The sequence below is a fragment of the Salvelinus alpinus genome, chromosome 27, assembly GCF_045679555.1.
Source record: "Salvelinus alpinus chromosome 27, SLU_Salpinus.1, whole genome shotgun sequence".
NCBI classification, from domain to species: domain Eukaryota; kingdom Metazoa; phylum Chordata; class Actinopteri; order Salmoniformes; family Salmonidae; genus Salvelinus; species Salvelinus alpinus.
In genome coordinates, this window is record NC_092112.1 from 18,389,305 (window position 1) to 18,505,348 (window position 116,044).

The window sequence follows — 116,044 nt, forward strand, 5'->3', positions numbered from 1 at the left end:
AAAGTACACTAAAACTAAACTTTGGGTGAGTTAGTAGTGTTGTTAGTACTACATTATAACAGTTCGCAGCCCATGCAATGCTGTTCAAAGGTTTCTGACACTGGTCTCCAAGCTGTTTTTCCAGTATACTTTCCACTTCTGTTGTTGTAACTTGACATGTGTTTGCACTGTGTTAATCCTGTCTTCACATACACCATGATAATTTTTACTGAAAGGAGACTAAGAATGCATGATAGTTTGTAGTCCTGTCAACCTGCAACATTCGTTTGTGTCTGTCTGAAACATGGATGTCTGGTGTCTGAGCTAGTGCCTCCATCATGAGAACATTTTCTTCTGCTCTCTGCATGTGATCACATGTGCAAAGGTTAGCATGCTACTAGTGCTGGGGGCTTACATTCAGAGGATCACATGATTGTGGGGTCAAACAATCTTTTTAACCTCACACCACACTGTTGGATCTCTGCTGCAAATATAGGTGACATTAATTGGATGTTAGTGTATCATCCTGATGGATAAATATAGTAAGTGATGTAATTGCAACCTATGCCTGGCCTCAAAAGAAGCACTCGCCTGAAATGACAATGTTGACAATTTTTGTTTATATGGACACAGTATCCTGCCTATTTATAAACGTTTCCAGGGGCCTGTTGCACAAAAGTAGAATTAAGACATCCGGGATAAATGACTCAGCTGAGCTCAATGAAGCCAAAACATGTGCGTCCAGGCTTAATTGGTTGCACAAAGACCAAGCCAGGATGAGCAGACACGGATTCATTAAGCCAGGTGAAACCAATCCTGGATAGGTGCGCGCTCACGGCTCACTCAAATAGACCCCGCCACAGATCACAGATTAACTGATTTACCATGGCAACTAGAGCCGCGTACTTTTCCCCGTCGGTAAGTCGCTCTGGATAAGAGCGTCTGCTAAATGACTTAAATGTAAATGTAAATGGAAGCACAAATCCTCATGGAGGCATACGAGGAGGTAAAAGATATAATTAAGAAGAAAGGCAACACCGCCACAGTGATAAAGCAAAGGGAAAAAGCGTGGCAAAGTATTGCAGACCGCCTGAATGCGTAAGTAGTGCACAATTACACACTCACCGCTCCGCTGAAACATCACAATTACAATTCAAATATTTAATTCACATCTCCAAAAATGCAGTTTTACTGTAATTATGAAACGGTTAAAATTTGTATTGAAATGCACTGCAGATATGAGTGAAATTGTGTAAAGTAACTCCATCACACTGTATAAAGCTATGATACATTTTTTGATATTTTTACTGAAAACAAGACAAAAATACCAAGTAATTTTTTGCAGTGTGACTCCATTAAATGTGTGTGTGTGTAGATTAAACATGAACGGGCCAAAACGGACATGGCAGCAGGTCAAAATCAAATACAAGAACATTCTGCAGAATGGTATGGTCCCTGACTAATATTTAACAAAGCACAAGCATATATTGTACCCAGAAGGTGCCTGCTCACACATTGTCTGTACTGTTTTAGCAGTGAAAAAGAATACCCACAGACAAGGCACGGGTGGTGGGTCACCAAAGGCTGACCTTACCCCAGCAGAGGACATGGCCTTGGAGCTAAATAAAGGCAGGCCCGTCTTAGAGGGGATCCCTGGGGGGAAAGAGACGAGCATAGGTTCCTCCCAAGATGCCACCCGCTTCATTCAAGGTATGTCCTTCCATCTCTACATGGGAAACAACCACATTCATATTGAATCAATTTGGACTGTCTGACTTTGGTTTACCTATTGCCTTGCAGTGTCTGTTAGAGCCACCAGCACAAGCACCAGACGATGCTGATCCAGTGAGTACTCCATCAAAGGCATACTGTAGGCCTGGCATGTCTTGTCTACTAGCTTCAATATGAATCCGATTAAATGTGATAGGGTGAAGGCCCCAGTGCAGCAGCAACAGCACATGATGGAGACGATGATGAGGAGGAGACCATCTCTCTGGATTCCAGAAGGCATGAGGTATCATGTTAAGACTGTGAAAGTACTATTTACTCTACAATGGTGAGGAGTCCTCATCAAAATCAAAAAATCTAATTTCTTTTACAGGACCCAGATGCTATACAGTGGGAAAACCAGCCTGGCAACATAGTGCGTATTAATAAAAGGACACCACATCCTGCCAAATTCCAGCTGCGCTAATTGTATTGTGTTCACAGAGCTCACAAGCTATCAGAAAGTTGTATGGCAACCACCTCCGGCGCCAAATAGAACTGGCAGACATAGACATTCAGTACAAGAAGAAAAAGATGGAAAATCTTGCACTGGAGTCCGAAATAAAAAAGAGGACAATTAGGAAACTGGACCTTGAAATAAAAAAACTTGAGAGGGAGGTGAGATATGCCTTCAATGTACACTGTATGCTAACTGTAACACAAATGTATTAATCATTATTTTTCTTTCCTCCCCCAGCTCCAAGAAGATGACACAGCTCAAAATAAAAATTAGGTATATTCTCGTAAAGTCAAGTGAGCCATGACATATGAGCTCTTATTGTGAGCACACAGGACGGTGGCATCTTTCTAAGGTTTTTTTTATTTTCCCAGCAATCAGTACAACCAAGTCATCGTTATAAGGCATCGCCCTCTTTTGCCCACCCCCCCAGCACCAGGTGTGGCCACTAGCCTATATGAAGGCCCAAAATTGTGTGTTCCTTTCTGCTCTGACAATGGCATGCCCATTCGTGCGAGATGTGGTGGATGAAGAAGCACTTGTGCTGAGGAGAGCCTTCAGGCGAGAAAGGGTCTTCAGGGACCGGTTGGACCCACTGGCCTTCCCTGATGACCATCTATATGAAAGATACAGGTTTTCTGCAGATGGCATCAGGTATCTATGCAGACTACTGGGTCCCAGGATTAAGCACCGCACTGCACGGAGCCATGCACTGAGTGTGGAGCAAATGGTTTGTGTGGCCTTGCGCTTTTTTGCTAGTGGAGCCTTCCTGTACTCAGTGGGGGATGCAGAACAGCTGAACAAGGCCACAATTTGCCGCACAATAAGGAGTGTGTGTCTGGCTATCAAAGCATTAGCAGATGTCTTCATCTCCTTCCCTGGCCACAGAAGACTCTGTGACATCAAAGAGGAGTTCTATAGGATTGCAGGTAAGAGGATCTACAAATTACAGGACAACTGTTAACACATAGTAGGATACTCATTACTTTGTGTGACAGGTTTCCCCAATGTCATTGGTGCAGTGGACTGCACACACATAAGGATAAAAGCCCCCTCAGGTGCCCATGAGGCCGATTTTGTGAATAGGAAATCCTTTCACAGCATTAATGTTCAGGTGAACATAACTTTTTGATATTGTCCATTGACGAACACTCTGCATTGCCAGTGATGTGCATTGATTGGTGTAATATTCCTCATCTTATGATTTCAGATGGTCTGCAATGCTGACTGTGTGATCAGCAATGTTGTGGCAAAATGGCCTGGCTCAGTCCATGACTCCAGAATCTTTCGGGCCTCTGAAATCTATCAGTGCCTATCACAAGGTAAGCCACACAACCCCTATTTATAACCATCATGGCTGTGTCAAGAATATCACTGTGTTTATGAGGTAGTAATGATGAGATTTTGTGTTGACAGGTGAATTCTCTGGTGTGTTGCTGGGAGACAGGGGGTATGGCTGCCAGCCTTTTCTCCTGACACCTTTCACAGACCCCCAGGAAGCACAGCAGGCCTACAACCATGCCCATGCCAGGACCAGGGCCAGAGTTGAAATGACCTTTGGCCTCCTGAAGGCACGCTTTCACTGCCTTCACAAATTAAGGGTCAGCCCTGTTAGGGCATGTGATATTACTGTGGCTTGTGCTGTCCTCCACAATGTGGCCTGCCTGAGGAAGGAGAGGGCCCCCAGAGTGCCACCAGCCATGGACTGGGACAATCCGGCAATCTTCCCTGATGACGACAGTGGTCGGCTGCTGAGGGACCAATATGTGTTGAATTATTTTAGTTAGTATGTGTGCTTTCAATTTTGGTTAAATATGTCCTGCGGTGGCAGAGGAATTTGGGTTTTTTTGGGTTCGTTTTTTGACGAATTTGATGTTTAGTAGCCTCTTATGATGTTTGTGCGGTATACTGTGTGTAATACAAGGCTGCAGGGAGGCTACTGCATCCATTCATTTGTCTGTTCAGTTGATGTGTATGGATTTGTCCTGCATTTATTTTAGTGTGCAGACATGCAGGGTGTGTTATATACAGACCTTTGAATGTGTATGTATCATTTTGTATAATATGCTTGGATTCTGTGCTTTCCATCTTGTAGAGTCACTGTGACTTCAGTTTCGAAAGGAGCTGATGGTTTACCTGCTTTGTTTTGTCCTTATTCAATAAAGGAACATAATGTTACACATTGTGTTTTTATATTCATATGGAATGTGTATTTGTTTATATGACAGAGTACTAGGGCCACACTGAAGAAAAAGGATAAAGTCATAAATTTATGAGGCTGGTTCTTTCTGCAGAAAAGCTACATATTGTTTTTACAGTTTTGATACTTATGACAATGTGATACTTAATATTCTGGCACATCAGCATGTCTTTGTTTATGAAACCATACTGAAGTACAATTTCACGAAATGCCCCACATCTGTCATTTTAACAACTGTCCTCCTTTAAAACAACTGGTTACAATATTATGACTTGTGTTTTTTCCCCCTCTGTGGCCCTAATATTCTATCATTTTATATATAGCCTTATAGTCTATGGGAAACTGTAAATTATCTAATGATAGCAACATCATCTAAAAATCATTTTTTATCCAAAATCATTGAAATTAATGATCACAAACGTTTAAATAATAACAGTGGGTCTAGTTATATGTGATAACAATGTATAGTGAGCAGTGAAATAACTATTGGTTTCCATTTGTGGTGACTGCTGACTGACATTAGGGATGAGATTAAATAGATCCTGGAATTTAGCCTGGTCTGGAGCAGGCTAGCTCCACAGAATAAATCTCCATGGTAATTTATACCATAACATATCCTCCTGCCCCCTATCCATCTTTAGTGCAACCGGATTACGGATCAATTGAGCCAGGATCACCAAGATATCCTGGCTTAATCCCTTATCCTAGTTTTGTGCAACAGGCCCCAGTTGCCAATTTACTGGTATTTGTTTTCTGTGCAATATGTCACATGGTTTAGAGCCCAGTCTTAGTCGAATTCAATTGGTAAAAAAAAAAAAAGGGCATGAGCATGCCTGTTTCAACATTTTGGTTGGCCACTGCAGTTGTCTGTCAAAGACGTACGCTTTTGTCACAAAATGCAATCCGACAACGATGTACTCATAAAGCTGTTTATGGTTTCACTGAGTTTGCAGTGTGGCGGCTTTTTACATGGAATTGTGTTATCTAATAAATCGAAAAAGTTATTGACGTCCGATTACAAGTAAAAAGTGATTATCGGTGTGTTCAGTGCAACTCGATATTTCCGACTAAATGGACACGGGAAAGTGCTGAACATGACTCCATTGGCGCCGTGGTTCTTCCGATATACGAACGTTACTGAGTAGTTCGAGGTTGCCAGACTTCATTCGTCCAGACTGTTTTTCATTTTGACAAAGCCAACTGCTGCTAGAAGACACGGAATACAATATTTATTTTTCTTGTGGAAAATAGTATGAATTTCATCATGACAGTTCGCTTTAAATTGTAAATGTTCATATTATTTAGGTAACGGTACGTTTTAACGAAGCAGCTAGCAAGGTAGCTAACGTTAGCCAAGCAGCCAGCTGGCTAACATTAGCATTTTTTGTCTGTCATTTAAAAAGCTAGCACTGACAGCTAGTTTTATGCTAGTTAGCATAAGTGTTCTCTCTGAAGTAGCTAACGTTAGCTGGTTAGCTATAAAATGACAATTATAGCAACAGGTTGCTATATTGCAGAAATTACAAGTTAAATATCCCCAGCAATTTATTTAAGCAGTGTTTCTGCTGTCAGTCTATTAGCTAACGTTAACCTAGATACGTTTTCTCATAAATCTGTCATGAGTTGGCTGGCTTGTTGATACGCGTAGCGTTAGCTAACGCTAGCTAGTTTTCTAAACAGCTTACTGGACTCAACAAGCGGGACGAAAATGCGGGCTTTACATGGAAACTGATTAACTAGCAAGCTTCAGTGGATCAAACAAGCAGAAGGTGTTTTTCAAAGTTAGCTGTTTACGCCATTATTTCAAGTTGCAGAAGATTTTGATGCTCCTGGGCTGGGAAACATAGCCCACTTGTGGAACACCCTAAATCTATCGTTGGTGCACATGTCCAAAAATACTTCAACGATACAGTTGATGCTTCAAAATGTCGGCGATCTCTGCGTCTGAGAAAGTGGACGGGTTCACGCGAAAATCAATGAGGAAGGCCCAGAAACAGAAGAAATCTCAAGGGTCGTCCCAGTTCCGAACTCAAACTTTTACCGAGCTTTCACCCTTGCCGCAGCTCAAAGGTAAGAAAATAAAAAATGCTGCCTGAAATAGTCTCAAGTGAAAGGGTGGCGGTGTTGACACTTCACGTTTACTCTAGCAAACGTGATCAATACCCGACGTAGTCGGACATTGACTATTTTCTACCAATCTGTACAGTCAGACGATCTGTACAGAGATAAAAATGTGTTGGTCAATGAAACGCGGAAGCTTTGGGTAGCTAATGACAGTGGCATTTTCAGCCTCTGTTTTTTGGCAGCCAGCTGTGATGTATGCTCACAAGGAGGACTGAAGTGCAATCCTGGCAAAGTAGGTTACATCGAGAGAATGAGAGATTGATCTAATTGCTGATAATTTTGTGTATATTGTGCACTGCCTACGTTTTAGCTGGTTTGAAATCTCCGTCAGTGCCTGTCAATTTCTCCACTCAAATAGTACCGTTATTATTTATGCATGGTAATTGCTCTTTTGACAGCTATATATTTTGTGCAGTACTACTAGTCACGACGCATCTGGATAGTTGTTGGTTATTTTCCTGTACAAGACATATGGGCCAAGGCCAGACACATGCATTCATTTATGTTTTGAATCCATGAAAACTACAGAGCCCTCTAAACATAGGCCTACTACATTAACTTTATATTGTTTGTTTTGGTAAGGAGGAGCCTGCATATCAATGAAATGTTGCGTTCTGAGAATTTCATCCTAGCTGGAGAGTGATATTTTGTACACCTTGGCAGCCAGGAGAACTGTAATGTAGCCTATGATCTACACTGAACAAAAATATAAATGCAACATGTAAAACCAACATGTAAAGTGTTGGTCCCATGTTTCATGAGCTGAAATAAAATATCCCAGAAATGTTCCATATGTACAAAAAGCGTATTTCTCTAAAATGTTGTGCGCACATTTGTTTACATCACTGTTAGTGAGCCTCTCCTTTGCCAAGATAATCCATCCACCTGACAGGTGTGGCATCTCAAGAAGATGATTAAACGGCATGATCACCTTGTGCTGGGGACAATAAAAGGCCACTCTATTGTTGTCACACAACAATTCCACAGATGTCTCAAGTTTTGAGGGAGTGTGCAATTGGCATGCTGACTGCAGGAATGTACACCAGAGCTGTTGCCAGAGAATGACATGTTAAATTCTCTACCATAAGCCGGCTTCAGCGTTGTCTTAGAGAATTTGGCAGTACATCCAACCGGCCTCACAACCACAAACCAAGTGTAACCAAGCCAGCCCAGAACCTCCACATCCGGCTTCTTCACCTGCGGGATTGTCTGAGACTAGCCACCCGGACAGCTGATGAAACTGTAGGTTTGCATAACTGTCAGGGAAGCACATCTGCGTGCACGTCGTCCTTACCAGGGTCTTGACTTGACTGCAGTTCGAATTCGTAACCGACTTCAGTGGGCAAATGCTCACCTTCGATGGCCACTGGCACACTGGAGAAATGTGCTCTTCACGGATTAATCCCAGTTTCAACTGTACTGGGCCGATGGCAGACAACGTGTATGGCGTCGTGTCGGTGAGCGGTTTGCTCATGTCAACTTTGTGAACAGAGTGCCCCATGGTGGCGGTGGGGTTATGGTATGGGCCCGCATAAACTATGGACATTTTATCGATGGCAATTTTAATGCACAGATTCCGTGACGAGATCCTGAGGCCCATTGTCCGTCATTCATCCGCAGCCATCACCTAATGTTTCAGCATGATAATGCATGGCCCCATGTCGCAAGGATCTGTACACCACTCCTGGAAGCTGAAAATGTCCCAGTTCTTCCATGGCCTGCATACTCACCAGACATATCACGCATTGAGCATGTTTGGGTTGCTCTGGATCGACATGTACAACAGGGTGTTCCAGTTCCCGCAAATATCCAGCAACTTCGCACAGCTATTGAAGCAGACTGAGACAACATTCCACAGACAACTCTGCGAAGGAGCTGTCAATACTGACCGGTTCTCTGATCCACACCCCTAGCTTTTTGAAAGTTCTCTGTGACCAACAGATGCATATCTGTATTCCCAGTCCTGTTAAATCCAAGATTAAGGACTAATGCATTTATTTCAATTGACTGATTTCCTTATATGAACAAAAATATTTGAAATTGTTTCATGTTGTGTTTATTTATGTTCAGTGTAGCTTCTGTCCTGGGCCTTGAATGTAGTGGCAGATTGCTAAATTACAGGTAGCCTTTGTTTTACTCAGAGGTTCTTCAATATGGAGACTTGACATAGAACAGTGACATTGAGAAGAATGTTCACTTTACCTCATATAGTGCAACATTGCAAGTTAGTTTCACTGGAGGGAATGGGAATTGTATGCTGCCAGTGCATTGTTACTGTTAAATCTGAGTCTGTTGCTATGCCCTGCCATATGCCTTGCAATTTTTGTTTTATAGGACATTTCAAGATGGATACTATAACAGTTGCCTCAAAATAAATTTCCAAGGTCAAATTCCTCAATCCAAACCGTTGTCAGACACAATGAAACCTATAGATAGGGATTACATTGCTTCATGCTCAGCAGTATTATTGGGATTGAGAGAGCGGTTCAGAATCCAAAACCGCTCGGCACTTTTAAGTGCGTACCTCCTTTTTATTCTTCATTCAGCAATTATGCCAAATTCAGTCCTGGCCACACATACTGTATTTCAATGACACGTGTGAATTGAGCGCCTGTGTTGAACTTCTCTTAGTCAACCCACACTTTGTATGATCAAGAGCTTGGTTATTATCTGATGAACTCCTAGTGTGTGTGTGTGTGTGTGTGTGTGAGAGAGAGACAGTCCGCTATATCTGGGGCCCTGGATGGGGCAGTGAAGATGGGACTGAAAGCCTCACACTGTAGCCTAAATGAGGTGATTGGGGTGTGTGTTTTAAAAAGCAGGGTAGCCACCAAGTATCAGGATCCAGCCTGGGTAGTAATTGTTCATTCAACCATCATGAATTATTCCTGATGGGAGAATTGACTAGATAATCCAAACCAGGTCATAAGTACAGTTCATTAAAGGAAGTTGATCCCACCACTCCCCAAATGTAGCTACAAGGCATCTGTGTTACAATGACAATTTGATCTTTAATGTTTATGCAGAGTAATTTATTAAGCCCCAATAGAGAATTATGTGTCGCTGAAGCCTGTCTGGGAGAGAAATGTCAATGTATTCAGGAATATGAAAGTATCTCCTTTCACCTTAAGAGTCCATATTGGAAACTCAAGATTCACACTATCCTCACGTCTACTGCATGGTATGAGGGAAGACTGCTGAAACTTAATTTGCTAAAGCAAAACCTCTCACTGACTTCAGCAGTCAAGTTCAGACAAGTTAGCCTGCCAACATGTTGAAATGACGAGGGGGAAAAGTGCAGACACTGAACCTTGGGCCTACATGGCATTGACTAGGCTAATGCTGCTTATGGATTGAGGGAATGTTTGACTTGTTTATTTGTGACTTTTCACCTTTTTGTTTGGTTAGAAACGTAATGTGCCATTATACACTACTCTGAATAAAGTCATTGATGGATATTACAGAGTAACGTGTCACAAACAGCCCCACACCAGCAGGACCGGAAGGACCGAGGGAGATAGCCTAGGGGGCTTCGGGCTTCCCTCGGTGGGGTGGTTTCCCACCTGCGCCCCCCCTTCCATGACCTGCAGCAGCAGGCTTCCTCTCCTGATCTTTAAACTCAGAGAGGGAGGGGGGTGGGTATGGAGCACATGATAACAGATTATCTTTCTCCTCTGTTTGAATGTAAATTGACCACTAATGCCGATTTATAAAAATAAAGTTGATCAGTAAAGTTCTCAATTAGTCTATTTTATTACTGTTTAGTAGCTAGTACTAACATGGTTAACTAGCCTAGTATGTGGTTTCATGGCCCTTTCGATTCTGCGAGATAGTTGTAGTCGACCATAACCTCCTAGGCTACTCTTGTCTGAATGGGTGGCATTTTATTAATGATGTCGCAGACTGGTTCAGCTCTGGGTGATAATGCTGGAGTGACTCGCACCCCTTGAATGGAGGATTGTGTAGGGGAGGGGGTTGGTATGTGGGTGGAGTGTTTTGTCGGGGGCAGTATTCCAGGCCAGTGACGGGTGTTACTGCTTGTGTGCATTGAGGACCTTTTTGAGACTCAGAAAACTCCCGACTTGAACTCTGAGGGAGTACAGGATGAACAAAGTGGGATATAATCAGATGTGCACCATGTTGCATAAGGACAAAGAAGTGGGGTTTGGGCATTGGGGCAGTGCAAGTACAAAAAAATGTGTGACTTTTTCAGCATTTCTGACAGAATGACCTGCAGAATGAATAGCTGCAAGAATGCATGTCTATTTGAGTGACTTGACAGTAATTAGGCACAGTGGTTGGGGGTGATGAGGGGAGCTAACTGGACTTCTTGGTGAGGTTATGATCGCCATAACAGAGATGCTCGTGTGTCGTCAGACAGGATTCTGATTCACCCCACCAGCTCTCTCGCTCTCCCTCTCCTTCCCTATTTCTCTGGAGCAGAGACCTCATCCTACCGCTCTTGTTTTGGCTAACCTAGTCTGTCTGTTTCTCTGATCCCCATCTGTATGCCAGTGAGAGTAATCGGAGAGGTAGCCTAATGTTGTCTTGAGTGAAATGGGTTGCACAGTGGACGAGTTGCTCACCTCTTGTGTTGGTGTAGTGTGGTTAGGCTCTGATGTATTGATTTGAGCGCTGGTTGTTATGGCAAATTAATTTGGGGCAACTTATTTGTGGTTAGCGCCGTGTGTGGTTGTTTGACTCTGCTCAGGTGTGGGCCCCACACAGAGGTTTACGCCTCGCTCATTTGATTCATGACTGGTTCCATCAGTGGTTCCCAGGAATGCTTTCTGCCTACTCCCCAGAGGACTCACTCTGGTTCCCCCTGTTGTTCCCAATCAGCTACAGGTCGATTTGCTATGTCATTCACGTTTAAGTGGTCCCTGGGTATAAAGATGGATAGGTGAAGGCCTGAACTGTTTTGATTTCTGTTAAATCCATATCCCTGACAGGGAGTGATGTGGTTGAGTACCTCCGGTTTGATATAATTGGCTTAGCTGTGTCTGCACAACACTGATAGGGGAACGACAGCTTTGGTTTCATATTTAATGCCTCCATCCTCACATCACCTCTTTGTGTAAAAGTCATTTTACACAAATAATTAACCATTTTATTCATGTTGTGAAAAAGTGTTTTCCTCTGGTATAGTCCTCAATAAGCCCACACAACATGGGCATATTTCCCAAAAAATAAACAGCTTGGCATTGCTCCTATTTCTTGACGCATTCTAATAGGCTACCCGTCATAACTTAATGGCATTATTACACTTTAACCCACAATCTATGCATCATAACAATAGCCTAAATCTGAGTTTTCTCAGCTTCAAGTTCCTTGGTGTCCACATCAACAAACTAACATTGTCCAAGCACACCTTGACAGTCGCGAAGCGGGCACGACAAAACCTATTCCACCTCGAGACTGAAAATATTTGGCATGGGTCCTCAGATCCTCAAAAGGTTCTACAGCTGCACCATCGAGAGCATCCTGACTGCTCGGCCTCCTACCGCAAGGCACTACAGAGGGTAGTGCGAACGGCCCAGTACATCACTTGGGCCAAGCTTCCTGCCATACAGGACCTCCATACCAGGCGGTGTCAGAGGAAGGCCCTAAAAATTGTCAAGGACTCCAGCCACCTTAGTCATAGACTGTTCTCTGCCACCGCACGGCAAGCGGTACCGGAGCACCAAATCTAGGTCCAAGATCTACCCCCAAGCCATAAGACTCCTGAACATCTAGTTAAATGGCTACCCGGACTACTCGCATTGCCCCCCCTCCCCTCTCCACACCAGTGCCACTCTGTTGTCATCTATGCATAGTCACTTTAATTAACTTGACCTACATGTACATGCTACCTCAACTAACCGATGCACCTGCACATTGACTCTGTAGCGGCACCCCCTTGTGTATATATTGTTATTTTTTTTGCTGCTGCTCTTGAAGTACTTGTTACTTTTATCTCTTATTCTTATCTGTATTTTTTTTAACTGCACTGTCGGTTAGGGGCTCGTAAGTAAGCATTTCACTGTAATACCTGTATTCGGGACATGTGACTAACATTTTATTTGATTCATGTTATGTTTGCGCTCCTTCCCAATCTAAAGTAATTGGTCAGTTTGTGTAAGTACCTGTGTGCAGGAGTGAGAGAGGGGCTGTGGAACCTGTTGTACAGAAGCTAAATGGTTTTACTACACAATGTTTGGCCAGCTATAATGCTGTAATGAATCACAGTATAGCAGGCTGGGGAAGTACTGCAGCTGTAGATATGCTGATCTTTCATCCTGCAGTAGAGTTTCTGGAGTGTTTATAGCCCCATGTTGTGTGATAAGACACTGAAATGATGACTCACTGGGAGACCTGCATTGTTGCCATGGCAGCCAGAAGCCCTGCAAGGTATTTCTCAAAACATGCTAGACCGAAAAATTATTTTTTTTTTTTTTGGATTTTCCTGAAGATAGCCGGCTTCATTTAAAGTCAGACTTCAGCGGTGTTCTAAAGCTGGATTCTGATCAAACCCTTGCCATTCTGGAGCAATTCAAACACTGATAAGTTAGGCCGATAGCTAAGTCTGTGTCCTGCTTTGTTAAATGCACAAATTTGCCATTGACAACTCCTGACTAATAGATTGATAGGCTTTGTCATATGACTTACTTGTTTCCACTGTGTGTGTGCTAAAACAGGGTTTCCCAAATTCTGTCCTGGGATCTCTCCTGTGTGCATGTTTTTTTCCTGTAGCGCTACACAGTTTATTCGGATAATGAAAGCTTGATGATGAGTTGGTTATTTGAATCAGCTGTGTAGTACCAGGGCAAAAAACAAAACTTTGTTTAGATATCAAGAGGTTTCGGCAAGCTGTTTAGATTTAGCTCAATGGATGAGTTGGTCTCTTTTTATTCATATGCAAACTGACTCATTTGCAATGGATGCTTGTCAAGTGGTAAATATGAGTGTAGTCTAGTTGTTTGCCATTTATTCATGTTTTTCAAAAGAAGACAAATGAGCGGAGGACATGCTCTCTGTCAACCACAACCAGACACTTTGCAGATCACTTACATCAAGTTTAGCCTATTGTTAGCCCATCACAGCCTGAGTGCTATGGCTGGCACCTATGTGTGCAGATTAGGAAGTGCACTCTGTGGAAGAGTGCACTTCCTTCTCTATGGGTGGGAAAGCAAAAAGCAGCCTTGGGTCTTGGCTGCAACAGTGTGTAACCACAGGGTTACAAGATCAAATCCCCTGGTTGATGATTATGTAATACCAGAGCATTACAAATAGAAAGCTTATACTATTACTAAATGTAACATGAAGTAAAAACAACAATAAAATGTTGTAATAACCTTATGTTATTACAGCAGATAGGCCAGACTGAACAATGTAAAACATGTCTTTTTTTTTTTTCTTCTGTGATTATTTGTGTGGGACAAGATTTAGTATGCAGTGTAGTGTTATACCTCTTCATGAGGTCAGACATCTAAGCACAGCCCCGGCCCCCTCGGTTAGTCTGGCTGACAGACGTCTTTCTCGAAACCCAGTACAGAGCTCTACAGTGCGACAATTTTACTGGCATATGCGCCTAAAAATAGATGTGGACGAACTGTAAAAGTCAAGTATGAGCACGTGCGAGTTGATTTATAGCAAAGAAAATGCTGCCGTAGCTATTTTCAAAGTATTTCTGACGTTTTGTCTCATAGCTGTTAGCTAATCGCATAAAGAACTACGAACTCATAATAAATGGAATCTTTCAGCACGGGCACTATTGCGTGGTATACTTCTCTCACCGCAACGGGGCTGAGCGCACTGTGAAGTGCTGAAAGATACGTTTTGAGCATAGATGTTGGTCGAATTTACCCCATACTCTACTAAAGGGTGACTTTTTCCTTTTGTTTCTTGGCCATTTACATCGTTTTGTTCACGATCTTGGTTGTTTTTCAATGTTAGTTTGAGCTTGCTCAACTGCTAGCGAAGAGATGTCGGAGAATCTAATTTCTCTGACAGACAGGAGTGCCTCGTTACCACGGTTAACGGCCCACCACTTAAAAGGGCAGCTGATCATTGTTCTCATGTTCAAGAACTTTGTCATTTCTTATCATGAAAACTCTAACTCAAATACTTTCGTTGTGTGCCTAAATTTATTTTAGGAGAACATGCTCCTTGTAACGATTTGATCACACCGACAGCGTCATTGCACAAAATAGCACGCAGCATCATCTGGATTTATGTACAACAAAAGTTCAACATGTACCTTCTGCTACCATTTCTGTCAAGCCATCTACACCTATAGTTTGACGCATATGTTTGATAAATTCAACGTATGCACCACACCGAATGCACTGCAAATGCCTTTGCAACGCAATGCTGCAAGGCAAACGCAGCGTTTCATTGGAAATGAATACAATTCTGGTGTATCAAAATGCAATGACGCTGTCGGTGTGATCGAAGACACACTCAAGTGTCACCGTGTCCCATAGACGGAACTGTTGTAACGTGAGTTAAAGACACCTGCGCTACGGATTCCTGGGCGACAGGTGGGGATTAACACTTCCGGTACAGTTGTTGAGGCCAAAATAAACCTCATGAGAATGATTGCAATGCCTACCAGGTGTGTGTATGTATATTATATATTTTTTGAACTTCACAGGACCGTGTAAAAGTCCTGGCTTTGTGCGTTGGCGACCGTCTACTCTTAGCTGAGTGCCCAGTCCCTTATGGACGCCAGGGTTTTTATTTATGTTGTGTTGAGGGTTTGTTATAAGAAATCAGACTGCGGGGAACTTGCCGAGAGTGCATTGGTTGTATGTGGACCCTTTGTGTGCACTGACTCACTCTCCAGTGCATTCTAGTGCAGAATAAGTCATGCTTAGCAATTACATTGAGTGTCTGAAGGGAGCAGTCTTCATTAAAACGTAGACAGATTTCCAGAGTAGATACAATATTGCCTGATCACACCTGCAGCTGAGCCTTTTTTACACCACAATCTCATTAGGCCTATTACGTGATCAGTTACACTGTCATTTAATCATATTCAAATATTCTAGTATAGTGTTATTTCCTTGTTATAAACATATCGATCCCTTGGGATTTTTTGCTAATTGTTCTTGCTGTGGTTAACACATGTTCATTGTCAAAGAGTAGTCTGCACCAGGCCCACTAGGCCTCCTGTTTTTCTTGCAACACACTCTTTTTAATCGTCTCTTTGACTGCTCTTTTCTGTTTTTGTCACATGCTCAGCCGGCATCATTCGGAGTGAACCCTAAAGAAGCCTTTGCGACTGGTGTGAGAAGCAGACCTGACTGACCAGTCTCCCCCAACCGGTTTAGCAACTGCAGTGGGTTGTGCGGTATCAATCGACATGCATTAATGCCCACAGACTAGGCTACAGTAGGCTGTAGGCTGTCTGTCACTCCCTCATTTTATGACTCGCTTCACATGTTCATGCACTTTCTGTTTGCAATGGACCCCTACGTCATTGCCATTTTGCACTGGGCCAGTCAGATCTAGGCCACTTTTTCAAAGCTTGACAATGACATGAGGACCTCATGTCGGTTTCTTTTGATCTAATCCCCCTGTGCTGTCATACCCATATTTAATTTATTCTCCATTTCATAAGGTCGTCTGACCCCTCCACTCAGAGGTTGCTGTCTATTTTTACAGTGTGAGGGTGGGAATATTCTGTAAAAGTGAATCGGCTGAATAACTAAATAAAGTTCAGGACTTGACCTATCAATATGTAAGCTAATAGGGAGGAGTAACGAGGTCCTGTGAAAGCTGCACCATGACTATCTAGAATGGAAACTGGCAACAAGTCCCGTTGGCACTAATCTACAATTTATAGCTTAATTTACAGTACATGTTTCTGATAACCTGGCAGTTGACTGAGCAAATCGTTAGGGCAAGTGCCGCTGCACTATTGTCTGCAAGCAGGCCTAAAGTGTAAACCCTGTTCTCTTTTGCGTCTCTTTCAGATTGATGTGGCGTAGCAGTGTAACCTACATTCTGTAATGTAGAATGTGTACCTTGTGTGATTGGGAATATGATCATAAAGCACAGGCCTTATCAGGAGCCAGCGCTAGTGAAGCAGTGTCTTGTGTCCAGCGGTGGGGAAAGTACTCAATTGTGATACTTGAGTAAAAGTAAAGATACCTTTTTAATAGAAAATGACTCAAGTAAAAGTGAGTCACCCAGTAAAATACTACTTGTCTAAAAGTATTTGGTTTTAAATATACTTAAGTATCAAAAGTAAAAGTATAAACCATTTCAAATTCCTTATATTAAGCAAACCAGATGGCACAAATATATATATATATATATATATATTTGTTTTTTACGGATAGCCGGGGCACGCTCCAACATTCAGACATAATTTACAAACAAATCATTTGTGTTTAGTGAGTCCGCCAGATCAGAGGCAGTAGAGATGACATGGGATGTTCTTTGGTAAGAGTGTGAATTGGAGTACTTTCGGGTGTCAGGGGAAATATATGGTGTAAAAAGTACATTATTTTCTTTGGGAATGTAGTGAAGTAAAAGTTGGCAAAATTTTAAAAGTAAAGTACAGATACCAACAAACAAAAAAACATATCTAGTATTTTTACACCACTGAATGTCTCAGGTTTTTGTTAAAAGTTAGGCCAAATGTAAAAGGAGTTTCTTGAACTGTGGAAACCGTTGCCGCTGAAAATTAGTCAAACACTTTTTGACCTTTTCTAAGGTAATAAATGGTGTGCTCAGGTGTGATACCGAGGTCTGTGTTTTTGACATCTGGAAACCACCCCTTGGTGCTAGGTTCACAACCTGGAAGACATCCTCTTGCATTGGCACCTTTGTCATAACACTGTCCACGAGGCCTTCTTTTTCAATTCCAATTTCACATCAAGCCAGTTTGCCTTGTAGCATCATGGACATCTATCAGCCGCTAGTTGTTTTTCCATGTTCCCAAAATTTTAAAAACTAAGTCATGTGATCGTTTGTTGTGCTTGCTGAAATTGTCCTGACACCTTAGCTGTCAGTCTCAATTGAATCTTGGGTTCACCCATAACAGGATATTCAGGTTTCTCCCATGGCTGCAGGTGTTTTTTTGTTGTTGTTTGTTTTAGCCTGTCAACCAACAAGATTGGAATAGCATCTCATGTGATGAGTAGCATGTGAACTTTGAGTAGCCTCTCCAACTTGACCTGAAGTCATGCAATAATGATGATGATAATAATAGCCATATTTATATTCTATGACCGTCAGCCTCTCTCTCAATGTGTGTTTTTGTCTCATAACTGTTTCTCTCACAGCATTGGCATAATCACAATCATAATTGGGTGGATGTCATGGAATAGGTTAGACAGTCATAGGACTGTGTTACAGCATTGGCATAATCACAATCATAATTGGGTGGATGTTATGGAATAGGTTAGATAGGTACGGTCTTAGGAGTGCGATTAGACACTACCACTACCAAGTCCACACTCCATCCCCAGGGGGCAGCATCAACCGGGTTAGGTAATATGCTCAGCCAGGAAGCCTTAATTACTCAGGTGTGGGCAATTGGGATGATCATCAGTCCTGGAGAGAGAGGAGGCCAGATACCTCTCAGCCCAAGTTTCTTTGTGTTAGTTAACCTCTTTAGTTGGGCTTGCCTTTTGTAGTTGTTTATTTTGTCGCCTTGACCATATCAATAATCTGACAGAACCGGCTGACCAAGAGGTCAAGACGGAGCTGGTCCTGAGCTCTGTAAGTTTGCGCTCTACTGGGTACATGTACATACAACACGGTCCTCATACGCTGATTTCTTACACAGATGCACATCTTAAAACATGTTGCAGACCAGTTAGCTGAGCATAAGATCCCTAGACTTTGCGAGCGTATCAATATTAGTAGTTTAGTTATTTGGTTTCTTAACTGTTTTTCTGCTATCAAATGATGTTCAGTAGATACAGTGCAAAAGGCAAGCTGCTCTCATTTGTGTACTCTTGAGTAGAGGTCGACCGATTTTAATTAGGGCCGGTTTTCAAGTTTTCATAACAGTCGGTAATCTGCATTTTTGGATGCCGACTATGTCCGATTACATTGCACTCCACGAGGAGGCTGTGTGGCAGGCTGACCACCTGTTATGCGAGTGCAGCAAGGAGCCAACGTAAGTTGCTAGCTAACATTAAACTTATCTTTAAAAAAACAATCAATCTTAACATAATCACTAGTTAACTACACATGGTTGATGATATTACTAGTTTATCTAGCTTTTCCTCCGTTGCATATAATATAATCGATGCGGTGCCTGTTAATTTATCGACTCACAGCCTACTTCGCCAAATGGGTGATGATTTAACAAGCGCATTCGCGAAAAAAGCACTGTCGTTGCACCAATGTACCTAACCATAAACATCAATGCCTTTCTTAAAATCAATACACAAGTATATATTTTTTAGACCTGCATATTTAGTTGAAAGAAATTCACGTTAGCAGGCAATATTAACTAGGGAAATTGTGTCACTTATTGTGTCACTTGCGTTCTGTGCAAGCGGACTCAGGGTATATGCAGCAGTTTGTGCTGCCTGGCATGTTGCGAACTGTGTGAAGACCATTTCTTCCTAACAAAGACCGTAATTAATTTGCCAGAATTGTACATAATTATGACATAACATTGAAGGTTGTGCAATGTAACAGGAATATTTAAGAGTTATAGATGTCACCCGTTCGATAAAATACGGAACGGTTCCGTATTTCACTGAAAGAATAAACGTTTTGTTTTCTAAATGATATTTTCTGGATTTGACCATATTAATGACCTAAGGCTCGTATTTCTGTGTGTGTATTATATTATAATTAAGTCTATGATTTGATAGAGCAGTCTGACAGAGGTGGTAGGCAGCAGCAGGCTCGTAAGCATTCATTCAAACAGCACTTTCCTGCATTTGCCAGCAGCTCTTTGTGACTTCAAGCCCATCTATTAGGCTGGCAGTACTATAGTGCCTATAAGAACATCCAATAGTCAAAGGTATATGAAATACATATGGTATAGAGAGAAAAAGTCCTATAATTCCTATAATAACTACAACCTAAAACTTCTTAAATGGGAATATTGAAGACTCATGTTAAAATGAACCACCAGCTTTCATATGTTCTGAGTAAGGAACTTAAACGTTAGCCTTTTTACATGGCACATATTGCACTTTTACTTTCTTCTCCAACATTATTTAAACCAAATTGAACATCTTTCATATTTATTTTAGACTAAATAGATTTTTATTTGTATTATATCAAGTTAAAATAAGTGTTCATTCAGTATTGTTGTAAATGTTATTATATATAAAAAAAATATTTAAAAAAATGTCAGATTTTAATCAGCTTTTTTTGGTCCTCCAATAATCGGTATCAGCGTTAAAATCATAATCGATCGACCTCTACTCTTGAGTGTGCCCATGTTTTCTCGTGTGCACGTCAGAGGTTGCAATAACGCAGGATTCTGTGTTTTCCACACAGAATAGGAACGATACAATTCAGTCTGCATGGTCAATGCAGCACATGCAACAATGTTGATGACAATGATGTTTCCACTTTGATCTTAATATAAATCCACAAGCGTTCTAGAATTACACTGTTTGAGTTCTTTCTTTTTTTAAATTATTAGCTAAATTGTGTTAGCTGCTAATGCTAGTTAGCAAACGTAGCTCGCTAATACAGCCTGATAACAGTGCTGGTGTAGGCCTAACAGTATCTTCTAAATCAAAGAGGAATATAGTAATAATACCGCCAAATATTAAAAATACTATCGAGCTGATGTCACCTCCCAGCTCTTACTGAAACCTACCATGAGCAGCCCCCTCTTTCCATTTACTTTAACCAGCGTCCTCACCCACTGAGCACCAACAGACACTGCATGTCCATCGACTTTGAAATATGGTCAGTCCACCCTGGCCTTGATGTTAATGTCCACAGACGGACTGGACTGAACCAAATTTGAACCTATCATGGACGTACAGTCGGAAGTTTACATACATCTTAGCCAAATACATTTAAACTCAGTTTTTCACAATTCCTGACATTTGATCCTAGTAAAAATTCCGTCTTAGGTCAGTTAGGATCACCACTTTATTTTAAGAATGTGAAATGTCAGAATAATAGAGAATGATTTATTTCAGCTTTTAATTATTTCATCACATTCCACTCAATTTGTATTTGGTAGCATTGCCTTTAAATTGTTTAACTTGGGTCAAACGTTTCGGGTAGCCTTCCACAAGCTTCCCACAATAAGTTGGGTGAATTTTGGCCCATTCCTCCTGACAGAGCTGGTGTAACGGAGTCGTATGTAGGCATCCTTGCTCGCACACACTTTTTCAGTTCTGCCCACAAATTTTCAATAGGATTGAGGTCAGGGCTTTGTGATGGCCACTCCAATACCTTGACTTTGTTGTCCTTACGCCATTTTGCCACAACTTTGGAAGTATGCTTGGACCCATTTGCGACCAAGCTTAAACTTCCTGACTGATGTCTTGGGGAGAACAAGTATTTGATACACTGCTGATTTTGCAGAAAATCCAGAAAATCACATTGTATGATTTTTAAGTAATTCATTTGCATTTTATTGCATGACATAAGTATTTGATACATCAGAAAAGCAGAACTTAATATTTGGTACAGAAACCTTTGTTTGCAATTACAGAGATCATACGTTTCCTGTAGTTCTTGACCAGGTTTGCACACACTGCAGCAGGGATTTTGGACCACTCTTCCATACAGACCTCCAGATTCTTCAGGTTTCGGGGCTGTCGCTGGGCAATACGGACTTTCAGCTCCCTCCAAAGATTTTCTATTGGGGTCAGGTCTGGAGACTGGCTAGGCCACTCCAGGACCTTGAGATGCTTCTTACGGAGCCACTCCTTAGTTGCCCTGACTGTGTGTTTCGGGTCGTTGTCATGCTGGAAGACCCAGCCACGACCCATCTTCAATGCTCTTACTGAGGGAAGGAGGTTGTTGGCCAAGATCTCGCGATACATGGCCCCGTCCATCCTCCCCTCAATACGGTGCAGTCGTCCTGTCTCCTTTGCAGAAAAGCATCCCCAAAGAATGATGTTTCCACCTCCATGCTTCACAGTTGGGATGGTGTTCTTGGGGTTGTACTCATCCTTCTTCTTCCTCCAAACACGGCGAGTGGAGTTTAGACCAAAAAGCTCTTTTTTTGTCTCATCAGACCACATGACCTTCTCCCATTCCTCCTCTGGATCATCCAGATGGTCATTGGCAAACTTCAGACGGGCCTGGACATGCGCTGGCTTGAGCAGGGGGACCTTGCGTGCGCTGCAGGATTTTAATCCATGACGGCGTAGTGTGTTACTAATGGTTTTCTTTGAGACTGGAGACCCATGAGGCAACACACAATTGGCCCAGCGTCATCTGGGTTAGGGGAGGGTTTGGCCGGCCGGGATGTCCTTGTCCCATGGCGCTCTAGTGACTCCTGTGGCGGCCGGGCGCATGCACGCTGACATGGTCGCCAGTTGTACGTGTTTCCTCCGACTCATTGTTGTGGCTGGCTTCCGAGTTAAGCGAGCAGTGTGTCAAGAAGCAGTGCGGCTTGGCAGGGTCGTGTTTCGGAGGACGCATGGCTCTTGACCTTTGCCTCTCCCGAGTCCGTACACATACATGTTATTCAATCATTGCACCCACACTGCTCGCTAGCGTCTGTGTAGCCAGGTGCAAAAATAGAACTTGGTTCTATTTGTGACGCTTGACATGCTGCAAGTCCCGCCTCTCCCATCTCCTCATTGGTTTTTAAGAGCATATACCCACGTGGGTGATTGAAAGATTAACTGAGGTCCACACTCCATTCCAGTTGTTGGTGGTAATACACCTTAAAGTTGGTTGCCAACCACCATATCAAAGTAAAATTCCAAGTAAAATAACAACCCAATGTTTATATCCCAGGCCAAATTAGCTAACAGTAAGCTAGCTAGCTATTGCCATAAATGTTTAATGCTTTTCGACCTGTCCCCAAATTAATATAGTTGATTCCGAGGTCGTTTTGATATTTCCTCATGCGTGTCCTGATCGCGTCTGGTGTGGGTGGACAAAATCAACATGCGCGCGGTGGCACACGCATGGTCTGGTCTGCATGTAAGAATCGATCTGTAGTCTGCACTGATATTACAACGCCACAATTTCCACAACATGTTTTACTCCAGTGTCAGCTCGTGGATTCTCTTATTTGCTGTTGTACCCCTGGCTTTGTTCTGCTGTGGAGAGGCCAGCATTTCACTCCAAAAGACTCAGAGCCACCCTCATGCACATAGAGACTGAGGATCTTTTAAGCGAAAGCAGATAGCGCTATAAAATAGGCCCATAAAGCTTTCAGCAGGTCCTTAAATAACCATCTACAGTTTTGTGACAGTCACTAGAAATAGACGCCTTACATTGCACCCTCAGCAAGGCCAGTGCAGTATCTGGTTGCTAGGTGACGGCAATGCAGAGCAGGTTTGCTGTTGCTCCTGTGATATGCTGCTGTGCTCTAGTGTCAGTGTTTCTCAATAGGAGAGAACATAAAAAGGGCATCAGGCCTGCTGCATCTCCTGTAAGAAGTGTGAGCCTGGACAATTTTGTGCGTATAGGCTAAGGCTGTGGCGGTCATGAAGGTTTGTCAGCTGGTTATTGACTGTTAATTAACAAACATGTTTAGCATCTCTAGGCCTCCGCATACAAGCCGCTGATGCATGCCTTTTAGAACATCTACATCTCATCATCTATTTTAAAGAATTCTAAAAAATCGATTTAATATACGCCATCACAATAAATGCATTATTATTATTTTTTATTTTTTTGGTAGGTCTAAAGAAACATGATATGGAGAATTTATTTCAGAAGAAACGAATACGAGTTGGCCTACTGTATGTTATCTGGCTATGCACCATACCATAGGCTGGAAGCTAGTTCATTTAGCAGACAAAAGCATATATTTTAATCTCCTGTCATTATGTTATGATTTTGTAAGAATAATATAATTGAACTTTGCTGAATAAAATGGCAATGTTGAGCATATGTGATCATTTGAAACAACTTTAAATCTAGCATATAGGACCTATTTGGCAACATTTGTTGTGAATGAAACAAACCTTAAATGTCTTAGAAATCAAAACATATATGGGCTGCATGACTATTTGAAAAGTTTGCGCTCTGTTCCTTAGCTTCATGTTGCACAACCTATTCTCTCAAGTGATCATATTTTTACCCGTCAGACTATTCTCAGTTTAATCTTGTTACTAATTAGTAAAATTTGTTTTGATTTAGAATGGCCAATTTATCAAATAGGTAAGGGCCCATTTATGAAAGAGGTAGGAACAGGGGCAGGGGGAAAAAGACATGTCATCGGTATGCACTAGAATAGCGAATGGAGGCCGCTTTTCTGCAGTTTAAGTCATGCCGGGTAGGCTACTCCAGGTTTGTAGCAGAGCAGCTGAGAAATAAATATAGTAGCAGCTGGGATCCTGCTTTTATAGTGTCAATCATCAAAACTCTGCTTTCACACGGGATTGCATTTAGAAATGTCTGGCCTTTAAGGACATGTATTTCACTTCACGCATCAACCACTGTTTGAGGAGCATGTTTTCTCCTGCCTCTGTTCCTACCTATTTGATAATAGGTGATATTCCGCCCAAACTATGTATGCAATGGGCTCTCCAACCATGTTCCTGCAGCTACTCAGTGTTTATTTTGGGAAACCAAGTGAAATCTGTTTGGGAACATTGATAGTAACATCTTTTCACAACAAAACATAATTAAACTGTTGACAGCCCCTATCTCTGCGTGCTCAAGAAAGGAAAGAGGAGGACATGGAAATGCATGGTGGTGAGATATATTGTAGCTAAAAGTAATATCAGCTTAGTAATTATAATAAATATAAAACATTCCCTATTACTAGGCTATTCAAATGCAAATTGACGATAATTGTAGGCTAACGCTGTAAGCCGCCCTGCACAATCGATGAACCAACAGCATCGCCTAGGCCTTTTCGTTCTCTCCTAGACTCATGGATAGAACGTTTGGAGCGTAGCATAAGGTAACCATTCCATCGAGTATGCATAATAATATAGTCCACACTCAAAGGCGATAACTAGAATGTGTTTAATTTTGGAGTGTAGGCTAGACCAATTATGTACCAAGACATCTTAAATCTGTAAAAAAAAATATATATCTACCGTGCATAATATCCGATAGGCTATGTAGGCCTATTGTATAACGGCACAGTAATTTTTTTTTTTTTTTTTTATGCGTTTTTTTTTAGGGCAGGGGGGGTCTCAGAACATATGCATGTGCACAATTTCTAATATGCGTATGAGTGTTCTACATGCAACATCTGAAATGCTTTGAATTAATCAGCACCTTCCACAGTGCCTTCGGAAAGTACTCAGAACCCTTGACTTTTCCCAAAGTTCTTACGTTACAGCTTTATTCTAAAATGGATTTTAAAAGTCTACACACTACCCCATAATGACAGTGAAAACAGGTTTAGACACAAATATAAAAAATAAAATATTTTATTTACATAAGTATTCAGACTAGAGGTCGACCAATTCTGATTTTTCAACGCCGATACCGATTTAATCGGCCGATTTAAAAAAAGAAAAAGTATTTATTTATTTGTAATAATGACAATTACAACAATACTGAATGAACACTTATTTTAACTTAATATAATACATCAATACAATCAAGTTGGCCTCAAATAAATAATGAAACATGTTCAATTTGGTTTAAATAATGCAAAAACAAAGTGTTGGAGAAGAAAGTAAAAGTGCAATATGTGCCATGTAAAAAAGCTAATGTTTAAGTTCCTTGCTCAGAACATGAGAACATATGAAAGCTGGTGGTTCCTTTTAACATGAGTCTTCAATATTCCCAGCTAAGAAGTTTTAGTTTGTAGTTATTATAGGAATTAAAGAACTATTTCTCTCTATACGATTTGTATTTCATATACCTTTGACTATTGGATGTTCTTATAGGCACTTTAGTATTGCCAGTGTAACAGTATAGCTTCCGTCCCTCTCCTCGCTCCTACCTGGGCTCGAACGAGGAACACATCGACAACAGCCACCCTCGAAGCAGCGTTACCCATGCAGAGCAAGGGGAACAACTACTCCAAGTCTCAGAGCGAGTGACGTTTGAAACGCTATTAGCGCACACCCCGCTAACTAGCTAGCCATTTCACATCGGTTACACCAGCCTAATCTTGGGAGTTGATAGGCTTGAAGTCATAAACAGCGCAATGCTTGAAGCATTGCGAAGAGCTGCTGGCAAACGCAGTAAAGTGCTGTTTGAATGAATGCTTACGAGCCTGCTGGTGCTTCCATCGCTCAGTCAGACTGCTCTATCAAATCATAGACTTAATTATAACATAACACACAGAAATATGAGCCTTAGGTCATTAATATGGTCGAATCCGGAAACTATCATCTCGAAAACAAAACATTTATTCTTTCAGTGAAATACGGAACTGTTCCGTATTTTATCTAACGGGTGGCATCCATAAGTCTAAATATTGCTGTTACATTGCACAACCTTCAATGTTATGTCATAATTACGTAAATTCTGGCAAATTAGTTCGCAACGAGCCAGGCGGCCCAAACTGTTGCATATACCCTGACTCTGCGTGCAATGAACGCAAGAGAAGTGACACAATTTCACCTGGTTAATATTGCCTGCTAACCTGGATTTCTTTTAACTAAATATGCAGGTTTAAAAAAATATATACTTCTGTGTATTGATTTAAGAAGGGCATTGATGTTTATGGTTAGGTACAGTCGTGCAACGATTGTGCTTTTTTCGAAAATGTGCTTTTGTTAAATCATCCCCCCGTTTGGCGAAGTTGGCTGTCTTTGTTAGGAAGAAATAGTCTTCACACAGTTCGCAACGATAGTCATCGCAACAGCCCTAGGTCTACCATTTTAAAGCAACAGTCCTCTGTAGGCTACATGTAGGTAATGTGTTTGCCCTTTGTCATTCCATTCCTTTAAAAAGCCTCCGGTTTGTGCTCTGTCATTCAACTGCAAGGATGTTTTGTATTTTTGGGTCCTACTTATCATGTGTAGGACCCATGGGTCCTGAATGAGAAAAAGGCCGTTAGCTAGATTGCAATGGAAGCTGTAGATGGGGATTGACTCCTTGTCACAGTGAGTCCAGGTCATGTTGCCATTACTGAGAGATACTAAAGAGCTTAAGGCCTGTAATCCTGGGGCTCCTCCAGCTTCAGGTGCTGGCTGTTTCCCAGACCTGGATCACTGAAAACAGTCTTTAACGTGCCTCTCGCTCCAGAGGTAAACAAACAGACGCTCCCATACTTTACTGTACGTAAGCAGTCATTCATTCTCTCTCCATACTCTCCTCCTCTACCTTATCACGGTATGTTTTCTCTCAAACACACACCTCACTTTGTCTTTCTCTGTCAACAGGTCTGAGTACATTCTGTGTGTGTGTGTGGTTATGAAACGACACACAAATACAATAGACAGAGCAAGATCAATTTGCCAATACGATCTCTCCATGCCATCAGCTATGCAAAGGTCTGTTACAAAACAAAGGCTTTTTGCATGTAGCGCTCACCAATCAGTCACAATGGGAACACCAGTTAATTGGAGTGAACCTGTTCATCTATTATGTGTGTACATCTGTTGTGCATATAGGCTAGTAAACCGGTATTGCAGGGTAACTGCCAACGTCGTGACATTACAATTGCTAATGGCTAATCTCATTCCACCTTATAAGGAGGTTTTCACTTTTTTCCCCACATGCGATTAAGGCTAACCTTTGTTCTTGTAGACAATTTCCCTTGAAGGAAAACCCATGGTGGTCCATTCGCTGTGAGAGGAAGATGGTAGGGCTTTATCTTTAAATCTCCCCAAACCTCTGCCTCGTCGTCTTCACCAGCATTCTAATCCCCAGCTATATGGTCATAGGCCTAGTTTAATCATGTTTCTCCCGGTGGAAATATTTCCTTTCTCTCTTCTAAAGCCCTCCTAGGAATGTGTGCAACAAAGCATCTTTTTTTTTTCGAGAGCGAGATGTCAAAAATAGCTGCGGATGGGGAGACTTATCTCCATGTCAGGCTGTATCTTCCAGTCTCAGCCAACTCTGCTGCTCCCAGAAGGTTAGAGATGATTCCCTCCATCGCGATCAGGGAGGGAGGTTTCTATTTGGAGGCAATCTGGGTCTCCTCCTTTTAGATGGCTTACAGAGAACATGTACACTACTGTCAAATCAAACTTTATTGGTCGCTTACACATGTTTAGCAGATGTAATTGTGGGTGTAGCGAAATGCATGTGTTCCTAGCTCCAACAGTGCAGTAATATCTAACAATACACACAATTTAAAAAGTAAAATAATGGAATTTTAGAAATATGTTGGAGTCGAGAGTATAAATATACAGTGCATTCAAGGTATGCAGACCCCTTGACGTTTTCCACATTTTCTTACATTACAGCCTTATTCTAAAATGGATTCAATTGTCTTTTAGCTAAATATGCAGGTTTAAAAATATATACTTCTGTGTATTGATTTTAAGAAAGGCATTGATGTTTATGGTTAGGTACACGTTGGAGCAACGACAGTCCTTTTTCCGCGAATGCGCACCGCATCGATTATATGCAACGCAGGACACGTTAGATAAACTAGTAATATCATCAACCATGTGTAGTTAACTAGTGATTTATGATTGATTGTTTTTTATAAGATCAGTTTAATGCTAGCTAGCAACTTACCTTGGCTTCTTACTGCATTCGTGTAACAGGCAGGCTCCTCGTGGAGTGCAATGAGAGGCAGGTGGTTAGAGCGTTGGACTAGTTAACTGTAAGGTTGCAAGATTGAATCCCAGAGGTAAAAATCTGTCGTTCTGCCCCTGAACAAGGCAGTTAACCCACCGTTCCTAGGCCGTCATTGAAAATAAGAACGTGTTCTTAACTGACTCGCCTAGTTAAATAAAGGTGTAATATAAAAAAATCGGCCAAATCGGTGTCCAAAAATACCGATTTCCGATTGTTATGAAAACTTGAAATCAGCCATTCCGATTAATCGGTCGACCTCTACTCTCCAGAGATGTTCGATCGAGTTCAAGTCCAGACTCTGGCTGGGCCACTCAAGGACATTGAGACTTGTCTTGGTTGTGTGCTTAGGGTCGTTGTCCTGTTGGAAGGTGAACCTTCGCCCCAGTCTGAGGTCCTGAGCGCTCTGGAGCAGGTTTTCATCAATGATCTCTATTTTGCTCTGTTCATCTTTCCCTCGATCCTGACTAGTCTCCCAGTCCCTGCCACTAAAAAACATCCCCACAACATGATGCTGCCACCACCATGCTTCACCGTATGGATGGTGCCAGGTGTCCTCCAGACGTGACTCTTGGCATTCAGGCTAAAGTGTTCAATCTTGGTTTCGTCAGACCAGAGAATCTTGTTTCACATGGTCTGAGAGTCTTTAGGTGCCTTTTGGCAAACACCAAGCGTAAATTTCAGTCACTGATTTAATAACATTTGCTCTTGTATTTCAATATTGAAAAATATAATAACATAATGTCGTTGACAGAACTAGTCATTAATGTCCCTTAACGCGCAAAGACAGATTCAATGGCTGTAGCAAAGCATATTCGACTGAATGATTAGCTAATAACTATTTGAGAAATGATGAATAATAAGCATATGCTTTTACCTGATAGACTACTAATGATAATATAACTTCAAATACCGAGCTAGTAACTTTAAGTAGCCTTGGTAAACTTAGCTGACCTTCAATTGAGGGAATTCAGAGACATTTTTACAACTCATTGAAACTCTGAAAATAAATACATGGGCAAATGTTACCAAACACGATAATAATAGGCCTGCGTTATGGTAGGCAGCTAATTTATTAAATTACACTTTCCATCCTTCCTTGGAAGGCCACTGTCTCTGCGCTGATCGCCTGTGAGTGAGACAACGGGAGCGTAGTAGAACGTCCCTCTGAGTAACGGGGCGTGGTTTTGGCTTAACTGCATTGGAGAAAAGAAAGATGCTGTTCTGAGGGCAAAAGGGGATGTGCAACTCAAAATAAGGAAAGTATTCTTAATGTTTTGTACCAGAGTATGTCAGCGGTGCGAGGAACAGAGCGTGCAAAATTGGACTGGAGCACGGTGTGAGATTTCCCAAAGGCTGGAGTGTTGGTCTTCTCGCCTGCTCCAGTAGCACTCACTTCAGGAGCTATAGCCCCTTTAGCTACTGTCATGGAGTTCGCTAAATATTTTCATTAAGAAACTGATAAAACACACAGGTGCAAAATCAAGGTGACTTAGAAAGATGAGGATCAAAAGCAAGAGGAGTGCGGTGATGTGGTGTCCACAACTAAAGAATCATCATGGAATCTGAAAATACATGTATTCCGAGAGCATGATGGTGTACTTACTCTGTGTCACAAAAGGCTGCAAATGCTTCACATTTTTTTGGTATGCTATAGCTTTGAAATAATATAGCCTAAATAATACATTTTTGTTCCTTAGTCTCCCTGTTTGGCTCATGATCTATTTAGAGTTGATATGCTGTTTTTAATATGAAATGTAGCCTATTTGAAATTGTGTGTTCACCTTTTCATATTTATTCAAATACTTTTCATTCAAATCATATGGTTTGGTTTCAATACTTCAAAACCAAATGGTATGTCCAGGTAGTCACAGAAATAGATGGGTGTTGGTTAAATTGTGGTTTTAATGAATGGAGGGAATTTAGAGCTGTAATTTTTTGTGTGAGCGAGGAGCGGTTTTTAGCAGAGCGGTTGGAAAGGACGTGGGACACCAGTACCTACATGAGCTTGGAGCAGAATATCCAACTGCTCAACTCCACTCACGTACGCAGTGTGTGTGTGTGTATATATTTTATTTATTTATTTATTTTAAGGTGACCTCGTCATTTGGCTGTCCAATTAGTCATCCAAAATTCAATGACCGTCACACCCCTACTATACCAGGATTTATTTGCTATGGCACAGGCACAGTAAGCCTAGTTATGATGATAACTAGAGTACTGTAACTAATGTATAGGGTCAAAAATAAATCCTGGCTCCAGTTAGGACAAATCAAAGGGAGAGAAGAATAAAAACAATGTTTAACTTGGTAGTCTCTCTGTTGGCCATGTCAAGGTAGGACGGTGCGACTAGAAGTAAGACAACACGCCTAGAGATGCACAAGGAGTAGTGAACTCTTCCACTCTCCTTCTCTAAGTGCACCTAAATCACACAATTCCAGAGGTGCTCAGGGGGGCTGTGGTTTTGAATATAACTGCGTGCCTTACCCCAGCACATTAGCCAGGGAATGCACTCCTTCACCTAACTCTTACAGATCTAAATCAGATGGTGTTTACAAGGTAAGGATGGAAACCACCAGGCAACAGCACTTACCTCACACACCCCATAAAGGCTGGAACCCAGAGCTCCCCTGCCCTAAGCAAAGAATTCCAGTCTCAGACAGGCCCTACGCTATAGCCTGCAGTAGACTCTTACTGTTGCTCACAGAGGAGGAATGTAAGCTGTGTGTTTGAGCGAGCAGCAGCAGCACCGGATAAAGATTCACGCTATGCAGGAAAAAAGAGGGGACGAAAAAATGTCTGTTACGTAAGACTCGCTAACCCAGAACACAATGACGCCTGATGCATTATGGTACAATCCACTCAGCCTTTGCCTGCCTGCTCCAGTTTAGCTTCAGACAGAGGACTTCCCGGAGTATAGAACCGAATTCTCTCAAAAGCATGACATTATGGGGTATTGGAGAACTGCTCTTTCTGCTATGTGACGAGACCTGAAGCCCTTCAGCAAGCCACGACAAACCGAAATGCATGTAGTGTGTAATAGCCCTAAAGCCAGGTGTGCCTAACCTTTCCTGAGCTTCTCTCATAGCGTGATATTTCCAGATACCCCATTTCCGGAGTCCATATAGTTAGCCAAATGCATGCTTACTGCTAACTTTAGTCTCCCAAGGCTTTTGATCCAAATTGAATCAAATGTTATTTGTCACATGCATACCGTGAAATGTTTAAATACAAGCCCTTCCCCAACAATGCAGAGTTAAAAAGTAAGACATTTAGAAAATATTAACTCCGTAAATAACAATCTCCAGCTGGAACAGATGTCTGCTAATGATGCTTTCCACTGCAATTTGTCTGCACCGCAACAGCCAAACGACCGGACCCTGTTGGAGTTCTGATGCGTCACGCCCCTGCCAGTCCTTCCACGCCACGGGCACAGTTTCACTAGGTTCGAAACCGCGGAGGGAATTCCCATGGAATGTTCTGGTGCTACCACCTGTACAGTCCCTCCATGTCGTAATTCAGAAATGTGTCACTTCTCAATGAAAGACTGCCCCCACTCCCCCATCTTGCTTTCTCTACAGTGTCATGGTAACCCTCCCCCTCCTTGCTTGTACCAGCTCTGTCACTCCAACAGCGGATGGAATATATGTGTTCAAGTTTTCATGTTAGTTTGTTTAGGAGTATATGTTTGTACAGTATGTAAATTTAGGTTTGTGTGTGTGCATGTACGCACAAATATACACACTGCACACATGTTACTCAACACTATACACATCAGCTACTGTGACTGAAATGACTGTTAAGTGTTCAAAGAGCTGCAGTTAGTTTCAGAATGGGTGGCAAGGACTAAGTTATTCCTAAATATTTCAAAAACGAAAAGCATTGTATTAGGGACAAATCATTCACTAAACCTCAACTAAATCTTGTAATGAATAATGTGGAAATTGAGCAAGTTGCGGTGTCTAAACTGCTTGGAGTAACCCTGGAATGTAAACTGTCATGGTCAAAACATATTGATACGACAGTAGCTAAGATGGAGAGAAGTCTGTCTATAATAAAGCTCTGCTCTGCCTTCTTAACAGCACTATCAACAAGGCAGGTCCTACAGGCCCTACAGGCACACAGCTCTGACACCCATGCATACCCCACAAGACATGCCACCAGAGGTCTCTTCACAGTCCCCAAGTCCAGAACAGACTATGGGAGGCGCACAGTACTACATAGAGCTCTATTCCACATCATGTAACATAACATACGCACTATACACACATGTACACATGGATTTTGTGTTGTAGATATGTGGTAGTAGAGTAAGGACCTGAGGGCACACACTTAGTGTGTTGCGAAATCTGTTGTGTGAACCAATCCCACTTCCTTATTTGCTGGACCCCAGGAAGAGCTAATGGGGATCCATAATAAATACAAACAGCATTCAGCAGCACTGCACTATAAAGGTCTTGGTGAATAGGCAGTGAGTGTTAGGGTTTCAGTTAGTCACGTGCCAGCAGTGTGTGAAACGCTTTGCCTAGTTTGCTGTGTACAGTACAGACAGAGCTTTGTAACGTACATGAGAATCCATCTAGGCCTTTACAGTAAGGCCATGCTAATTAAGAAATAACACATGCTGGAATTGGCCTGGCTTCATAGAGAAGGTTGCTTTTAGACCCTAATGCAGGGTTCCCCACCTGGCAGCCCGCGGGTGGTCTCATTTGGCCCCACAAGTTTTATGAGCACAAGTTTTTTTTTTATTGTTAGACATAGGACTGTAAAAACACCAAGAAATCAGCTCCAAATGATTTTCATTTAAGAAATCTGTTCCTGCGTGTTCCCACGCAAAAAAGAGAGGTGTAATCTTATTCAAATGTAAGCATGGTTTGAAATTGTTTTAGTCAAACATATGTATTTTATTTATTTCACTTTTAACTAGGCAAGTCCTTTAAGAACAAATTCTTATTTCCAATGACGACCTACGAAGAGGCAAAAGGCCTCCTGTGGGGACGGGGGATAAAAAATAAATAAATGTAGGACAAAAAAAACACATCGCGACGAGACACCAGAACACTACATAAAGAGAGACCTAAAACAACAACATGGTAGCAACACAACATGGCAGCAGCACAACATGGTCGCAGCACAAACATGGTACAAACATTGTTGGGTGCAGACAACACCACAAAGGGCAAAAAGGTGGAGACAACAACACATCATGCGAAGCAGCCACAACTGTCAGTAAGAGTGTCCATGATTGAGTCTTTGAATGTGGAGATGGAGATAAAACTGTCCGGTTTGAGGTATTTTTGCAGCTTGTTCCAGTCGCTAACGACAGCGAACTGAAAAAAGGAGTGACCCAGGGATGTGTGTGCTTTGGGGACCTTTAGCAGAATTGTGACTGACAGAACGGGTGTTGTATGTGGAGGATGAGGGCTGCAGTAGGTATCTCAGATAGGGGGGGTGTAAGGCCTTTAGAAGGTTTTATAAATAAGCATCAATCACTGGGTCTTGCATCGGGTTTACAGAGATGACCAGTTGACCAGTTTACAGAGTATAGAGTGCTATAAGCAGCATTGGTGGCAAATCTGATGGCCGAATGATAAAGAACATCTAGCCGCTCGGGAGCACCCTTACCTGGCAATCTATAAATAACATCTCCGTAATCTACCATGGGTAGAATGGTCATCTGAATTAGGGTTCTTTTGGCACCTGTGGTGAAATAGGAGCGACTATGATAGAGGAAACAAAGGCTAGATTTAGCTTTAGTCTGCAGCTTGGATATGTGCTGAGAGAAGGACAGTGTACCGTCTAGCCATACTACCAAGTAATTGTATGAGGTGACTACCTCAAGCTCTAAACCCTTAGCGGTAGTGATCACACCGGTGGTAAGATGGGAGTTCTTCTTACCGAACGACACTACCATTATTTTTGAGGTGTTCAGAACAAGGTTAAGGGCAGAGAAAGCTTGTTGAACACTAAGAAAGCCTTGCCTTGTTTAACACAAAATCTGGGGAGGGGCCAGCTGAGTATAAGACTATCATCTCAAATAAAATGTTATTGGTCACATACACGTGTTTAGCAGATGTTATTGCTGGTGTAGCGAAATGCTTGTCCATATAAATGGATGAAAGCTTCCTACTGCCTGAGTTATGTTGTTGACGTAAATTGAGACGAGCGTGGGGCCTACGATCGAGCCTTGGGGTCCTCCCTTGGTGACAGGCAGTGACTGAGACAGCAGATGTTCTGACTTTATACACTGCTCTCTTTGAGAGAGGTAGTTAGCAAACCAGGCCAAAGACCCATCAGACACCAATACACTACCCACAAGAATGGAATGGTCTACTGTATCAAAAGCTTTAGCCAAGTCAATAAAAATAGCAGCACAACATTGCTTAAAATCAAGGACAATGGTGACATAATTTAGGACCTTTTTAAGGTTGCAGTGACACATCCATAACCTATTCGAAAACCAGATTCTGTACCAGAGAGAATACTATAGACAGACATAAAGAAAGCCAGTTAGTTGATTATTGTTTTTCCAACACTTTTGATAAACAGGGCAAATTAGAAATAGGCCTATAACAGTTAGGATCAGCTTGATCTCCCCCTTTTAAATAAAGGATGCACCGTGTCTGCCTTCCAAGCAATGGAAACCTCCCCAGAGAGGAGAGAGGCTCTGCGATGATAGGGGTTGCAACCTTAAAGAAGAAAATATCTAAACCATCTGACCCAGATGTTTTTTGGGGGTCAAATTTAAGGAGCTCCTTAAGCACCTCAGACTGTGACCGCCTGCAGGGAAAAACTGTGTAGGGGGGCAGGGGAAAAGAGGGAGGAGCATCGGGGCTAGTCGCATTAGAAGGGCTGGGAGATGTTGGGAAATGTTGGATGGGCAACGAGGCATGGCTGAGTCAAATAGGAATCCTGACTTAATGGAGTGGTGATTTTAAAGAGCTCAGCCATGTGCTCCTTGTCAGTAACAACCGTATCATCAACATTAAGGGACATGCGTAGCTGTGAGGAGGAGGGTTTATTCTCCAGAACTTCTTGGTGTTAGACCCACAGAGAGAGAACTGCTCCTTAAATTAATGTAACTAACTTTGGCCTTCCGGATAGCCTGAGTGCACACTTTTTTTCTCATTTGCCTAAACGACAGCCAGTCAAGCCTGAGTATTTGTGTGCTGAGCCTTTCGCCAAATGGTGTTCTTGATCAAATCAAATACATTTTTATTTTTCACATGCACCGAATGCAACCGCTGTAGATCTTACAGTGAAATGCTTACTTCTTGAGGTGGAGTAACTCTGCCAGATCACAGTTGAACCAGAGGCTGAACCTGTTTATTAAGTCAAATGTTCTTTATGGTGGTGTGTTTGTTAACAATACCACTGAAAATATTTTAAATAAGGTCCAAGAGGGTATCAAGCTGATTCTATACCAATTTACAGAGGCCAGGTCATGAAGGAAGGCTTGCTCATTAAAGTTTTCCAGCAAGCGTCTATGACAAATCAGGACAGGACGTTTAACTGAGCAGTCCATACGAAAACAGGCTGTGAAACGGTGATCACTAAGGTCATTACAGAAAACACCAGACTGATACCTATCAGGATTATTCGTGAGGATTAGGCGAGTAGCCTTTTCTGCATGTTTGGAGTCCTACCTTGTGGGATTGATAATAATCTGAGAGGGATTTATTGTTTTAGGACTTGGTCAGGTGGTTTAGCATGTCCCAGTTTAGGTCACCTAGCAGGACAAATTCAGATTTAGTGTAAGGGGCCAGGAGAGAGTTTTGGGCAGGTAGGGTACAGGCTGGTGCTGATGGTGGACGATAACACCCAGCAATAGTCAAAGAGCTATTTGAAAGTTTAATGCTTAAAACCAGCAAATCCACAGACTTGGTGGAGACAACCGAGCACTGAAGGTGTTCATTGGTAAAGATTGCCACTCCACTACCTTTGGAAGATCTGTCTCCGAAAAAGGTTATAACCAGAAAGATTAACGTAAGTGTTAACACTCGTTCGTTCTTTCTTTCTGTTTGGGTTTCTTACGGTCAATTTGCGGTCCGCAAATTATTTGTAATTTAGTTCCGGCTCCCCGACCATCCATTCAACAAAAAATCTGCCTGTGGCTGAATCTAGTAGATCAGTTATTCCCAAACTGGGGTACACAATGCCATTGGGGGTAAACCCACAAAAAATGGATTCACTTAAAAAAATAATTTAAAAAATCCAACAGGGCTATACAGTTGGGTTAGTTTTTTATTTCTCTTTCTCTCCTTAGTAACCTCGTTTTCACTGCCAAAAATAACTGCCGTCTAGTGTTCAGCGAAATAACAACATGATTTCAAATACAGGTAGCCTAGTCAAATAATTAACATCCAATTACATTAACCATTATTCTCTCGCGGGAATTCCACTAACGGTCCGTATGTAGCCAAACATAGCTGCTGCTCATTCAGTTTGCTCGAAAATGGATCAATTGTTTTTTTTTTAATTAAGGCCCGCATCCATGGAGACACACATACCAGCTCTACTGCTACTACCAGCAGTACAACATCTGCACAACGCAAGTTGTTCTGCTTCCACGAGCACATCCAATGCTAGCATCAGTAATTCTACATTTGTTGTTAGCCCAGCTAGCATGGACACTGACAGTTGTGAATCTGATGCAGCCGAAGAGCTACTGCCCCCTTACCCGGGAAAGCATCGAACAACAGACAGGGACATTTGACCATCAGAGGCGCAAATATGATGAGAACTACATTGATTTGGGGTTCACTTATGTTGGGAGTGGTGCCTTTCCTCAGCCACAGTGTTATATGTGCAAAAGTACTATCTCACAACTCGATGAAACCTTCACTCTTGCGCAGACATTTAGAAACCAAACATGCCATTTTGGAAAGTAAGCCACAGGAGTTTTTTGAGCGAGAATTAAGACGACTTTCGAGTAGTAAGACATGTATAAAAGCAACAGATACTATTAATAAGAAGTGGCTGGAAGCATCTTATATGGTGAGCTACCGAATGGCTAGGACAGGCAGGCCCATACTATTGTGGAGGACTTCATTCTTCCTGCTGCCGCCGATATGGCTGGGACAATGCTGGGGGAAAAGGCCCCCAAAAAACTGTACAGACAATGCGTTTCACTACACATCAGTGACATGGCAGGAAACGCTTCGCATACAAGCCAGTGAATACTATGCGTTACAGCTGGATGAGTCAACCGATGTGGCGGGCCTGGCATGTGTCCGTTTACGTTTATGGGGGGTCAATTAAGGAAGACATCATCTTCTGGAAACCAGGACAACAGGAGAGGATATTTTTAAGGTATGGGACAGCTTTGTGACATCAAATGGACTTTGGTGGTCAAGATGTGTTGGTATCTGTACTGATGGCGCAAAAGCCATGACAGGGAGACATAGTGGAGTGGTAATGTGCGTGCAAGCAGTTGCTCCCGACGCCACTTGGGTACACTGCAGCATCCACGAGAGGCTCTTGCTGCCAAGGGAATGCCTGACAGTTTGAAAGACGTTTTGGACACTACAGTGAAAATGGTTAACTTTGTTAAAGCAAGGCCCCTGAACTCTCGTGTATTTTCTGTGCTATGCAATGATATGGGCAGTGACCATGTAACACTTATACAACATGCAGAAGTGCGCTGATTATCAAGGGGCAAAGTATTGACACGTTTTTTTGAAATGAGAGATGAGCTTAAAGTTTTCTTTACTGACCATACTTTTCACTTGTCTGACCGCTTGCATGACGACAAGTTTCTCTGAACACTAAATACAGGCACAGATTGTGTATGGAATATGATTTAAGACTGAGACTCTCCAATACAACCGAACATTGCAGAGTTATGAGCATCCTTTCAAGCACACCCTTCTCATTAACCTGTGGCGAGTTATTCACAATTTCCGATGATCAAATGAAGGTGTATATGTAAGATGGCTAAATAAAGAGCAAAATTATTGAATTATTATTTGAGCCCTTGTCCTATAACAGCTCTTTGTCACAACCCGACTTGTGGGAAGTGACAAACTCACAGTCCATTCTTATGTTTAATAAATGTATTGTATAGTGTGTGTCTGTGGCAGGTTTACAATGATGGCAAAAAACAACATTTGAGAGTGCGCTGACCCTGGTGCTAGAGGGGGTACACAGCTGGAGGTTGAGTGTTTGAAGGGGTACGAGACTATAAAACGTTTGGGAACCACTGATCCCTGCCCTAATGCTTGTTCAATTTGGAAGAAAAATAGTGTTCATCTGGAGAATGTTGAGACATAGGCTGTCTTAAATATGTAAATAGCCCACCCTTTATGTTTTTTCTGTGATTTTAGCAAAAGCTCTGCAATCGGGAAGTGTCAAAGTCAAGAAAACAAGACTTTCCCCTGTGAACAGGAGGATTATGGATGTCATGTCTCCCGTGTGAGCCATCAGAAATTAAAGGAAATTGCTCTGTAGATCTTGTGCATCACCGCAGCCAGCATAGTTAATGTTTAACGAGCCGTTGGCATAGTGGAGTTGGCAAGGCCTTTCACACAGGTACATGTTATGGCTACGGCCCTGTGTTTTGTACAATCATGTGACATAGCAAGATTTTATCCTGTGTTTTAAGCCTTATCCAGAAATAAGAATTACATCAAAAATTAAAGCAATTGTCTGAGGATGGTGCTGGACCATCTGACATAAAAAGAAAATGAGACAGTTTGACGAAAAAGGTAGACTAAAAGGTAGTGAAATGACGTTGCCACGAGCAGATATTGAGATGCAAGAACTTTGCTCTCACGCAGTCACACGGTATCTGCGCAGTGTGGTAGCCAAAGCACCAAAACAGCGGAGAAGTTGAGCCTCACACTTCAACGCTCTTAGTTGTTGCGGAAATTTACCAACTATGCTTCATACAAGTCCAAATCCAGGCATGTTACTTGACTGCACAAAACTCAGGACCCTAGTTATGTGCCTTTTTTAGTTTTCAGGCCTCGTGAAACATCTGGCATTTTTAAAAATGTCTTTTAAAATGACAACAGAACAGTTAACGGTAAACACTGCTTGTTTGAGCTTAAACACTCACCTGTTTTTGTCATAGAGAGCAGCTATAGGCCTAGATGTAAGTATTATTTTTTGCTTTGTTAGTGCCTGAGATTGCTTTATTGACTTTGTTGCCTAACCTGTGCTGGTAAAAGTCAAATGCCAACCCTCTTGTTTCTACAGCGTCCTCCTGAATTATTGGCACCCTAGGTAAATATGAACAAAAAAGGCTGTGAAAAACTTTAATCGTTGTTTGTCAGCTTGATCTTACTCAACATATCATATGAATCTAACCTTTAATTGAGTTAAACACATTTTACAAGAAACTATTTTATTCAAAAACATGCATGCCAGTTATTGGCACCTCTACAAATTATTTTGAACAAAATCAAATTGATGTATATTCAGATTTTATGATTTGTTAATTTTAAAGTTCATCTGAGTCTTCGGGAACCTCATGACTTCCTGTTTCACTGGGGTATAAATATGAGGTGACACACAGGCTAAACTCTCTTTGTCATCCTTCAACATGGGAAAGGATAGAGAACACAGAAATGAAATGAGACAAAAGGTTGCTGACCTTCACAAATCAGGCAATGGCTATTAAAAAGGTAGCTACAAGCCTGAAAATACCCATCTCCACTATTAGGGCAGTAATTAAGAAATGTAAACCTGGAGCTGTAATGAACCTGCCTGGAAGAGGACGCAAGTGTATTTTGCCCCCACGGACAGTGAGAAGGATGGTTCAAGTGGCAAAGAAATCTCCAAGGATCACAGTTGGAGAATTGCAGAAGTAGGTTACATCTTAGGGTCTCCAAAACTACAATTAGGTGCCATGACCAAGTTATTTGAAAGGGTTGCCAGAAGAAAGCCTCTGATGTCACCAAACCACAAACATAAGCGCCTGGAGTTTGCTAAATGTCATTGGAACTTTGATTGGAACCAGGTTCTATGGTCTGACGAGACTAAAATATAGTTTTTTTGCAACAAACACTAGAGTTGGGTTTGGTGTAAAAAGAACCATGGTCATGCAGAAAAGATCCTAATTCCCACTGTGAATGAAGTATAGTGGTGGATCTGTGATGTTGTGGGCCTGTTATACTTCCAAAGGCCCTGGGACCCTTGTTAGGATACATGGCATCATGGACTACAAGTACCAGGAGATTTTAGGTCAAAACCTGTCTGCATTTGCCAGGAGGCTAAAACTGGGTCGTCGTTGGATCTTCCAGCAGGACAACGATCCAAAGCATACCTCCAAATCTACACAAATGGTTCGCTGACCATAGAATCAAGTTTTGCAATGGCCGTCCCAGTCCCCTGACCGAAACACCATTTGAAAACCTATGGGGTGAGCTGAATAGGAGAGTCCAAAAGTGAGGACCAAGGACTGAAGGATCTGGAGTGTTGATGTATGGAGGAATTGTCTCAAATCCCTGGTCTTCTCCCACCTCATCAAGGAGATGACTCAGACCTGTTATCTTGGCATCTTTTTTGTTCATATTTTCCTCGGGTGCCAATAATTCAGGAGGGCAATATCTACTAGAGATAGCATTTCACTGCACCTGCGATAACATCTGCGAAACGGTACGCAACCAATAAACTTTGATTTGAGTTTGAGTGTTCTTTGAACTCACGTGTGATAGGGAATTATAGGTCATAAAATATCCCGGGGTCAGTTGCCACAGTGAAGTGATTTTACTTTGTGCATTTCAGTTTTGAAACAATAACATTTCCACATGTAAGGAAAATGTAATGATACAGTAGCTTAGTGGCCATCTGAAAGAAAGGGGGGGGGGGGAATGTTGCTTAATGGGTGGGAAAAGGAAAGACCTTCCAGACGAAAGGCAGTTTCCATTATGACAGGCATATCCTGTTCAGCAATGCCTCTCTTCCTCTCGCTCTGTTCTCGATCCCATCACCCACAGCAAAGTTTGAGTGCTCTCTGTCCAAACATACTGCACATTATGTGGTTCAGCCAGCCCGTCACTGACTGAGGCCTCTAAGTGAGTTAGGATGTTGTCAACATGGCACTCTCTATTAGAGCCCGACCGATATATCGATTCACCGATATTATAGGCCGATATTGGCCTTTTACCGCTATATCGGTATGGGACGATAATTCAACCAATGTGTCATAAATAGGATGAATAAACATATCTCATGCTTATCTGAACACTTGCGGACATTCTCGTGATGTCATTATTGTCACAATGTATTAAATCAGCATTTGAAGCATACTTATTGAACAATTTCTCTTTTGGATGGCAAATTCTGAAAATTCACTGTGGGAAAATTACACTTTTTAATTTCCCCGCTGTAAAACAGTATATCACAGATATATTGGTATCTGCAAGTTTTGTCCCCAAAGAAATCTGTATCGGACAAAAAACAAGATTAACTTGGGCTCTAGTCACTATTCATTACTGTATTACAGCATTGAACCACAAACACTGGACATCTCATTACTGTATTACAGCATTGAACCACAAACACTATGGACATTTCATTACTGTATTACAGCATTGAACCACAAACACTATGGACATTTCATTACTGTATTACAGCATTGAACCACAAACACTATGGACATTTCATTACTGTATTACAGCATTGAACCACAAACACTATGGACATTTCATTACTGTATTACAGCATTGAACCACAAACACTATGGACATTTCATTACTGTATTACAGCATTGAACCACAAACACTATGGACATCTCATTACTGTATTACAGCATTGAACCACAAACACTATGGACATCTCATTACTGTATTACAGCATTGAACCACAAACACTATGGACATTTCATTACTGTATTACAGCATAGAACAACCACACATTCTTCCCTGAGTCTAAATACTGTATGTGTCCAGGAGAGAGATGGAGCTTTAGGTCGCGTTCACGTTGTCATGCTGCGTTACACAGTTGCTAAACTAATCATCAAGCAATCCCCACAAAGTTAAGTGTCACTATTCCAAAGCTATACAATATTACAGAGAACAAGTTAATTATCTCACCTCAGAAAATATTTCTAATTTTGTACTTCTTGTTCACTAAATGCATGCTAATGTTAGGTTTTTGAGCTAGTGCACAATTGGCTCCCATTCACGCCTTGGAGGAGAGCTGTCCTTGTCCCAGAATTGCCGGGAATGCTCCGCATGGCTCATTGACGACATATGGGCAATGTACACAATGGGCATTAATACAAATCCAGTGGAGTTTCCCATCTCCTCAAAAGTGTCTCTGGTACTATGCCCATAATTTTTTCCCCAAGGCTTTTTCATCCTGATACCGTATCAGTTAAGATCCATAACCCTACTGCTAGGCTAGGCTAGCCCAACGCTGTGCTGTACTGTTCTGTCTGGGCGGCTGCCATAAGTGCTGTTTGTAGCCTGGCCGGGATTAGGTTTGACAGCTCTAATAACCCTGCACACACTCACCGTCTAATCCATAAATGGCTTTATGACAAAGGCTAGAGTGACTGGGCTGGCTCTATTGAGTTTTATGTCAAATGCCCGTTGATTGGAACAACACTGACTACCTCGAACTACCAAGGTTAAGGGCTTGTAAGTAAGCATTTCACTGTAATGTCTACACCTGTTGTATTCGGCGCATGTGACAAATAAGATTTTGATTTGAAATTGTGATTTTTAAAATCGGATCTCTGGGTCCTTGCCTGTGTTTAATGTAAATTATAGTCCTCACATCTCTGTTTTCACAGGCTGTGTAAGCATTTGGCCTATTATGATTTGAGGTACAGTATGGAGTGTTTACTAAAACCTACTAAAATGTTCCATTAGGATTACTCTCAACTGCACCTATTGTATCAGTGTTCTGTTCTGTGTTCTGTCACTATACACATAAGCCAAGTACCTGTAAACTTGTCGTCTTTCAGAAAATTTTTGTTTGGCCTTGCACTGAGGATGTGAATTGAGGCCTCTGTATATTGTATAGTTTGGCTCTGTTTCAGTCAGTATTGACATCCAATCTGCCCATGAATTTTCATAAAGTTTTGTACTTTTCTCATGTCATGACGGGTCTTTTCCTAAGTTACATTCAGTCGGGCTGCCTTGGCAACAGTTGACTGCAGTTTGTGGGTAATGTTGTTTAGGCTACAAACCAGGCAAGCTTTTGTTGACATCGATACCATGCGATGGTTGTACAGTCGCCCCATTTAGGAGTCTTAAGGCTAAATGACAATGTAGACTAAATGTTGTTTCCATGTCATCTCTGGTTCCAGATGCAACCTCCACGGAGCAGCAGGAGCTGTTCACCCAGAAGCTCCAGCAGTGCTGCATGCTGTTTGACTTCATGGACTCTGTCACCGACCTGAAGAGCAAGGAAATCAAGCGGGCCACGCTCAACGAGCTGGTGGACTACGTCTCCACCAACAGGGGCGTCCTGGTAGAGACAGCCTATCCGGAGATCTCAAATATGGTGAGTGGGCTCCTTACACTAACAGCCTTTTCACGCTACTGAGTAAAACTGAGCTGAGACTAGCTGTACGGTGCTAGCCTATTTACGCATCCTCTATAGTTGCTGAAATGGACAATGGACAACAGTTTGTGTTAGTACAATAGTGTGAAAATGGTATACCAGAAAACTATTTTGTTTTGTCACGGTGAAACAATTAAGCACCCTGTCCCTGACATAGAATTTTCATCGAGCAACATTGGGAGATTTTATACTCCGGACTCCGACGTTGCTTGTCCTAATATTTCTAAATTTCTTATTTCCATTCTTTTACTTTTTAGATTTGTGTCTTGTGTATTGTTAGATATTACTACACTGTTGGAGCTAGGAACACAAGCATTTCGCTACACCCGCAATAACCTCTGCTAAATATGTGTATGCAACCAATACATTTTGATTTGAATCTTTATCCTGGATAGAATGCTACTAAAAAAGGAGAGAAAGTGGTCATTTAAAACATGAACTTCAATTGTAATCAGGGTTTGAATGAAGAAGAAAAAGTACTGGGGCCTCTCGAGTGGCGCAGAGGTCTAAGGCACTGCATTGCTGTGAGGTGTTACTACAGACCCGGGTTCATTCCCGGGCTGTGCCACAACCGGCCGTGGCAGGGAGTCCCATAGGACGGCGCATAATTGGCCCAGTGTGAACCGGGTTATGGGAGGGTTTGGCCGGGGGGGTCTTTACTTGGCTCAACGCACCCATAGCGACTCCTTGTGGTGGGCCGGGTGCCTGCACGCTGACCCCATTCGCCAGTTGTACAGTGTTTCCTCCTCCGCGGCTGGCTTCCGGGTTAAACTGGCGGGTGTTAAGGAGTGCGGTTAGACAGGTCATGTTTCGGAGGACAAATGACTCCACCTTTTCTTCACCCGAGCCCGTTGGGGAGTTGCAGCGATGAGACAAGACTGAAATTGGGGATAAAAAGTGGGTCAAATACAAAATAAATATACATTTAGAAAAAGGACTGATTTGCTCATGGCTTGGTTATCAAAACAACTTTCCATACTCACAAAAAGCTTATTTCTCTACGATGTTGTGCACGAATTTGTTTACATCGCTGTTAGTGAGCATTTCTCCTTCACCAAGATAATCCACCCACCTGACAAGTGTGGCATATCAAGAAGCTGAAAGAATGATAATTACACAGATGCACCTTGTCCTGTGGACAATAAAAGGCCACTCTAAAATGTGCAGTTTTGTCACAAAACACAATGTCACAGATGTCTCAAGTTTTGAGGGAGCGTGCAATTGGCCAGCTGACTGCAGGATTGTCCACCAGAGCAGTTGCCAGAGAATTGAATATTAATTTCTCTACCATAACCTGCCTTCAACGTCATTTCAGAGAATTTGGCTTATGGAAGCTCATCTGCTTGCTCGTCAGCCTCACCGGGGTCTTGACCTGATTGCAGTTCGACTGTTGTAACCGACTTCAGTGGGCAAATGCTCACCTTCGATGGCCACTGGCACACTGGAGAAGTGTGCTCTTCACAGATTAATCCCAGTTTCAACTGTACCAGGCAGATGGTAGACTGTGTGGGCGAGCAGTTTGCTGATGTCAATGATGTGAACAGAGTGCCCCATGGTGGCGGAGGGTTATGGCAGGCATAAGCTACGGACAACGAACACAATTTTATTTTATCAATGGCAATCTGAAGGAACAGGTATACCGTGGCAAGATCCTGAGGCCCATTGTCGTGCCATTCATCCGCCGCCATCACCTCATGGTTCAGCATGATAATGCATGGCCCCATGTCGCGAGGATCTGCACACAATTCCTGAAAGATGAAAATGTCCCAGTTCTTCCATGGCCTGCATACTCACCAGACATGTCACCCATTGAGCGTATTTGGGATGCTCTGGATTGACGCGTACAACAGTGTGTTCCAGTTCCCGCCAATATCCAGCAACTTCGCACAGCCATTGAACAGGAGTGAGACAACATTCCACAGGCCACAATCAACAGCCTAATCATCTGTAACTCAGTAAAATCTTAGAAATTGTTGCATGTTGCGTTTTCATTTTTGTTTAGTGTAGATCTTGAATAGGAACAGCTGTCATTCTTCGAGATGTGAAATGAAAGGGCCTTAGGATATAACCTTATTGCGCACTGTACACAGTCGCTATTCTCTGAGCAACCTGGGAGAGAGGCAGTGCTCCCAAAGCCCTCACACACCTTCAGCTCCAGTCAGACCCAAAGCTTACCCAGGCCTCTTAATCACCTCGCTCATCCTTTTGCCCTTGTCTCAACCCTCACCGCTAGCCATGGTCCCAGAACAGACAGAGAAGGACGACCCAAACGTCCCCAGTCAGTTTCAAGCACTCCTTCAGTTCAGCACTCCTTCAGTTCAGCACTCCTTCAGTTCAGCACTCGATCATCAGGATTCAGGAAGCAACTAGCTGTCTCTTCTCCATGCCACCTTGAACTACTGTCTCTGGCATCCACTGCTTTCCTCTGCTATGTGAGGGGCTAAGCAGTATATTTATTGCATTTATTCATTGATATATCAATCAAATGTATTTATAAAGCCCTTTTTACATCAGAAGATGTCACGAAATGCTATACAGAAACCCAGCCTAAAACCCCAAACGGTAAGCAATGCAGATGTAGAAGCACGGTGGCTAAGAAAAACTCCCTTGAAAGGCAGGAACCTAGAGAGGAACCAAGCTCTGATGGGTGGCCAGGCCTCTTCTGGCTGTACCAGGTAGAGATTATAAGAGTATATGGCCATTAACCTCTCTCGGGTATGTGGGACAGTAGCGTCTCACCTCGTCAACAGCCAGTGAAACTGCAGGGCACCAAATTCAAAACAACAGATATCTCATAATTAAAATTCCTCAAACATACATGTATCTTACACCATTTTAAAGATACACTTGTTGTAAATCCAGCCACAGTGTCCGATTTCAAATAGGCTTTACAACGAAAGCAAGCCAAACGATTATGTTAGGTGAGTGCCTATTCACAGAAAAACACAGCCATTTTTCCAGCCAAAGAGAGGAGTCACAAAAAGCAGAAATATAGATAAAATTAATCACTAACCTTTGATGATCTTCATCAGATGACACTCATAGGACTTCATGTTACACAATACATGTATCTTTTGTTCGGTAAAGTTCATATTTATATCCAAAAATCTCAGTTTACATTGGCGCGTTATGTTCAGTAGTTCCAAAACATCTGGTGATTTTTATGAGAGCCACATCAATTTACAGAAATAGTCATCATAAATGTTGATGAAAATACAAGTGTTAAACATTGAATTTTAGATCCACTTCTCCTTAATGTAACCGCTGTGTCAGATTTCAAAAAAACTTTACGGAAAAAGCAAACCATGCAATAATCTGAGTACGGCGCTCAGACGACAAAATCAACCCAAAGAGATATCCGCCATGTTGGAGTCAACATAAGTCAGAAATAGCATTATAAATATTCACTTACCTTTGATGATCTTCATCAGAATGCACTCCCAGGAATCCCAGTTCCACAAGAAATGTTTGTTTTGTTAGATAATGTCCATCATTTATGTCCAAATTCCTCGTTGTTCGCGCGTTCAGTAAACCATCTAAACTCACGACGCGCGTGCAAGTCCAGCGGAAAGTGTGGACGAAAAGTCCAAAAAGTTCCGTCACAGTCCGTAGAAACATGTCAAACGATGTATAGAATCAATCTTTAGGATGTTTTTAACATAAATCTTCAATAATGTTCCAACCGGAGAATTCCTTTGTCTTCAGAAAAGCAAATGGAACAGAGCTCGCTCTCACGTGAACGAGCGTTACGAGCTCAAAGCATTCTGCCAGACCTCTGACTCATTCCCCTCTCATTCGGCCCCACTTCACAGTAGAAGCATCAAACAAGGTTCTATAGACTGTTGACATCTAGTGAAAGCCTTGGGAAGTGGAACATGACCCCATTTCCACTGTATCTTGGATAAGCAAAGAGTTGAAAACCTACGAACCTCAGATTTCCCACTTCCTGGTTGGATTTTTTCTCAAGTTTTTGCCTGCCATATGAGTTCTGTTATACTCACAGACATCATTCAAACAGTTGTAGAGACTTCAGAGTGTTTTCTATCCAAATCTACTAATACTATGCATATCCAAGGATCTGGGCCTGTGTAGCAGGCAGTTTACTCTGGGCACGCTTTTCATCCGGATGTGAAAATACTGCCCCCTACCCCAAAGAAGTTAAGGCCAGATTGTTCTTCAAGATGACCAGTAGGGTCAAATAATAATCCCAGTGGTTGTAAAGGGTGCAACAGGTCAGTACCTCAAGAGTAAATGTCAGTTGGCTTTTCATAGCCAAGCATTCAGATGTCGAGACAGTAGGTGTGGTAGAGCGAGAGAGAGAGTCGTTTAACAGCAGGTCCGGGACAAGGTAGCACGTCCGGTGAACAGGTCAGGGTTCCATAGCCGCAGGCAGAACAGTTGAAACTGGAGCAGCAGCACGACCAGGTGGACTGGGGACAGCCAGGAGTCATCAGGCCAGGTAGTCCTGAGGCATATATCACATTTTAAGGGTGTGTCAGACAGAATAATTGTTTATCCAGATGTCATTTTATGGGATTGCTATCTAGGAAGATCAGCCCTGCATTACCTGACATTTGGCGTGTACCATTGCGCCAGGCAGCCACATTATACATTAGCATGTCTACTTATTCTCAGCTTACTTAGAAAATGTTCTGCACTTGTTATTCACAAGCTAGAATTAAATGGGTGATATACTTGAACATTATTAGTAATAGGTAATGACATTGTGAGAGGTTTTATAGTGTGAATATTATCTCCCTATTCCAGAGTAGTGTGGGATAACAAATGTAGCCCAGTTAGTTAAATCAACAATTGTTGGATAACTGGATATGTACCTATATTTTTGTTGTGGTGAGGCACATCTCCACTGCCATTTTGACTCATCAGCATATGAATTGGAGGGATTGTGTCGCCGCCCACCAGCCAGGCAAGATATGGCTAGATGTTTCCCATCCTTCCATTGTTTTCATCTCCACGTTGATGGTTAATCACCAATCCAACATGGCTGCTCAAAAGAACAACAACCAGGAACTAGACTACCTTTTCAGTTCAGGTAGCAGATAATGGACCCTAATAGGTATTTATTTTGTTGGTGTTTTATATTAACTAATATACACTGAGTGTACAAAACGCTCTTAGGAACGCTCTTTCCATGACAGACTGACCAGGTGAAAGCTATGATCCCTTTTTGATTTCACTTAAATCCACTTCAATTACTGTAGCTGAAGGGGAGACTGGTTCAATAATGATTTTTAAGCCTTGAGACATAGATTGTGTATGTGTGCTATTCAGAGAGTGAATGGGCAAGACATAATATTTAAGTGCCTTTGAACAGGGTATGGTAGTAGGTGCCAGGCGCACAGGTTTGAGTCAAGAACTGCAACGCTGCTGGGTTTTTCACATTCAACAGTTTCCTGTATGTGTCAATCAACAAATGGAGGCTGTTCTGAGGGCAAACTCAATATTAGGAAGTTGTTTCTAATGGTTTGGACACTCAGTGTACATTGGTTCTAACTTGAATAATTATTGGTTTACAATTGTACAATTTATGCTACCCGTATATAAAAGTCACGAAAACTGTCGGAAAGCCCCACACGCTCTCCCCGGTTTTAGCTTGTCGTCTAGCTGGCTAGGTTTAGGATATTTACCAGCCCATACCAGTGATAAACGTAGCTATGTTATCGACATATTATGTTATCGTACACAAACAAAATCAAGCTCACTTATTTTGCTAGCTAGAAAGAAGTAGCCACAAATTCATTCAGAAACAGAGGAAGAGGAATGCTAAATGCGTTATAGCTAGCTACTGTTAGCATAGAGGTACCAAGCTAGCTCTTTCACTTACCCGATTGAGGTCCATGCTCTCTTAAGCCACTGATAATGTTCGGTCTCTGCTGGTGCTGCTGGCTGTTTGACATGCTTTAGAAGCCACATTGATGGTAGGGACAGCATCCACTTTGAGAAGGAACTTCTTGCTGAACCCCTAATTCCATTGTTGATAGCCATGGAACTTCTCATGGATAAAATGTGTCCCTCAGTAGATACCCAATTTGCTCGCCTCATTCTCATATCCCACTTTTTTTTTAAACTTTTGTCATTCATCGTGGGATTTTGTCCCGAAGTTAGAGCTGATTTGGCGAAAACCTCAAACCCAACTTTTTGAACAACTTTGTATTATAACAATTGATTTAAGAGTTTGTAATTTGGGAATGTTTTCTTGGTGTTCTAAGTTACTATTATATGCATTGAGAAATAAGTGCTACACGTCCTTTAACCGCCCTGGTAGAGCTTTCACATGTAGTTTGATTATTTAGATGACAGGCTGGGACATGCGTATGACGGAATCAGTGAGTTGGCCAAATGTAGCGTTCAGTTGGTTGCGTAAGTTGTGCTTAACCCACCTCTTTCACAGGTAATGTGTATGTAACGGGAAGCATCCTATTAAACTGTGGAGTGTGGATGAGTAGCTCTGTCTTTTTCTGTAATAGGTAGTCACTCTTGAACACAAAGAAGCCTGGCCCGCCTCTAACAGCCTCACAGTGACTCACACAGCGTTTACAGTGCCACGGATACGGACTCACTCGGCGGCGCTGCCAAGGGAACCGCTGATTACACACAGGGATAGGTTATCATCAGGACATCCTTAGCTGCCACGGCCAAGGGGACTGCAGGTTACTTGTCTGTCATAGGTAATCGTGTAGGCATCCTTCCTAGGAGGGGCCTATAGATTTCGATGTAGCAAATCGATAACATACACATCCAGGGACCGCTGCTTGACTATACTGCTGTATAGGTTGTTGACTTGTCTGTCTTGAGTGTTGATGGCTCTCTGCCTGTAGAGTAGCCTCACAACTGGGCATGTTAGGAGGAGCAGGGCCTCTGAATAGGGTTCGTCATTAAAGTTGCTCTCACCAACAGCACCCCATCTATCAGTGCTATTTATCTGGAGGCCGAGGGCTGCTCTGAGCGAGAGGAGGAACCATGGTGGACAGATGGGCAAGGGCGTCCTCGGGATTCTCCATTCTCTGCATCCCATGATAATGAAGTGGTGGGTGTTGAAGTGCAGTCCATTATGCCCGAGCCACAGCGACCGCTTTGATCATTGAGGCAATGGAGAGTACAAACAGGTAGATCATAAATGTAACCATGGCTCTCGCTGAAAAAAGCCTCTGCCCCTGGGTGCTGATAGATGAAGGGTTTAGCCTCTGTAGTTGCCCACTCTGTTTGACACACGAGCAGTGTAATATGAAAGACAATCTTTACAGCTGCACAGCTGTCTCAGTTCAAGGTGAAGAATGTTTGATTGACTTCATATTGTGTAGGCCTATGATTTTGCCGCCGCCTTTTGTCAGCGATGAGGATGGGAGGACCGAGGGCTTACGCAGAGATACTTTCAGAGCTCTGATTTACATTGAATTCCGTGAACTCTGGCATTTATGGTATAATAGGTCCATTAAACTACATCTATAACTGGATGATTCATCTCTATCCACACCTTCTCTATCCTTTTCTTGCGCCCTTTTACTCTTTTGTACAGCACCCTTTACTTTATTTCACTCTCTTATATACACACCACACACAGTACAGATTTAGCGTGATACCACTGAGTGAGTGGGGCGTTGCTGTGTCACACACACAGTCCCTCAATGACCCCACACAGAGCTTAAAGCCTTCTGGTGCCATTAGTGCATTTCACTTACAGTTATCGACCCCAACCCTGGATAGAGACACACCCCCCTTCTCTTTCTCTCTTCTTTTCTCTCTCTACCATACACTCTCCTGTTCCCTCTCCTTCATTTCTTTCCTTGTGGTCCCAATCTCCCACTGTGCATTTTGACATGTTTGATATGTGTGCCGTGAAATAATAATAGTCATGTCCATGCAGGGGGTAATCAAAGTACATTCATGGTATGACACCCTATTTTCAGACTAACACAATCATATATGAATGAAAAAAAATATGCAGGTATTTCCTCTGGAAATTGAAAAGGGGCTGATGTTACAATAAATCAATTATTATACAGCTACATTATAACATTACAGCAAGAATGGCTTAATGCTGCTACAGCAGCACAGCAAGAATGAGCTAATAGTGCTACAGAGCTAATAGTGCTACAGAACAGAGCCAATAGTGCTACAGAGCTATGAGTGCTACAGAACAGAGCTAATAGTGCTACAGAGCTAATAGTGCTAGGAACAGAGCTAATAGTCCTACAGAGCTAATAGTGCTAGGGAACAGAGCTAATAGTGCTAGGGAACAGAGCTAATAGTGCTACAGAGCTAATAGTGCTAGGAACAGAGCTAATAGTGCTACAGAGCTACGAGTGCTACAGAACAGAGCTAATAGTGCTACAGAGCTAATAGTGCTGGGGAACAGAGCTAATAGTGCTAGGGAACAGAGCTAATAGTGCTACAGAGCTAATAGTGCTAGGGAACAGAGCTAATAGTGCTACAGAGCTAATAGTGCTAGGGAACAGAGCTAATAGTGCTACAGAGCTAATAGTGCGAGGGAACAGAGCTAATAGTGCTAGTATTTGTATGTGTGTCTGTGTGTCGCAGTGGTTGTTATCAGCCCGGGCAGTTGTCTTGAGGTATTTGGCGTCAGGGCGGGATGAGTATCACACTGTTGCTTTATGTCCCGCCTGGCAGCCCTCCCTGGAATGTGGCCCATGTGACACCACCAGCAGCCAATCAGCTGCATTATACCAGGCTAGAGAAATATGCCTCTGAGTGAGCCCAGGGGAAAAAAACTCCCATTTCTTTCACTGGCTTGTTTGGGATCAGCTGGACATGTTCAGCACAGGGTGGTGAAGAGAATGCACCCAAAGCATTGATATGAAGCTGTGTTCGCTACTCTCATCTAACACATGAAATCACATCATACACAGATTACATCAGTTAAGGGAAAACCATATAGTCTAGAAAAAGAGTTGAACAATTTGTCCTAGTTTTACTAGCCTCGGACCTGTGTCCCCCACTCTCCACTTTACAAACCGAAGCAGAATTTGATTGTTCAATACAAGGTTATTGTCCAATGTGTATTTTTCTCTTTCTTTCTGTCTGTTAGTTTACTCAGTTTGGTGTTGGGTGTCCCTAATTGAGGCTGTCGGTTAAGGTCCAGTCCTCCTTGAACACCTTAGAGAGGTGACTGGAGCGTCGTAGCTGCAGATAAAAGGCTTTGTCACCGGCTGTAGTGGGTTGTCTGGCGTCTTATCCCGTATCCATGGCAGAGCGGCCCCACACCTAATGAGATCTGGCCAGATTAAACCCTGAATGGAACTACACAGAGATGGCGGAGCGAGGCAGGGCTGCACCTGTAGACCATCCAGGGACCCAGAGAGGTGTTATTGAGGTAGAGTAGGTTCCTTGAAGTGACGGACAGGAAATTCAGTACCACCCTGAATACCACTTCAAGGCCTGTCTTCAAGACGACTCTCTTAGGCACAGCACTACAGTGTCATTAGTTTGAGCAGCTTTCATTCTAAATGAGACATGAACTTGGGTCAAGGAAAGGCGAAGCACATACATAGTTATTCTCGAAGTAGCTAAACAATTCAAAAGTAATTCCTGTACATACTTCCAACAATTTTCCATCTACTCCCCCATGCTATTGTTCAACACACTATCTGTGTGTGAGAGTGGCAGGGATGTGTGACTGGCTGCTTATTTGAACCCCAGTGTGACTCTGTCTATAGTCTGGATCATTAGTCTCCCCCATTCCCCTCCTCCCTCCCTCTTCCCAATGTCTCTTTTTCTCTTCTTCTCCTGATGGTCTCTGTCTATTTCCCTGAATAAAAATATCTGTTTCCAACACACACGTACACTGTCTCTCTCTAACATCCACCCACCTCCTCCACCAAGGCAGTGAGATGCAAGACAGTGTCCAACAGCACCCCGTTGCTTTAGAAACCTCGGCCAGTGAAAGGAAGACTCTAAAGCGTTCTTTACACCAAGAAGATCAAAGCGACCCAAGCTGTTAGCTCCAGCTAATTACATATGGCGCCATCTTTGTAGTGTGTGTACCGTGCACTCTCGGAGCCTGTCTCAGCAGTGGGCTCTGCCTGTCATGATAATGAAATGGTATAACAGCACTTATGTGTTTAGCGTTGCACATTGTTCAATGGCCGCTGCCAGTGCCATATTTCATTCAATGTATGGTTCAGTGGGCTCAGTATGTTCAGTGTTATCCAGCCACCTCTGCGGAAGGCTAATTTTATAGTCAATTAAACTCTAAGGAAATGGTATAGTAAGTAGCAGCAAGCTCTTCGGCATCTCAAAAGTTGCATTACTGTCAGCTGAAGAATGTTTTACTCCTTCGTCACCCCTTTAGAGCTGTGTGGCTTGTCAAACTGACAATAGGTAATTGGGTGTTGTCATACACACACACACACACACACACACTGTGCAGAATGGTAGCACTCTTGCCAGCCTCTCCGTCGTCGTGTGTGTCACTCCAATTCCTCCAAGGCTAAAAATAAGCCTCTGCTGCAGTGATCGTGGTGGTGATGACCTGCCTCCAAACCGAGTCTCCAGCACAGAATTGTAATGGGGAGATGTGGCTGATGCAGAATCCTTAATGGATTTATCTTTGCCCCCATCCGTTTTGATTCTATTATTCTCTGCCATTCGCCACGGTAGATGTATTGAAACATGCTTAGTCATAATCAAGTAAAGAGGAAGTTGTCCTACGCCCCCTCTGTAAATTACTGCCAGTTGTGTTTATGCAGCACAGCATGAATATGATTTGCTCTCCTGGGTCACGTTAGCTTTCAAAAGTCTTTAGAGTTGACCTTCTAATTAAACAAACAGACAATAAATACATGGCTCCACTCAGTGTTGTAGAATGCAGGAAAATGCGGGTCAGTTCAAGACAGTGCTATGTGAATACTTCGTTTTCTTTACCCAATGTCGTTATAATCACATGCAACAATCATTTGTAGTCTGAATGATATTATAGCCGTAATGTGCTTGTAGCCTACTCGACACTGTTGATGAAATACAAACACAATAGGAGCGTTGGAGAAATGACACGCATCTGATTAATTCATTATGAATAGGATTAATTTAATTTCATTATTTTACATTTTTAATTGTAACCACAATGTAACAAATAATTAAACTGTGGTTCGAACTTTAGCATACAAACTAGTGTGAAAACGTCAGCATAACAAACATTGTCAACATAAATGTGCGCCTACTTCCTCATCTCCCTCCTTTGCGCTCTGTTTTCTCCTTGTCAAAAAGGGTGCGTGCCCAAGCAAAGTAAACATTTCAGGACTCCGGTGCCCCTATTTTAAAAATTGTCATTAGTCTCTGGGTGATCAGTGCCTATGCAGGAGCATTTCTTGGGTCAGAATTTGGTTCTGGCAGCTGAATCCCCTTTCAGCTCAAACACTGGACACGAGTAGGACCACAGCATGCGCTGTGAGCTGAGCGTGTGCTGGGAACACGTTCCAAATGCCACTGACTGAGACTCCTGCCACATACACCCTCCCCACAGACCGGCAGATAGAGTACAAGTGGTTTGGAGGATTGATGAGACGTTTCGGATAATTGCAGCGAGTCTATTAAAATATTAAAAGCTGGAACTTGAAATGTTATGTCATGGTCAGTACACTTGCGTTTTCAGAATGCAACACATATTTGTGCTTTTTGTTGTTGTGCGAAACATAATTCTAAATAATTGTGCTTTAGCTAGGCTACATCTCCATGGACTGTTAGAAATGAGTGTGTGCTACATTTCTATGTAAACAGCCCACAGGCCTCGCAAATTCTTTCTAACACACAGACGCATGAACACACACACACACACACACACAGAGACGTATACATGCGTTTGATACACACACACACACACACACACACACACACACTACTCCGGATTGTATGGATTGGGTTACCTCTGTGAACAGTCGTTAGATCATACAATGGTTTTACTTTTCCTACAGTGCCCTCAGAAATTATTCACAACTGTTTTTTTGCACAATTTGTTGTTTCAAAATGGGATTAAAATGGATTTAATTGTACTTTTTTTGGTCAATGATCTACATAAAATACTAAAAAGAATCTGAGTCCATGCAACTTATTATTTGACTTGTTAAGCATTTTTTACTTCTGAACTTATTTAGGCTTGTCATAACAAAGGGTTGAATACTTATTGACTTTCAACTTTTCATTTTTTATTTGTTTGTAAACATTTCTAAAACATAATTACACTTTGACATTATGGGGGTATTGTGTGTAGACCAGTGACACAACATGTCAATTAAGTCCATTTTAAATGTGAATACTTTCTGAAGTTATCTCTTTTATTTGTGGTACCTAACTTTGAATGCAGAATTTAAACCATTCTGTGAGTGTGTTTAGTCAGGCCTTCTTTATATGTTGGACATTTTTGAGCGGACTGAACAATACAATAAAACTGTTTCCATGCATCCTAGACTACATTCGATTAGGCCTGTCCGTAGTTTCTAGTTTTTCAACAGAAACTTGTCTTTCAGTCCCAAGATTTTGAGGAGAGCTGCATCTCCCTCTTCTCTCCTTCAACCCTCCCTGTATGTTTTGGATTGTTCTGTGGCTGTGTTCATGATAAAGCAAAGGATCCCAGCAGATAACAGCCTACTTATCGTCCCTCACTCAGCATATTAGTGGAGTAAACTGCTACTGTTCTCTGGGTATTAATACAATGATAGGAGACTTGCAGCTTTCATCTACCTGTATGCAAGGGAAGCCTCCCTCTGTTTCCTAGCTGCAGTGCAAGCTGTACACATCTACATTGGGGAAAAGATGTGTAGCTGAAATTGTAATTAATTTTATGTCTTTGTTTTGATTTAAAGTTAGTATAACCTATTGATATGCAACCTGGTCACTCACTACTAATTTCCTAGATATCTTCATTTTTCTATAAAGGCCTAGTGGGCTAGTTATTGTGCAATGTATTTTATGCCATGTCTGTTCTAGTAGCGGTACCATAATGCTGTGTTGATTGCTGAATTGATGTGAAACACTTAAAGGCCATCCCCAATGGAAAAGTAATCTTGTCCGCTAGCGTGGGGAAGGACATCTAGAGGCCTGCACAGGCATGAATTTTAAGCCCTGCCCATGCCCATGACGTTCAGGCCCTACCCTACCCATGCCTCCGACGTTCAGGCCCTACCCTACCCATGCCTCCGACGTTCAGGCCCTACCCTACCCATGCCCCCGACGTTCAGGCCCTACCCTACCCATGCCTCCGACGTTCAGGCCCTACCCTACCCATGCCTCCGACGTTCAGGCCCTACCCTACCCATGCCTCCGACGTTCAGGCCCTACCCTACCCATGCCCCCGACGTTCAGGCCCGACCCTACCAATGCCCCCGACTTTCAGGCCCTACCCTACCCCAGCCCCATTGCATCTGCCAGATTTAAGGCCCGGTCCGAAATCAGAAATAACTTCTTCCATTAGTAAATTCATTAGCTGCTCCTATGCTTGTCATTGCTCCCTATGCACAGCTCGCACTGCATGCGCTCTACCCGTGACGCTCGGAGTCTGAGTATCCATAGCAACGGCTCTGCTTGGGCTGCTCTGCTCAATGAGGAGACATAAGTGAGCAGTTAGCTGCTTTATGTCACTCTAAACTCAGACAACTCAAGTAACATTATTTTCTTTGAAATAATCTCTCCTGTTTTATATTTGACGAGGTTGAAGCACTTCTGACACCATGTTATGATCTTAGTCAGATATGACTACTGTGCAGCAGAGCACAAGCAGATGGCTCAACTTCAATATGTTAGTGATCAAATTAGTGATATCCGAGCCCTGCCCATACCCTAGTTATTGATAAATAAATAAAAAACAGGCCCTACCCGATGTATAATCGGGGCTCCCGAGTGGCGCAGCGGTCTAAGGCGCTGTATCACATCCGGCCGTGATTGGGAGTCCCATAGGGTGGCGCACAATTGGCCCAGCGTCGTCCTGGTTTGGCCGGGGTAGGCCGTCATTGTAAATAAGAATTTGCTCTTAACTGACTTGCCTAGTTAAATAAAGGTAAAATAAAATAAAAAAATTGGGGTTGGGTAGCAGAGCTCTAAGGGCATCCCATTCTGATGTCCTGGGAACACCCATCATCCCAGGCATTCAAATGCATTGATTGAATTATGTTTGAATTATGAGTTACACCTGTGGCACTACCATTACAAATGTCTCCAAACGAGAACTTTCTCACCAGAAGTAATTGTCCCATGATGTGTGATGATTAAGAAGCACTAGGCCTTTATCTTAATTTCTCTGACTAAATTTAAGACACTTTTGAATCTCCTGATGTGGTCATATTACTGGAAAACTGTTTAAATAAGTCCGGGATAAGGAGGCTAGGACTATCATGAGGCTTTTAAGGAAGTTGACAGCAGCTAGGCATTTGGCTATAAAGTTTTCCCTCAGGACATCAGCAAATCCACAGTGTGTAACTTTTTAATGTAGCCTAGTATTCTTAGACTTCAGTCTGTTACAGCGGGCCAAACTGCATTGGACATGAAATGCCTTAGGAAATATCATTCTGGTTATTCTTTCATTATGTATTGTATGAGTGGAAACCTAATGAATAGTAAACAGTGTATTGTAATACCTCTTGTCTTGTAATATGTCTTGTGACCACCTGTTTAATCTTCAAATTTCATGTAGCTCTCCAAACCTAAGGTCGAAGTTGACTATGTTCAGTGGGTAAAAGTTTGCCGTTTGTCCAAGTGCTTTTGTGTCAGTTTTTGTTGTTGCAGTTTTAGTGTGTTCATGAAATGCCCTCTTTTTCACAGATCTGCACCAACATATTCCGGACTCTTCCGCCGAGTGACAACCCTGATTTTGACCCAGAGGAGGACGAGCCTACTCTCGAGGCCTCATGGCCACACATACAGGTTAAACCACGTCACTTCAACTTAACCTCATCTTAACTCTACTTTTTTTAACATATGTGTTATACCTGGTAGTATGCGCTATATGTATATTTCATTTGGCTCAGATTTAGTTCGTTGACTTTTCCCAGCTTGTCTACGAGTTCCTCCTGCGATTCTTGGAGAACCCAGACTTTCAGCCCAGCATCGCCAAGCGCTACATTGATCAGAAGTTTGTGCTGCAGGTAAGCATTGCAATCTGATGTCACCCGTCAATGACCCTTATCCCCTCAGATTTCATGCCATCGTCAGTCAAATGGCCACGTGACATCGCCATCAGCAGGGGTGTGTGTATTCACTAGGAGGCAAACGGGCCAAAACATTGAACTTGTCCAATAAGAAAGTCTTGTTTTCTGTTCTTAACGTTTTCCGTTGCATACACCCCTGGTTTGTCAGTGTTGTTCAAAGCTATTGTATTGTTTACCAAATATTGTAGAGACTCTCATTTTCTGTTGTTTACTGATGTCACTGTCGGTTCTCTGTGGAACAAAAAGGGTACGCACAGAAACAAGGCCAAACTAAGTGAAGTCAAGAAGACAGACCTGGCAGCCTCACAAGCCTCAGACTGCCTGCTTAACATCTTCTCTTCAAAAGACTCCAGTACAATACATCAAACACCAACCATGTTTGAATAATCATTTGGTAAATGAATCTGTTTTGTTAAAGCGGTCATTTTGATTTGGCTTTGAACAAAAGCGGCACCGATGTGCAATTCCGTTTTGCGCTCCAGAGCAGAAAGGTCAGAGTATGACCGACCGAAAACAATGAACATGTTTGATTGATTATCTCTCCTGGCAGTTATCAAAGCCAGTTTTTTTTTAACATTACATCCTGTGAAAGTTAGTTTGGAGCATAACATTTTACATAGAGTACATTTCTTCAGTGTTAGTCTCAGTATTTAGCCTAGCTTCTCACGGGCACATATGCCCTGATCCCAGATTGCCCGAGTATGTCTCAATGGTATTTCACCATCTTAACGTCCCACCTTGGGTCGTAATCATTAGGCACCAAAAGGTAGAAAACAGACTGAAACTGGAAGAGACAACCTGACATTTCCGTTACAAAACGTTTGCTGCGGTGTGCCCTAATGAATACGACCCTGTCTCACCCTTGCTGGAGCTCTTCAGCGGTAACCTGCTGGGGCTGTGCCGTGCGTATTTATCGAGCCGTCCTCCTCTCCCTAGAGCGAGGGAATAAAAGGACGAACGCTATGGCCTGGAATGTTGGCTGAGCTGCAGCATCCGAGGTGCTCTGGCTGAGTTTCCATGATGCGAGTGGTGGAGTGGTGTCGTGGGGAAGCTTTAAATAGCTCCCTATTGTTTACTCTGTTGGAAGGGAAAAGGGGACTGTGGTTGGAAAGAGGCTGGTGAAGGGGCCGGGCTAAGGGTCGGACAGAGAGGACAGGCCCTGTTTTTTCTGTGGTTGTTTAATTCTCAGTGCTCTCTCCTGTTTCTCTATGACTGTTGGAGACAGACCTTGACATGGGAGAGGGACTGTACAATCAGTTCACATTGGAACGTTTGTGTATTTATAGCCGACTGTATTTCATTTCATCAGGTTGAGCTGTCAGGACATATTTTATGCATAGTTATTTATTAGGGAAATTGCACTCTCTGTGAATGTAGTAGTCTTTGAAATGGTGTAGTACGTGCAGAGGGGAAGGAAGTACAGCCCTGTCATTACCAGAGTTGCGGAGGTGTTGTCACTATAGATTGGCTTCCTGTCGCTCTGCTGATGCTGGACAAAAAACTCCTCTCAAAACATCCACATGAAAGGTGTCGTACTCTCCCAAATATTCAATCAGTTTGAAGATATAAGCATAATTTTAAATGTTTCCAAATGATGTACATATTGCAGCGGGCACTGGTTTTTCTCCCAGTTACTGAATGCCCACTAAAGAATGGAATACATACAATTGTACCATGATATTTGATTAGAAAGCTCTCTTTCAAAGTGTGTTGATATTTAACAAGGAAGCCGTTGAGTCCAGATCTTATGTAGCCTATGTTTCTTGTCTCTGGATGTGTCACAGATAGTCATCATGCAGAGCTCATTGTGTGGTTAGTGGCTGCTGCTGTGGTATGATCAGAACGCCTGTCTTCACTGTCAGCTATGTGCTTGTCAGGGCAGGGGGACTGGGAGAGGGCCTGGTGGGACAACAACATGGCAGGGAAAACACTCAACACATTCTGTTTTGACTGGCTGACTGGTTGATTGGCTGGCTGGCTGGCTGGCTGGCTGGCTGGTTGACTAACTGACTTGCTGAAGGCAGTGAGGAGTTATTCTCACCAGCCCCGCCCATATCCTGAAACTGAACAAACCCTTTGCTGTTGAACAAGGCTTCTAGTCACTTGGAAAGATGCTTTGCTAGAACTGAACTGAAACCTATTGTGAGTCATGCATTCAAATTACAGTGACACTCTCTCTGTTACCTTGTTCCTCACTTTTTACTTTCTGTTTGAACCTATATCTGTCTCTCTATACTGTGTATGTCTGTGCACGCACACAATATTGTACCCTTAAGTAGTGTTAAGCGGTATTGCCTCTGCTTCCTGTATATAATACAGGTTAGGCTACTGACTGTAGAAAGAGGCTGTTTGCACAAGTCTAATCCCGATCATTAGATATATGCTATGAACCCATTAAGCCCTGTGTTGTCAAAACAACAATACTTAGTGACAGAGGTCTCTCGACCTCCGTACGTTCTCTCTATGTTCTCCCCCTCCTAGTGCACGGTTAGCCTGTCCAGGCAGAGCTCTCTGTGAGGGGTCTGGATGTGACTGTCTCAAATGGCACCCTGTTCACTATAGGGAATCCCATAGGGCTCTGATGGAAGGTAGTGCACTGAATAGGGTATAGGGTATTATTTCCGATGCAGCCCGCGTCTCCGATTGAACTCTTCTCTTCCAGGTGGGATTATTATTAAATGACGCCGTCACGTCATTGGCACTCAGCGAAAGGAAAGAGAGCTCCAGGGGGGCTGTTTTTACCTTTGAGCACAGACTGAGGCTTAGAGGAAGAGCGGAAGAGCGAGGAAGTGCTGGAGGTCACAACCTCCCCGTGGATACACCCCAATTATTTACGTAGCTGCTCCAGACCCACTTCCTCCCTCTCTGACTTCTCAATCAACATACTGCACACAGCTACAGTGTAGACTGTACGCGCATTACAACAAGCCCGTATTAAGTTTGTCTGTCTACAGCTCAAATGCATGCATGCACACGTGCATAGGGTGTACACACAGCGCACAGCAGGGGGTGCGATGATTGCTTTTCTGTCACGCAGTGTCAAGCTCACCTGACACCTGAAAGGCATTGACATGCATTGTTTCTTTTAGCTTCTCTCAGAGGGCTGCACATAAACAGACAGGATGAGGATCAGCCATTTTGTTTATGCACCATTCTCCTTCCATCCTGGTCTCAGTGTGTGTCTGTGCTTTGTAAAAATAGAGACCTGTTGTTCTGCTTCCCTATCGATAAAACTGGAGGTACTTTCTCTGAGGTTTAGCAGAATGTCGCTCTTTGTTTTGCTGCTTTTATCTGCAGCAGGAAGTAGCCTTAGACCTGCAGAGAAAATAACTACTTCGAGTGTAGGTTTCAGAAACTTATTGGCTTCTTCTGAAAAATAGTAATTTCAGTTCAACCATGACTCATCAGTAATGACCCTTTTGCACAGACAATTGACATTGTTGGAGGTTGGTTGTAACAATAGCTCTGTCACAGTGGCAACAGCTCTGGTGGAGATTCCTGCAATCAGCATGCCAATTGCACGCTCCCTCAAAACTTGAGACATCTGTGGGATTGTGTTGTGTGACAAAACTGCACATTTTAGAGTGGCCTTTTATTGTCCACAGGACAAGGTGCATCTGTGTAATTATCATGCTGTTTAATCAGCTTCTTGATATGTCACACCTGTCAAGTGGATGGATTATCTTGGCAAAGGAGAAATGCTCACTAACAGGGATTTAACCAGATTTGTGAACAACATTTTTGTGCATATGAAACATTTCTGAAATATTTCAGCTCATGAAACATGGGACCAACACTTTACATGTTGTGTTTTTGTTCAGTATAAAATGTGATTTAAGATTATCTCCAGCTCAGGGCTCCAGCTATGCAATTTGTTTGCTAACTTGCTAGCTAGCAAGATCAAACTTCTTGGTTACAGCAATCAACCCCTGCTGGATCAAGATTCCTGCTCCCTAGATTGTTTTCTGCGTCAAAAAAACATCCCTTGTGTGGACTGCCGGTAATATCATATACCCCGGTATGGTACAGGAACACTGCCGGTAATATCGTATACCCCGGTATGGTACAGGAACACTGCCGGTAATATCGTATACCCCGGTATGGTACAGGAACACTGCCGGTAATATCGTTTACCCCGGTATGGTACAGGAACACTGCCGGTAATATCGTATACCCCGGTATGGTACAGGAACACTGCCGGTAATATCGTATACCCCGGTATGGTACAGGAACACTGCCGGTAATATCGTATACCCCGGTATGGTACAGGAACACTGCCGGTAATATCGTATACCCCGGTATGGTACAGGAACACTGCCGGTAATATCGTATACCCCGGTATGGTACAGGAACACTGCCGGTAATATCGTATACCCCGGTATGGTACAGGAACACTGCCGGTAATATCGTATACCCCGGTATGGTACAGGAACACTGCTGAAAATATTGTATACCCCGGTATGGTACAGGAACGGTATGAAGGTATGACCATCTGAATACCACCCAGCCCTACAGAACACAACCCTGGTCAGAGTTGTTCTACGTCTATAATGTTTCGTTAGCTAGGTGGTTAGACTGTGTTGGCTTAGCTTATTAGCACCAATAGTGTAACAGCCCTCTACTTTCAGGATATTTTCATCATTCATACAGTGAATCGACTGACTGACTGATGACGAACGTACAGTACTGTGTCCCTCTGGGAGCTTTGTCTCTCAGACATCATAGGTTCTTCTTGGATGACCTTGCAGAACAGAACAATTCGCTCAGCTCCCAGACCCCAGTGCGACTGTAACATAACAGACATAACAGACACAGCAGAGGTCAAGTTCAGGAAAAAGTGCATTAGCCTCTGGGTGAAATCCCACTGGTCGGGTCTTGATGATCACTGATGGTGATTGAATATTGACCCTGGCCCCGGGCCCCCTGCATGGCTGAATCATAGTCTTGTCCGGGCCACGTCCCAACACTATCAAGCAACATCCTTATCTATGGCCTATTTCCTTGTCCTCGCTGATTTGAGTGGACTTGATGGATGCAGGCTAAGTAGCATTGCAAGAATAAAGCTGAAAACAGCAGTTAGCTGTAAATTAGCTTCCCGCATTTGGAGTGATGACATAAGGTCATACAATAGGTCAAAGGATGTTATTAAGAGTATTGGGAAGCAGCCTAGTATCGTCTGTGTGTCTGCAACAGAGGAGTCTGCTGCCTCGGTGTCAAGCTGGGGGATGAGGGCTGGACTGTAACGGAGGAGGCTGCTGCCTTGGTGCCAGGCTGGAGGAGGGCTGGACTGTAACGAAGGAGTCTGCTGCCTTGGTGCCGGGCTGGGGGAGGAGGGCTAGACTGTAACGGGAGTCTGCTGCCTTGGTGCCAGACTGAGGGACTGAGGGACTGCGGGACTGGAACGGGGGCACTGCTCTGCTGGAATGGCAACCCTGTCATTGTGGTCCTGGCAACCTCATAAAATGACGAAACCCACATTTTAGGAACTGGCCGACATCAGCACTAGCTAGGCTATTCCTCTGGGCTCAGTGGCATGTTCCTACACCGCTCCTCTCCTTTAAACAGTAACATTACAGTACTGATCACTGATACCAAAATTGCTCCTCTCCTTTAAACAGTAGCTAACATTACAGTACAAAGGACTGATCCTAAACCGCTAATTTCCTTTCAACAGCAATTTGCCCGCCCACAAGACGCCATACACGTGGTCTGCGGATGTGAGGCTGGTTGCATGTACTGCCAAATTTTCTAAAACAACATTGGTAGAGAAATTAACATAAAATTCTCTGGCAACCGCTCTTGTGGACATTCCTGCAGTCAGCATGCCAATTGCACACTCCTTGAGTGTGCAATTGACACAACTGCACATTTTAGAATGGTCTTTTATTGTCCCGAGCACAAGGTGCACCTGTGTAATGATCATGCTTCTTGATATGCCGCACCTGTCAGGAGGATGGATTATCTTGACAAAGGAGAAATGCTCACTAACAGGGACGTAAACAAATTTGTGCTCAAAATTTGAGAGATTGTGCGATTTGGAAAATTTCTGTGATTTTATTTCAGCTCCGGAAATATGGGACCAGCACTTTACATGTTGCGTTTTATATTTTTGATCAGTGTGTGTATATACCTGCACCAGAACCTACAGGGTTACATCATGTATATGATATGCAAGCAGTTGGTAGCTGCAATAAGATATAATGTGATTTATGTCTGTTCTTGGCTCTGATGACTAGTAGGTAGCGGCAGGTAGCCTAGCGGTTAGAGCGTTGGGGCAGTAACCGAAAGGTCGCTGGTTTGAATACACGAGGTAAAAAAGGTCAAAGATCTGTGCCCTTGAGCAAGGCACTTAACCCTAACTATCTCCAGTGGTGCTGTACTACTATGGCTGACCCTGTAAAACAACACATTTCACTGCACCTATCTGGTGTATGTGACAAAACATAATTCTTTGTTGTAGCAGGCATATAGTTGACTATATTTGTCACATTTGGTGATAAAAACATAGTAAGTTTGGCCTCCCGGGTGGCGCAGTGGTCTAGGGCACTGCATCGCAGTGCTAGCTGCGCCACCAGAGTCTCCGGGTTCGCGCCCAGGCTCTGTCGCAGCCGGCCGCGACCGGGAGGTCCGTAGGGCGACGCACAATTGGGCTAGCGTCGTCCGGGTTAGAGAGGGTTTGGCCGGTAGGGATATCCTTGTCTCATCGCGCTCCAGTGACTCCTGTGGCGGGCCGGGTGCAGTGCGCGCTAACCAAGGGGGCCAGGTGCACGGTGTTTCCTCCGACACATTGGTGCGGCTGGCTTCCGGGTTGGAAGCTTCTGTGTTAAGAAGCAGTGCGGCTTGGTTGGGTTGTGCTTCGGAGGACGCGTGGCTTTCGACCTTCGTCTCTCCCGAGCCCGTACGGGAGTTGTAGCGATGAGACAAGATAGTAATTACTAGCGATTGGATACCACGAAAATTGGGGAGAAAAGGGGAGAAAATTTAAAAAATAAAATAAAACATAGTAAGTTTTAGTTGAAACTGTCTTTAAATCATGTTTATTCTGGGTTCGCGCCCAGGCTCTGTCGCAGCCGGCCGCGACCGGGAGGTCCGTAGGGCGACGCACAATTGGCCTAGCGTCGTCCGGGTTAGAGAGAGTTTGGCACAGAGATATCTTATATCTCTGTAGGTATGACTGGGACCTCTGTATGTTTACGCTGCTATTTGTTTCTTTACATTGGTTGGTTGTTTAGCAACGAAACCGACAGGTGCGCAAATATGGGGTGAAACAGATGGGGTTGGCTTAAATTGTTGACATGTAAACTATATTGTCTCCAATTTTTATTGAAAACATAAATAAATGAGCACTTATTGTCTCTCAAATGCATCGTTACAGTTGTTTTAATAATACTGATTGTGGCTTCTATCAATGTACAGTGGGGAGAACAAGTATTTGATACACTGCCGATTTTGCAGGTTTTCCTACTTACAAAGCATGTAGAGGTCTGTCATTTTTATCATAGGTACACTTCAACTGTGAGAGACGGAATCTAAAACAAAAATCCAGAAAATCACATTGTATGATTTTTAAGTAATTAATTTGCATTTTATTGCATGACATAAGTATTTGATCACCTACCAACCAGTAAGAATTCCGGCTCTCACAGACCTGTTAGTTTTTCTTTAAGAAGCCCTCCTGTTCTCCACTCATTACCTGTATTAACTGCACCTGTTTGAACTCGTTACCTGTATAAAAGACACCTGTCCACACACTCAATCAAACAGACTCCAACCTCTCCACAATGGCCAAGACCAGAGAGCTGTGTAAGGACATCAGGGATAAATTGTAGACCTGTACAAGGCTGGGATGGGCTACAGGACAATAGCCAAGCAGCTTGGTGAGAAGGCAACAACTGTTGGCACAATTATTAGAAAATGGAAGAAGTTCAAGATGACGGTCAATCATCCTCGGTCTGGGGCTCCATGCAAGATCTCACCTCGTGGGGCATCAATGATCATGAGGAATGTGAGGGATCAGCCCAGAACTACACGGCAGGACCTGGTCAATGACCTGAAGAGAGCTGGGACCACAGTCTCAAAGAAAACCATTAGTAACACACTACGCCGTCATGGATTAAAATCCTGCAGCGCACGCAAGGTCCCCCTGCTCAAGCCAGCGCATGTCCAGGCCCGTCTGAAGTTTGCCAATGACCATCTGGATGATCCAGAGGAGGAATGGGAGAAGGTCATGTGGTCTGATGAGACAAAAATAGAGCTTTTTGCTCTAAACTCCACTCGCCGTGTTTGGAGGAATAGAAGGATGAGTACAACCCCAAGAACACCATCCCAACTGTGAAGCATGGAGGTGGAAACATCATTCTTTGGGGATGCTTTTCTGCAAAGGGGACAGGACGACTGCACCGTATTGAGGGGAGGATGGATGGGGCCATGTATCGCCAGATCTTGACCAACAACCTCCTTCCCTCAGTAAGAGCATTGAAGATGGGTCGTGGCTGGATCTTCCAGCATGACAACGACCCGAAACACACAGCCAGGGCAACTAAGGAGTGGCTCCGTAAGAAGCATCTCAAGGTCCTGGAGTGGCCTAGCCAGTCTCCAGACCTGAACCCAATAGAAAATCTTTGGAGGGAGCTGAAAGTCCGTATTGCCCAGCGACAGCCCCGAAACCTGAAAGATCTGGAGAAGGTCTGTATGGAGGAGTGGGCCAAAATCCCTGCTGCAGTGTGTGCAAACCTGGTCAAGAACTACAGGAAACGTATGATCTCTGTAATTGCAAACAAAGGTTTCTGTACCAAATATTAAGTTCTGCTTTTCTGATGTATCAAATACTTATGTCATGCAATAAAATGCAAATTAATTACTTAAAAATCATACAATGTGATTTTCTGGATTTTTGTTTTAGATTCCGACTCTCACAGTAGAAGTGTACCTATGATAAAAATGACAGACCTCTACGTGCTTTGTAAGTAGGAAAACCTGCAAAATCGGCAGTGTATCAAATACTTGTTCTCCCCACTGTAATTGTCTGCATAATTTCCAATCCCCCATATATATAATTTTTTTGTAAATATATACTATTTTAAATATATATATTTTACTTTATTATTTTCCCCTACCCTACAACCCCTTCCTTAATTGAAGTAAACTAATGGACAACAATACTTAAGCTTACACTTCCAGCTGATACATACTACATACATTTCACAGACAGTATATTTTACGTTAGTTATCTTTTGTTTGTTTTTAGTCCCAGCCTTCAGCTTAAATCAACAATATTTTACCGCTGGTTTAGAACTTTTGTGAAATATCACATTCTCATAGTTTCTATAGATTATAAAAGAAAGATAAACACCTTTGCTAATAGTATTATTATATTATTGATTGATTGTTCTTATCAAATCACCCAGCAGTGCTATTTGCAGAGTTGGTTACATGTAAGTGTTGCATTTCTTCAGCCATTCCTTAACCTACGACCAAAAACATGCAATACAATTGAAGTCGGACGTTTTACATACAACTTAGGTTGGAGTCATTAAAACAATTTTTTCAACCACTCCACAAATTTCTTGTTAACAAACTATAGTTTTGGCAAGTCGGTTACGACATCTACTTTATGCATGACACAAGTAATTTTTCCAACAATTGTTTACAGACAGATTATTTCACTTATAATTCACTGTATCACAATTCCAGTGGGTCAGAAGTTTACATACATACACTAAGTTGACTGTGCCTTTAAACAGCTTGGGAAAATGCATGGCTTTAGAAGCTTCTTATTTGAGTCAATTGGAGGTGTACCTGTGGATGTATTTCAAGGCCTACCTTCAAACTCAGTGCCTCTTTGCTTGACATCATGGGAAAATCAAAAGAAATCAGCTAAGACCTCCACAAAAAATGTTTTGCAGACCTCCACAAGTCTGGTTCATCCTTGGGAGCAATTTCCAAACGCCTGAAGATAACACGTTCATCTGTACAAACAATAGTACGCAAGTATAAACACCATGGGACCACGCAGCAGTCATACTGCTCAGGAAGGAGACGCGTTCTGTCTCCTAGAGATGAACATACTTTGGTGCGAAAAGTGCAAATCAATCCCAGAACAACAGCAAAGGACCTTGTGAAGATGCTGGAGGAAACAGGTACAAAAGTATCTATATCCACAGTAAAACGAGTCCTATATCGACATAACCTGAAAGGCCACTCAGCAAGGAAGAAGCCACTGCTCCAAAACCGCCATACAAAAGCCAGACTACGGTTTGCAACTGCACATGGGGACAAAGATTGTACTTTTTGGAGAAATGTCCTCTGGTCTGATGAAACAAAAATAGAACTGTTTGGCCATAATGACCATTATGTTCGGAGGAAAAAGGGGGAGGCTTGCATACCAAAGAACACCATCACAACAGCATCATGTTGTGGGGGTGCTTTGCTGCAGGAGGGACTGGTGCACTTCACAAAATAGATGGCATCATGAGGGGAAATTATGTGGATATATTGAAGCAACATTTCAAGACATCAGTCAGGAAGTTAAAGCTTAGACGCAAATGGGTCTTCTAAATAGACAATGACTCCAAGCATACTTCCAAAGTTGTGGCAAAATAGCGTAAGGACAGCAAAGTCAAGGTATTGGAGTGGCCATCACAAAGCCCTGACCTTAAACCTATAGAAAATGTCTGGGCAGAACTGAAAAAAGCGTATGTGAGCAAGGAGGCCTACAAACCTGACTCAGTTACACCAGCTCAGGAGAAATGGGCCAAAATTCTATGGTACAGTTTTTATTGCTATCTATCTGTAGTGTTAGTCCTTCCATTTCCTTTGTATTGTATGGACTCTTTTGACCTAAATTGCTTTTGTTTTATAGATGAGTACTGAATTGCATTGCCTCCTAAAGGCACATTTTAAGTGTGGATCTGCTGTACCTATGTCATGTCTGAAAAAGTCAGTTATAAATTATTCTGTTCTAGTTAAAAACAAGTTATCATCCAGTAGGCTGATTTCAATTTCCAATATCCTCATCCATGTGGAAATTCTGTAAGAGTAATATATATGCCAATTATGTGACCATCCGACCGCATTCTGTCCCTTATCAACATTTGTATTTATTTTTTATTTTGGCGCCATAGAGAATGACATAAGAAAGTAATCAAGCCGACTAGCTTGATTAAGCTTCCGCCATGTATATCTCACTAGGTCAGGGTATTTAAGCCTCCATATATCCACTAATTCCAATATATCCATGACATTTATGATTTCCTTAAGTGCCTGAGGGTGATAGTGTGATGTCCTTTATGGGTCCATAGAGGTATTTAAAACCGTATTATAATCTCCCACCGTAATAATAGAGTCTTGGGTTGATAAATTATTATATATATTTTCAAAGAAGTGTGGATCATCATTATTTGGACCATATAGGTTAAGAAGACATATCTGTTTATGGTCCAATAACATTTAAAATCATCTACCTTGAGGATCTGTTTGGACAATTAGCGCAATTGAATCAAAATTACTGTTAATTAATATCGTCACCCCTTTTGAATTGCTTTGCCCATGGGAGAAATATATTTCGCTCCCCTGTCCTTTTTCCACAAAACTTCATCTAAAATTGTTGAATGAGTTTCCTGTAAACCAATAGATATTATATTCCTTCTCTTTTAGCCAGGTAAATACTGATAGTATTTTCTTATTATCTGCTAAGACATTAGAATTATAACTGGCTATACTTATTTCACTAATTACCATTAATGAGACACAAGTCAATTCCATTTATCATAATATATGTTTTTGTAAACGTACCATGATGATTGAGTGTCTATATAGCTGTACCATGATAATTGCATTGCTACTAAGTAAACTTCCAATTGGTCCCAACTATTCCACCTGCTAAAACCCCTCCTCATCCTGAGTTGGGTTGTCATCCCAGTGACCGGTAGACCACCCACGATCCCATGGCCCCCGAGAGATCAGGACCCATCCTTCGATAAGAGCACACAGTGCCACCCACAGAACATAAGCAGATCAACCGGCAAAACCATTTCCATTGCCCTCAACCCAATTTTATATTATATTTAAAAAATATATATATACAATACCGTTCAAAAGTTTGGGGTCACTTGAAAGAAAAGCAATTTTTTTGGCCATTAAAATATCATCAAATTGATGAGAAATACAGTGTAGACATTGTTAATGTTATGACATGACTATTGTAGCTGGAAACGTCAGCTTTTTTATGGAATATCTACATAGGCGTACAGAGGCCCATTACCAGCAACCATCACTCCTGTGTTCCAATGGCACTTTGTTAGCTAATCCAAGTTTATCATTTTAAAAGGCTAATTGATCATTAGAAATCCATTTTGCAATTATGTTAGCACAGCTAAAACAGTTGTAATGATTTAAAGAAGCAATAAAACTGGCCTTCTTTAGACTAGTTTAGTATCTGGAGCATCAGCATTTGTGGATCTCGTACAACGTTGTGTACTAATCTCTTCACAGAACAGCGCAAACTGGCTCTAACCAGAATAGAGAAAGAGGAGTGGGAGGCCCTGGTGCACAACTGAGCAAGAGGACAAGTACTTTAGAGTGTCCAGTTTGAGAAACAGACGCCTCACAAGTCCTCAACTGGCAGCTTCATTAAATAGTACCCGCAAAACACCAGTTTCAACGTCAACAGTGAAGAGGCGACTCCGGGATGCTGGCCTTCTAGGCAGAGTTGCAAAGAGAAAGCCATATCTCAGACTGGTCAATAAAAAGAAAAGATGAAGATGGGCAAAAGAAAACAGACACGGGACAGAGGAAGAAAAAAGTGTTATGGACAGACGAATCTAAGTTTGAGGTGTTCGGATCACAAAGAAGAACATTCGTGAGATGCAGAAAAAATGAAAAGATGCTGGAGGAGTGCTTGACGCCATCTGTCAAGCATGGTGGAGGCAATGTGATGGTCTGGGAGTGTTTGGTGGTGATAAAGTAGGAGATTTGTACAGGGTTAAAGGGATCTTGAAGAAGGAAGGCTCTCTCCATTTTGCAACGCCATGCCATACCCTGTGGACAGTCCTTAATTGGAACCAATTTCCTCCTACAACAGGACAATGACCCAAATCACAGCTCCAAACTATTCAAGAACTATTTAGGGAGAAAGCAGTCAGATGGTATTCTGTCTATAATGAAGTGGCCAGCACAGTCACCGGATCTCAACGCTATGGAGCTGTTGTCGGAGCAGCTTGACCATATGGTACGTAAAAAGTGCCCATCAAGCCAATCCAACTTGTGAGAGGTGCTTCAAGAAGCATGGAAGCAACACATTGAAGAAGCAACAAATTGACAACTGGAATGCCAAAGGTCTGCAGGGCTGTAATTCAATTCAATTTTATTTTATATAGCCCTTCGTACATCAGCTAATATCTCGAAGTGCTGTACAGACACCCAGCCTAAAACCCCAAACAGCTAGTAATGCAGGTGTAGAAGCACGGTGGCTAGGAAAAACTCCCTAGAAAGGCCAAAACCTAGGAAGAAACCTAGAGAGGAACCAGGCTATGAGGGGTGGCCAGTCCTCTTCTGGCTGTGCCGGGTGGAGATTATAACAGAACTATGCCAAGATGTTCAAAAATGTTCATAAGTGACAAGCATGGTCAAATAATAATCATGAATAATTTTCAGTTGGCTTTTCATAGCCGATCATCAAGAGTTGAAAAACAACAGGTCTGGGACAGGTGGCGGTTCCATAACCGCAGGCAGAACAGCTGAAACTGGAATAGCAGCAAGGCCAGGCGGACTGGGGACAGCAAGGAGTCACCACGGGCGGCAGTCCCGACGCATGGTCCTAGGGCCCAGGTCCTCCGAGAGAAAGAAAGAGAGAAGGAGAAAATTAGAGAGAGCCAAGATTTTCAAAATGTTCATAAATGACAAGCATGGTCAAATAATAATCAGGAATAAATCTCAGTTGGCTTTTCATAGCCGATCATTAAGAGTTGAAAACAGCAGGTCTGGGACAGGTAGGGGTTCCATAACCGCAGGCAGAACAGTTGAAACTGGAATAGCAGCAAGGCCAGGCGGACTGGGGACAGCAAGGAGTCACCACGGCCGGTAGTCCCGACGTATGGTCCTAGGGCTCAGGTCCTCCGAGAGAAAGAAAGAGAGAAGGAGAAAATTAGAGAGCGCCAAGATTTTCAAAATGTTCATAAATGACAAGCATGGTCAAATAATAATCAGGAATAAATCTCAGTTGGCTTTTCATAGCCGATCATTAAGAGTTGAAAACAGCAGGTCTGGGACAGGTAGGGGTTCCATAACCGCAGGCAGAACAGTTGAAACTGGAATAGCAGCAAGGCCAGGCGGACTGGGGACAGCAAGGTGTCATCATGCCCGGTAGTCCTGACATATGGTCCTAGGGCTCAGGTTCTCAGAGAGAAAGAGAGAACGAAAGAATTAGAGAGAGCATACTTAAATTCACACAGGACACTGGATAAGACAGGAGAAGTACTCCAGGTAACCAACTGACCCTAGCCCCCCGACACATAAACTACTGCAGCATAAATACTGGAGGCTGAGACAGGAGCGGTCAGGAGACACTGTGGCCCCATCCGAAGAAACCCCCGGACAGGGCCAAACAGGAAGGATATAACCCCACCCACTTTGCCAAAGCACAGCCCCCGCACCACTAGAGGGAAATCCTCAACCACCAACATTACAATCCGGAGACAAGGCCGAGTATAACCCACAAAGGTCTCCACCACAGCACAAACCAAGGGGGGGCGCCAACCCAGACAGGAAGATCACGTCAGTAACTCAACCCACTCAAGTGACGCACCCCTCCTAGGGACGGCATGAAAGAGCACCAGCAAGCCAGTGACTCAGCCCCTGTAACAGGGTTAGAGGCAGAGAATCCCAGTGGAGAGAGGGGAACCGGCCTGGCAGAGACAGCAAGGGCGGTTCGTTGCTCCAGAGCCTTTCCGTTCACCTTCACACTCCTGGGCCAGACTACACTCAACCATATGACCTACTGAAGAGATAAGTCTTCAGTAAAGACTTAAAGGTTGAGACCGAGTCTGCGTCTCTCACATGGGTAGGCAGACTGTTCCATAAAAATGGAGATCTATAGGAGAAAGCCCTGCCTCCCGCTGTTTGCTTAGAAATTCTAGGGACAATTAGGAGGCCTGCGTCTTGTGACCGTAGCGTACGTATTGGTATGTACGGCAGGACCAACTCGGAAAGATAGGTAGGAGCAAGCCCATGTAACGCTTTATAGGTTAACAGTAAAACCTTGAAATCAGCCCTTGCCTTAACAGGAAGCCAGTGTAGGGAAGCTAGCACTGGAGTAATGTGATCAAATTTCTTGGTTCTAGTCAGGATTCTAGCAGCCGTATTTAGCACTAACTGAAGTTTATTTAGTGCTTTATCCGGGTAGCCGGAAAGTAGAGCATTGCAGTAGTCTAACCTAGAAGTAACAAATGCATGGATTAATTTTTCTGCATCATTTTTGGACAGAAAATTTCTGATTTTTGCAATGTTACGTAGATGGAAAAAAGCTGTCCTTGAAACAGTCTTGATGTGTTCGTCAAAAGAGAGATCAGGGTCAAGAGTAACGCCGAGGTCCTTCACAGTTTTATTTGAGACGACTTTACAACCATCAAGATGAATTGTCAGATTTAACAGAAGATCTCTTTGTTTCTTGGGACCTAGAACAAGCATCTCTGTTTTGTCCGAGTTTAAAAGTAGAAAGTTGTGCAGCCATCCACTTCCTTATGTCTGAAACACAGGCTTCTAGCGAGGGCAATTTTGGGGCTTCACCATGTTTCATTGAAATGTACAGCTGTGTGTCATCCGCATAGCAGTGAAAGTTAACATTATGTTTTCGAATAACATCCCCAAGAGGTAAAATATATAGTGAAAACAATAGTGGTCCTAAAACGGAACCTTGAGGAACACCGAAATGTACAGTTGATTTGTCAGAGGACAGACCATTCACAGAGACAAACTGATATCTTTCCGACAGGTAAGATCTAAACCAGGCCAGAACTTGTCCGTGTAGACCAATTTGGGTTTCCAGTCTCTCCAAAAGAATATGGTGATCGATGGTGTCAAAGGCAGCACTAAGGTCTAGTAGCACGAGGACAGATGCAGAGCCTCGGTCTGACGCCATTAAAAGGTCATTTACCACCTTCACAAGTGCAGTCTCAGTGCTATGATGGGGTCTAAAACCAGACTGAAGCATTTCGTATACATTGTTTGTCTTCAGAAAGGCAGTGAGTTGCTGCGCAACAGCTTTTTCTAAAATTTTTGAGAGGAATGGAAGATTCGATATAGGCCGATAGTTTTTTATATTTTCCGGGTCAAGGTTTGGCTTTTTCAAGAGAGGCTTTATCACTGCCACTTTTAGTGAGTCTGGTACACATCCGGTGGATAGAGAGCTGTTTATTATGTTCAACATAGGAGGGCCAAGCACAGGAAGCAGCTCCTTCAGCAGTTTAGTAGGAATAGGATCCAGTATGCAGCTTGAAGGTTTAGAGGCCATGATTATTTTCATCATTGTGTCAAGAGATATAGTACTAAAACACTTAAGTGTCTCTCCCGATCCCAGGCCCTCGCAGAGCTGTGCGGATCCAGGACAGCTAAGCCCTGGAGGAATACGCAGATTCAAAGAGGAGTCCGTAATTTGCTTTCTAATGGTCATGATCTTTTCCTCAAAGAAGTTCATGAATTTATTACTGCTGAAGTGAAAGCCATCCTCTCTTGGGGAATGCTGCTTTTTAGTTAGTTTCGCAACAGTATCAAAAATAAATTTTGGATTGTTCTTATTTTCCTCGATTAAGTTGGAAAAGTAGGATGATCGAGCAGCAGTGAGGGCTCTTCGGTACTGCACGGTACTGTCTTTCCAAGCTAGTCGGAAGACTTCCAGTTTGGTGTGGCGCCATTTCCGTTCCAATTTCCTGGAAGCTTGCTTCAAAGCTCGGATATTTTCTGTATACCAGGGAGCTAGTTTCTTATGACAAATGTTTTTCGTTTTTAGGGGTGCAACTGCATCTAGGGTATTGCGCAAGGTTAAATTGAGTTCCTCAGTTAGGTGGTTAACTGATTTTTGTCCTCTGATGTCCTTGGGTAGGCAGAAGGAGTCTGGAAGGGCATCAAGGAATTTTTGTGTTGTCTGAGAATTTATAGCACGACTTTTGATGCTCCTTGGTTGGGGTCTGAGCAGATTATTTGTTGCGATTGCAAACGTAATAAAATGGTGGTCCGATAGTCCAGGATTATGTGGAAAAACATTAAGATCTACAACATTTATTCCATGGGACAAAACTAGGTCCAGAGTATGACTGTGGCAGTGAGTAGGTCCAGAGACATGTTGGACAAAACCCACTGAGTCGATGATGGCTCCGAAAGACTTTTGGAGTGGGTCTGTGGACTTCTCCATGTGAATATTAAAATCACCAAAAATTAGAATATGATCTGCTATGACTACAAGGTCTGATAGGAATTCAGGAAACTCAGAGAGGAACGCTGTATATGGCCCAGGAGGCCTGTAAACAGTAGCTATAAAAAGTGATTGAGTAGGCTGCATAGATTTCATGACTAGAAGCTCAAAAGACGAAAACGCCATTTTTTTTTTTGTAAATTGAAATTTGCTATCGTAAATGTTAGCAACACCTCCGCCTTTGCGGGATGCACGGGGGATATGGTCACTAGTGTAACCAGGAGGTGAGGCCTCATTTAACACAGTAAATTCATCAGGCTTAAGCCATGTTTGTCAGGCCAATCACATCAAGATTATGATCAGTGATTAGTTCATTGACTATGACTGCCTTTGAAGTGAGGGATCTAACATTAAGTAACCCTATTTTGAGATGTGAGGTATCACGATCTCTTTCAATAATGGCAGGAATGGAGGAGGTCTTTATCCTAATAAGATTGCTAAGGCGAACACCGCCATGTTTAGTTTTGCCCAACCTAGGTCGAGGCACAGACACAGTCTCAATGGGTATGGCTGAGCTGACTACACTGACTGTGCTATTGGCAGACTCCACTAAGCTGGCAGGTTGGCTAACAGCCTGCTGCCTGGCCTGCACCCTATTTCATTGTGGGGCTAGAGGAGTTAGAGCCCTATCTATGTTGGTAGATAAGATGAGAGCACCCCTCCAGCTAGGATGGAGTCCGTCACTCCTCAGCAGGTCAGGCTTGGTCCTGTTTGTGGGTGAGTCCCAGAAAGAGGGCCAATTATCTACAAATTCTATCTTTTGGGAGGGGCAGAAAACAGTTTTCAACCAGCGATTGAGTGCTGAGACTCTGCTGTAGAGCTCGTCACTCCCCCTAACTGGGAGGGGGCCAGAGACAATTACTCGATGCCGACATCTTTCTAGCTGATTTACACGCTGAAGCTATGTTGCACTTGGTGACCTCTGACTGTTTCATCCTAACATCGTTGGTTTCGACGTGGATAACAATATCTCTATACTCTCTACACTCGCCAGATTTAGCTTTAGCCAGCACCATCTTTAGATTAGCCTTAACGTCGGTAGCCCTGCCCCCTGGTAAACAGTGTATGATCGCTGGGTGATTCGCTTTAAGTCTAATACTGCGGGTAATGGAGTCGCCAATGACTAGGGTTTTCAATTTGTCAGAGCTAATGGTGGGAGCCTTCGGCGTCTCAGACCCCGTAACGGGAGGAGTAGAGACAAGAGAAAACTCAGACTCAGACTCCGACTCGCTACATAATGGGGAGAACCGGTTGAAAGTTTCTGTCGGCTGAATGAGCGACACCGGTTGAGCATTCCTACAGCATTTCCCTCCAGAAGCCATGAGAAAGTTGTCCGGCTGCGGGGACTGTGCGGGGGGATTTATACTAACGTTACTATCTGTACTTACTGGTGGCACAGACGCTGTTTCTTCCTTTCCTACACTGAAATTACCCTTGCCTAACGATTGCGTCTGAAGCTGGGCTTGTAGCACAGCTATTCTCGCCGTAAGGCGATCGTTCTCCTGTATATTATGAGTACAGCGACTGCAATTAAAAGACATCATGTTAATGTTAGTACTTAGCTTCGGCTGTTGAAGGTGTTGACGAACCATGTCCAGATAAAGCGTCCGGAGTGAAAAAGTTGAATGAGGGAAGAAAGTTGCGATGGAAAAACTAAAAATATAAACGGTAATTAAAAACAAAACAAAAAAAACGTAAAGTTGTCAGCTAGCAAAGTAAAGTAAAGTTGGCAGCAAAACACACAGCAACACGTCTGCAGACTCAACAGGTAGTGACGCAGGTGGTGTCAATTGCTGCAAATGTATGATTCTTTGACAAAAGCAAAGTTTGAAGGACACTATTATTTCAAATAAAAATCATTATTTATAACCTTGTCAACGTCTTGACTATATTTCCTATTCATTTTGCGACTCTTGTGTTTTCATGGAAAACAAGGACATTTCTAAGTGACCCCAAAACTTTTGAACGGTAGTATACATATTTTTATTTTAATAAAATAATAATATATATATTTAAATCCTGCTTATCTTAATTTCCATAATTAGCCATTCATAAACTCAGCAAAAAAATAAACGTCCTCTCACTGTCAACTGTGTTTATTTTCAGCAAACTTAACATGTGTGAATATTGGTATGAACATAACAAGATTCAACAACTGAGACATAAACTGAACAAGTTCCAGACATGTGACTAACAGAAATTGAATAATGTGTCCCTGAACAAAGGGGGGGTCAAAATCAAAAGTAACAGTCAGTATCTGGTGTAGCCACCGGCTGCATTAAGTACTGCAGTGCATCTCCTCCTCATGGACTGCACCAGATTTGCCAGTTCTTTCTGTGAGATGTTACTCCACTCTTCCACCAAGACACCCTAGCCCTCACCCTCTGATCCAACAGGTCCCAGACGTGCTCAATGAGATTGAGATCCGGGCTCTTCGCTGGCCATTGCAGAACACTGACATTCCGTCTTGCAGGAAATCACGCACACAACGAGCAGTGTGGCTGGTGGCATTGTCATTGTCAAGTTTTGACCTCTTTCTTGTGCAATTCCCCACTTGAAAAGGACAGTCCCTCCACATGAAGATTTTAGCTGGATTTCACTCAATAAACAGCCATGGAATCAGTTGTTTGTCTTTTATTTACCATTCTTTGGTTGGCAGTAAACAGGTGAAAAACCTCAAAAAAAGAGATGACAAATACAAGTTACTATTTGAGTTGACAGCCCAATCAAATACACAAAATTATCCACATTCACCCCAGATAAACACATTTCTGCCACCATAAAACACAAGGTTTCCACTTTTAAGCAAATGTTTCCCAAAATAGAAACCCACCATTTTTAATCAAATGAGCAGAATCAGTATATTTTTCTCTAAATTTGCATTTTAGCCAAATACATTCAAAATATTTTTAGTAGTAAAAAATTACATTTATTTTCTAATCAGTAGTTTTAAGCAGACAGATCTTACATTTTTTAGCCAAAGATTTTTTAGACTATACATTTGTTACTGAATTAAGAACTTGGTTTACTAAGATTTCTACAAAGTTTAAATTACTTTTAACCATTTCAAACAAGTTCTTTGTCAACAATGAATTTGGCTCTTCTTACTTTTCCTTTATACCCCACAAACGACATTTGAAGTTATAAATACCACTGCAAAAGTCCTATCAAAGTTAAGAGTCTGTGTTTTCCAGAGTATCATTAGCAGTCTAGCCAAGCATGGCTAATATGGCGCTTACCGGCTGTCTTTCACAGTTTTATGGAGGGCTTGGACTTGCACAGTCACCTTGATCACAAAGATGAAGTTTCCTTGGTCTTGTGGTGTTATAAATGCTCCTTTCACTGCGGTCTAAAGACAACAGCAGAGCCAGGTGCTGGCACGCCCAGATTGCCTGGAAGATTTGTTCCACCTGGTTCACCACTGATTGAAGGAGGAGGAGTTTCACCACTGAGGAGCTCCCAGGCAGTTTGTCAGCACAGTCATGCTGGAGGGTCATGTCAGGATGAGCCTGCAGGAAGGGTACCGCATGAGGGAGGAGGATGTCTTCCCTGTAACGCACAGTGTTGAGATTCCCTGCAATGACAACAAGCTCAGTCCGATGATGCTGTGACACATCGCCCCAGACCATGACGGACCCTCCACCTCCAAATCGATCCCGCTCCAGAGTACAGGCCTCGATGTAACGCTCATTCCTTCGATGATAAATGCGAATCAAACCATCACCCCTGGTGAGACAAAACCGCGACTCGTCAGTGAAGAGCACTTTTTGCCAGTCCTGTCTGGTCCAGCGACGGTGGGTTTGTCCCCATAGGCGACATTGTTGCCGGTGATGTCTGGTGAGGACCCGCCTTACGACAGGCCTACAAGCCCTCAGTTCAGCCTCTCAGCCTATTGTGGACAGTCTGAGCACTGATGGAGGGATTGTGCGTTCCTGGTGTAACTCGGGCAGTTGTTGTTGCCATCCTGTACCTGTCCCGCAGGTGTGATGTTCAGATGTACCGATCCTGTGCAGGTGTTGTTACACGTGGTCTGCCACTGCGAGGACGATCAGCTGTCCGTCCTGTCTCCCTGTAGTGCTGTCTTAGGCGTCTCACAGTACGGACATTGCAATTTATTGCCCTGGCCACATCTGCAGTCCTCATGCCTCCTTGCAGTATGCCTAACAGGCTGACTACACCACTCGCGTCGCGTGCGTTGCAAAATACATTTAGAAATCTATGTTATTCAATTATTGCGCCAATGAGCGTCTGCATTGCCACGGGCTAAAATAGAAGTCAGTTCTATTTCTGACGCAGATCGCGCTGCAAGTCCTGCCTCTCCCATCTCCTCATTGGTTTATGGAAGCAGGTACCCACATGCCATCACCTCATTGGTTATACCCACGTGTGACTGAAAGATGAACGAGGTCAGTGGCGGTAATGCACCTAATTTATGAAAGTTGCCAATCGCAATATAAAGTCAAGAGAAGAAAAGGCCTGGAAGGAGGAGAGATGACTAGGAACGATTCGGTTGACCGTTTTATGTGTGGATTAATTGTCGGAGTAGAGGACCTTGTGAATTTCAGGTAAAATAACAACTCAATGTTTGTATCCCAGGACAAATTAGCTAGTAACAGCAAGCTAGCTAAATGGGACAAATTAGCTAGCAAGTGCAAGCTAAATTGCCATAAATGTTTAATGCTTTTCGACCTGTTCCCAAATTAATGTCATTGGTTTAGAGTTTGTTTTGATATTTTAACCTGCGTGACGTGATCGCGTTTGGTGTGGGGGTCCAAAGTACATTTATGCACGATGGCGCATGTGCGCAGACAGTTTGGGTTCCGTGTTAGGCACGTTCACGCAGATGAGCAGGGACTCTGGGCATCTTTTGGTGTTTTTCAGAGTTAGTAGAAAGGTCTCTCTAGTGTCCTAAAATTTCATAACCGTGACCTTAATTGCCTACCGTCTGTAAGCTGTTAGTGTCTTAACAACCGTTCCACAGGTGCATATTCATGGGAAACAGTGTTTAAACCCTTTACAATGAAGATCTGTGAAGATATTGGGATTTTTACGAATTATCTTTGAAAGACAGGGTCCTGAAAAAGCGACATTTCTTTTTTTGCTGAGTTCATTTGTAATAATGTAGGTAGTTTATGCAAAGGATTGTTACCTCTTACCAGTATTGCCATTACAAAAGTTACATTTTGGCAAGCAATTATTATTTTAGCAAACAATTATTGTTATTCATAATATATTGTCCCTCACATCTTTACTCCCGAGCAACAGTTGTGGGACACACACACACTCAACCCCTTTCCCCCCAAACAACCATACACTCAGATGCTCAACAGTTGCACCATCCCAGAGCCCAACTCGAGAAAGGCCTTGATTTACGAATGCATATACAGTTGCAGCTGAATGAGAAGGCCTGCAAAACTTATCAAAAATGGGGAGATTTGGTTAACCATTGTCACGTCCTAGGTGATGGAGGTCAGATATACCCCCTTCTCCTGAGACCCTGAAACACCCACACATGGTGCCCCGTAGTGACCACATTCCCAAGCATCTCCGTGTAGTCAGACCTTTGAGTTTATGCCACCATGACCACAATAATATGCCCCCTCTCTGAATGTCAGAGTGTGACCCCCTCCCCATGGGTTACTGCAGCTAGTGTTGCCAGCACTGCCACTGCCTGGGTGGGGGCACCCCACCGGCTAGGTACAAGGTTCTCATTAGCAGCTTTTGAGGATTTCCTTGTATATTATGCTCTCCCATCAAGGGGCTTTTTTGCTATCTATTTGTACTGTTCGTTTCTCTAGTTCATTTTTTAAGATGAACTTTTTTGACATAAATAGTATTGAATTGCATGGCCTCTAAAGGCACGTGTGACATACAATAAGGAAATAATCTGTTGTACCTATGTAGGAAAGAAAAACAATCTAAATTATTTTGTCTTGGTTATAAAAAAAAATGTCATCCGGTAGACTCTCTTTAAATTCCCAATATTCTCGCCCTGTAAGAGTAATGTGTTTACCAATTATTTGATGGTCTGACCGCATTCTGTCCGCTATCAACACTATTTAAACGTTTGGTGCCAGCGAAAATGACAAGGCAATCAAGACGACTAGCTTGATTGATCCTCCTCCATGTATATCTCACTAGGTCAAGGTATTTAAGCCTCCATATGTAATGTCCACTAGTTCCAATATATCCATAATATTCGTAATTTCCTTAAGTGCGTGAGGATGATAGTTTGTAGTGTGATTTACTTTACGGTCCATTGAGGTACTTGAAACCGTGTTATAATCTCCCACCATAATAATTGAGTCATGTATTGCCTGTAAGCTCGATAAATTATCATATGTATTTCTAAAGAAGCGTGGATCATCATTATTTGGAACATGTAGATAAATGAGCAAAATCTCTTTATTGTCCAATAGCATATTTAAAAGGATCCGCCTTCCTTTCGAAACGTTGTCAGGTAACTCATCTATTGACAATTTTGGTAAGAGGGCCTGGGTATGGCTTTGCTTTAGGTGCCTTTGCACCGCGCCTGTAAAATAGAATCGAGTTGAAACACCACTGTTACCATAGAGAGAGACACAGCCCAGTCAGAAACAAAACTTTAGATTCTAGGTTTGAAATGCTTTGAAATGACACTGGGAAGCTAGGAAATAACTTTTTGCTCTCTTGCTCTCTTGCTCGCTCTCTCTCTCTTCCTCTTCCCCCCTCTTCTTTGACCTTGGCAGCTCCTGGAACTGTTTGACAGCGAGGACCCCCGGGAGAGGGACTTCCTGAAGACGGTCCTGCATCGGATCTACGGGAAGTTCCTGGGGTTGCGGGCTTTCATCAGGAAGCAGATCAACAACATCTTCTTGCGGTGAGTGACTAGTGAAGCGGCCCTCTCTCTTGTTCACAGGAGCAAACAGTGGGGCCTCCTTCGAAGACACACAGAACCACACAGGAATCCGTCAAACTGAGTTCAACCCCCGCAGCTCGGCACCTAAAAAGTCCATGGTCGTATTCATTAGGGCTTATCGTAGCAAAACGTTTTCAACTGGAATAGAAAAGTAGCGTTTCTCGTTGGACGAGATCATGAATACCGCAACCTCCCCTGTGTTCCTGGGAGCCCACTCCTGTCAGTTGACTTCCCCTCTTCTTTCTGTCTATGCCCTGGCTGAGAAGGAGAACTGTCCAGCGTTCTGTCTATTCCCTGGCTGAGAAGGGGAACTGTCCAGCTTTCTGTCTATGCCCTGGCTGAGAAGGGGAACTGTCCAGCTTTCTGTCTATGCCCTGGCTGAGAAGGGGAACTGTCCAGCTTTCTGTCTATGCCCTGGTTGAGAAGGGGAACTGTCCTACTTTCTGTCAATGCCCTGGTTGAGAAGGGAAACTGTCCTGCTGTGATCATTTCCCTGGCAGGCTTTCCCAACTAGGTTCTTTCAGGCAGCAGCAGCTTGGGGACAACTGGTAGATAGATGGGACATGATCAAGCCTACGTCAGACCCACAGCACAACTGGTGTCAGTGGCTGAGCACATTTCACAGGTTTTACACATGCTATGATTCGACTCTGAACATCGATGTTAGCAGAGGGGGCCATCCTCATGCACTGTCTCTATCCCTCTCTCTCTGCTCCGTTGTGTCCTATCAGAGGCATATGCTCCGCTACTCAGTGTGTAGTCATTTGTAGTTTGATTGTGATGGTGTGTTTGTGTTCTGGTAGGTTCATCTACGAGACTGATCACTTCAACGGAGTGGCCGAACTCCTGGAGATACTGGGGAGGTGAGTCCAGAGGTGTTGTGGTGGGACGCTGGGGAGGTGAGTCCAGAGGTGGTGTGGTGGGACGCTGGGGAGGTGAGTCCAGAGGTGGTGTGGTGGGATGCTGGGGAGGTGAGTGCAGAGGTGGTGGGATGCTGGGGAGGTGAGTGCAGAGGTGGTGGGATGCTGGGGAGGTGAGTCAAAAGGTGGTGTGGTGGGACGCTGGGGAGGTGAGTCCAGAGGTGGTGGGAGTTCAAGCATGCATCAACTGCATCAACATATATCAATGTTATCAAGCACCTTTGACTAGCAGCAGTGGCACAGCGAGCTCATGGAACTAGGACATGCAACCATTTACACTCGTATGCCAGAATATCTCCATTTGAGCTAATATACTCACCACTACATCAGTAGGTCCCTTTAGTGTTGCTACAGGCTTTTCTGCTGTTAGCTCCCCATCCCCACAGAATTCTGGGAAACCCAGTCACACTGCTGACCTCTGCCTTTTCCACTTTTTGAGCTAAAGGACACTAGTGGCTCTTCCTGTTTAGTTTTATTTGTCGAAAGCGTTCTTTTTTTCCAGCAGTGAAATGTCTCTCTGGCTCTAGCTATGAATAATCTCTGCTTCTCAGACCGCCCACCCTGCTCTCTGTGTCCTCAGCTATTCTGGATATGGGGGGGGGGGGGTTCTGATGGCTGCATCATCCATACTGTGTGTGTGTGTGTGTCTCATGCATGTGTGTTTGCTAATGCTTGCTTCTCGACGCGATGATTGATTGAAGTGTTGTTTTTGTCTATCTGCAGCATCATCAATGGCTTTGCACTGCCACTGAAGGCGGAACACAAGCAGTTCCTGATGAAGGTGCTCATCCCCATGCATACCGCCAAAGGACTGGCCCTGTTCCACGCACAGGTAACCAAATGTGTAACTGATGCTCAATTAAGTTATGAATCCATACGTGTTAAGAGAAGAGGTAGAACTAGGATTGGAACTGGAATGAACATCTCCACACTCTCTTTGGAAACTACGTGCCGAATGTCCCCTCCACTTCCAAAATTCAAAATATGCTACATCGTGATTTGTCCAAAGCACCGGAACTAATGCTATTGGTTCTCACACGGCCCGTCATATCACGACAGATCTACGGTACCATTTATGTTTACGTGGTCTGTGTACGAGAGATGACCAAATTCCTAATACCAGATGAATAAATAACCCATTTTAAAGGGGTTGATTTGAAATACTCACTCCCACTAGACAACAACTCTTCTCTTTTTAGCAGCTATCTAAATCTGAGAAATGTACCTGGCATAATGTGGGTTTTAAAAGGAATTCTAGGTAGAAGTTCATACAATATTATGATATGGTAATTAGCCTAGCTACCCATTTTGTTCTGTCAGGCTTTGTGAACAGTAGATGACCTAGATGCCTAGTTAAGCATAATTCTCATGAGCTGAAGTGAACTGTGCTCTGAAAAAAAGCCTTGGATAACAGTGCTATCTAGTGGCCGTAGAATGAACTTGAAAGCTCTGATAGTATTGTGTACAGAACATACCACATGGGAACGTTTCTGTTAACAGTAAGTAAATAATATCACTACCTGTTCTGTTTCCTTTTAGCTGGCCTACTGTGTCGTCCAGTTCCTGGAGAAGGACCCCACCCTCACAGAGCCGGTACTCTAACCAACTAACATTCGTCACGTTGTTCTACCGTCGGGACACTAGGTTCTGCTCTCCCTTGGAGCTGTAGAAATGTTGTTGTGTGCTAGGATTCTATCTGTGCACCTTTCATGTAGGGGACAAACAATGTTAGCTTTCTCAAACAAGTTTGAGTCCAAAATCATGAATAGTTCATATGGTACCTAGCTAAATGGCATGTAAAATGCTGCAGCACTATCGACCTATGTACTGTAGGTTTGTTGACTAAAGACAGACAAAAAACTAAAGGTATTTCCTTGGAAATTAGTGTCATCTGTTCAATCCTCAGGTGATTCGGGGGCTGTTGAAGTTTTGGCCCAAAACCTGTAGCCAGAAGGAGGTATGTCTGTCTGTCATGACTGGTAGATGACACCGAACACGCTAACAGATGCTGTACCTTGTAATACCATAAGTGTGGTTCTGAACAGTTTACCTGCTTCTCTTGAACATATGACTTCCTCATGTGTCTGTTGTTTCCCCCCTGTCCTAGGTGATGTACCTGGGGGAAATGGAGGAGATCCTGGATGTCATTGAGCCCACCCAGTTCAAGAAGATCCAAGAGCCCCTGTTCAAGCAGATCTCCAGATGTGTGGCCAACCCCCACTTCCAGGTACAGTCTTGATTTCCTTGACCTTCAACTTACTTTTAGCTCCTAGTGGAGCAAATGGCATCAATAAAAGTGCGTCTCCAGCGAACCCTGATCTGGGATGTTTTCTTGAGTTTGTTTCAGGTGGTTCCTCATACAGTACATTAAGGCTATTTCTGCTCCTCCTCCATTTACTGCTACATGTACTTTTTTCCCTTTCATTTTTCATAATGACCTCCTTAAGGAGCTTTCCAGCACTTCTCTAAATGGGTTTTCAATCTGGCAGTGGAGCTGTGAAAATGGCTTACGTATAGTAACATGTTCTTGTCATTTACTGCCAGCCCGTCTCATTTCTTGTTGATTCCTACAGGTAGCGGAGAGAGCCCTCTACTTCTGGAACAACGAGTACATCCTGAGCCTGATTGAGGAGAACATCGACAAGATTCTGCCTATCATGTTTGGTAGCCTGTACAGAATCTCCAAAGAACACTGGAACCCGTACGTATGCCACTCTCCAGTTCTCAACAAATGTTTTATTTGAATTTTTTTATTTTACCTTTTATTTAACTTGGCAAGTCAGTTAAGAACAAATTATTTGCCCCTCAGGGTAAAGCATTAACAAGCAACGCCATGCTTAATACTGAACTCTCATACCTATAGTTGGTTGGGGTCTTATGTAATCCCTCTCTAACTAACTATGTACGTATGACAAAATGGTCATGTCTCCAGATATCAATGTCATGTTTCCTCCAACATCCCGTCACTGAAATACCAAAGGAATGTATTTCCAGTTATTTAATCTCAGCATTGCTACTGTAGGATTGACTGAGAGCCGGTAAATATCCTCTGGATGTATTTAAGTCAGATGCCATTGTCCCCTGTGTGTTTCCAGGACGATTGTAGCTCTGGTCTACAACGTGCTGAAGACCCTGATGGAGATGAACAGCACACTATTTGACGAGCTGACAGCCTCCTACAAATCAGACAGACAGCGGTAAGTGAGCTCCCTCCAGCTCTTATATTCATTCTTGTTCTTCAGTCCAAACAAACAGTGTTCACAAACTATTACAATAACTAGTCAGGTATAATTTATGAAGCGTGGAAACAAAGCTGCATGGTACAACACAACACACTGGATTACATAACCTCTGTTAGCTACCCTTTTTCAAGGACAGTCAGGTCTGACAGCTTCTTGTATGTGTCCGTGCGTGTGTGGTGTCCGTGCGCCCGTAACGTGCTTGTGTCTCCAGGGAGAAGAAGAAGGAGCAGGAGAGGGAGGAGCTGTGGAAGAAGCTGGATGAGCTGAAGCTGAGCGACGCAGCGGCTCTGGTGCAGAACAACAGCCACGGGCTCCAGAACGCTGCCCAGAACAACAACAGCAACAACAACAATCACCAAGAAAACCAGGAGAAGGGCACCGCTGTCATCGCAACGGACCATGAAGACCCTGTCGTCGCCATGGATACCGCAGAGAATGTCAAGGGCGTCAAGAGTGCCAAATGACACAGGACTCCCATTTTGTACTCTGTAACGGTTTCCAGGACGTCTGAGAACTGTCAGGGAGGGGCTCGGGGGTGACAGGGAGGAGGGGCTTGAGAAAATAGCCACACAAAAAAAAAAAAGAGATAAACCTCATCAGTATGTTAAATCTATATACATTAAAACTACTTCAAATGCCAGAAATTCTCCTTTGGCAGAAAACGTATATTTCAACTTAAGACTATTTTGGGATGTTACAGTGTGACCACAGTATATTGGTAAACTTTTTTTGTCTGATCAAAGAATTTATCCTTTCACATTTAGTTTCTTAACTGAGAAAAGTTTTTTTTGGGGGGGGTGATATTCAATGTATGAAAATATAGGAGGGGGAGAAAATGACTTGAAAATAACCTTTCTGATTGTGCTGCACTTCGAGAAGCTAAATGGCTATTTTAAGATTTGTCTATTTTGTATGTGCTTTCATCACTGCTGCCAACATAGGGGTGCAAACTGTAAGGAAGATGGGGTCGGGGGCGAGCTTTGGAGGGTGGGTGGGTGGGGGGCTATGGAGGAAGGACTGTGTTAATAGTCTCTACATAGGAGACCTGAGTGAATGTCACTATCATGAGGTCTTGTGTTTTCGGGTGTTTGATATATGTATCTGAATACATGAAGCTTAATGTTATAGCCGTTATTATAGCACATTCAAGACCTGCAGCCATACAACCTATTTACAGTAAGTATTTGAAATGAGTTTAGTTTAGAGAAACGAACGATGAAACGGGCACAGATTTAAGTAAGTATAACATATTTTTCCAGTCTGAATAGAGAATTGATTAATAGATAATGCCGATGTAGAAAAAGGTAATGAAATGAGCCATATATTTTTTTCCAGAGTATTGTTAAAGGCAGAGATGTGGATTTTTGAAGCCAGATGGTGTCAGATTGCCGATAGTCTGGTTTCTGCAGATTTAAACGTGGCTGGATGAAGTGTGTGCGTATGGGGGTCAGGGGTGTTTGCTTTAACGTGTCTGTTCTCTATTGTAGGTCCAGTCTCTTCTGATGCCTTTTCTGTCAGAGTGTACCATTCCAATCTCTGTGACATGCAACTGTGTGGGGAACCTGTTTTGTAATAACTGACCTTATCTAGGTTTTAAATAAAAATAAAGTCTACCATATGTTTCTACTCTAAAACCACAGGACTATGGCTCTTTCTTTCGTATTGAGTAGCAGCGACACGTTGTCACCAGATGGCGCCAGAATTTAATATTAATCTTCTGTGGGAATTGTAGTACGCTTATTTGAAAACCTATCAAAAGTTAAATATAAGCCTTGATTCAATCAGATCAAGCATTGACCCTCATTGGCAGACATCCACATAGCAGATGTTTTGGAGGTGTAACTGGTATGAGCTGACCAATAGGTGAGTGGCTGCCCTTCCTTATTGGTCCGTGCTATCCGGACTGGGATCCTTGGGACATCCATACCCTAACCTTAACCCCTACCCTAACCATTGTACATTTCAACTTTAATGCGGTAGGGACGTCCCAAGGATTCCAGATAGCATTTCCATATTATCCCTACAGCGTTAGAAGTTCAAAGCGGCAATAGAAAGTGTAGGCTAATGCATGTTTTCATGTTAATTTGGATGGGGGATTTATTGCTTCAGTCTAATTGAGGCGTAGACAATACACAAGTATACATTCAAGTGATTGAACTTGTAACACGGCTGAACGGGATTTGTCAGATTATAAAGTCGGGTGGTTTCGTTGTATCCAATGGCAGTGCATAGAGCTAGATAGAGGAATTTGTATCTGTTTCATTACAGCAGTGGTTCCCAACTCCGGGCCTCAAGTACCCCCAACAATACACATTTTTATTGTAGTTCTGGAACAGCACACCTGATTAAACTTGTCAACTAATCATCAGGCCCTCAATGAGTTAAATCAGGCACGTTTGTCTGGGGCTACAACAGAAATGTGTGCTGTTGGGGGTACTTGAGGCCCGGAATTTGGAACCACTGCATTATAGAATCTGTGACAGCATGGGCAGCACCATTTAGGCTATGCCATTTTGAAGTACTAAATTTTCTTGACGATTGGCTGATCCATCCTGATGACCCGGTTGGACATGACACCAAAAGGGTCACCAGGAGGGATCAGCCAATGAAGTTGGAAGTCTCATCCAGTTGACTACATTAAAATGGTGGAAGCCCTCAATGGCGCTGCCCATGCTAATATAGCTTTTTGATAGAGGCCTCTATCATTCTCTATGCGCGGATCTGATAGAATCTTGCCATAATTTTTTTTCAAAGTATTCAAACCCAGCACAGGTTTAACATTTTATTGCCTTAAAGTTTCCTTTAAAAATCTATTAACTTTGGATTTTTCCCCAATGATCTTCTACATAACCGCCACATTTATAATGAAAACATTTTTTTAATGTATTGGGGCATTCAAGTTTTATTTAGGAAAAGTTGAGGCGAGCAAGCAAATATTTGTTTTTAAATGTAGTATACCCTCTTATTTTAATACTATAGCAACCTTAGTTCAACACCAATGAATAGATGTTAGCCTCTTAGCTCAGCCATAATCTGAGAGGAAGTTGTGTATCTCTTTACTGGAAGCTTGAGGGCATTATTTTTGCTATAATTGTGCAATCTTTTGGTACAACATTTACATTTTTAAGATTTTTTATTTTTTATGAAACGTGTAAAGGGGAATTTCCTTAAATGTATACTGTATGGCCTTACAAATTGAAAACTGGGATGTCTTGATGGCAACAGTATCCTCAGTGGTTGGGATGTAATCTATAACAATTCATAATTTTTTTTGTTTTTAGAGTGAAGATTTAAAGTGGCAAAATGCTTACTTACGAGCCCCTAGCCAACAATGCAGTAAAAAAAAAAAAGAATAAAAAAAAATATATATAATAGAATAAGAAATAAAAGTAACAAGTAATTAAAGAGCAGGTTGCGTCTGGAGAAATGTAACCACTCTCAAATTCATAGACGGAGCTATGGATGCAAGGACTGACCATCAAAATTATAGTTTTATCCATGTTTTGAGGCTATACTGTGTTTTATTTACAAACATTGGAGATGAATAAGCTTATATTTTGGGTTCTGATGGGAGGCGACACTTGAACTAAGCTCATGAGGCAAAACCTCTTCAGGATTTAACCCTTTTTTTTTCAATTTTCAGCTAAAATTACACACCTAAATCTAACTGCCTGTAGCTCAGGGCCTGAAGCAAGGATATGCATATTCTTGATACCATTTGAAAGGAAACACTTTGATGTTTGTGGAAATGTTACGTTAATGTAGGAGAATATAACACATCAGATCTGGTAAAAGATAATACAAAGAAATAACATGTGTTTTCTATTTATTTTTTAGTTCCATCTTTGAAATGCAAGAGAAAGGCCATTATATGACTTAGGAGTCTAGGCGCAATTTAGATTTTGGCCACTACATGGCAACAGTGTATGTGCAACGTTTTAGACTGATCTAATAAACCATTGCATTACTGTTCAAAATATTCTATCAAGCTTTGCCCGAAATGTGCCTAATTGGTTTATTGGTACATTTAAGTACATAACTGCACTCTCCTCAAACAATAGCATGGTATTCTTTCACTGTAATAGCTACTGTAAATTGGAGAGTGCAGTTAGATTAACAACAATTTAAGCTTTCTGCCCATATATTCCTGGGAAATGTTCTTGTTACTTACAACGTCATGCTAATCACATTAGCGCACTTTAGCTCAATAACATACATTTTATACAGTGCCTTCAAAAAGTATTCACACCCCTTCAATTTGTCCATATCTTTTTGTTACAGCTTGAATTGAAATTAATTAAATTTAGATTTTTTTTGTCACTGGCCTACACACAATACCCCATAATGTCAAAGTGGAATTATGTTTTTCAAAAATTAAATAAAAAATGAACGTTGCCTGTCAGCGCTAGTTGTATAGCTTCACGTTTCGTTTGTTCGTTTTGTTGTTTTTGTTCGGTGTTCATTTATTAAAGTAAAAATGTACGCTGCACCATGGGGAAATGGCTACCTAAATATGATCCCCAATCAGAGACAACGATAAACAGCTGCCTCTGATTGGGAACCATATCAGGCCACCATAGACATACAAATTCACCCAGATGACCCACCCAAGTCACTATCACGCCCCAACCAACACAGAGAATAAACAGCTTACTCCTTACGACGATCGTGACAAAGATGTCTGTGGGGTTTGGGGAAATTGGCTGTTTTGTGTTTTGAGTAGGGAAAAACTGTAATCACGTCAGACCAACAAATATTTGTAACATCATCCACAAAAGAGTCACAGCAAAATCTTTTGTATGATCTCTTATACACTATTTTAGGCCCAGCTGTTGGGACTTTCACTTTCCTGGATATAGCCACTATATTGTGATCACTGCATTCAATGGGTACGGATACAACTTTAGAACAAAGTTCTACAGTATTAGTCAAAATGTGATCGATACATGTGGATGATCTTGTTCCTGTAGTGTTTGTAAACACCCTGGTAGGTTGATTAATAACCTGAACCAGATTACAGGCACTGGTTACAGTAAGAAGCTTCCTCTTGAGCAGACAGCTTGATGAAAACCAGTCAATATTCAGGTCCCCAAGAAAGTAGACCTATCTGTTAACATCACATACATTATCAAGCATTTCACACATATTATTTAGATACTGACTGTTCGCAGTTGGTGGCCTATCGCAACACCGCAAAAGTCTTTCGATCTCGGGGCGACAGGTAGCCTAGTGGTTAGAGCGTTGGACTAGTTACCGAAAGGTTGCTCGATTGAATCCCCGAGCTGACAAGGTAAAACTATGTCGTTCTGCCCCTGAACAAGGCAGTTAACCCACTGTAATTGTAAATAAGAATTTCTTCTTAACTGACTTGCCTACTTAAATAAAGGTTAAATTAAAATAAAGTTGTGCCAAGTGAACCTGCAACCACAACACTTCAATAAAACTTGACATAAGATCTTCTCTAAGCATTACAGGGATATGGCATTTCTGTCTTTTCTATAGATGTTATATCCTTGTATTGCTACTGCTGTATCATCAAATGAATTATCTAAGTGAGTCTCATAATAGTTTTAACATCTTTGTACCCCACACATACAATTATCTGTAAGGTCCCTCAGTCGATCAGTGAATTTTAAACACAGATTTAACCACAAAGACCAAGGAGGTTTTCCAAAGCCTTACAAAGAAGGGCACCTATTGGTAGGTGGGTTAAACAAAAAAACAGACATTGAATATCCCTTTGAGCATGGTAAAGTTTACAATTACACTCTGGATGATGTATCAATAAACCTAGTCACTACAAAGATACAAGCGTCCTTCCTAACTCAGTTGCCGGAGAGGAAGGAAACCGCTCAGGGATTTCACTGAGGCCAATGGCGACTTTAAAACATTTACAGAGTTTAATGGCTGTGATAGGAAAAAACTGAGGATGGATCAACAACATTGTAGTTACTCCACAATACTAACCTTATTGACAGAGTGAAAAGAAGGAAGCCTGTACAGAATAAAATATTCCAAAACATGCAAACTGTTTTCAACAAGGCACTAAAGTAATACTGCAAAACATGTGGTAAAGAAATTAACTTTTCATCCTGAATACAAAGCAAATGCAATACAACACATTACTGAGTACCACTCTCATTATTTTCAAGCATAGTGGTGGCTTCATCATGTTATTGGTATGCTTGTAATCATTAAGGACTTGAGGGTTTTTCAGGATAAAAAAAACAAATGGAGCTAAGCACAGGCAAAATCCTAGAGGAAATCCTGGTTCTGCCTGCTATCCACCTGACACTGGGTGATAAATGCACCTTTCAGCAGGACAATACACTGGACTTGCTTACCAAGAAGACAGTGAATGTTCCTACAGTAAGTGGCCAAGTTTCAGTTTTGACTTAAATCTGCTGAAAATCTATGGTAAAACCTGAAAAGGGTTTCTAGCAATGATCAACAACCAATTTGACAGAGCTTGAAGAATTTTGAAAAGAATAGTGGGCAAATGTTGCACAATCCAGGTGTGGAAAGCTCCTAGACTTTCCCAGAAATGGAGTGAATCCTTACCACTGCTACACCTGGCTATCAGCAGCACCTTGTCTGGCAGCGAAACAGTTCATTCAACCTCATTTACTGACTTTTAAAAAACATACAGTTGAAGTCGGAAATTTACATACACTTAGGTCGTTTTCCAACCACTCCACAAATTTCTTGTTAACAAATTACAGTTTTGGCAAGTCAATTAGGACATCTACTTTGTGCATGACACAAGTAATTTTTCCAACATTTGTTTACAGACATATTATTTCACTTATAATTCACTGTATCACAATTCCAGTGGGTCAGAAGTTTACATACACTAAGGTGACTGTGCCTTTAAACAGCTTGGAAAATTCCAGAAAATTATGTCATGGCTTTAGAAGATTCTGATAGCCTGTGGATGTATTTCAAGGCCTACCTTCAAACACAGTGCCTCTTTGCTTGAAATCATGGGAAAATCTAAAGAAATCAGCCAAGACCTCCACAACAAAAAAATTGCAGACCTCCACAAGTCTGGTTCATCCTTGGGAGCAATTTCCAAATGCCTGAAGGTACCGCATTCATCTGTACAAACAATAGTACGCAAGTAAAACACCATGGGACCACGCATACTACTCAGGAAGGAGACGCATTCTGTGTCCTAGAAATGAACCTACTTTGGTGCGAAAAGTGCAAATCAATCTCAGAACAACAGCGAAGGACCTTATGAATATGCTGGAGGAAACAGGTCACAAAAGTATCTATATCCACAGTAAAACGAGTCCTATATCAACATAACTTGAAAGGCCACTCAGCAAGGAAGAAGCCACTGCTCCAAAACCGCCATAAAAAAGCCAGACTACGGTTTGCAACTGCACATGGGGACAAAGATGGTAGTTTTTGGAGAAATGTCCTCTGGTCTGATGACACTAAAATAGAACTGTTTGGCCATAATGACGATAGTTATGTTTGGAGGAAAAAGGGGGAGGCTTGCAAGCCGAAGAACATAATTCCAACCGTGAAGTACGGGGGTGGCAGCATCATGTTGTGGGGGTGCTTTGCTGCAGGAGGGACTGGTGCACTTCACAAAATCGATGGCTTCATGAGGATGGAAAATTATGTGGATATATTGAAGCAACATCTCAAGACATCAGTCAGGAAGTTAAAGCTTGGTCTTCCAAATGGACAATGACCCCAAGCATACTTCCAAAGTTGTGGCAAAATAGCTTAAGGACAACAAAGTCAAGTTATTGGAGTGGCCATCACAAAGCCCTGACCTCAATCCTATAGAAAATGTCTGGGCAGAACTGAAAAAAGCGTGTGCGAGCAAGGAGGCCTACCAACCAGACTCAGTTACACCAGCTCTGTCAGGAGGAATGGGCCAAAATTCACCCAACTTATTGTGGGAAGCTTGTGGAAGGCTACCCAAAAAGTTTGACCCAAGTTAAACAATTTAAAGGCAATGCAACCAAATACTAATTGAGTGTATGTAAACGTTTGACCCACTGGGAATGTGATGAAAGAAATAAAAGCTGAAATAAATCATTCTCTGTACTATTATTCTGACATTTCACATTCTTAAAATAAAGTGGTGATCCTAACTGACCTAAAACAGGGAATTTTAACTCGGATTAAATATCAGGAATTGGGAAAAACTGAGTTTAAATGTATTTGGCTAAGGTGTATGTAAACTTCCGACTTCAACTGTAGCTGATATGGCTGACTTGCTTAAACAAATATGTTTTCTATTGACATTTGAGATGTACAAAACTATGGCAAAAAGGGACGACAAGCGGATATGAGGCAATCCATAATTTCAATTAAGACATTAATGAGAGAGCTAGGATGGACATAGTCAATATAACTATTTGTTCAGCACTTTTGAAATGTACTGCAACAGGATTCAGAACATGAGCAGTTCTTACAGTATTCTCCTTGCACACCAAGTCAGAGCCGTAGGATAAATAAAGGGGACATATAAGCAGACAATGAAAGCTCTTTTATTTTAATTTTACAAATGTTAGAATTTGTCTAGATCGTTGACAAAACATTACAATTAAACCTTCTGAAGGGGCTGTATGTCCAAAAATTGATGTCGCAACTCCAGATTTACCCTTTATTACACCCAAAAATGCTTACTATAAAGTGTAAAAGGGGTAAAGGAGCTAATTTATTGTGGTAGGATGTTTATCAATTACATTTCTTACCAAAAAGTGAAATAAAGTAGAGTCTGAATCTGAACATGATTGTTAAGCACACAGCAATTATTTATATACACTGGAAAAGTTTTGAAGTCTTCATATCAAGATAATTGGATAAAGTGCACCTGAGTAATGGGTCTACCATTCCAGTGTTTAATTGCTATATTGTAATTACTTTGCCACCATGGCCTATTTATTGCCTTACCTCCCTTATATTACCTCATTTGCACACACTGTATATAGACATTTTCTACTGTATTACTGACTGTATGTTTGTTTATTCCATGTGTAACTCTGTGTTGTTGTATGTGTCGAACTGCTTTGCTTTATCTTGGCCAGGTCGCAATGAGAACTTGTTCTCAACTAGCCTAGCTGGATAAATAAAGGTGGGGGAAAAAATAATAATAATAATGAGTCACACACACAAAATAGTCTGTCTTTAGCTAGAAGGTACAGTGTATCTATAGCTGTATGTTTCAACACAGAGAATAAAGGCACCATATAGATCAGTCCAAGGTATATGGTCAGTCTGCTGCAACCTGCTCTCAGCGCATTTTGTATTATTCTGTATGTAAATCCGAGGACCTCCATTTAGTATGATATGTTACATTTCGTATGATATGTATTAATTTGTAGATGTCCATCATCCATTCCATATGATATGTTACGAATTACAATTTGTATGATATTTTGCAAAACATACAATATGTAACAATTCCAATTTGTTGTGACTAACGTTAGCTAGGTGGCTAGCTGGTTACGGTTAGGGGAAGGGTTAGCTAAAAGGGTAAGGGTTAGGGGAAGGGTTAGCTAACATGCTAAGTAGTTACAAAGTAGCTACAAAGTAAGTGAAAAGTTGCTAAAGCGCTAAAATGCTAAAGTTGTCACTGATGAGATTCAAACACTTAAGGCTGGGGTGGATGGGTGGGCGTATAACACGAAAGGTTGCGTTTTTGAATCTCATCAGTGACAACTTTAGCATTTTAGCTCATTAGCAACTTTTCACTTACTTTATCACACTAATTTGATGGTCCCGGTTTTACATTTACTATGAGACCAGGCTGCAACTCCACAAGCTTCAGAGAAAACATCTGTCTGAGTTTGACCAAATAATCCCATCATTATTGGTCTCTTCAGAGATAGCGACTAGAAGAGAGTACACATGATAATTGATGGCGCGAGCGTAGGACATTTCACTTTATGCTAAACATGAGATGACTGACACGAACATGTGATCCAATGCCACGAATATTTGCTTTTGCTGGCTTTTAAATGTTGAGTCGGATTCAAAAGTGAGGTGATCTACCTTTTCCTGAATTTGTATCCAAAATGATCTCACTGAACTCGTCAGAACGCACAGATGTGTGTGGGAACCGGACTGTCTCTATTTTCTCCTCCAAACTCGCACCTGGTGCTGATATAGGTGTGGGAATTACAATCCTGTCAATCGGTGAGTTGGACTTCGTTATTATCACTTTCATATCTGATCATCTAGAAAATGTATCCTAGAATATAGACACGCTGATGTTGATGCCTAGTTGATTGAGATTTATAGCACATGTTATTATTATTTTTATTTTAGTGGTCAGGTTCTTCCTACAAATTACACGTTAGAATGAACCGTGCGCTATACATGATATTAACGACTTTGTGGGCAATAGTAAATCATACAGATGTATGTGTAAAATATTTGAAATGTTTGTTTCACAGACTTTATTCATATTTTAAAGTATTTCATGTAGCTTATTGGTGGAATGTAAGTTATCCACAGTACTATGTATAGCCACCTACATACAGTATACTGCATTCGGGAAGGATTCAGACCCCTTGACTTTTTAAATATTATGTTACGTTACAGCCTTACTCTAAAATGTATTAAATCGTTTTTTTCTCTTATCAATCTACACACAATACCCCATAATGACAAAACAAAAACAGGTTGAATTTTTTGTGTGCAAATGCTGAAATCTGAAATCTCACATTTATTCAGACCCTTTATTCAGTACTTTGTTGAAGTACCTTTGGCAGCGATTACAGCCTTGAGTCTTCTTTGGTATGAAGCTACAACTTGGCACACCTGTATTTGGGGAGTTTCTCCAATTCTTCTCTGCAGATCCTCTCAAGCTCTGTCAGGTTGGATAGGGAGGGTTGCTGCACAGCTATTTTCAGGTCTCTCCAGGGATGTTAGATCGGGTTCAAGTCCGGGCTCTGGCTGGGCCACTCAAGGACATTCAGAGACTTGTCCGGAAGCCATGCCTGTGTTGTCTTGGCTGTGTGCTTAGGCTCGTTGTCCTGTTGGAAGCTAAACCTTCACCCCAGCCTGAAGTCCTGAGTGCTCTGGAGCAGGATCTCATCAAAGATCTTTCTGTACTTTGCTCAGTTCATCATCCCTCGATCCTGATTATTTATGTATTTCTTAATTCAATTATTTCACTTTTAGATTAGTGTGTATTGTGAATTGTTAGATACTACTGCGCTATTGGAGCCCGGAACACAGGCATTTAGCTACACTCTCAATAACATCTGCTAAATATGTGTATGTGACCAATAAAATATGATTTGATTTGATTTTGACTAGTCTCCCAGTCCCTGCCGCTGAAAAACATCCCCACAACGTGATGCTGCCACCACCATGTTTCGCCGTAGGGATGGTGCAAGGGTTTCCTCCAGACGTCACGCTTGGCATTCAGGCCAAAGAGTTCAATCTTGGTTTCATTAGACCAGAGAATCTTGTTTCTCATGGTCTGAGAGTCCATTTTCTTAATCTTTTCATCATCCTTTTATTTGTCTCTGTGTCAGGCCAGGAGGTTGGTGGCACCTTATTTGGGGAGGACGGGCTCATGGCAATGGCTGGAGCGGAATAAGTGGTTTCCATGTGTTTGATGCCATTCCATTCGCTCTGTTCCAGCCATTATTATGAGCTGTCCTCCCCTCAGCAGCCTCCACTGGTGTCAGGGGTGTTATTTGTACCTCTATTGGAATATCTGACAGTCTTATTGTAGAAACAGAAATCACACACTATCAAAGTCTTCTTCCTTTAGGGTTCAGTAGTTCATGTGTTTGTTGTACGGGCCTACTTCATTTCAGTATTGCGGACACATGTTATTGCAGACATGGGTTATTATTTTGAGTCACCTGAATGCCTTATTGCCTGGAACAGCTACTATTTCAGGAAATCCATCACTCTCTATCCACGGTGACTTATGGCTCAGTGGTTCCTTAGTGGTGTATTCCCTCTGTGTCCAGCAGAGTTATTTCTCACACCTCCTCTGTGATGTTTACATAGTGAGTGAACACACTACAGGGGGTTAGCTGTGATTGCCAGCCAAAAACCTTAACAGTAGAAAGGTCATCCGGTGACTGGTGTCTGTCTTACAGGAACATGATACTGTAGGTCTTATATAATGTCAGGTGTAATACATGGAAGCGTTGGTTTAATATTTCAGACAGGTTATATTCAGGATCCATTCTGATCACTGCTTGAGGAAACTTTCTTTCTGAAGATACCTGTGGTTATTGCACCAGATCTTACTGTATATATTCAGACTACCATGAGAAATTACATGTCAGAATGTACGGTGCCCTATATTTTGACATGATCAAACCAAATCAATATAACATTTCCAACATCCCATACACTCTTATCCCTAATTGAGAGAAAACTTTTATTTATTTTACCTTTATTTTAGCAGGTCTCATTGAGATTAAGGTATCTTGTTCAAGGGAGCCCTGCATCACACAATTACACAACAAATGACACAATAGGAAATACACAAGAAAATAGAAAAACCATTCATGAAAAACAATCCAACGATAGACCATATCAATCATCTGTAAAGGTTTTCTTCCTGGGGTGAAGGAGAGGACCAAAATGCAGCGTAGCCAGTGCTCAACATGTTTAATTATAAGAACAAGTGAACACTACAAACAACTTACAAAATAACAAACGTGCAAAACCGATACAGACTTATCTGGTGCAGAACACAAACACAGAGACAGGTAACAACCACCCACAACGAACACAGTGAAACAACCTACCTAAATATGACTCTTAATTAGAGGAACGCAAAACACCTGCCTCTAATTAAGAGCCATACCAGGCAACCCTAAACCAACATAGAAACACACAACATAGAATGCCCACCCAAAACTCACGCCCTGACCATCACACACATACAAAACAACAGAAAACAGGTCAGGAACGTGACAGAACCCCCCCCTCAAGGTGCGAACGCCGGGCGCACCAGCACAAAGTCCAGGGGAGGGTCTGGGTGGGCATCTGACCACGGTGGTGGCTCAGGCTCCGGACGCTGTCCCCACACCACCATAGTCACTCCCCGCTTCTGTATCCCCCTCCCAATGACCACCCTCCAACTAAAACCACCTAAATGAAGGGGCAGCACCGGGATAAGGGGCAGCACCGGGATAAGGGGCAGCACCGGGATAAGGGGCGGCAGGTCCTGGCTGAGGGACTCTGGCAGGTCCTGGCTGAGGGACTCTGGCAGGTCCTGGCTGAGGGACTCTGGCAGGTCCTGGCTGAGGGACTCTGGCAGGTCCTGGCTGAGGGACTCTGGCAGGTCCGGGCTGAGGGACTCTGGCAGGTCCGGGCTGAGGGACTCTGGCAGGTCCGGGCTGAGGGACTCTGGCAGGTCCGGGCTGAGGGACTCTGGCAGGTCCGGTCTGGCGGAAGGCTCTGGCTGATCCGGTCTGGCGGAAGGCTCTGGCTGATCCGGTCTGGCGGAAGGCTCTGGCTGATCCGGTCTGGCGGAAGGCTCTGGCTGATCCGGTCTGGCGGAAGGCTCTGGCTGATCCGGTCTGGCGGAAGGCTCTAGCGGCTCCTGTCTGGCGGACGGCTCTAGCGGCTCCTGTCTGGCGGACGGCTCTGTAGGCTCATGGCAGACGGGCGGCTTTGCAGGCTCATGGCAGACGGGCGGCTTTGCAGGCTCATGGCAGACGGACAGTTCAGACGGCGTAGGGCAGACGGGCAGTTCAGACGCCGCTGGGCAGACGGGCAGTTCAGGCGCCGCTGGGCAGACGGGCAGTTCAGGCGCCGCTGGGCAGACGGGCAGTTCAGGCGCCGCTGGGCAGACGGGCAGTTCAGGCGCCGCTGGGCAGACGGCAGACTCTGGCCGGCTGAGACGCACTGTAGGCCTGGTGCGTGGTACCGGAACTGGAGGTACCGGGCTAAGGACACGCACCTTCAGGCTAGTGCGGGGAACAACAACAGGGCACACTCGACTCTCGTGGCGCACTCTAGGCCTGGTGCGTGGTACCGGAACTGGAGGTACCGGGCTGAGGGCACGCACCTCAGGGCGAGTGCGGGGAGAAGGAACAGTGCGTACAGGGCTCTGGAGACGCACAGGAGGCTTGGTGCGTGGTGCCGGAACTGGAGGCACTGGGCTGAGGGCACGCACCGCAGGGCGAGTGCGGGGAGGAGGAACAGGGCTCTGGCGATGCACTGGAAGCCTGGTGCGTGGTGTAGGCACTGGTGGTACTGGACTGGGGCGGGAAGGTGGCGCCGGATATACCGGACCGTGAAGGAGGACACGCGCTCTTGAGCACCGAGCCTCCCCAACCTTACCAGGTTGAATGGTCCCCGTAGCCCTGCCAGTGCGGCGAGGTGGAATAGCCCGCACTGGGCTATGCAGGCGAACCGGGGACACCACCTGTAAGGCTGGTGCCATGTACGCCGGCCCGAGGAGACGTACTGGAGACCAGATACGTTGGGCCGGCTTCATGGCACTCGGCTCGATGCCCAACCTAGCCCTCCCAGTGCGGCAAGGTGGAATAGCCCGCACTGGGCTAAGCACGCGTACTGGGGACACCGTGCGCTTTACCGCATAACACGGTGTCTGACCAGTACGACGCTCTCTCACTCCACGGCAAGCCCGGGGAGTTGGCTCAGGTATCCAACCCGGCTTCGCCACACTCCCCTTTAGCCCCCCCCCCCCACGAAATTTTTGGGTGAGCCTCTCGGGCTTCCAGCCTCTCTTACGTGCTGCCTCCTCAATCCACCGCTCCTGGGCTGTGGCTGCCTCCTTCACCTCCCGAGAGCGGCGATTCTCTCCAACCCTTCCCCAGGGTCCTTTTCCGTCCATGATCTCCCAAGACCATTCCTCCTGTGTCCAGTAGTCCTGTGTACTGGGCCGCTGCTGCTCCCCGTTGCTACGCTGCTTGGTCCTGGTTTGGTGGGTGGTTCTGTAAAGGTTTTCTTCCTGGGGTGAAGGAGAGGACCAAAATGCAGCGTAGCCAGTGCTCAACATGTTTAATTATAAGAACAAGTGAACACTACAAACAACTTACAAAATAACAAACGTGCAAAACCGATACAGACCTATCTGGTGCAGAACACAAACACAGAGACAGGTAACAACCACCCACAACGAACACAGTGAAACAACCTACCTAAATATGACTCTTAATTAGAGGAACGCAAAACACCTGCCTCTAATTAAGAGCCATACCAGGCAACCCTAAACCAACATAGAAACACACAACATAGAATGCCCACCCAAAACTCACGCCCTGACCATCACACACATACAAAACAACAGAAAACAGGTCAGGAACGTGACATCATCACTCTCTTCTCCCATCTCTATAGAGATTCTTTGTATCCCCTTTCTTGTCTCTCTTCCAACCAGTGCTTCTGTCCGTCCTCGGCAACGGCCTGGTGCTGGTCATCTCCTACCGACGGAGGAAGAAGATGGTGGGTTCAGAGCTCCTCTGCGTCAACCTGGCCGTGGTAGATTTCCTATGTTGCATCTGTTTCTACCCGCTGTCCATTCTGTCATCGTTTAACCATGCCTGGCTGGGGCACCACGTCACGTGCGTCTACTACGGTCTGGGCTGCTACATATTCGGCCTGTGCGGCATGTTCACCATCGCCGCCATCAGCGTGACCCGCTATCTGAAAACATTCTATAACCTGGTCTATGGTGAGTAGAGCCTAGTCTAGTTGGAGGGGGGGCAGCCTGGTCTATGGTGAGTAGAGCCTATTCTATTTGGGTGGGGGGGGGCAGCCTGGTCTATGGTGAGTAGAGCCTAGTCTATTTGGAGGGGGGGCAGCCTGGTCTATGGTGAGTAGAGCCTAGTCTATTTGGGTGGGGGGGGGCAGCCTGGTCTATGGTGAGTAGAGCCTAGTCTATTTGGAGGGGGGGCAGCCTGGTCTATGGTGAGTAGAGCCTAGTCTATTTGGGTGGGGGGGGGGGGGGCAGCCTGGTCTATGGTGAGTAGAGCCTAGTCTATTTGGGTGGGGGGGCAGCCTGGTCTATGGTGAGTAGAGCCTAGTCTATTTGGAGGGGGGGGGGCAGCCTGGTCTATGGTGAGTAGAGCCTAGTCTATTTGGGTGGGGGGGCAGCCTGGTCTATGGTGAGTAGAGCCTAGTCTATTTGGAGGGGGGGGGGGCAGGCTGGAGTACCAACCAGTTAGTTGGGTTTGCATGTTTGGGACTATTCTATTGGTTTTGTTGTACCAGGCAAGGTCAATATTACATTTACATTTTAGTAATTTAGCAGATGCTCTTATCCAGAGCGACTTATAGGAGTAATTAGGGTCAAGTGCCTTGCACAAGGGCACATCGGCAGATTTTCACTTAGTCCTGTCGGGGTTTTCGAACCAGCGACCAACATATTTCACAAGGCTAAGTGAATGCTAGACTCCCTACAAGCTTACCCAACCTAGCTGCTGCACACTACACAAAGTACAGATACCCCCAAAAATTACTTAAGTAGTACTTTAAAGTATTTTTACTTAAGTAATTTATAGAACTGCTCCCAGCTGCTGCATACTACACAAACAACCACTGACTCAGTGTGACGTTAAGTGAACAACAACATGAATCGAAATAGCTGATATCATCTTGATATGAAAATCACACTCAGGACCATGAAGCCAATAGAGAGTGTATGTGTTGTTCTGTGTTATCTGTAAGCGGTGTGTGTGTGTGTATGGTGTGTATGTGTGCGCGCATGTGTAGTGTATTTGTGTGTGTGTAGTGTGTAGTGTGTGTGTGTGTATTGTGTATATGTGTGTGTGTGTGTGTGTGTGTGTATGGTGTGTGTGTAGTGTGTGTGTGCACGTGTGTAATGTGTGTGTGTGTGTGTGTGTGTGTGTGTGTGGTGTGTGTGTGTGCGTGTGTGTGTCATCCTGCTCCCGAGTGGCGCAGCGGTCTAAGGCACTGCATCTCAGCGTCACTACAGACCCTGGTTCGATTCCAGGCTGTATCACAACTGGCAGTGATTGGGAGTCCCATAGGGCGGCGCAAAATCGGCCCAGTGTTGTCCAGGTTAGGGTTTGGGGGTAGGCTGTCGTTGTAAATAAGAATTTGTTCTTAACTGACTTGCCTAGTTAAATAAATGTTATGTAAAATATAAATCCTGTTTGTGTCCATTGGGGTCTTTCCAGGAAGTCTCCAGGGACTAATATACAGTACCTTCAGACAGTATCCATACCACTTGACTTTTTCCACATTTTGTTCTGTTACAATGTGGGATTCAAATGGATTTGTCATTTTTTGTCAACCATCTACAAAAAATACTCTGTAATGTCAAAGTGGAAAGAAAAATCGAACATTTGTTAAACAAAAAATATAAAAAATAAAACACTAATATATCTTAATTTATATTCAACCTCCTGAGTCAATGTTACAGTCACCTTTGACAGTGATTACAGCTGTGAGTCTTTCTGGGTAAGTCTCTAAGAGCTTTCCACACCTGGATTGTGAAACATTTGCCCATTATTATTTAACAAATTCTTCAAGCTCTGTCAAATTGGTTGTTGATCATTGCTAGAGAACCATTTTCAGGCCTTGCCATAGATTTTCAAGTAGATTTAAGTCAAACTGTAACTCGCCACTCAGGAACATGCACTGTCTTCTTGGTAAGCAAATCCAGTGTAGATTTGGCCTTGTGTTTTAGGTTATTGTCCTGCTGAAAGGTGAATTCATCTTCCAGTGTCTGATGGAAAGCAGACTGAACCAGGTTATGTCAGCTATTATGCCATATTATGACCGTGTCATAACGTGTTATGATGCTGGATCTCAAGTAAAGTGTAACCATATTATAATAAATGACAATATGACATGATCATACAAAGCGGGCAACATCCTGCTTACAGACATCAACAACGACAAACTTAAAATCTGCGAAGACTACCACTACTACCACTACTGTTGTTGATGATGATATCAGTAAACAGGAAATCACCACTCTGTATGATGATGTCATGCCTTCAAAGCTCTGTGGTTTAAGAGCCCAGTTTTTTCTCTGTGGTATATTTATAGGCTGTATTTATAATGTATTGCATACACATTTATAGGTAGTTATACAGGCTTGATCTCTCTCTTGTTGTAGCACCATCCCTAGGGTGGCTATAACAGAATGCTTGCTGCCCTGTTCTGTATCTAGGGTGGCTATAACAGAACGCTTGCTGCCCTGTTCTGTCCCTAGGGTGGCTATAACAGAATGCTTGCTGCCCTGTTCTGTCCCTAGGGTGGCTATAACAGAATGCTTGCTGCCCTGTTCTGTATCTAGGGTGGCTATAACAGAACGCTTGCTGCCCTGTTCTGTAACTAGGGTGGCTATAACAGAATGCTTGCTGCCCTGTTCTGTCCCTAGGGTGGCTATAACAGAACGCTTGCTGCCCTGTTCTGTCCCTAGGGTGGCTATAACAGAACGCTTGCTGCCCTGTTCTGTATCTAGGGTGGCTAGATACAGAACAGGGCAGCAAGCGTTCTGTTATAGCCACCCTAGGGACAGAACAGGGCAGCAAGCGTTCTGTTATAGCCACCCTAGGGACAGAACAGGGCAGCAAGCATTCTGTTATAGCCACCCTAGTTACAGAACAGGGCAGCAAGCATTCTGTTATAGCCACCCTAGATACATTTCCGCAGGCGCCGGAAAGAGATGGCTGCCTCGCTTCGCGTTCCTTGGAAAATATGCAGTATTTTGTTTTTTTACGTGTTATTTCTTACATCGGTACCCCGGGTAATCTTAGGTTTCATTACATACAGTCGGGAGGAACTACTGAATATACGATTAACGTCAACTCATCATCGTTCCTACCAGGAATATGACTTTCCCGAAACGGATCCAGTGTCTTGCCTTCCACACAATACAATGGATCTGATCCCAGCCGGCGACCCTGTGCGTCGCCGAAAAAGGGGAAAACGTGGCGGTCTCGTGGTCAGGCTTCGGAGACGGGCACATCGCGCTCCACTCCCTAGCATACTACTCGCCAATGTCCAGTCTCTTGACAATAAGGTTGATGAAATCCGAGCACGGGTAGCATTCCAGAGAGACATCAGGGATTGCAACGTGCTCTGCTTCACGGAAACATGGCTAACTCAAGGGACGCTAACGGAGTCGGTGCAGCCAGCTGGTTTCTCCATGCATCGCGCCGACAGAAACAAACATCTTTCCGGTAAGAAGAGGGGCGGGGGGGTATGCCTTATGATTAACGAGAAGTGGTGTGATCATCATAACAACACACAAGAACTCAAGTCGTTCTGTTCACCTGATCTAGAACTCCTCACAATCAAATGTCGACCGCATTATCTACCAAGGGAATTCTCGTCAATCATAATCACAGCCGTATACATTCCCCCCCAAGCAGACACATCGATGGCCCTGAACGAACTTTATCTGACTCTTTGTAAACTGGAAACCACACACCCTGAGGCTGCATTCATCGTAGCTGGGGATTTTAACAAGGCTAATCTAAAAACAAAACTCCCTAAATTCTATCAGCATATCGATTGTGCTACCAGGGCTGGAAAAACACTAGACCATTGTTACACTAATTTCCGCGACGCTTATAAGGCCCTCCCCCGCCCCCCTTTCGGAAAAGCTGACCACGACTCCATTTTGTTGATTCCAGCCTACAAACAAAAACTCAAACAACAAGCTCCCGCGCTCAGGTCTGTTCAACGCTGGTCCGACCAATCTGAATCCACGCTTCAAGACTGCTTCGATCACGCAGATTGGAATATGTTCCGCATCGCGTCCAACAACAATATTGACGAATATGCTGATTCGGTGAGCGAGTTCATTAGGAAGTGCATTGACGATGTCGTACCCACAGCAACGATAAAAACATTCCCAAACCAGAAACCGTGGATTGACGGCAGCATTCGCGTGAAACTGAAAGCGCGAACCACTGCTTTTAACCAGGGCAAGGTGACCGGAAGCATGACCGAATACAAACAGTGTAGCTATTCTCTCCGCAAGGCAATCAAACAGGCCAAGTCTCAGTACAGAGACAAAATCGAGTCGAAATTCAACAGCTCAGACACAAGAGGTATGTGGCAGGGTCTACAGTCAATCACGGATTACAAAAAGAAAACCAGCCCCGTCGAGGACCAGGATGTCTTGCTCCCAGACAGGCTAAACAACTTTTTTGCCCGCTTTGAGGACAATACAGTGCCACTGACACGGCCCCCTACCAAAACCTGCGGGCTCTCCTTCACTGCAGCCGAGGTGAGTAAAACATTTAAACGTGTTAACCCTCGCAAGGCTGCAGGCCCAGACGGCATTCCCAGCCGCGTCCTCAGAGCATGCGCAGACCAGCTGGCTGGTGTGTTTACGGACATATTCAATCAATCCTTATCCCAGTCTGCTGTTCCCACATGCTTCAAGAGGGCCACCATTGTTCCTGTTCCCAAGAAAGCTAAGGTAACTGAGCTAAACGACTACCGCCCCGTAGCACTCACTTCCGTCATCATGAAGTGCTTTGAGAGACTAGTCAAGGACCATATCACCTCCACCCTACCGGACACCCTAGACCCACTCCAATTTGCTTACCGACCCAATAGGTCCACAGACGACGCAATCGCAACCACACTGCACACTGCCCTAACCCATCTGGACAAGAGGAATACCCATGTGAGAATGCTGTTCATCGATTACAGCTCAGCATTTAACACCATAGTACCCTCCAAACTCGTCATCAAGCTCGAGACCCTGGGTCTCGACCCCGCCCTGTGCAACTGGGTCCTGGACTTCCTGACGGGCCGCCCCCAGGTGGTGAGGGTAGGTAACAACATCTCCACCCCGCTGATCCTCAACACTGGGGCCCCACAAGGGTGCGTTCTGAGCCCTCTCCTGTACTCCCTGTTCACCCACGACTGCGTGGCCATGCACGCCTCCAACTCAATCATCAAGTTTGCGGATGACACTACAGTGGTAGGCTTGATCACCAACAACGACGAGACGGCCTACAGGGAGGAGGTGAGGGCCCTCGGAGTGTGGTGTCAGGAAAATAACCTCATACTCAACGTCAACAAAACAAAGGAGATGATTGTGGACTTCAGGAAACAGCAGAGGGAGCACCCCCCTATCCACATCGACGGGTCAGTAGTGGAGAAGGTGGAAAGTTTTAAGTTCCTCGGTGTACACATCACGGACAAACTGAACTGGTCCACCCACACAGACAGCATTGTGAAGAAGGCGCAGCAGCGCCTCTTCAACCTCAGGAGGCTGAAGAAATTCGGCTTGTCACCAAAAGCACTCACAAACTTCTACAGATGCACAATCGAGAGCATCCTGTCGGGCTGTATCACCGCCTGGTACGGCAACTGCTCCGCCCACAACCGTAAGGCTCTCCAGAGGGTAGTGAGGTCTGCAGAACGCATCACCAGGGGCAAACTACCTGCCCTCCAGGACACCTACACCACCCGATGTCACAGGAAGGCCATAAAGATCATCAAGGACAACAACCACCCAAGCCACTGCCTGTTCACCCCGCTATCATCCAGAAGGCGAGGTCAGTACAGGTGCATCAAAGCAGGGACCGAGAGACTGAAAAACAGCTTCTATCTCAAGGCCATCAGACTGTTAAACAGCCACCACTAACATTTAGCGGCCGCTGCCAACATACTGACTCAACTCCAGCCACTTTAAAAATGGGAATTGATGGAAATTATGTAAAAATGTACCACTAGCCACTTTAAGCAATGCCACTTAATACAATGTTTACATACCCTACATTACCCATCTCATATGTATATATACTGTACTCTATATCATCTACTGCATCTTGCCATCTTTATGCAATACATGTACCACTAGCCACTTTAAACCATGCCACTTTATGTTTACATACCCTACAGTACTCATCTCATATGTATATACCGTACTCTATACCATCTACTGCATCTGCCATGCCGTTCTGTACCACCACTCATCCATATATCTTTATGTACATATTCTTTATCCCTTACACTTGTGTGTGTGTGTAAGGTAGTAGTGTGGAATTGTTAGGTTAGATTACTGTTGGTTATTACTGCATTGTCGGAACTAGAAGCACAAGCATTTCGCTACACTCGCATTAACATCTGCTAACCATGTGTATGTGACTAATAAAATTTGATTTGATTACACCTTTAAGTAAAGTGACATTCATTTGAGGTGGTATAAAACAGTTATGAATGTGCTTATACCACGGGATGAGTTGAAAGTATCACAAAAAAAGGACACGTTATAATAACCAATAACACAAAATAGAAATAGAATTATAAAGGGCTCGATTTTGTCATTCTAAGCATATGCAATGTGTCTGCTTCTGACATAAAATAAATGTTTGACTTCCACACAAAATTACTTTACTTATTTTAGGTTTAAGGAAGTGTGTAGGCCGCATTCTTTGTTGTAGAGTTATGTATTTATATCCGCCTGCTCAAGACAAATTCAGCCATTGCTTTGCCAAATACACGTGTATACGACAGAGGACGTTGACATGGTCCTAGTAAGGTCTGGGTGGCTGTCTTCTGACTTATAAAATGGTGGGAAATCAATAAAATCAGTCATGTAAATATATGCATATTTTTTCAAAGTAATTCTAGTACCCAATTTCGGGGACTGTCAGCTTAAGAGGCTAGTTTGCTAGCTACGGAAGGAATTAGCTGAGGGATGGGGCTGGAGAAATGTAAACACTCCAATGTATAGACAGAGCTATGGATGCAAGGATTGACCATCCATGATATCAAAATTATAGTGGAACAATGTTTTGAGGCTATTTTTTGTGTTTACTTTTATTTTGTTAACAAACATTTGAGTAAAACAAGCTTATATTTTGGGTTCTGATGGGTTACTACAGTTGAACTAAACTCATGAGGCATTTATTCAGTTATATTCTTCAAGGATTAATGGGTACTTATCATTCATTTATAAAGAGATGTCGGCTCATCATGTGGCAAACCTAGTTACAGTAGCTACAGCAAATAGCATGGATAATAAAAAACAATAGTTAGCTTGAGTTAAATAACGTGTATTATGATGAAAAGGTAATTGTGTTTAAAGTGTACGTGAAAGAGGATGTTAATGTGCAATGTGCTACAGAGTACTTTTTTTCATTCCAAAGGGTGGCTACTTTGAAGAATCATAAATCTAAAATATATTTTGATAGGTTTAACACTTCTTTGGTTACTACATGATTCTACTATTTCATAGTTTTGATGTCTTTTGACTGGTGCTGTATGTTCTTTGAGAAGTTTAAAAGATTTTTCAGGCTTGTGACTATTTCTCTACTACGGATGTCCTTTGTCGTTTCAAATGCTGCGTTTACACAGGCAGTCCAATTCTGACATTTTGCCCAATTATTGTCAAAAGAGCAGATAAAAAAAAAAATCTGAATTGGGCTGCCTGTGTCAATGCAGCCCAAGGCACGTATGCCATTTTTGGGCTGCATTTTGCTCAGTAAAGTCAGTACAGAAGTCAGTACTAGTGGTGTCATTAGGTAGGCTTGAATTAGCTGCATATACAGAAGCCAACTCTAACGTTGAAAGAGTTGGCTTCAGTACATACTGTATATTTGAATCTACCCAATGATACCAGTTATTGTATGAGAGCGTACGAGATAGAGTTGGATTTAGGCCTCCCGAGTGGCGCAGCGGTGTAAGGTACTGCATCGCAGCGCTAGAGGCGTCACTACAGACCTGGGTTCGATCCCAGGCTGTGTCGCAGCCGGCCGTGACCGGGAGAACCATGAGGCGACGCACAATTGGTCCAGTATCGTCTGGGTTAGGGGAGGGTTTGGCCGGCTGGGATGTCCTTGTCCCATCGTGCTCAAGTGACTCCTTGTGGCAGGCCGGGAGCATGCACACTGACTTTGGTCGCCAGCTGTACAGTGTTTCCTCCAACACATTGGTGCGGCTGGCTTCTGGGTTAAGTGAGCAGTGTGTCAAGAAGCAGTGTTGCTTGGCGAGGTCGTGTTTCGGAGGACGCATGGCTCTCGACCTTCGCCTCTCCCAAGTTTGTATGGGAGTTGCAACGATGGGACAAGACTGTAACTACCAATTGGGGGTAAAAAGTTAAATTTAGCAAATAATGTATGGATTTGGGTCTAGATATTGGACACAACATAATGTCTCTGTCGTCCCCCTCAGATGTTCTTCTGCATCAGCCTTGGCTTTATGACGGCCTGGGCTCCCTACGCCGTTGTCTCCTTCCTCTTCATCTTCCACAAGGACAACAGGTACATGGCTCCTGGGGGCTTTGTGTTCCCCGCACTGTTCGCCAAGAGCTCCCACGTCTACAACCCCTTCATCTACTTCTACTTCAACAAGGCCTTCCGTCAGGAGCTGCGCTGCCTGTTGCGCTCCTTCTGCCCCCGGTTAGCCGGGAACCGTGTGGGGGTCCGCTCTGCCACGGGCCAGGAGGGACTCCCCGGGGGGCCACATCCCATCCAGATCCAGCTCCAGGAGCTGGGGATGTCTGGAGGGGGAGTCCTAGGGGAGGAATAGCAGTAAGGACACGGGGAGCACACTTTGGGGCGATCTCCTGCTGAGTGTCCAAGATCAGAGTGACCCCCTCGGGTGTGGACCATAGACCTGTCCAGTGCTTGACTTGGGCAGGAGCTCACCGGAGCTGAGCACCAGCACCTCAAATGTTCTACTGCTTGAGCTCCTGTTCCTCTTATAGAATATGAACTCAAAAGTATTGTGGAGTTCTTGCACCTAAATATGAACAGTATTGGCACCCAAAATGAGTACCGGCACCTATTTCAATCCAAGTCAAGCACTGGCACCTGTCTAATAGTTCCTTCCTATCCCCACCTGAACACTGATTGGATGATGAGAAAGAGAGAGGGGAGTGGACTTTGCAATAGGTTTGCTATAAGTTGAAAAGTGAATCGGGGTTGGTGCTCCTGAGACTGAGGCTTAATCACATATCAGTCCCTTCCCCTCATCCCTCATCCCTCCATTTGCGTGTTCACACGTGCCTCCACAATATGCACACATGTCTGACAGCTAAGGGAGTGAAAATGATCGAAGGTGTAAGGGCTTATTAGCCACTTTAACTGAGCCAGCAAGTTACATGTTGCGTTTATATGTTTGTTCAGTATATATGCCATGTGCATTTTGTTCGTGTCTGATTTTGAGATTTGACACATGTAACAAATGAAATATCTCCCAAATTAAATGTTTGACTGTTACTGTAAAATGACAAGGGGAATTTGTTCATTTGAATTTCATGCTTGTTTTATTATTTAAATGTGGAACATGAATTACATAATTTAAGTCACGAGTGTGTCCTGAAGTTGATGGGTTTATTTGATCCCCTTGCCACTCTTAAAGTCACCCTCAAAGTCCTTCTGCAGAAGCAGTGACAGGGTGCTACCATAGGAGGGCCAGTGAGACCAGAGACAAAGAGCTGAGGCCACAGAACCAGGAAGAGGCCAGCAAAGACTCCCAGCCAATAGGAAGAGCTCAGCATAATGGTATGGTAACACACAGACAGCACTGGACTAGAGTACAAGATGAGAACAAGGAGTAAAAACATTTTTGTCTTTTAAAAACTCAAATTCGCCAATTCTTAATAGCATTTCAGTCCTAAGTGGATTTATAAGAATACCTAAATTGTAATGAAAACAACATGAAATCAGTGGTTTATGTATTAATCTTGTCCACCAGCTGGCTTGCTTTCTCTGTCTATATGGGGTAGCAATTGAGTTGGGGGACGAGGTTATGTACTGTTTGTATAGTCAGTCGTGTAATGTAGGGTAAACACAAATAAATGCAGTTTACACACTTTTGAGAAAAATGCTTTGAAAGTTTAGGGAGCGTAACCTTTTTTCACTGCCACCGGTAATCAAAGCTTACCCACCATTTTTTTTTACCACTAGGCTACATCACTGGTATAGGTGATGACACTTTTAAATGACTGGGCTAAACTATGCATAAAAAACTCATGTATTTTGTTTTATTGTTACACTAGTGTCCCCATGGATTTTAATTGTCTGTTAATACCTTCATCTTCTGATTAAGATTCCATAAGATTTGTACCTGTGCTTGAATGCACACAGTACATGGAGCTACAGTGCCTTCAGGAAGTATTCACACCCCTTGACTTTTTCCACATTTTGTTGCTACAGCCTGAATTTAAAATGGCTAAAATGTAGATTTTGTGTCACTGGTCTACACATAATACTGCATAATGTCAAAGTGGAATAATGTTTTTAGTCATTTTTACAAATTAATAAAAAATCTAAAGCTGAAATAATTATTTTGTTATAGCAAGACTAAATAATTTCAGAAGTAAAAATGTGCTAAACAAGTCAGATAATAAGTTGCATGGACTAATGATTTTTGAACGACTACCCAATCTCTGTACTCTGTCAGGTTCCTCATTTGAGCAGTGAATTTCCAGCACAGATTCGACGACAATGAAGAGGGAGGTTTTCCAATGCCTTGCAAAGAAGGGCACCTATTGGTAGACAAAGAGAGATGGCGTCCTTCCTAACTCAGTTGACGGAGAGAAAGGACACCGCTCAGGGATTTCACCATGAGGCCAATGGTAACTTTAAAACAGTTTTTAGGATAAAAAGAAAAGGAATAGAGCTAAGCACAGGCAAAATCCCAGAGGAAAACCTGGTTCAGTCTGCTTTCAACAGAAACCGGGAGACAAATCCACCTTTTAGCAGGACAATAACCTAAAATACAAAGCCAATTATACACTGGAGTTACTTACTAAGATGACATTGAGTGGCCTAATATACAGTTTTGACTTAAATCTGCTTGATTTAATCTATGGCAAGACCTGAAAATGGCTGTCTAGCAATGATCAACAAACAACTTGACAGAGCTTGAATAATTTTTTTAATAATAATGGGCAAATATTGTACAATCCAGGTTTGCAAAGCTCTTAGAGACTTATCCAGAAAGACTTGCAGCTGTAATTGCTACCGAAGGTGATTCTAACATGTATTGACTCAGGGGGTTGAACACATTACAGAGTATTTTGTGTAGATCGTTGACAGAAAATTAAAACTAAATCCATTTTAATCCCACTTTGTAACAGAACAAAATGTGGAATAAGTCACATTTTGAATACTGTCTGAAGACATTGTACATGTTGTGCCTATCTACATGTTGTACCTATCTACATGTTGTACCTATCTACATGATTGTACCTATCTACATGTTGTACCTATCTACATGTTGTACCTATCTACATGATTGTACCTATCTACATGTTGTACCTATCTACATGTTGTACCTATCTACATGTTGTACCTATCTACATGTTGTACCTATCTACATGTTGTACCTATCTACATGTTGTACCTATCTACATGTTGTACCTATCTACATGTTGTACCTATCTACATGTTGTACCTATCTACATGTTGTACCTATCTACATGTTGTACCTATCTACATGTTGTACCTATCTACATGTTGTACCTATCTACATGTTGTACCTATCTACATGATTGTACTGACAGGATCAATTGGAAGGATGATTTTCACACATTGTGGTTATGGGTCAAAATCAATCTTCTCTTCATTTGATTGATTTTACCATCATTTCACCGTATTATCCAGACGAGCGGTGCTTTCAAATCTGTTGCCTTGTTCTATCCGTATCATCTATTGAGTTATCATAGCGGTTTTTACAATGTGATGCTTGACTGCTTTGTCAATCACTTCAGTTAAAAAAAGCCTAGTTTGAAAGCATTGACTGTAGGCATCTTGTTTGGATGTTGACATACATTTATATACAGTGGGGAGAACAAGTATTTGATACACTGCCGATTTTGCAGGTTTTCCTACTTACAAAGCATGTAGAGGTCTGTCATTTTTATCATAGGTACACTTCAACTGTGAGAGGCGGAATCTAAAACAAAAATCCAGAAAATCACATTGTATGATTTTTAAGTAATTAATTTGCATTTTATTGCATGACATAAGTATTTGATCACCTACCAACCAGTAAGAATTCCGGCTCTCACAGACCTGTTAGTTTTACTTTAAGAAGCCCTCCTGTTCTCCACTCATTACCTGTATTAACTGCACCTGTTTGAACTCATTACCTGTATAAAAGACACCTGTCCACACACTCAATCAAACAGACTCCAACCTCTCCACAATGGCCAAGACCAGAAAGCTGTGTAAGGACATCAGGGATAAAATTGTAGACCTGCACAAGGCTGGGATGGGCTACAGGACAATAGGCAAGCAGCTTGGTGAGAAGGCAACAACTTTTGGCGCAATTATTAGAAAATGGAAGAAGTTCAAGATGACGGTCAATCACCCTCGGTCTGGGGCTCCATGCAAGATCTCACCTCGTGGGGCATCAATGATCATGAGGAAGGTGAGGGATCAGCCCAGAACTACACGACAGGACCTGGTCAATGACCTGAAGAGAGCTGGGACCACAGTCTCAAAGAAAACCATTAGTAACACATTACGCCGTCATGGATTAAAATACTGCAGCGCACGCAAGGTCCCCCTGCTCAAGCCAGCGAATGTCCAGGCCCGTCTGAAGTTTGCCAATGACCATCTGGATGATCCAGAGGAGGAATGG

The 116,044-nt window shown here is 43.1% G+C and overlaps 3 protein-coding genes across 4 annotated transcripts; all 3 read left to right on the top strand.

The window, feature by feature from the left end:
- The first annotated feature begins 1,782 nt into the window (after positions 1-1,782).
- LOC139556090 (putative nuclease HARBI1) lies at positions 1,783-4,402 on the top strand. Of its 2 annotated transcripts, XM_071369616.1 has the most exons (8): positions 1,783-1,824; positions 1,907-1,993; positions 2,081-2,364; positions 2,444-2,479; positions 2,578-3,132; positions 3,202-3,317; positions 3,414-3,525; positions 3,620-4,402. In XM_071369616.1, exons 5-8 carry the CDS (start codon positions 2,661-2,663, stop codon positions 3,988-3,990), a joined length of 1,071 nt encoding a protein of 356 aa, XP_071225717.1. In that variant the 5' UTR covers positions 1,783-1,824; positions 1,907-1,993; positions 2,081-2,364; positions 2,444-2,479; positions 2,578-2,660; the 3' UTR covers positions 3,991-4,402. The 2 variants fall into 2 exon arrangements, with proteins under 2 accessions (XP_071225717.1, XP_071225718.1); XM_071369617.1 differs by having other exon boundaries at positions 2,081-2,479.
- An 873-nt stretch (positions 4,403-5,275) lies between these two features.
- Positions 5,276-89,160, top strand: ppp2r5a (protein phosphatase 2, regulatory subunit B', alpha isoform). The gene is made up of 13 exons (XM_071369615.1): positions 5,276-6,473; positions 43,573-43,769; positions 58,617-58,718; positions 58,847-58,939; positions 83,195-83,325; positions 84,168-84,227; positions 85,008-85,116; positions 85,824-85,877; positions 86,191-86,241; positions 86,392-86,511; positions 86,858-86,985; positions 87,380-87,481; positions 87,738-89,160. The coding sequence occupies exons 1-13, from the start codon at positions 6,329-6,331 to the stop codon at positions 87,988-87,990; spliced, it is 1,545 nt and encodes a 514-aa protein (XP_071225716.1). The 5' UTR covers positions 5,276-6,328; the 3' UTR covers positions 87,991-89,160.
- An 8,409-nt stretch (positions 89,161-97,569) lies between these two features.
- On the top strand, positions 97,570-113,228 carry opn8c (opsin 8, group member c). Its single transcript, XM_071369203.1, has 5 exons — positions 97,570-97,690; positions 102,885-103,178; positions 104,892-104,929; positions 111,324-111,488; positions 111,623-113,228. The coding sequence occupies exons 1-5, from the start codon at positions 97,570-97,572 to the stop codon at positions 111,977-111,979; spliced, it is 975 nt and encodes a 324-aa protein (XP_071225304.1). The 3' UTR covers positions 111,980-113,228.
- The last annotated feature ends 2,816 nt before the right edge of the window (positions 113,229-116,044 follow it).

Bases quoted from the DNA above. Each gene is read 5' to 3' on its own strand.
- LOC139556090 (XM_071369617.1), top strand. From the start codon at position 2,661: ATGAAGGCCCAAAATTGTGTGTTCCTTTCTGCTCTGACAATGGCATGC. The intron at 3,133-3,201 runs GTAAGAGGATCT...TTTGTGTGACAG, and splicing joins GGAGTTCTATAGGATTGCAG to GTTTCCCCAATGTCATTGGT. The intron at 3,318-3,413 runs GTGAACATAACT...TTATGATTTCAG, and splicing joins TTCACAGCATTAATGTTCAG to ATGGTCTGCAATGCTGACTG.
- opn8c (XM_071369203.1), top strand. From the start codon at position 97,570: ATGATCTCACTGAACTCGTCAGAACGCACAGATGTGTGTGGGAACCGG. The intron at 104,930-111,323 runs GTAAGTCTCTAA...TCCTTGTGGCAG, and splicing joins ACAGCTGTGAGTCTTTCTGG to GCCGGGAGCATGCACACTGA. The intron at 111,489-111,622 runs GTTTGTATGGGA...CGTCCCCCTCAG, and splicing joins TCGACCTTCGCCTCTCCCAA to ATGTTCTTCTGCATCAGCCT.
- ppp2r5a (XM_071369615.1), top strand. From the start codon at position 6,329: ATGTCGGCGATCTCTGCGTCTGAGAAAGTGGACGGGTTCACGCGAAAA. The intron at 43,770-58,616 runs GTGAGTGGGCTC...TCTTTTTCACAG, and splicing joins ATCCGGAGATCTCAAATATG to ATCTGCACCAACATATTCCG. The intron at 85,878-86,190 runs GTACTCTAACCA...TTCAATCCTCAG, and splicing joins ACCCCACCCTCACAGAGCCG to GTGATTCGGGGGCTGTTGAA.